Source organism: Crotalus tigris, unplaced genomic scaffold, assembly GCF_016545835.1.
Source record: "Crotalus tigris isolate CLP2741 ecotype Arizona unplaced genomic scaffold, ASM1654583v1 scf7180000024427.8105951120:4207309, whole genome shotgun sequence".
Lineage (NCBI taxonomy): Eukaryota > Metazoa > Chordata > Lepidosauria > Squamata > Viperidae > Crotalus > Crotalus tigris.
Window position 1 is genome coordinate 2789029 of NW_024100595.1, and position 104225 is coordinate 2893253.

Here is a 104225-nt window from a genome sequence, read left to right on the forward strand (position 1 = left end):
TGTGTGTAGAGTCTCTAGCAATTAAGACATCATGAAAATAGGGGCAAACCCCTGGTATATCCCATAGTGTGTTTTCCATTATGCTTTGGAAAATTCCAGGAGCCACATTTACTCCAAATTGTAGCCTCTTTACCTTGAATGCCCCCCTGTGGGTTACAATGGTTTGAGCCACAGCAGCAGCATCGTCAACAGGCAACTGTTGATATCCCTGAGCTAAGTCAAGCTTTGCAAAAACACGCCCCCCCCCTTGAGGGAGACCAGAATATGACTGACCACAGGTACAGGATAGGCTTGTTGCTGCAATGCCTTATTCAGAGTGCATTTGTAATCTGCACAGATGCGAATGTCCCCATTAGCCTTAAGAGGCGTGACAATGGGGGTCTCCCAAGGACTGGAGTCAACAGGTTCTAAGATTCCTTGCTGAATCAATTTGTCCAATTCAGTGTCAATTTTCCCTTTTAGAGCAAAAGGGACCCTTCTTGCTTTTATTCTAATAGGAGTGACAGTGGGGTCTAGTTTTAAAGACACAGGGGGTCCTTTGTATGTGCCCAGCTGTGGGCTGAAGACATCTGCAAATTCTTTGCAGACTTCCTGTAGGTCTACTGTTTGCAATCTATTGAGCCCTGTGACATGTATTCCCAAGGCCTCAAACCAATCAAGTCCTATGAGACTCGTTCGCTCACCCCCTACTACCAATACATCTAATGGACCTTCAAAATCCTTATACTGTACATTAAGGGTGGCCTCCCCCTTAACACACACTCTGGAGTTTTGAAAGTCTGTTAACACAATGTCAGAAGGCCTTAGTTTGGCCTGAAATCCACTGCCAGAACAAATCTTTCTGAATGTATGTATGGAAATGATTGAAAGTGCAGACCCAGTGTCCAGTTCCATGACCAATGGAACCCCTTGTAACTTCACTTTAAGTGACAGTTTTTTCTTAATGGGCTTTGTGTGCCTGTCCTATAGATGCTTCTTCGCGAAACACAGAAACCCACCCTGTTTTGGCTGGGGACCCTGGTACCTTTCAGGCGCAATTCTTCTCGGGGTTGTACCTTCTGACGGCCCAGACACACAGCTGCAATGTGGCCTTGCTTTCCGCATGCTCTACAGATAGCAGAGCGAAATCTGCAGTCGGTCCTCTTGTGACGACCTCCACATCCGAAGCACTTGGGGACAGCTGAAGAAGTTTCCTTGCCTTCCTTCTGCTTCCCTTCTTTTGTTGGGTAGAGACGGTCTACTTCTTCATCATGATCCTCTTCTGAGCTCCCTTGGACTCCTTCCTGGTGCACGGACACAGCTTCTGGAGTACTTCTGATCGGCCTCATGTTCTTGATTGCGCCACCTGCTGCCTCTTCTGCAGTAACCTCTCTCAAGGCATCTTGGAATGATAAGTCTTCTTTAGCGAAAAGTCTCTGCTGCAATTCTCTATGTCTCAGTCCACATACAAATCTGTCTCTCAGCCTTTCTTCTAAATCTTTAAACTCGCAGGGTTTAGCGGCTTTTCTCAATGCAGCAATGTACTCTTTAGCTGATTCGCCAGGCCGTTGGTCCCTCTGTTCAAAAGTGTGGCGCCAAGCAATGACAGACAACTTGGGCTGGAAGTGTTCCTTTAACAATTTCTTTAAGTCTGTGTAGGTAACAGATTTGAGAGGTGCAGGTGCTGCTAGGTTTTCAGCGATCTCAAATGCATCTTGACCGCAAACGCACAGCAGGGTGGCGGCTTTTAAGCTATCTTCTCTCACTTGATTGACCTTAAGATAGTTTTCTACTCTGGCCACGTAAGACTCCCATCTTTCCGGATGCGTGACATCGAATTCGGAAAGTCTACCTACTTTTGCCATCTTTCAGTCGTACAAGAAGGGTCTATCAGCCAGCTTACCCCCAATGCTTGCTGAATTGGCAGGCAGTTGCTGAGTTTAATGCCGTTTCCTGCTGCTCAGGACTCCGGGGTACACTTACAACTTGTCTGCAATCGTTGTAAGGCATCCCACCTTCGTCGCCAGTGTTGAGTCCTCAGCAAATGGCAAATAACGCATGAAGCAGTTGGTAGTTCTCAGGAGCCTCTTTATTGGTATACAGCATGCTGGTTACAACGCCGACAACGCCCAAGTTCCTCTACTCCTTTTAAAGGCGATCCCTGGGCCAAATGGCAACATTTGGCGCGCTTGCACTTCGCGCATGCGCGCGAGTGCTGGCGACAGCCAGTCTGGTCCCGGGCAGCTTGCAACTGCCCGGGACCGTTGCAACGTCCCGAGCCTGCCTTCATAGGCTCAGGACACAACAAATATTATATACAATAAAACTATTTCTACTTATCTGAGCTATTTAAGCTTCAACCCATCCTCCACCCCCACCTCTCCCCCCACCCCCTCCCACCCACAACTTCCCAGAACCAAATACAGGGTTATACAAACATATTAAACATAATCTATTTAAGTTTACTAATTATACAATGACCAAAATCATACTAACCCTTAACTCTCTTCAAACTTTAACATCATAAGTTTATAAACAAATCCATTACTCATAAAATAAATGAAACTTTGTAGTTCCATATTTCTTCTGAACATATTCTATCCATCTTCTCCATACAATAACATATCTCTCTTGTGAATGGTCCTTTAAATAAGCAGAAATTTTAGCCATTTCTGCTAAATTAGAAGCCTTAAATACCCGTTCTTCTAAAGAAGGCAGAGAGTCCTTCTTCCAATATTGACCCACCTATAATCTTGCTGCTGTTATTAAATTCAACATTAAGATAGTTTCTTTAGCATCAAAATCCACAAAAATAACCAAAAGAAATATCTGGGGAGTAAACTTAATCTTCCTTTTAAAAACCTTTTGAATGTTCCACCAAATCACAATCCAAAAGGCTTTAATATTTTTACAAGTCCACCAAACATGAAAATAGGTTGCATCCAAGCAACCACATCTCCAACATTTAGGTTGCAGGTTCGGGTACATACAAGACAACTTTTTAGGATCCAGATGCAATCTATAAAACATTTTATAAAAATTTTCCCTCAAATTTTGAGCCTGCGTAAATTTAACATTTCTAATCCAAATTACCTCCCATAAATCCAATGAAATCGGTTCCTGAATCTTCTGGGCCCATTTAATCATACAATCTTTTACTAACTCTGTTTCCGAATCCAATTTTATTAACTCATTGTAAATTCTTTTAATATGAGCATATTTCTGATCTTTAATCTGAATTACCAGATTTTCATCTACTAAAGTAATTCCCACTTTCTTATCTAAGGTCCACCTCTCCACTATTTACAAATATTGAAACCGTGATTGTAAAATATTTTCTTGCCTTAGCACATCTGAAGACTTTAGTTGCCAATCAGTACCCGACCAAATAAGTAACTCTTTATACGAAATATTATCAAAATTCACCACCTTAGAAACCCCCTGAATTGCTTGTCCAGGAATCCCCCAAATAGGTATTTTATAATTTAACTTATAATAATATTTCTTCCAAACTCAAAGTAAAGCATTTCTTAAAATGTGTGACTTAAAAACCCAATCTACTTTCTTATCAAAAATTAAAAATGCATGCCAACCATATAATAAATCCCAACCTTCGAGAGCAAGAATATTTTTATTTGTTAAATTAAGCCAGTCACTTACTAAAGTTAAAGTGGCCGCATCATAATATAATTTCAAATTAGGTGCTGTAAGTCCACCTTTTTCTCGAGCGTCTTGTAAGATCTTAAACTTAACCCTTGATTTCTTCCCACCCCAGATAAATTTATTGATACCCTTCTGCCACTCATCCAAATTAGCTTCCTTTTTTAAAATAGGTATCATCTGAAACAAAAAAAGAAACTTTGGTAGAACATTCATCTTTACTACTGAAATTCTCCCCAGTAACGATAGCATTTTACAACCTTTCTTGTCACAGCTGTTTAGTGAATCAGTGCAAGTGTTAAGTTATTACACGGTTGTTAAGTGAATCTGGCTTCCCCATTGACTTTGCTTGTCAGAAGATCACGAAAGGGTGATCAAATGATCCCGGGACACTGCATCGGTCATAAATACAGGCCAGTTGCCAAACTTCTGAATTTTGATCACACACCCACGGGGACACTACAACAATCATAAGTGTGAAACCTGGTCAGAAGTCACTTTTTTCAGTGATGTAACTTTGAACAGTCACTAAATGAATGATTATAAGTCAAGGACTACCTGTCCATGAACACATATCTTAAGGTTCAAATCTTACATCTTTTTCCTGCCTCTGTCTCCCAATGGGCTGAGAGTGGATCAGTTGTCAGAAAAAAGGCAGCTGATAATGTTCATATGTTATTATGAAATGCATCTCTCTCTCTCTCTCTCCATATATATATATATGTTTTCTGAGGTTTTCACGGGTGTTTGTATGTAGGTCTTTGGTTGTTCGGGTTTTCTCCCGCGTAAAATTGGAAGTGTCTTGGTGACGTTTCAACGAAGTCCCATTCGTCATCTTCAGGCTGGTGTTTTCAGCTTCATGCTTCGAGCAGCTCAAAGCACGAAGCTGAAAATACCAGCCTGAAGATGACGAATGGGACTTCGTCGAAACGTCACCAAGACACTTCCAATTTTACGCGGGAGAAAATCCGAACAACCAAAGACCTACATATATATATATATATATATATATATATATATATATATGTATGTATGTATGTGTGTGTGTGTGTGTGTGTGTGTGTGTGTGTATGTATATTATAAAATTTGGATTGCTAACAAAGAATTAAGGGAGAATGGGATAACTATTTCGAGTTTCTTAACTCTCTTCAGCCAGACTTACCCTTCTGAGATTCGAGCCTGGGCTGTGTGCATGTTAGGCAGCTGTATTAACCTCTAGGCCACAGGCTCTTTCTCACTTTGTCAGCTGTATCAGGGAGGGAAGAGACAGGGGGAGGAGATTTACCTTGAGTGTTTCTTGATGCACCCTGTCGGCCCAAATATGGGAGAAAGAAATCTTCTTTCTTTTTCTTATATATTCAGATTGCTTTATGCTGACAAAGAGTTAAAGAATTAAGTGGGAGACTAGTATAGCTATTTCAGGCTCCCACTTAATTCTTTAACTCTTTGTCAGCAAAAAGAAATCCGAATTTGTAATGTATCGAAGTAGCGACTTGAGCCTGCTTAACGCCCCTAGTTGGGGGGCTGCAAGGCAAAAGTGATTATAAAAAGTAGAACTGCAGTATAGCAGTCAAAAATGCCAAAATACAATCAATCAGACCGGTCTGTCTGAAAAACTCTCCCCCCCCCTCTCTCTCTCTTTCACACGCTGGAGACAAAAGTACAAGTTTTGTCTGATAACTACCCCATAGATACTAAATCTTCCTGGCATGTGTCCTTAGATCGCTCCATTACAGCTTCAAGATGTGTTGATATAAAAGTTCCATCATTCCAACCAAGATGGAGGTGCTGTGGGGAGAGAACGGGGCTGGTAATTCCAAAATACCAGGACTTACCAGGCCATTAAATACTTGTCATAGCTTGACTTTAAGTCTCAGATTAAAAGGTTCATCTTTCTGCTGGTTAATCTCTTTCCAGAGAGGCAAAAACCCCTGCTAATGGGAAAGAGAATTTCTCCCAGCTTTACAGAGAGCTTCCTAGCCGAAAGATAAAGAAATCTTTGCTTTGTTTTCGGTTGAGTTGCCAGAAGGTCACCCGCCAAACACTAACACAGTGGTTCTCAACCTTTTTAATGCCATGACCTCCAATCGGTTGTAAGTGGAGGACTACCCAACCGGTCGTAAGTGGAGGACTACCCAACCAGTCGTAAGTCAAGGACTTTCCCTGCCCAGGAGCGCCACGCATGCATGGCATAGCTGGCAAGCGGCAGAGATGGCGCAGGCCGACCACTGACTGGGCCACCAGCTGGCCCAGCCCAAGGGAGGTAAGGCACTTGCCGGGCCCCACGCACGCCAGTAACCCTCCCTGCACCCGCCAGCCTCCCACCTCCCACCCCTGGCCCTCTTTTACTTACATTTTTAGTAGTTGCTCAGCAGGGAGGAGTGGAAATTTCCAGACAGCTCGCCTTCACTGCAGACAACTTGTAGCACCGTTTGCAGAATGGGACTTTTCGCAGGCTCAGCAGGGCAGAGACAGCCTGGACATTTCCTATTGGCTTTTGAAAGCCAATAGAATTAGACTCTATTCAAGAGATTCTATTCTATTGGCTTTCAAAAGCCAATAGAATAAAAGAGAGTAGCACAGCTAAGGAAAAGGGGGAAAAAATGGCGGACTGCGTTGTTTGGCGACCCCCGTGAAATGGTCATTTAACCCCAAATGGGGTCCTGACCCACAGGTTGAGAACCACTGCACTAACACAACTGATTTTAGAGGGCTGCAAAGAACCAAGGAAAAGGGCCCTAAATTTTTGAAAATGTCCTTGATATGGCCTACTTGCTTCATAACATATTGTTGCAGGCCTGATGGTTAGACTCTTCAGAAACAGAATACTTCATGGCTCGGGCAGTAACATCTCGGCTTCTGCAGTTAGAACATAAAATATGCAAATGATGATCTTGCTCCATTTTTTTTAAAGGAGAATGAAATTAAGAGGTGATTATTTGATGCAACAGGTTGGTTCTTACTTTGGGGCAACTCTCTGCCCAGTGGACCTCAATCAAGACACAAGCACAGATTTAGTTCTGGTTGGCGCTCCCATGTACTACGATGCCACTGCAGGTGGAAGGGTTCACATCTGTCTTGTTAAGGTAAGAGACTCCTGCATCTATGAAGCAGAGAATAAATGACGGTGGAAGACGGACAGCTCTAGAGTTTCTATGATTTCCAACATTTGCTCAGAAATTCCCAGGTATTTATTTATTTATGAGACTTATATACCGCTTTAAGTGCAAGCACTCTCTAAGCGGTGTACACCAGTAAGCAATGTATATATATATATATATTTACATTGCCCCCAGCAATCTGGGTCCTCATTTTACCTACCTCGAAAGGATGGAAGGCTGAGTCAACCTTGAGCCGCTTAGATTTGAACCGCTGACCTGCTGAACACAGTCAGCTAAAGTGACCTGCAGTACTGCACTCGGTATATATTGTAAATCAGGTTGAGGAGAAACTTTTGTGTTTATTATAGGTAGTCCTTGCTTTATGACTGGTTGCTTAGTGACTCTTTGGAGTTACTAAGGTTGTTTGTGACCTGGTTCTGAAATTCTGGTCTGCATTAGCAGCCAGTTTGCATTCACAGCATCCTGTGTTCATATGAACGCATTTTACAATGTTTTTGCCAAAAACTTCTGATTTTTGGCAAAACTAGCCCTTAGCGAACAATTGGTTTGCTTGACATCTGTGACAGTTGCTTTACAACAACCATGGCGTTTGCTTAATGACCACTGCAAAAAAAGTCATAAAATCAAGCTGGTGACATGGCTAATCCACTTTTCAACTGTCCTGATTTATGACCGTACTGGGCATAAATCCTCAAAAGGATGGAAGGCTTACAATCCTTTACCATTGTAAGTCGAGGACTACCTATATTTCTTGATATTTTTTGAAGGCTGATTTCCAATACAGTAAACAAATATTTGAAATGAGTGTGACACTTGACATAAAACTGTATATGAAACACTGAGGATCCATTTATGCAGTAAACCCCAAATGGGGGTTATTCTCTCTGGGGAATTCTAGAAATGATGGTTTATGCCAGAGGTCCCCAACCTTTTGGGCACCAGGGACCGGTTCTGTGGAGAGAGGTTTTTCCATGGACTGGAGGGTGTGTGGTTTTGTGTGCTGCCTACATCTCGCAGATGGGGCTTTGCTTGTTTGTGCGGACCGGTTGCTAGTATGCCGCGGCCTGGAACTGGTCCACGGACCGTGGGTTGGGGACCCCTGGTTTATGCAATGAAAGGAAAAGCTAGGGCAGTGATGGCGAACCTTTTAGAGACCAAGTGCCCAAACTGCAACCCCAAACCCACTTATGTATTGTCGGGTGCCGGGTGGGTGTGGCCCATTGTGTAGGTGTGGTCAATTGGGTGGATGTGCCCCATTGGGTGGACATGGCTGCGGTGGTAATGGAAGACTGGTTGGGACTAAAAAGTTCAATCAATCCATTCCAACTTTGCGAGATCTTTTTTTTTCCTGCGAGAAGTTGAAATTGATTGATTGATTGAACTTATTTTTTTTTTTTTTTTGCACATGGCAGTGGAGGCCTTAAAGCGAAAAGGTTTTATAAAACCCAGCTGAAGTCTAGAACTGGGGCGATGGAGTGCGTGCCCAGAGAGAGGGCTCTGTGTGCCACTTGTGGCACGGGTGCCATAGGTTCGCCACCACGGGGCTAGGTGTTCAGAACCTTCACTAAACTACAAGTCCCAGAATTCCTTGGGGATTCCTTGGGGAATTATGGCAGTCCATGATGGAACAAAATTGTATCATAATACAGAGATGTTCAGAGATGTTTAATAAAATATACCGAAGTATAATCTAGAACTTTTGAGAAATTTGTAAAGCCCATATTATGGGGGTTGCCTTCTGAGAAATCCATTTGCATTCCAGTGTGTTTTTCTTACATTTTGCAGAAGGAAGCGTTTTCGTGCACAGACAGCAACACAGCTTTAAAAGGAGAGCCAGGACATTTGTTTGGTCGCTTTGGGGCCAGCATGGCAGAAGTGGGTGACATCACAGGGGACAAATGGACAGATGTAGCCATTGGGGCTCCCTTGGAAGACGAGAATGCAGGAGCCGTGTATATCTTTTCAGGAAAAAGGGCATCCATCAAGCGCAGTTATGTTCAGGTGAGCCGATCCTTAGGACTTGCTTGATCAAATGGCTCTCTTTCTCCTCTGGAAGCAAGACTTGGCGATGCCGTGAAGACATCTAAGAGCGCCTTTGCACAACTCTTCTCAACAATCGCCATCTTTTGTTCACTTCCTCTTTGCAGAACCTCAAAACCACGCCCTTACACACCCTTGCAGTGTTTTCTGAGTTGTCATTAAAAAACAAAAGCATGAACCACAGAGTGGGGCGGTGTCCAGGTGCCTCTTGATCTACTGGGAAAACTCTACCCTGTACCATTTACCCATACCACGATGTAAAAAAGATGTTGAGATTCTAGAAAGAGTACAGAGAAGAGCAACAAAGATGATCAGGGGACTGGAGGCTAAAACATATAAGGAACAGTTGCTGGAATTGGGTATGTCTAGTTTAATGAAGAGAAGGATGAGGGAGACATGATAGCATTGTTCCAGTATCTCAGGGGCTGCCACAAAGAAGAGGGAGTCAACTATTCTCCAAAGCCCCTGAAGGCAGGATAAGAAGCAATGGATGGAAACTAACCAAAGAGGGAAGCTGCCTAGAACTAAGGAGAAACTTCCTGACTGTTAGAACAATTAATCACTTTGAACAGTCACTAAATGAACTATTGCAAGTCAAGACTACCTGTATACACACACACACACACACACACACACACACACACACACACACTTTGAAGTTATGACTGCCCTGAAAAAAGTGACTTATGACTTGTCCTCATACTTATGACTGTCACAGCATTCCCACGGGCAACTGGCAACTGGCTTGTATTTACAACTGTTGCAGCATCCGTGTTGTGTAATAGCCATTTGTGACCCTCATCTTTTTCCTTGCTTACCTTCCTTGATCTTTCCACAGCGCATTGCGGGACTGAAGTTTTCTGGACAGTTTTCTTATTTTGGCCAAGCCCTCAGTGGAGGAAGAGATCTTACGGGAGACGGTCTGAAGGACATCACTGTGGGACAACAAGGAAGAGTTTTGCTGATGAGGTAAGGAAGGAAGACAGCCCCATTTTTCTCCCAGTTCTTCCGCCTTCTTAAATGTGCGCAATCAGGCCCAGGCTCTCTTCTCTAGAGAAGATTATATTAAGGCATGATTATATTTATATATATATATTACTGTTTGCATTTCTTGACTACAAAACATAGAGACTCGGGATTCCTCCAGTTCCTCCTGTACCTGTAGTGGATTTGATTCAACTCATAATCTGTTGGGTTGGTGAATGAGCTGAGCTGCCACATTGGAGAAAATGTTATCATAAACATAAGGGGTCTACAAGTTAGGCAGTTTCCCATTGGCAGGACCCCCCCCACTTATCCTGTCTTCTGGTTCCATGGGCTCGGACACTTCTGCAGAAGTTGAAGGCCCTCTGCTTTTGAAACTAGCAAATCTATTATGGTGGTTTTCTCACCAACCCAGCAAAACAACAGTGAAACTGGAGGAGGGGGGAGGACATTGGCTTAAAGCCAGTTTTTGAAACCTGGCATTGCTCTTGGAGGGTGCATGGTTTGACCCAGTGGAAGAAGTGAGGATAATAAGATTGACACCAATGAGGTCACTTGCTACATGGTAAAAAAAATTCTCCTCAGAGATTGGGGAGTGAAGCCATGGCCGTGTAATGCACCCTCAGTTTATATCAGTGTTTTAAGAAGTCTGGACTTCAACTCCCAGAATTCTCCAACTGAAAGGAAAACAGCCAGACTGGGGAATTCTGGAAATTGAAGTCTCAATATCTTAAAGTCGCCAAAGTTGAGAAACATCGGCTTAGATGTTTTCTGCTAGCTTATGTTCGATGCTGATTCCTGATTACACAGTATCTTAATGAAAATAATCTTTCCTTTTCTTCTTGCCTCCAGGTCTCGTCCTGTTCTGCAAGTGAAGGTCTCCATCGTGTTCTACCCATCTTCCATCCCAACCTTAGTCTTCCAGGGGCAGAGGCCAACATCTCGGGAAAATGTGGCCAGCGTGGCAGAAGTGTGCTTTACTGTTTCAAAAGTCACTCGGGATTTCCTAGGTGATGGGAAATGCTGCAGTCCTTTGGGGTCCTACAGCAGTCCGCATCCTTCAAACTCATGCAGGGCAGATCCTTGGTTAATTTAAATATGCAAAGAGGTGTGTGATATAGACCTCTTATTGGCCCCCTGCTTCCACCACCATGTTGCTGGTCCATCTTTTCTGGTATTTCTCCGTATTTACTGAGGGAATCTCTCACACGCCTTCTCCTGCAGTGAAGAATTTAACACAGTGTTTCTCGACCTTAGCAATTTGAAGGTGTGTGGACTTTAACTCCCAGATTTCCCCAGCCAGCATGGAATTCTGGGAGTTGAAGTCCATCCATCTTACAGTTGTTAAATTGAAAAAGACTGGCCGAACAGATGTCAGTTGCCACTATGTCTTATTTTAACTTTTCATTTAACGTCTTCATTTTGATATTTTCCTTTCCTTTCCCAGCATAACTCACCTCTCCCTTGTAGATATTGGGTAAAAGTAAAGAAATAATCTGTCACCAATTATACTTAGTTGAATATTTGCAAAATGGCTCTTGTGTCCTCAGATTATTCATTATTATTAGTACATTAGAAGAGAATCTTTGTAGCCCGGGATTGAACTGTGGAGTCCTTGGTAGTCTCTGAGCTTGATTGTTTTCTTGCAGACATGATGAAAACTCCTTAACTGCACAGCACAGGGCCAGACTTCACCTGGGAAAGAGTGAGCATCCTAGACCGATCCAAAAAACATTACAGATTTCCTGGAAACCTCGCATTCAGACAAATCAGCCATCAACAGGCACATAGAGATAAACAACATCTACATACCGTTCAAAAGAGACAACTCAAAAGTTAGAAAAGAAACAAAAAGACCCAAACACCTCCTATCCAGCAATCCACACCCAGATAAGCAGAGGTTAACACCAAGACTAGCACTAGACTAGCAATCAGGCAGTAAACAACACCCCAATCAAGGACCTACCAAGTCAGAACTACCAAGATCATCCCCATCAACACATCTTGTAACTTGTATATAAACAGAGAGCAAGCCCCACTCCCTTTCTAGCATTGATGATGTTACCTAGTTGGGTAATGAAACATTTGCAAGAAAACAACCAAGCTCAGAGAGCACCAAGAGTCCCATGGTTTTATTAAATTCAGATGAAATATTGACACCATCATTTCTCAAGAAAGCCTGTGCAAAAACATGGGGCTGGAACAGATAAAGGAAAGGGAATTACTGCCCTTCCCCTAACAGAGAGAAACCTTTACACTCTGCTGAGAGCAGACGTTTTTCTAAGAACAGCGGTCCACGAGGAAAGATTTGAAGCTCTTCTTTCTTTTCCACTCAGATGAAATCCGTAGTGAGCTTTCCTACCGCCTGACCCTGGATTCTCACAGAATAAAAGCTCGGGCCTCCTTCACTTCTAAGTCTCCCATCCTGCAAGCAAACATTTCGATTGGACTTGAGCGAAAGTGTCAGAAGCATCAGATTGAACTATCTGTGAGTTGGCGTTACGTCCTCTTTCTTTTTACATCGATCACTTGAGATCTGATTGGTCTTGATCGCTCGGCAACCTTAAATACTCAAAGAGCCACTTGGACCCATTTTCCAGAGAAAAGAAAACACTGGGAGCCGCAAAACTTGTGCGTGCATGCAAGTGGAGGGAGCTTGATTAAAGAGTTTAATTAAAAAGAAATAGAGGCTGCTGTGCATGAGTTCTCTCTCTCTCTTTCTCTTTTTCCTCTTTCCTCTCCCTCTCTCTCTTTCTCTCCCTCTCTCTTTCTCTCTCTTTCTTCTCCCTCTCCCCCTCTCTCTCCCCCTCTCCCCCTCTCTCTTTCTCTCCCTCTCTTTCTCCCTCTCTCTTTCTCTCTCTCTCTTTCTCTCCCCCTCCCTCTCTCCGATCTTCTGCTCACCTGGCAAGCTGGCTTCAAGCTGTTCTCCAACAAGCTGACACACATTCTTATTGGGTTGCTCTCTCCTGCCCTTCCTATTTCCTGCTTCCTGCAGAGACGCAGCCAAGGCAGGAGTCCTGCCCAATAAGCTTGTCAGCTCATTGGAGAACAGGGTGAGGCCACTCTTTTTTACACACACAGAGAGAGAGAGAGAGAGAGAGAGAGAGAGAGAGAAGGGAAGTGCAAGTGCCTCTGTCTCTCTCTCTGCAAATGGCAGAGGAGGCTGGGAGCCGCAGGAGCAGCCTCAAAGAGCCGCATGTGGCTCCAGATCCATGGGTTGCCGACACATGGGCCAGGGAGTCAGAGAACTCATCCTCTTGAAGTCTCAAGTTATCTAGCTACCATGGCTACCAAGAGTGAGTTCTTCCCTTCCTTTGCAAATCATAAAACTTGCCTCCATCTGTGACATCTCAAGGCTGAATTTTAATTAACCTCGCTGAAGATTCCTGAAAGACAAATAAATAAATAAATAAATAAATAAATCTGTTGATGCCATATTTCCATAAGGGGCGTGTTTTGTGCCATTCAGTGCATGGAAATCTTGATAAGAAATATAACGTTTTTTTTTCAGTTTCAAGTTTTTTATTGATTTTACAATATTACATTTACATATTTGAAAAGTAGTGTGGCGGCTGAGCACAGTAATTCCGTTACATTTGAATATCATCAGTACAAATCTCAAATTATTACAACAAACTAATTCCCTCTCTTTTCCCCATGATATCTACTGTCATGTTCAAACCAATACAGTTCTTATTCTATTAATCAAACAAAAAATACCTTTCTAGTATTCATCAATAATCTTCAGTCTATACATATCTTAATTAATTTGACATTCCACCTTTTAGACAATAACCTAGTAAGTTTTTCTTAAGTTTAATTTCCCATTGATCTTTAAGTTTAACATTTAATCTTTATCATTTCCAGGTTTTAAATGATCCCAATTTCTAAGTCTCCTATCTCACATTTGGAGCTAATAATTTTTTTCTTTTCTTCTTTCTACTTCCTTCCTTTCTTCCTTTCCAGAAAGAGAAAAAAAATTAAAAATAAACCAATATTTATACCACACACCCATATACAAATTTAATTATTAGTATTTATACTTTTAAGTTTTACTTAAGCTTTGTCTCAACTCATAACAATATCTTAAATTCAAATCTTAATTATTTGTAGATTACAAATAATATTTAATTTTTCCAATTTTTTTAATTAAACACAATTCCTTTATCCCAATTTGCTCATACATTCTAATATTTTAAATACACACCTTATATATAAATTCTACCATCTATCTTATTCATCTAATGACAATATAATATTCTTATTTCAACATATTTCTAGATTTTATATAACCAAAATTTTCTTTATCTCAAATCGTTACCATGTCTTGTGTTCAGAATACATATTCTATCTATTTCGATATATTCTATTTTAGATCTCATATATAGATCAGAACCCCAATCTTTTTCAAACTTATTCTAGCTTTTTTCCTCTTCCAGACCATTTTTCGTATTTTTGCCTTTAAATCATCAAAAAAATCTCCTTGTATTGTTGTGGCTATTGTTTGATGTTGATAAGAACGTCCAGTTGATGTTTTCTTAAGAGGACTAGTTGATTTAGCTGGTAGTCTCTTTATTTTTCCAGTTTGATGCAGTTGTCCCGAAGTATTTATCTTCTCTTTCATCTGTTTTTCTTGTATATCTTCAAATTCCTTCTGGTTTATAAGAAATGTCCTTTCCTTGTTCTCTATTATCAATTTCTTTTTTGTATTTTCTATTATCTGTATTTGTTGAGTATCTAAGTCTTCTGTCATAAAATTTGGTTGATTCACTTTCTTTATAGAATTCTGTATAGATAATTCTTTGATTGAAGTCATAGTTTGAGTTTGTATATCCAGAGCTTGCATACATAGAATTTGGATCATCACTTTTAACATACAAAGAATTTGTTCCTGTACTTCCTCTGTAGAAGAAATCCTTTCCTGTTCTCCTTCCATTATAATATATTAAACTCAAGAAAAAGAAACTGACAGTCAGAAAGTCCACCAAATGGGGAGCTGAGCTGAATTTTGCAGATGGTGTTTCAAGGTTATTTTGTATCTTATCTATTTTCAAAGCTGTCAACAAGTCTCTTAGAGAATAGTAGGTTACATCTTAGAGTTAGTTGGATCTTTTTAGGTTTTTCCCCCCTCTATTTTAAGGGGGGGGAACCCCAAATCTTCAATTGTAATTAGAATAAAAATCAAGGAAGAAATATATATAGAGAGAGCAGAAAGTTGCAAATCTTATAATCCACCAATTTTAGGAAATAGGATTCCAATTAAGATCTCAGTAAACTCCCAAGTGGTTGATAGTTGCTGTTTCTGGAGGGAGGGCTAGAATCCCCCTTCCCTCACCACAGGGGGGAAAGTACTTTAGCAGCTTATGCAGGTAATTAAGTAGTTAGGATGTAAGAGAGGCAAACCTCACCCAGTCCTGTCCATGCTGCTTTGAAGTTGCCAGATGGTAGTGTGACTTCGGCTGTTTGCAGCCTAGGGACGAGCCATATTTCTATGGCATTCCTTTCGTTCGCCAGTTTGGAGGAATCGCCTGGTCTGACGGGAAAGTTGTTGCTCTCCCGGGATCCAGCGAAAGCCCCCCCTTGCTGGTCGCCTCTTTGGGGTGACTTTTGGCCCTTTTCAGGGCCCCCCAGCAATGCAAAACTGAACGGGGGAGAGAGAGCAAGTCTCCCAACCGTCCATGGCAGCTGTGTGACGAACCGGAAGTCCAGAAATATAACATTGTTAAGAAGATGTCTTCCGGATATACATATTTAAAGATGTTGCCACTTTCATATGTCTGCACAGTTTCATTATTTTTTGGGAGTTAGGGTGGGCAGTAAGAAGCTTTGGATACAGCGAAACAATATTTGTGGTGCTGATGGCATTTTTGGCAACGTTGTTTAGCTCAAGAACAGATATTCCCTGTTAAAAAAAATATAGGTAATCCCGGACCGTAATTGAGCCCAAAATTTCTGTTGCTAAGTGAGACAGTTGCTAAGAGAGTTTTGCCCCATTTGGCCGTTTCTTGCCACAGTTGTTAAGAGAATTGCTGCAGTTGTTAAGTTAGTAACACAGTTGTTACATGAATCTGGCTTCCCCATTGGCTTGGCTTGTCAGAAGGTTGCAAAAGGCTTTCACATGATCCCGGGACACTTCAACCATCATAAATTTAAACCAGCTGCTAAATGCCTGAATTTTAATCACATGCTCATGGGGATGCTGCAAGGCTTGTAGTTGCGAAAAACGGTCATAAGTCACTTTATTCAGTGCTGTTGTAACTTTGAACGGTCACTAAACAAATAGTTGTAAGTCAAGGGCTATCTGTAATTCATTCTGTTGACAATGAAAAAAAGTGGTTCGTTCGTTTTACAAAAGGAGCTGATTATTGTATGCATATTTTTTTTTAAAAAAATTCTGTATTGCCTCTCTCAGGTTGGCACTGAGGATACCCTGACACCCATCACTTTAAGGCTGAATTATAACCTCACAGGAAAATCCATCGCCAAAGTCCCAGATCTCCTGCCCATCCTGAGCAAACAGTCAAAGCAAAACTACACAGCCGAGGTGACTATCCTTGAGGTTTATCATGATACCCCAAAAGCCAGCAACAGTCGGAGTCGGTGTGTTGCAGTGGCGAAGGTGTTGGACCAGGAGTGAGGCGGAAACCCAGATTGTAATCCTCCTCAGCCATAGAAGCTAACTAAGCGTCTGGGGCCCAGTCCCTTTCTCTCACCCTGAAAGCTGGAACAGGGTTGTGGCTACAGTGTTGGCCTAGGCCAGGGGTAGGCAACCTTGGCTCTTTTATGACTCGTGGACTTCAACTCCCAGAATTCTTGAGCCAGCATGGCTCCGCTTGGAAACCTCTCCCTTTCCCCTCAGCGTGGCTGGCTCAGGAATTCTGGGAGTTGAAGTCCACGAGTCATAAAAGTGCCAAGGTTGCCTACCCCTGGCCTAGGAGCTTGGATATCCAGGTTTTCTTCTGCCCTCAGTCATAGAAGCTTCTTAGAGCATTTTGGGCCAATCCCTCTCAGTCTAAGAGCCATGTTGTATAGTGGTGAGAAGGTGGTAGAGTAGGAGTGGGGAGACCCACGTTCTTGTCCCTCCCCCACCTCCGGCCACGGAAGGTCCCTAGGATCTTTGGGCCAGTCTCTCTCTCTCTCTTTTAGTCCAAAAAACAGGGTGTATGTTGCTGAAGATCACCCTAAAGGTGCTTTTTCAAAAGGCAACTGGACTTTATTTTTGCTTGAAGACGTTTCGCTTCTCATCCAAGAAGCTTTAGAATAGAATAGAATAGAATAGAATAGAATAGAATAGAATAGAATAGAATAGAATAGAATAGAATAGAATAGAATAGTTGTAGGTCATCTAGTCCAACCCCACCCACCCAAGCAGGAGACCCTACACCATTTCTGACAGATGGTTGTCCAGTCTCTTCTGTGATAAAACTCCCACAACATCTGAAGGCAAACTGTTCCATTGGTTGTTTGTTCTCACTGTCAGAGAATTACTCCTTATTTCTAGGTTGAATCTCTCCTTGATCAATTTCCATCCATTATTCCTTATCTGGCCTTCAGATGCTTTGGAAAATAGGCTGACCACATCCTCTCTGTGACAGCCTGTCAAATATTGGAACACTGCTATCACGTCTCCCCTGGTCCTTCTCTTCACTAGACTAGAATGGTGGAGAATGGAAGTATTTGGAATGGAAAGAATGGAAACCTCTTGGATGAGAAGTGAAACGTCTTAAGGCAAAAACAAAGAAAGTCTAGTTGCCTTTGAAAAACATCTTTGGGACAACCATGACCCGGATGACTGAGAATCTCCATAGACATTTAGCGGTGAAGGTGTGGACTAGATACAGACATGTCAAAGTCGCGACGTCACTTGATGTCGCGCAACGTATCGGAGCTTTTTTGCCATTGCCGGCAATGGGGTGGGCATGGTTTCCTGATGACGCGTCCGGCCCACGGGCCAGCAGTTTGATAACCCTGGGAAGCAAAGAGACCCAAGATCTGGTCCACCCTCAGCCGTGGAAGCTCACTAGGTGTCTTTAGGCCAACCTACCTCATAGGGTTGGTGTTGTGAGGACAGATAAGGGGAGGGAGCATTAGGTATGCCACCTTACACTCCTGTATGAGGAGAAGGCAGATCATTACCGTATATGCCGGCGTATTAGGTGACCCGGCGTATAAGACGACCCCCGTCTTTATAGCCGGGCCGCATTCCTAGAACGTCGTCTTATACGCCGGAAACTACCAGTATTTCCAGCTTATAAGACAACTCGGCGTATAAGACGACCCCCGTCTTTGGCGCCGATTTCAGCGCTTGCAGAAGTCGTCTTATACACCGGCATTTACGGTAATCAAGTAAACGCGTTAGCCACCTTTGTAATCAAGTAGGGCCCCTCCTCTATACTCAATGGAATAGGTGGAGGGAGAGGAACAAAGAGAGTTAGGCTTGTTAGTTAGTTACAGAAGATCACACATCCGTAACAAGTGGGACTACAGCAGGGCAGTGGGAGCAGCAGGATGTCCATTTCTGTCACTTTCAGAAATTTCTGTCTGGCAGGAAAGAAGGGGAAGCTGGTCAAATGCAGATGAGCTCTGGGTTCCCCTTATTAAATGCCATTAACTCTGATAGTGATTTTGACCTGCCTTTCAGGTACTGTACAATTACTGTACTGTAAATGGTTATCATAGGTAAGGAAACCAATGCCGTAGAAGAAGAAAATGTTGGTGCAAGGTTTAAGGAAAAGAGTCAAATCATCAAAACTGAGGTGTACTTTGTCTTTAAGTTTCTTTCTTTCTTTCTTTCTTTCTTTCTTTCTTTCTTTTTTTCTTTCTTTCAGCTCCCCTTTGAGAAGAACTGTGGGGATGATGGGCTATGTGAAGACATTTTGCAAACCTCGTTTACTTTCTCAGGGTAAGAGAAATAGTTTCTCTCACCCCTTCTGCCTTACGTTTCTATTATCTATTCTTTGCCATACTTCAACTGACCAAATTTTGAATGTTCTACCAAATTACCCTTTCTAACAACTTTGGGAAGGATTCTGTGACAAAAACATTTTTCAGTCCTTTATGCAAAATTGTTATAAATTCATCCAGCCACTGGACAGATACCCTGCCTTACCACTCCATAGAGATTTTAAAATTTAAACTTGAATCCATTGTTCTTTCATTCTGATTGGTTATATCAATAGTACTGCTTTGTACAATGTTATCACCAATCTGTACATATACTGTGCTTATTAGATCAAACAGTACTGCTTGGAGCCCTATTAAGTTAAAAACATAACAAAGTGCCTTGAAACTAATTGTTTGAATGGAATAAGCTCTTATTGATTTGGAATTCCTTGACTGATAAACACTCTTGATAAGATTTCAGTTAATCTTCAATTAAAGAGAAAGGGTTGGATCAAGTTCTATGTTACATGCACTAAGGCCTATTGAAAGCAATGTGAGAAGTTGCTCATGACAAATTTAAGGGCCACTGATTTTAGGTGGACCTTAACAAATTCAGCAGTGACAAATGGCAAGGGGTGTCTTTTTTTCTTTGATATTGTTATATGCAAATACAAATAGTCCTTGACTTATGGCCACAATTGAGCCCCAAATTTTTGTTGCTAAGCGAGTCATTTGTTAAGTGAATTTTGTCCCATTTTATGACTTTTCTTGCTACACTTGTATCACTGCAGTTGTTAAGTTAGTAGCATGGCTGTTAAGTGGCTTCCCCATTGACTTTGGCAGAAGGTTGCAAAAGGGGATCGTGTGACCCTGGGACACTACAACCGTCACAAATATGAGTCAGTCAAGCATCTGAATTTTGATCACCTGACTATGGCAGTACTGCAAAGGCCATAAGTGTAAAAAATGGCCATAAGTCACTTTTTTCAGTGCTGTTGTAAGTGAAAAAGTGGTAACTGTTGTAAGTCGAGGACTACCTCTATAATTGTAAATACTGAGAGCATTGATTTTCTTTTACTGATTCATCAGTCATGGCCTGTGTATGATCTTCTTGATCTGAGATCTCTAACCAGGACCCAGAGTTTCTTTTCTTCACTCCCACTCAGCCTGCAAACTTTAGATGTGGGTTTGACTCCCGAGTTCACCATAACAGCCTCCCTTCAGAACCACGGGGAGGACTCCTATCGCAGCACTTTACGCTTCTTCTACCCTGCAGGGCTCTCTTATCGCAAAGTCACCTTGCTACAACAGGTAAGAGAATAAAGGATGCCAGCAGAGGTGCAGAATAGGGGCGGAGCCTACTTGGGTTGCTACCGTGTTTTCCCAAAAGTAAGGCCTACCCCGAGAATAAGCCCTAACTTGATTTTTGGGGGTGGGCCTAATATAAGCCCTACCTCAAAAATAAGCCCTAGTTTTGCGGTGAGGCACACACCTAAAAATCAAGCTAGGGTGGGGGGTGTGGAGTTGCCCCACGCAACCCACACCTAGTTATCTAGCAGCCAGGCCTCTCCTCATTGGCCCACTTCTGCGGTGTCCCCAGGACTGCATTTTGCAGTCAGGCCTTTCCGGAAGACCACTGCAGCCGATAATCGAGCAATGGATTCAATCCATACCTCGGTTCCACAAGGCCTCTGCAGGCGAAAACTGAGCTATGGATAGAATCCATTGCTTGGTTATTGGTTGCAGAGGCCTTCTGGAAAGGCCTGAGTGCAAAATGCAGGCTAGAGCTCCATTCACAGCTGCAGAATGAAGCTGCTCCTTTGGCTGGAGAAGACGTGGGCCAGCTGGGCGGGGCTGTCGGTGCCGGAGAAATTTTCCGGGAAACACGGTATATATAATGGTATGTGGAAAAGACCTAGGGAGACTAGGCTAGACGTGCTATCTACAGTAGGGAACAGTCAGATAAGAGACAGCATAGCCCAGAGCTGCATATTGTGTGGACCAAGAGGCTCAGAAGGCACTCTCCCTAAATTCTTGAGCTGTTAAAGTGACAATCGGTAAGGTGACCAACCGTCCTCCTTTAGGGAGGACAGTCCTCCTTTTGTAAGTTCTGTCCTCCCTCAAAAAGTGTCCTCCTTCATGTCCTCCTTTTCGATATTTGAAGTCTAATCTGCAGGGCTTTTTTTTTCCTCATAGAATGCTCAGAATGGCATTCCAGCACCTTTTTTTGATGGTTTTTTTTCAACTTTTGCATGAGCTGTGCTACTCCCCCTCTTGGCTTTCGAAAGCCAATAGGAATTGCTGCTGAGCGCGCCAAAACACCCGGCTGGCAAACTTTGCACATGCAAGTTGTCTGTATTTATTGTTGCAATGAATAAAATGTTTCTTTTATTTACGATATTTTTTTCTTCAATTTATTTGTGTCCTCCTTTTCATTGTAAAAAAGTTGGTCATCTTACAATGGGTGAATTGTACTTCCAGACCTGATAGATTCTGTTAATGTAGCTTTACGTTGTCTTTCTTTATTCGTGTCAGAAGCACCTATAAACTACAGACATATAACTTTCAACATTGAGTAAGTAAAACAAACATAAGATAGGTCATAAAAATATAGCACATTTAAAAGTATATAAAATAAATAGTATTAAAACTAAATGACATTTACCCAGTAATGGGCCATGTCAATAGCATTTTCTCTCACCAACGTATGGTCTTCCTCCATACACATTGAAGGATGTTTTATGCACAGTAACAAATGTGTTAGATTGTTCTTCACATTCACACAGAGTGTCTTCTATATAGGAAAGCCCCATTTTCCTAGATCAGACATGTCAAACTCGCAATGTCACGTGATGTCATGCGACGTATCAGAGCTTTTTCCCCATTGCCAGCAATGGGGTGGGCGCGGTTTCCTTGTGACACGTCCAGCTCGCGGGCCGGCAGTTTGACACCCCTGTCCTAGATTATCCTTTGATTTTCCTACCCCAGTGCATTATATAGAATAGAATAGAATAGAATAGAATAGAATAGAATAGAATAGAATAGAATAGAATAGAAACTTTATTGTCACTTTAAATGTACACTAATCAGCATACATTAAAATGAAATTGCGTTGCATTCAGCTCTCAAACAAATTCCATTATGCATTATGCATTAGAATTAGTTCATCTGATTGTGTTTCCTATTTGGGCTATCTAGTAAGACTGACATTATGTTCCTCTTCTCAAAACTTTGTATGCACTCCTGTCTTAGGTCAGCAGAAAGGTGACACGGGTCCAATGCCATTCAGCCCCTGCCTTGGAAGAAGAGGCCAGCCGGAACGCCACCTGTAACATCAACCACCCTATTTTCTGGAGTGGAGCAGAGGTGAGATCTGCTTGCTTTATGTATTCCACAACAGTTGAGGATGACTGTAGCTGTACACCACTTACTCTCCCCATCTTTGCATGTTTCAGGCTATTTTTGTTGCCACCTTTGATGTCTTCCCAGATGCTGATCTAGGGAATACACTGCAGATCATGGTCAAAGCTGAGAGGTAACATCCATGCTCCTGGGTTTTGTGGGCTAATAGAAGCCAACAGTATTCAGCTGCTTTTAAGAGTGGAGGCTGGTGGCCAACAATAAGGTTCTGTGTGTCTGTGTGTGTGTAACTGAGATAACTATCAATAAAGGAGAATATTTGTAGCTTGGAGTTGAAATGAGAGGTCCTTGGTGCTCTCAGAGCTTGGTTGTTTTCTTGCAGACGTTTCATTACGCAAACTAGGTAACATTATCAGTGCTAGCAGGGATGATGTAAACTAGTTTGTGTAATGAAGCATCTGCAAGAAAACAACCAAGCTCAGAGAGCATCAAGAAACCCCTGATGTTACTATTTCAAGGTTTGAGTTATTTGGGTGCCAGCCGTGTGGTGTGAGAGACTCTACTGCACAGCTTTCAAGCTGTCTTATTGGGGTACCCTGAAATTTCTGTGAAGACTTAATAGGGATTTCTCAATAGGAAAATTAAAAGCACTGTCCTTGAGGACAGCGTAGCCATTGCAGTTGAGTATACTTCAGTATGCACAAAAGTAATGAAACCTAAAAAGCTTGCTCAGTGTTATACCGTATGTGAAAGGACATGTTTTTGTGTCCTCAGTAGAGATCTGGTACTTGCAGAAGGCAAATTCAGGTCGACCGTGATCCTCAAAGACCAAATGTTTGAAAATGCATGAATGTAAATCATATTTTTTTTTTAGTAAAACTCTACTGGCCGCCTTTATCCTTTTGAGGGCAGCAGAAAAGAATATTTAGCCGAAATAAAGTGATTTACAAAGAGGTCAAAAACATTGTACACTTCTCTATAGTAGGGCGTTGTTGTCATCCTGGGATTTAATTTCTAACCTGCCTGTAACTAATTCTGTGGGTCCTCCAGCACAGTTTTTCTCCCAGGCTTATGAAACATTAGAAATTTTAAAATGTCAAGAATGCTGTTCCTTGGGAAAAATGAAGGAAGATTCATATTAAGACAGAACTTGACTGAGAAGCAAAAAAAAACCTAGCTAAAGATTCGTGCTATATATTCTGTCAAAGCATTTTTGCATAATGGGGATTGAGATGTAAAACGCATCACATGATAGAGTAATATACGTACGTTGTTTTAGAATTTCCTGATTAAATGAAAACATATTTTCTTCCACTTGTCCAGTGAAAATGGGAACACCAGCACCAAGGACATCAGTTATGAAGCCACTTTGCCTGTCAGATATGCTGTATACCTACTTATCAACATGTAAGTGACTATGGATATTTTAAAAAGGAGATAGAATGTGGACTCTGCAAACCTCATCCTTCTCTCAAGGATGCCATCTCTGGAATCTTCCATTTCTACCAAAAATTCTTTTCTCTTCTCAGGGGCGAAGAGTCCACCAAGTATGTGAACTTCACCGTTGGCCAAGAAGATGCACAAAAGAGTGTTGAACACCGATATGAGGTGAAGGGCAAAAGGAAGAAGAAACTGTAGTCTGCGGGTTGGTGGGAAGAGGAGAAAGATGGGGCTAGGGAATTCTGGGAATTGAAGTCCACACATCTTAGTCACCACCCATCTTTAAAGGGTATTCCTTTAAATAGGGTTGAATAATAATAATAATAATAATAATAATAATAATAGTAGTAGTAGTAGTAGTAGTAGTAATAGTAATAGTGAGGAGGTTGATGTTGGAGGGGACCTTGGAGTTCATCTAGTCCAACCCCCTGCTCAGGCAGGAAACCTTATACCATTTCAGACAAATGGCTGTCCAGTCTCTTCTTAAAAATGTCCAGTGTTGGAGCATTCACAGTTTCTGGAGGCAGGTTATTCCACTGGTTAATTGTTCTAACTGTCAGGAAGTTTCTCCTTAGTTCTAGGTTGCTTCTCTCTTTGATTAGTTGCTTCTTGTCCTGCCTTCAGGTGCTTTGGAGAATAGCTTGACTCCCTCTTCTTTGTGGTAGCCCCTCAAATATGGGAAGGGTGTTCCACTGGTTAATTGTTTTAACTGTCAGGAAGTTTCTCCTTAGTTCTAGGTTGCTTCTCTCCTTGATTAGTTTCCATCCGTTGCTCCTTGTCCTGCCTTCAGGCGCTTTGGAAAATAGCTTGATTCCCTCTTCTTTGTGGCAGCCCCTGAGATATTGGACCACTGCTATCATGTCCCCCCTCACCCTTCTGTTCGTTAAACTAGATATACCCAGATATCTGAATGTTGATCATGTGACTTGGGGATGCTGTGACAGTAAGCCATCTTTTTCCAGTGCCATTGTAACTTTAAATGATCATTAAATGAATCGCTGTAAGTTGAAAACTACATTTAAAGCACATGTATTTTAAAATATCGTTGATCTTTTTCTACTCCTTCTGTATGGGCTACATTTGCACTTGGGGAACCATAGAATGACAATGAGGTATATTACAAGGCTAAAGTAATGCCACTACACTGGTATTCCATGGAGCTTGCGTAGACCTACCAACAGAGTAATCTACACCCGGACAACAGCATCAGTCATTATGCCTTCACGTCTAACATGAAGTAATTAGTTGAACTTAATGGTGAACAACTAATTTTCATCGAAATAGTGAGCATTGATCATACCTAGGTCACATCACTAGTCTTTTTCAGATGGATAGCAAGATGAAATAAATTAAATAAAACTATAAACCATCCTTGAAAATATTATCCTTGCACATAATGGTGAAGGAGTTCTTTGCTAATTATCAACCTAATTATCAATTAGGTTGGTAATCTAATTGAAAGAGACTTTTGAAGCCAAGAGGTCATGGTCCGAAGTGTTCTAGTGGTTCCTGCCCTGAGCAAGGGGTTAGACTCAATGACCTCTAAAGCCCCTTCCAAGTCAAGAATTCTGTGACATGCTTCCCTTCCTTTCTCTGCTTGCATCCTCAAGGACACGGTGTACTTTGTGACCTCTGATGTTACCACTTCTTTTTGCTTTCTTATACAACATCACTGGAAGAGTGGAAGGACCTCTTTCTGGTGGAAAAATAGCAGAAATGCTTGATCAGAATTTGTTTTCTTTTTTCAGGTGAAGAATCTTCATGAACGAAGCATCCCTTTCACGGTGACATTTCAGATCCCAGTAAAACTGAAAGGGATTCTGGTTTGGAATGTGTCTCAAGTTATTCCTTCTGAGGTATGCTTATCTATGTTGGATGATCTTGTTGTGGCCCTCTGGTCAATCCATTGAAGAACACACCCACAAACACACCGGCTGAGAAAATGAGTGCTGGAGATATTCACCTAGAGTGGATCAGTTGCTGGCCTTTGGTGAAGCATTTCACCTTGTAATGTGATCTGACCCACCTCACCAGACTGTCCAGGCCAAGGGTAGGCAACCTTGGTGCTTTTATGACTCGTGGACTTCAACTCCCAGAATTCCTGAACCAGCCATGCTGAGGGGAAGAGAGAGGTTTCCAAGCTGAGCCATGCTGGCTCAGGAATTCTGGGAGTTGAAGTCCACGAGTCATAAAAGAGCCAAGGTTGCCTACCCCTGGTCCAGGCTGACTCATTCACATGCTTTGATTTGATAACAAACCTCTGTTATGTGGGTGTGCAGTGCGTTTGTAAAAGCCCCTGTTCTAGATCAGTCGCACCAATGAGAATTGGGTTCCTGCCTTGTTTTAAAGGAGTGCTTTGGTTGAACCCCCCACTAAAGATCTGAGGATCTATAAAACCTGATGGAAGATTCTTCTTCCAGCTTCTGGAACTCATTTGGAACTAGGAATTGGAGAAGCAAAGTTCTTATTGAGAAGAAGCAAGATATGTCGCCATTTGTCTTCTGCTCCATCCATCACCTTCTGCTACTAATAACCGGACCTCTCTTTTTCTGCAGCCTGAAGTTGCCATGTGTGTCTTGGAGAGAGAAACTTCAGATTCCAAGGATCTTCCGGCAAATGAGGCACAACTCCAGCTGGTAAGCCTGCTGGTCTTTTTCTTTAGGGCCAACTGCATTCTGTAGTTCTTTCTGAGAGATGTCATACCGTATATATTGATTTATGAGAATCCTCAGGAAGGACAAAGGATTCTTGAAAAAAATAGTCATGCTCCATGGATATTCTGTAGTTGATCTACATTATACAAATTAAGGGAACTTATAGATGGCCTCTGGATATGGATACTCACTTCTGACTTCTGATTTTTGTTTCCCAAGGGTAAATGTTTCTACTTGTCTCTGTTAAATTCTGTTGCTTAGTCCTTTCCTCTAATCTATCAAGATAGGTTTGGATTTTATTTTGGACTACTAGGCTTCTAGATGTCCCAATCAATTCTGTGATATCTGCAGATTTCATAACTATTCCATCAGCCATATAATTTAATAACAATGGAAGAGCTGAAGAATACAGAACGCAAGAGTGAACTTTGTGCCCCTCCCTTGACATCTCTCGTGAGTTTGAGGAGGAATTGTTGATGGATACATGCGTTGAGCCACTCATGTATCTACTTAATTATCATGTCACCCATACTTATCTAGCTTGCCAATCAACATTTTATAAGGGCCTTCAAAATATATTGTGTCTAGGCCAGGGGTAGGCAACCTTGGCTCTTTTATGACTCGTGGACTTCAACTCCCAGAATTCCTGAGCCAGCCATGCTGAGGGGAAAGGGAGAGGTTTCCAAGCGGAGCCATGCTGGTTCAGGAATTTTGGGAGTTGAAGTCCATGAGTCATACAAGAGCCAAGGTTGCCTACCCCTGGTCTAGGCACATAGTATATCTAATACCAGTGGTTCTCAACCTGTGGGTCGGGACCGCATTTGGGGTCGAACGACCATTTCACGGGGGTCGCCAAACAACGCAGTCCGCCATTTTTTCCCCCTTTTCCTTAGCTGTGCTACTCCCTTTTATTCTATTGGCGTTTGAAAGCCAATAGAATAGACTCTCTTGAATAGAGTCTAATTCTATTGGCTTTCAAAAGCCAATAGGAATTGTCCAGGCTGTCTCTGCCCTGTTGAGCCCGCCAAAAGTCCCATTCTGCAAACGGTGCTGCACCAGTTGAGTAGTCCTCGACTTACGACCGGTTGGGGGTCGCGGCATTAAAAAGGTTGAGAACCACTGATCTATACTCTATTAAGGAAGTTACCCTATCATTTGGAAAGTTTTTGAAAAATAAATATCTTTTACAGCCCTGAAAGCTAGAAAGCTGGCATAAACAAGGAAACAATAGAGGTTATCAAGATGTTCAATTCCATAGTTAATACTGAAAGTGCAGAATTATGGTTTGTCAAGGGCAGAGGTAGGCAACCTTGGCTCTTTTATGAATCATGGACTTCATAGCTGGCTCAGGAATTCTGGGAGTTGAAGTCCACGAGTCATAAAAGAGCCAAGGTTGCCTACCCCTGGTCAAGGGTCATTTTGCCCTTGTATGATTTCCCCCTTTGGTTTTATCTTGCATATCTTTTTATTCCACTCTCCCTCACCCCTACCCCAGGACTGCTCCGTTGCTTCTTGCAAAATCATCCGTTGCGATGTTTTGTCACTGAAGGTACACAAAAGGCCACTGGAGTTCGGGATCAAAGGAGACCTCAGTTTCACCTGGACATCTCAGGTAGAGAGGCTGGATTTCTTGAACTGTGCGATATTCACAAGTAGTCCTTCTCCACCCCAAAGCTCAAAGGGTCTTTATTAAATACTGGGATCGGTGAGGCATTGATCAGACTGAAGAGTGAAAGCAACAGTTCTTTATTTAATCAACACAGAAGCAGTTCTAACAACCGTTTAGCTTCTATTTATACCGGACTCCCCCTAGGCGGCAGCCAATGAATTTAAAGCACTATTTCCCACTTAAAGTGCAGGCTTGTAACAATACACAAACGGTTAGAGACTTTGAATGATCACATTAAGTGAACAGCTTATAACTGCCCTTATAAATTAGGTCAGTACAACACAGTCTTATTTATGTATTTGTTTATTCTATATCTGTAACCTCCCAACTCAACCAAGTGACTTTGGGCAGTTTACAATTTTATCATTCTTAAATTCTAAAACAATTCAAGCTATTTAAAAAACATTAAAGCAATAAAAGTGTCCATAAAATAAACAAGCACAAATTGGCAGCCTGGATGATTCATCAACTAATTGTTAAGCCAAGTAACGGGGCCCTTAACGCATTCTGAGCCCCAGGCCCAGGTACATAGCCAGGTTTTTATTAAGCTTTATTAAGGGTTGTGCCATTCAAATAACTTGTGCTGAGGTGGATGATTTCTTATTTCAGCTTCCTCCTCCTCCTCCTCCTCCTCCTCCTCCTCCTCCTCCTCCTCCTCCTCCTCCTCCTCCTCCTCCTCAACAAATAGCAAATTACTGGATGTAATTTGAATTTTGTTTAATAGATTGAAATGATTTAAGGTCTGATTTTCTTCTGTTAGTTTAAAGAGATTGATTAACTGAAGGACTAGATATCCATAGGATATTAATATGTTATTTTAAGTAAGGGACATTAGTGGAGGAAGAATTGAATAAGATTTAGGATAAAATTAAGAAACTAGATTATATTTGGAAGGGATACCTGAACTGATAATGTTTGTACTTAAAGTTAATTTGATTATGATAGTGTAAATTTTTAATTTTTAAAGCTTTAAAAACAGGTATAGGTAATACATTTAAGCTAGAATTTTAATAAATTAGGTTACTTAAGGGAAAAAGAGAGGGAACATTAGATGTATTGACCGAATTATGTATATATGTTTTGTTTTGGGATGTTTGACTACCCTAACACCATGGTGTATCTTGAGCATTTTGTTTGAAAAATTAAAAAACCAATAACATTTCTTCCAAAAAAACCCACAAACAAATAGCATGTCATCGTTCAAAAATAACGCATCTCGCTTCCAGATCCAACAGAAGAAAATTATTTTGGTGAGCTCCGCACAGGTTTCTTATGACCAGAAAAAATACACACAGCAAGAGGGCTTTTCACAAACTCAGGTAACGAAGCCGAGGATGATGTGGGGTGTGGTCAGGAAGCTGAGCCTCAGGACTTTCTTTCCCAATCCTTGGAGGCAAGTGATGTCTAAAGGCTAGAACTGGTCCTTGACACCTGGATTCCTGGACGGTCAGACTTGCGCCCAATCTCTAAAGCAGTGTTTCTCAACCTTGACAATTTTAAGGCATGTGGACTTCAACTCCCAGAATTCCACAGCCAGCGTTGCTGGCTGTGGAATTCTGGGAGTTGAAGTCCACATGCCTTAAAATTGTCAAGGTTGAGAAACACTGCTCTAAAGCATTATTTTTCCCGCCATTCCCAGGTGCAGACAATGGTGGAGCTGGTCAAGATCTACAACAGCCTCCCAGTTATCATTGGCAGCTCTTTTGGAGGCCTAATTCTTCTAGCTCTGACAGCTGCAGCTTTGTATAAGGTGAAGTGGAACCTGGGGAGGGAAAGGGTAGAGAATGGAGCTCTTGCTACCCCCCCCCCAATTATGTTCTGATTGCATGTTCAAAAGATTTCTGCCTGCATGTTCAAAAGATTTCTCATCAAGGGAGTTTAGTTGTTCGTCAATCCTTCTTGGAGGTAGGAATTAAGGCCTTGGCCAAATGTCAGTGTGTGGTTTTCATAGCCCCCTGAGTCTTGGCAGCTCTCTTAAGCACTAAGGTGGGGTTTCCCAACTGTAGCAACTTTAACATATGTGGACTTCAACTCCCAGAATTCCAACATGACTGGCTGGAGAATTCTGGGAGTTGAAGTCCGTGTATCTTAAAGTTGGCAAGCTTGGGGAAACCCTGCACTAAGGGCTGGTATTCTTATTTTGTTGGAGGAGAAAGCTCATGTTTGCTTTCTGTCCCTCTTACTTTCATTTCTCTCTCTCTCTTTCTCTCTCTCTAGGTTGGGTTCTTCAAGCGTCAATACAAGCAGATGCTGGAGGAGGCTGGAGCTGATCACGCCATTGACCCACCCTCACAAAATGTAGAGTCATCTCCTCCTAGCAATGACACTGTTTCCTAATAATCTTGCTGACCTCTGTTTCTTAGTTTTGTTTCTCAGCTTCTCGAAAGTCCATCAATAGATCCATTGATTAGGTTCTCAAAATTCCATCAGCAGGTCCACCAGTAGGAGCATCAAGTCCCGGATTTGTACACATTCTTTAAGTTAGCAAATCTGAGGTAACTTGATTCAAAACATGTTGCCCTATGATGCATTGTTTCTACTAGTTGAAGGTGACAAACAGACAAATAAAAAGAAGAGTTTTAGTAGCACCGCTAGTAGGCACAAGTAATAGCAGCACTCAGAGCCAAGGGATATAGTTGGTAATGCCTTAAAGTAGCCACTGGAGTACACAAAATGTCTCCCTCCCATTAAAAACAGCAGAAAGCGGAGCCACGAAGAACCTCTTGTTGAAAACAACCAACAGAAAACCTTTAATAAACTTACTGGTGGCAAAGCAAACACATCTCTTCCACAATTTTAGTCAAGTGCTCTTTTCAAATATCCATGGAATACAGGCAGTCCTCGACTTATGACCGCAATTGAACCCAACATTTCAGTTGCTAAGGGAGACATTTTGTTGAGTTTTGACCCATTTTATGACCTTCCTTGCCATAGTTGTTAAACAAATCACTGCAGTTGTTAAGTTAGTAACATGGTCCTTAACTGAATCTGGCTCCCCCATTGACTTTGCTTGTCAGAAGGTCGCAAAAGGGGATCGCGTGACTCCGGGACACTGCAACCGACATAAATACAAGTCAGTTGCCAAGCATCTGAATTTTGATCATGTGGACCCTGGAGATGCTGCCATGGTCATAAATGTGAAAAAGGTCCGTTTTCAGTTCTGTTGTAACTTTGAATGGTCGCTAAATGAACTGTTGTAAGTCGAGGACTACCTATTCTGTCTGTTAAAACTGTACAAAAAAAGGGAGAAATCTAGGTTGCCTCCATGGGGATGAAACAGAGTCTGCATCGTGAAGGCCCTCAAAATGTTTATTGGCGTGGTTTTGGGTCTGTGGCTAGCAGGATATGCAAATGAACCTGCCTAATTCAGTCCAGTGGATTTTTTTCATGTTACCTCAGAGAAAGTTTAATTAACCAATCAAATTTTCTCCTAATTTAGACTTCCATACTTAACTTGTTCCTGCTTTCAATTGTCATTCTATTTTCTAAGCTTTCTTTTTTTTAACATAACTGTGTTTAGATTTTTTTAAAAAAACTCACAAGGTAAAAAACTGATAGACGCTGATAATTAGGAAAAAGAAATAAGGAAAGAAAGAGAAAACGAGGCCAAAAGTGCAGAAATAATAAAAAAAGAGATATCAACAAATGATTTCCAATTGTCTTTTACAACAACTTTCTTTTATCCTCTTGTTTCTGATTCTAGCAATTAGAAAAAAGGCAGGAAACGAGTATATTAAGAACAGGGATTAAGGTTAATCCGAATCGTGTGTTCTCATAATAAAAATAGCTAAGCAAGGCAGTTATTAAGTGAGTCATGTCCAATTTTACAACCTTTTTGCACAGTTGCACAGTTGTTAAGTGAATCATCTGGCTATTAAGTGAATCTGGCTTTCCACACTGACTTTGCTTGTCGGAAGCTGGCTGGAAAGGTTGCAAATGATGATCACATGACTCCGGAACTATGCAACTGTCATAAGTACATGCCAGTTGCCAAGCACTTAAATTTTGATCATGTGACCGTAGGGATGCTGTGATAGTTTTAAGTCGGAAAGCTTTAAATTGGCACCAGATTAGAAAGCAGGAGGTGGTGAGTTCAAGTCCTGCCTTAGCCATGAAAGCCAGCTGTGTAACTTTAGACCACTCACTTTTTCGCTGCCCAACCCACCTCACAGGGCTGTTGTTGTGGGGAAAATAGGAGAAGGAAGGTGCTTCAGATTTGCTTAGCGCCATGAGTTATTTGTAAAAATAATAAAATTGAGATACAAATTGAATAAATAATGTTCAAGGACCAGTTATAAATCACTTTTTTCAGTGCCATCATAATTTCAAATGGTCGCTAATTGAATGGTTGTAAGTTGAGAACTACCTGCAGGCAAGTTAAAAAGTTTCAAGAAGGAGGAAATGGGGACTCTGTCTCTTTTCCCAGTCTCTGTTTCACCCTATCAACCAGAGCCAAAGAATTAGGATTCTCTAAGAAACAACTTCTCATCACAGTTGTTTTCCAGGGCTCTCCAAACTTGGCAATTTTAAGACTTGTGGATTTCGGCAAAGAAATATTGGAGTAGGATTCATATATTAATGGTGAAAATTCTTAAAGTGAACATAAAGATTTAAACCAAAAACTTTCCTTCTGGGCTTAATGGAAAGAGAACTGGGGAAAAAATTGGAATTCTGATTTTATATATGGCAATGGCAGCAAGATTGCTCTATGCACAAAAGTGGAAGGAGGCCTCGATTCCCACCATGGATGAAGGGTTGCAAAAGCTAATGGAATCAGCAGAGGTGGCCAAATTGACTGTACTGATAAAATAAAAGAACATAAGTACTTTTGTTTCTACTTGGAAACCGTTTCTGGACTTTATGCTTGAGGTGGAAAAAAATGATGTTATGATTTTGGGTTTTACCGATTACACTGATTTGCCAATACAGAAATGGCGAGAGCAGTGGTGGCGAACCTATGGCACGCGTGCCAGAGGCGGCACTCGGAGCCCTCTTTGTGGGCACACATGCTGTTGCCCCAGACTTGCCTCTTCCTGTGACCCCCTCCTCACCAGCAGCCCCCCTGGAAGAGAGTTGCCCCCAAGCGTGGCCCACGCGGAGCAGTGCAGCCAAGGACATGGCAGCTAGGCAGCATAGACAAGACTCTGCCCTCACATCCCATCATGCACAGTTGATGCTGCGGGGCATGGGCAGAGGGCATGGCTGCAATGGTGCTGCTTGGCTGCCTGGGCGATCTGCGGCGGGCCCTGGAGGTGGTGAGTGGCCCTGCAGGCAGACGGGGTGGGGGGGCAGGGGGTGGAGTGGGGGCGGGGCCAGTTTTGGGCACTCGGTCTCTAAAAGGTTCGGCATCACTGGGCTAGAGCATACTACTATAGAAATGTAAAAAGTTGAAATTTGATTTTAATGTCTGATTTTACTGCAACGGAGAAGAGTCAGAAGGCAATGCCTTTTGTTTCTTCCCCTCCCTTTCTTCACATCTTTTTTGTTTTCCCTTTTTCTACTGTTGTCCCCTACTATTTGCTTTTTGTGTTTTCACATTTTATGTTATAAATGATAAACCTAATAATAATAAAAAAAAAGACTTGTGAATTTCAGCGTCCGGAATTCTGGAAGTTGAAGTCCACAATCTTAAAGTTGCCAATTTTGGAGACCTCTGCTTTGTGTTGTGGGGTGAAACCACATTGTTCCCCCAGGGGTCAGCAAAATACAACAATTGCCTCTTAAGTAAGCAAGCTGCACAGATCAGGCAATCCAGAGTTTTACCTTTTTGCAATCAGCTTGCACTGCTGGAGGCAACATGGCAGACAACTATCTAAAAATAATAATAATAATAATAATAATAATAATAATAATAATAATAATAATAATAATAATAATAACAACAACAGACAAGCACCTGCAACATAACACCCCAGACTTAACAATTGTCGATAAGAAAGACAAAAAAGTCTGGATAGTGGACGTGGCAGTGCCTGGAGATAGCAGAATAGACGAGAAAGAACTGGAGAAGATAACAAAATACAAAGACCTACAAATAAAAATAGAAAGACTGTGGCAAAAGCAAGCAAGGGTAGTACCAATAGTAATAGGCTCCTTAGGTGCAATCCCAAAACACTGGAGCACCACTTGAACACCATTGGCATTGACAAATTCGCTATTAGTCAATTGCAAAAGGCGGCCTTATTAGGAACTGCTTCCATCCTGCGACGATACCTTTAATACCATCAAACATCCACATCTGCCTATCCCAGGTCCTGGGTAAGGACTCGATAGGTAGACAAAATGCCAAATCCAGTCTGAACATCTGGCTGACTGTGCGATGATCAATAATAATAATAATAATAATAATAATGATGATGATGTTGGAAGGGACCTTGGAGGTCATCTAGTCCAAACCCCTGCTCAGGCAGGAAACCCTACACCATTTCAGACAAATGCCTGTCCAGTCTCTTCTTAAAAACTTCCAATGTTGGAGCATTCACCGCTTCTGGAGGCAGGTTGTTCCACTGGTTAATTGTTTTAACTGTCAGGAAGTTTCCTTTAGTTCTAGGTTGCTTCTTTCCTTGATTAGTTTCCATCCGTTGCTTCTTGTCCTGCCTTTGGAGAATAGCTTGACTCCCTCTTCTTTGGGGCAGCCCCTGAGATATTGGAACACTGCTATCATGTCCCTCCTCGTCCTTCTCTTCATTAAACTAGACACACCCAATTCCAGCAGCCATTCCTTATATGCTTTAGCCCCCAGCCCCCTAATTGCCCAGACAACCTTTTGAAATGGTAACACATGGAAGATTTCATTAAACACATATCTATTTATGGGGGAGGGAACACTGTATTAAGGGAATATTCTCCTTGTAATAAGAAAAATAGGAAAAGGCCAAAAGAAGCAACTTTTCTTTAAAAAAAAAAAAAGAAGAAGAAAGCCAGTTACTTGAATTCTGGGTGGTGCTAATTCTTCTGGAGATTTGAGCCACCAAGAAAACAGTCTCACCTCTATTTACCCTAAATGACTCACAGAACATAGAATCACAGGATGGGAAAGGACCTTGGAGGTCTTCTAGTCTAACCCGCTGCCCATGGCAGGAGTTCTTATATCATTCATAGCACATTCATTCAGACCCAAAATGATCAACCCAAATGCTGCCTACAAAATCAACCAACTGGAGCAGTGTTTCTCAACTTTGCCAGCTTTAAGATGTGTTGACTTCAGCTCCCGGAACTCCCCAGCCAGTTGGATTGACAGCTTTTCAATTTTCTACCTACACAGGTAGTTCTCGACTTGTGACCACAATTGAGCTCAAAATTTCTATTGCTAAGTGAGACATTTGTTAAGTGAATCTTGCCCCATTTTGCGACCTTTCTTGCCACAGCTGTTAAGCGAATCACTGCAGATGTTAAGTTAGTAACACAGTTGTTAAGTGAATCTGGCTTCCCCATTGACTTGGCTTGTCAAGAAGATCACAAAAGGCAATCACATGACCCTGGGACACTATCACTGTCATGAATGTGAGTCAGTTGCAAAGCATCTGAATTTTGATCACATGCTCATGGGGGTGATGCTGTGGGAAGTCAGCCCCCCAGAGAAGGAAATATTAAAAGGGCAGGAAAATATATTTCCTCAAAGGATCTTAAAGAGGCAGAAAAGCATGTCCAGTTTTTCTTAATAGCCCCCAGGTCTCCCTCCCCCAAGCAGAATACAGCTCTATAGAAATGCAAATGTAAACCATCCAGGAAAGTTGGAAGCCCCCAGCTAGAAGCTTAGGAAGACAAACACACCTAAAATCTACATACCCCACCCAAACTCTAAGACAGGACATAATAGGATTAACACAGAGATTCGAAAGGGCACACTCAGCCTCAGGTCAAAGTTCATGCCACAGGAACAACTCCAAACAAAAGGCTCCAGAGGGTTATAAAAACCCACTCCCTACATGTGCTCCCTCTGTTTTCTGCCAGGGCCATCTTTCTGTCTGGCTCTCCTCTTCAATAAACTGCAAATTTCTTCCTAAAGCAGTCGCCATGTTTATTCCCAGCTTGGACTGAACCACGATGAAGACTTTTCTTTCAATGCTGCAAAGGTTGTAACTGTGAAAAATGGTCATAAATCACTTTATTCGGTGCCGGTGCAACTTTGAATGTTGCCTGAATGAACCATTGTAAGTCGAGGACTACCTCTACGAAACTCCAATGAGCACATATCAGTCTTCGCTTGCAACAGGCCGCAAGCGTCACTCACGGTCTACTAGAATATTTTAGGTGCTTACTCTAATAATACCTCCCCTGTTGCTCTCTTTGGAAATCAGGCATTCTGCATTTGCTTTCTGCTTCGTTTATAAATAGATCCTGAAATCCACTGTAGGGAAGAGAGGATTGTTAGTTCCCGGGTCTCAGGCCAATCTAAGTGAGAAGTTGGCTCTTTGTCATGGGTTGGGTGTCAGCCTTGCGATAGAAGCTCCAAGCTGGGTCGTGTTTCTGCCTCAACTCCATTGGCCAAAGAGGATCAGATGAACACAACCGTCAGGTCCAAGGAGGAGGGAGAAGTGTGAGTGAAAGGGCAGTTGGATAGGAAGGCCTTGACCCAGCAAAGACAGTGACCAGCCACAGGGAAGAACTCAAGGTCTCCATTAAAGACACCTTCTGCCAGACAAAAGTCTTTGGCACCCTGGGTTTCAGGAATGAATCCCAGGTGGAGAATTACTCAACTGGTGGCCCAGACAAGGAATTTTGCTACAGAAGCAGCTGGCCACGAAGAAGGATCTAGTGGTAAGTGAACTCAATAATTGCTACTAGTAGACTACTACTCTTACTACTACCAAAATTGACAATAACTCCAGCAATACCTGGGGACAGCAGAATCAAGGAATAAGAATGGGGAGGGGGGGGATGATATGCAGAGATTCCTTGATACTTGGCTGGAGGTTGAATTACCCACAACAGCAGTCAAAATGAGATTCCTTTGTTTGTTACTTGTACTGTGTTATCCCTTGATGTACAAAAACTAATAACAGTAATGGAAAAATGGTGTACCTCTTGGGGAACACATCCCCGTTTCATTCCTGCTTTTCATTTAAGGAGAAACACTTTTAATACCGATGCTGAAAAACTCTTTATTTTCCCGTAGAATCTGTCCATTATGTCCATAACAGATTGTCCTCTGCTTCCCAAACTTGGTTCCTCTCTCTTCTGCCAGCATTTTATTTAAGCAGAGCTCTCTGTTTTTGATTTCATTTAAATTTACTTTAAGATTTAAAGAAGAAAATAAATGACTAAATAAAAGAAAAAAAAGAAGGATTAAACAAGATCGCTATTAACAAACATGCTGTAATCCTGCAAGATAAAATGGTTATGTTGATAGGTGTCAATGATAGTGTTTCCAGTGAAATACATTTTAATTATTTAATCATTAAGTGTTTTTAAGATTAGCTGGAATGCAACATCGATTGCTTGGCCTAGCGTTTGTCTCCTAAGAAAGCATTTTGGCTTTTGATGTGTTGTCCCACAAAGAAAGGACAACACAAGTGACCTTGAGAATATCTTTTGCCTGTTTCCTCAGAACCAACAATGTTAGTGACTCAAAGTTACACTAAGAGGCTGTTAGCCAGAGAAAGCCCTGGTCCCAGTGGTGGGATTCAGCCAGTTCGCACCACTTCCGGTAGTTAATTTTTTTTGTTGCCTAGGCCCAGAATGGTCTTCCGGAAGCGGCATCCACACAGAGAACCGGTTGTTCACATATTTGAATCCCACCACTGCCTGGTCCTATTTTTTAAGGTGCAACTTAGCATCCTCTGCCTTGCGTCCTTGATTATTCCGTCTTTCCCTTCTGCATATCAGCTCGGTTATGGAAGATTTTGAGCTTTGTGGTGGCACTTCCTTCAGTGGGCATCTGCTGGCTGAACGTGCAGCTGAGAAAGAGAGAACACTCCCATGAACGTCCTGAGTTCATCCCATATCCCCACCTGAGGATTCGGACAAAGGTAAAAATGTAGCAGGAGAGGGAATCGGAGCAGTTAGGCCAGGGGTGAGGAACCTTGGCTCTTTTATGACTTGTGGACTTCAGCTGCCAAAATTCTGATATTCTGGAAGTCCGCAAGTCATAAAATAGCCAAGGTTTCCCACCCCTGAGTTAGGCCCTTCATCTGGATTTGTGAAGGATTTCTTGCTTCTGAAGCTAATAATATAATCAAGAGTAGATCTTTTCCCTAATGATCTAGCCCCCCCCCCCCCAAATTAGGTTGGCGACAACCTTTTGGATCTAAAGCTTCCTCTTCTGAAGCTCTACTCACAAGAGGCCCCATTTTTTATAGTATTAAGTGAATACTCTTTTATTTTTCTGGGTGAGCTGAATTTTTATATACAGGTAGTTCTTGACTTCCAATCACAATTAAGCCCAGAACTTCCACTGCTAAACAAAGCAGTTGCTAAGTGAGTTTTGCCCCGTTTTACAATAATTTTTTTTGCCACAGTTGTTAAGCGAATCACTGCAGTTCTTAAACGAATCATGCGGTCCTTAAGCGAATCTGGTTTCCCCCACTGATTTTGCTTGTTGGAAGCTGACTGGGAAGATGGGAAATGGTGGTCACATGACCCCAGGACAGTAGAACAGTCATAAGTACATGCCAGTTGCCAAGCGCCTGAATTTTGATCTCGTGACCGTGGGGATGCTGCAACGGTCGTAAGTGTGAAAGCTGATCATAAGTCACTTTTTTCAGTGCTATGTAACTTTGAATGGGCACTAAATGAATGGCTATAATTCGAGGACTACCTGTACTTAATTGCTGGCTACGTTATGATGGGTTTTCGGTTAAGGTTCTGATATTTAAGCAATTGTTGATAAGAGGAAATAACTACCTACTAACATCCAGAGGCAAGTACAAGTTGGTGGATTTGTGGTACAATGTTCATGAAGGATTATTTTTTTTAAAAAAAAGTCAAGATGGTGGCCATGGCCTGCCATTGAAGCCCCACCCCTTCTAGAATATTCTAGAATATCACATGCACGGCATACATTAAAAGAGGTGGGACTCCCATCATGTCATCATCGCTATTATCTTAACTTTCCTGACCTCCCCATCGTAGCCATCCTGATGTGTCACCCCAGAGAGCTTCTTTCTGCATTCCCTTTTTCTAAGGTGACCAACCGTCCTCCTTTAGGGAGGACAGTCCTTCTTTTGTAAGTTCTGTCCTCCCTCGAAAAGTGTCCTCCTTCGTGTCCTCCTTTTCGATATTTGAAGACTAATCTGCAGGGCTTTTTTTCCCCCTCATAGAACACTCAGAACGGCATTCCGGCACCTTTTTTTGATGTTTTTTTTTTCAACTTTTGCTGTGCTACTCCCACTATTAGCTTTCGAAAGCCAATAGGAATTGCTACTGAGCGCGCCAAAACACCCGGCTGGCAAACTTTGCATGTGCAAGTTGTCTGTATTATTGTTGCAATGAATAAAATGTTTCTTTTATTTATGATACTTTTTTCTTCAATTTATTTGTGTCCTCCTTTTCATTGTAAAAAAGTTGGTCGCCTTACTTTTTCTCTTATTTATTTTAGGCTTATCCATGGGGCGATGGAAATCATAGTTTCTTTCACAATCCCCACACCAACGCACTACCCACCGGCTATGAAGATGTGGACAGCCACCACTGAGACCCCCTTAACACATTTTCTTCTTCTTCTAACCAGCTTCCTCTCCTGGCAAGGACAAAGAGTTATGCGTGTTTAATGCATCTTTGAGACAGATGTCTATCTATGGAGTCAATAAAATGCATTTCAATGAGCATAGCGCATTCCTGTTATTATGTTATTAGGGAAAGTGCTACCAAACGGCCAGATTCTGAGTACAAAAGGGCACTTATCCAGATTCTGCTGAAGAAGCTGCAAGATCCCTTTCAAACAGAAACTTGATTGCTATTGAAAATACTAGGGCTTTGGGCCACTTCCATTTCCATTCTGTTTCTATGTGCCGATTCTTTGCAAACCACTGCAAAGTCCATTTTTATTTATTTCTTTTGATCACAAAGGCAGAGAAGATAAGGTGTCCATCTCCTGTCCTTCAGATGACTAACGGGAGAGATGCAAGGTGAAGTTTTACACGTTGTCCTGTCCCAGACTGAAAAAAGCAGTGGTGTCACACATGCCTTATGAACTCATGCAGTTCCTCCTTCCTTTAACGTAAAGTTTGATTTTGCTCCTCACCAAGAATCAAGGGATCAGAACCTAATCCACAATTGTTTGTTTGTTTGTTTGTTTATTTCTTTATGAAATTTATATACCGCCCATCCAACTGTTGAGCGACAATATGCATATTTTCCCACAAAACACGTGCTTACAAACAAATGTGACCTGTAATACAGTATTTCATTCATATGTTCGTGGGTTCTCCATCCACTGAGAACTTGCCGCTGGCTGATGTTTCTTAAAGGACCGTACAAGTTAAATATCAAAATAGGTGTGTTTACTAGCGTGCTTCATCCTTCCATTAAACCTCTTTTTACGTACTGGAAGTTGAGTCCTGGCAACTGGGTTTCTTTTCTGGCTGGTTTGAAACGTTTCACTGCTCATCCAAGTAGCTTCTTCGGTCTGAGCAAGTTGGTTAGGTGGACCCTGTAGATGTCCTCCAGAGAGGTTTCATTGTTTAATCTGGATAGGCTCCTTGGGTCAGTAGACAGAGAGTTGTTGGGAAGTAGCTCCTCAATCCTTTAACTTAGAACAGCATGGCTGGCTCAGGAATTCTGGGAATTGAAGTCCACAAGTCATAAAAGAGCCAAGGTTGCCTACCCCTGACTTAGAACATATAACCAACTTGCTTAGATTGAAGAACAACAGCAAACATTTTGAACCAGCAAGACAACCAATCCAACTGCCCTTGCTCAACTTCCAAACGACCTGGAATTACTGAGAATTTTCATTGACATACTCACTCTTGTACTGGGATCCTTGACTTATGACCACAACTGAGCCCCAAATTTCTGTTGCTAAGCGAGATAGTTGTTAAGAGAATTTTTCTCCATTTTACGACCCTTTCTGACCACAGTCGTTAAATGAATTCTGCAGTTGTTAATAACACAGTTGTTAAGTCAATCTGCCTTCCCCATGGACTTTGCTTGTCGGGAAAAAACGATCACGTGACCCCGGGGCACTGCAATCGTCATAAATATGAGTCGGTTGCCAAGCGCCTGAATTTTGATCACGTGACTATGGGGGAATGCTGCAACGGTCATTAAGTGTGATAAATGGTCTTAAGTCAGTTTTTTCAATGCCGTTGTAACTTCAAACATTAAAGGTACCGTTGTAAGTCCAGGGCTACTTGAATAGGGACAGACAGGAGAATTAGTTATCCTTTGGTACTTCCAAAGACACTTTTTCAAAAGACAACTGGACTTCCTTTGTTTTTCCTTGAAGATGTTTTGCTTCTCATCCAAGAAGCTTCTTCGTGATTTCTGATTCATTCAGGAAGCTTCTCGAATGAGAAGCAAAACGGCAAAAAAACCAAAGAAAGTCCAGCTGCCTTTTGAAAAAGCACCTTTGGGGCAACCGTGACTTGGATGACTGAGAATCTCCATAGACATTTATCCTTTGGTAGCCTCAGCAGGTGGGCTGGTCTCTGGTGGACTTCCGTCCCCCTCATTGTTTCCTGCGTCTGTCTCATCTAGCATCTGTTTGTACTGCCTTTTGAAGAATCCAAGCTGGAAGGAAAAAGAAAGAACATTCAGTTGAGCATTGAGTAATGATGGCTACACATTAGATAGATGCCCAATCTGAAAAGGTACATGATCTAGAGCAGTGGTGGCGAACCTATGGCACGCGAGGGATCCACAAGCCAATTGGTTTATGCTCAAAGATGCTTTTCCAAAAGGCAACTGGACTCCCCTGGTTTTTTTGCCTTGAAAACATTTCACTTCTCATCATCCAAGAAGTTTCTTCAGTTCTGACTGAAAGGATTTATTTCTTTTATATAAACCCTTCCATTCTGCACCATTCAATCAGAACTAAAGAAGCTTCTTGGATGAGAAGTGAAACTTTTTCAAAGGAAAAAAACCCAAGGGATTCCAGTTGCCTTTTGGAAAAGCATCTTTAGGTCAACTAGGACTTAAGTGATTGAGAATATCTATAGACAATTGGTTTATTGTAAGGCTGAAGGATGGACAATGGACATCCTTCACTTAATTAGTAGATTTTTCTCCTCTGTTTCAGACACCTCTGCCCCTTGGTTTTAGCAGAAGCACTTTTGTTTGGGAAAAGCGATAACATGATATGTTGTCCCATAATATAAAGGTACGAAGGGGGAGAAAAGCTGAGATGCTGCCTATGGAACAGTCAGATAAGAGAGGATATAACCAGCAGTTGTATAATGCAGAAGTCCCCAACCTTTCTAGGTTGGTGGCCTGGAGGGAAAGGGAAGGGCAGGCCCAGGGTGGCACTAGCATCTGCCCAACGCTTGCTTGTGGTGGCACTAGCGCAGTGGTTCTCAACCTTTTTAATGCCGCGACCCCCCAACCGGTCGTAAGTCGAGGACTACTCAACCGGTCGTAAGTCGAGGACTACTCAACTGGTGCAGCACCGTTTGCAGAATGGGACTTTTGGTGGGCTCAGCAGGGTAGAGACAGCCTGGACAATTCCTATTGGCTTTTGAAAGCCAATAGAATTAGACTCTATTCAAGAGAGTCTATTCTATTGGCTTTCAAAAGCCAATAGAATAAAAGGAAGTAGCACAGCTAAGGAAAAGGGGGGGAAAAATGGCGGGCTGCGTTGTTTGGCAACCCCCATGAAATGGTCGTTCGACCCCAAATGGGGTCCCGACCCACAGGTTGAGAACCACTGCACTAGTGTGAGTGTGAGGCGTGCACACACACACGTGTGTGCACTGGCCAGCCATTCATGCGGTCCGGTGGCCAATAGGCCATGGCCCGGTAGTGAGCCACGACCCACAGGTTGAGGACCCCTGGTATAATGGGTAAAGGAAGAAATATGTGTCCCTAACTTCTCAGGCTATAAAAAAAAAAAAACAGTGGGAGATTTGTGCCCATACTGGCAAGATTCTGCTAATGTAGCCTTACAATAAAATAGAATCATTTCATCTGGTCACATTTCCCGTCTCGTCTACCTGGGAAGGCTGATACATAACTAGGATGGAAGCTGAGTACTAAAATGTTCACTGCAAGCCATTTTCTCTTTCGAGGCTTACCTTATACAGAGCTGCAACGATCAGAACAAGGAGTAGAAGACCACCCACAGCGCTGCCAATAATGATGGGCAAAGGGTTGTAGGCCTCCAAGAACTCCACTGTGGTCTTCACCTAGAGGAGGGGAAGGACTGGATCATACAAGAGAAGCCAGAATCTTTTGATCAGAGCTTCCTCTCTCCATACAATACTTATCCAGTGGAGCCAGAAGTTCTCATTACAATCTTTATGTCAACCTCCTGCTCCATTATCAAAATAATAGTCCAGGATTATTTTCATTTCTGAAAACCTTACTGTTTATTGAATAAAATGGTCTGGTACAGGCGAAGTAAAACTAACTCTAAAATCCCAAGGCATCATACCATAGCATAAAACAATGACTTTCCTAGTCACCCACCCCCCAGATGTCCCAGTAGTTCATGTAAACAAGTTCTTTTTGTTACGGGAACCGTCTGTTATCTTCTTCACACCTGCTAGAATGCCCTTGAAAGGTTTCCAGACAGCTGGCTCTCAGCAAACCTCTGTAGAGCTGGAGAGATTTCGTTTTTCTAACTAACCCATTTGAAAGCAACACCTCCCCACCTTACTCTAATGCAGTGGTTCTCAACCTTTTTAATGCCGCAACCCCCAATCGGTTGTAAGTCGAGGACTACTCAACCGGTCGTAAGTCGAGGACTACTCAACTGGCGCAGCACCGTTTGCAGAATGGGACTTTTGGCGGGCTCAGCAGGGCAGAGACAGCCTGGACAATTCCTATTGACTTTTGAAAGCCAATAGAATTAGACTCTATTCAAGAGTCTAGCCAATAGAATAAAAGGGAGTAGCACAGCTAAGGAAAAGGGGAAAAAATGGTGGACTGCGTTGTTTGGCAACCCCTGTGAAATGGTCGTTCGACCCCAAATGGGGTCCCGACCCACAGGTTGAGAACCACTGCTCTAATGGCAAGAAGACAAAAGAGAGGCATGTAGCTGCCAAACTTTCACTCTTGACAATTTAGTGATACCTTGGAGGAGAGGAGTCATTACCTGGTCCTGCACGAATCCCTCTTTCTGCTTGTATTTGCTCTCATCATAGGAAACTTGGGCAGAGCTCACTAGAGTCACCTTCTTCTGCTGGGTCTGAAAGAAGACATAAACAGCCTCAGAGGTGGGGAAGCTGGTTGCTTGAAAGGCTGTCCCAGAGAGGGAAGGGCAAGAATTACTGGTAGACCTTGACGTATGACCTCAACTGAGCCCAAAATTTCTGTTGCTAAGCAAGACACTTGTTAAGTATGTTTTGCCCCGTTTTATGACCTTTCAGTTATTAAGTGAATCCCTGCAGTTGTTAAGTCAGCAAAATAGTTTGTCATGGTTCCAACAGATGAAACTCTTCAAAAGAACTTCAAGGCATTGTTTACCATAAAGAATCTTTATTTTGAGTAGCATAACATCGGACGTGCATAATTAAAGCCAAAAACTGAATTCCCCTCCCCTGAGCACATAGTATCAAAGCACAATTCCCTCCTCCAATTAACAGTCATAAATCACATTCCCCAATTAGCTTGAAGCACAGGTCTCCTCTCCAGTTCTCCAGCCCGCCAATTCCTTATCAGCTCTGGTTACAATAACCTTGTTTCTCACACTAGGTCTAGTGTTGTTATGTCTAGCTGAACTCTCGTTCACACACCCCCTCCCAGCATCATCTAACTCTAAAAGCAAAAGGTAAAAGATGGCTACATTTCCCTTTGTTGTCAATGCAAAAACATCCGATGTTAGCAGTGTGGACACGGTTGTTAATCTGGCTTCCCCATTGACGTTGCTGCTCAGAACATTGCAAAAGGTGATCACGTAACCCGGGGGCACGGCAACTGTCATAAATATGAGTCAGTGGCCAATGGTCTGAATTTTGATCACGTGACCATGGGAATGCTGCAACGGTCATAGGTGTGAAAAATGGTCATAACTCGCTTTTTTCAGTGCTGCTGTAACTTTGAATAATCTCTAAATGAACTGCTGTAAGTTGAGGACTAACTGAACTGATGTTAATGGAAATGTTATTTGTAGACACAGACATGCCAGTGGCCATTGGCCTATCTTCACTGGCCAAATCCCATCCAGCTACCAAAATATACATGAAAAAAAAATCCTATGAATTATCTGTCAACGCTGCTAACACTGGATGTTCTTGCTCTGACAAAATATGCAGAGCTGTGTGGTATTTTTAGAGTTAACTCAGATGATGCTGGGAGGGGAGGAGAAAGAATGTATGTGGGTAATTATATTAGATAGAAATCTCTCGCTGTAATGTAAACGGAAGAGAACCTTTACCCTTCAACCTGATAGGAGAATGTGATTTATGACAGCAGATTGAGGGAGGGAACATGCTGGCAAAATATATGCTCAGGAGAGGAGAATTTAGATCTTAGCATCCCTCTTCATGCCGTGCCGACATTTTGTTACACGAATAAAAGACTTTTTAGGATAAACAATGCCTGGAAGTTCTTTGAAGTGTTTCATTAGTTGTAACCTTGACATTATCATTTCTTGATGGTGATAATAATTCTGTGGGACAGTTCTCACCATTATACATTACAGAGCTATTCCATATACAGGGGATTTTGGTTTGAAATCAGCATCGTGCTCCTATGTCCCTATGATGTTTTGGCCTTTCTGTTGGTCTCCACAATCCAAGTCCCAGGGGTCCCCAACCTGTGGGTCGCGGCCCACTACAGGGCTGTGGCTTATTGGCAACCGGGCCACAAGCACCGGTGCTCACAGCCACACTCGCGTAAGCAGTGTCCCAAAGGCTTCTTTCTTTCATGAATGGAGCTGCACATACAGGTGCACTGGCCCACCACTTGCACAGCCCAGTTCCCTCTCCTCCCCCCAGGCAGGCCGCCAAGCCGCAAAGGTTGGGGACCACTGATCTAAGCTGAAGAACGTTTGGCTCAACAGTTCCTCCACAGGAAAGATAATTTTTCAGGATTTCTTCTGGAGCTGAGAAGTAGACAATTTCCCACTCGCTTTGTCCTACTTCCCAGCTTCCCAGGAAGAAAAGGTATTGTGGTGTCTTCACCTATCATTTCTTTGATGGTAGGCTTTACCACTTCCATGTACTGGCCAGTTGTTTTTGTCTTTTGTTGCCTCACCACAACTAGTCAACATAAGGAAGGAAAAATGAAGATGAGACCTAAAAGCCACAGAGGCAGCACTGGTCATCTCAATGGAAAGATGAAGTCAACAGGCTGAAGGAAAACGTGGGAATGAGAACCAAGAAACACCTGTGTTTCTCTATCATGGGTCAGATTGTGGCAGCTCTTGTCAATTCTGGGTGCAGAATTAGGAAATACATATGGTGGTGAAGTCAATGCATATGACCTTAATGCAGTGTTTCTCAACCTTGACAATTTTAAAGCATGTGGACTTCAACTCCCAGAATTCCACAGCCAGCAATGCTGGCTGTGGAATTCTGGGAGTTGAAGTCCACATGCCTTAAAATTGTCAAGGTTGAGAAACACTGCCTTAATGCAAACATACCCTAAAATGTAGCTGGTTTTCTATAGGTGTGATGGTGTATTATTATTATACCACAAAAGGCACTTTCCTGTCCTGCTTTCTAGCCCAATAAAGCCCCAGAAGATGCCTCCATACCTGGGAAAGCCACCTGAAGCCAATGTCCCCCTTGATCTTGAACTCAATAGGTTGATGGAGCTCCAATGATGAAACATTGCAAGTGATTGTTTTACAGGTGGCTACAGAGCAATCCTGGAAGACACAAAAGAACATTGTCAAGTCTGGTTGTAGGAATGTGTACGGATTTCCTGTGACCACGGGGGCCAACCGTGAGGTCACCATTTATCCAGATCCCCTGAGTCCATCTGCTTTTTTTCAAAGGAGACTTTCTGGCAATAGCACCAGGTATACTCACCAAAACAGGCTGTTTGCTTAGTTGCGTCACAAATTCTTTGGATCCTGGAGTGTTTGTTCCAGGAACACAAACGACCTGGGAGAGCTGATGGACAAAAGAAAGGGACAATCACAAAATCAGGAGGCATTATAAGAGGCCCCATTTCTGAGCTTGAAGTCATGGAAGAGCTTTAATCTTGCATTGTTTGTCTTTTCAACCCTGAACAACTTAGAGCAGGGGTAACTTTCCCAAGGGGCCACATGAGAAACTAGAACTGTTATGGAGGGCTGAACCAATCGGCTGAATTTAATTCTGCTCAGTATTAATTTTATCTCATTGTAAAAAGGGGTGAGTTACATGGTTTTGATTCGCTGCATCAAATTTATATTTACTTTCTAATTTCCAATTGACCTCATGGAGGCCGGACAGGGACAGCCAAAGGGTGTAAATGACCTGAAAATGCCCAGGTCTGCCTTAGAATTAAATGGGGATGTTGCATTGAGGTTTAGGGCACATCCAATAGGTATTTTACATAAGTCTCCTTAGTACACTGAGAGTTAATGAAGGGAGGGAACAAAAAGAATTGCTTAAAAGCATCTGTCCTACTTTCATGGTGGTGGTAAGTTCTCACCAATCTCTATTCAGTTATGTGAGCACGGAGTAAAGATTTCTGAAAAACATTTATCTTCTTGGATCCGAGAAATCAACCAGCTTATTTATCAATTTATTTTTGGCAAAGGCCATCTAGATATTCCTGGGGAACTGGCAAGGATTGATTAGGTCATGTTGTTTCTTCTCAGCTTGTACTCAAAGACACTTCCTCTAAACAAGAAAGTTCTGTTTATTGCTCATGGCCACTGGCCTGGTTATCCCCCTTGAATTATGTCTCCATTTTAATCCCTGACTAAATGTTGACATGGATAAGAAATCTGAATTTATATGTTCCAGAAAAAGATGGCCGTATGTGCCAATTGGTTTCTCTTGATACTAAATGAGGTATTTCAATGAGATCTGTATACCTTACAAAATAATAATTAAACTTGACTCTGAAACTTGGGCCCACCCCATTTGCAAAATATATTCAGCCATTAACCAGATCTTTCTTTAAAATTAAGTAGCTATAATTATATACAAATATGAATTATCGACTCTTTTTTTCTTAAACATGCTTGTCTTTGCACTTAAAAAGTGGGAGAAATTAAGGAATGGGTGAAGAGGAGAAAAATCCAAGGTGACACTTCCCCCCAACTTTATCAAATTTCTAAAATGAATTTGAAATATGGATTTGAAATATTAAAGAGTAATCTACTACTAAGGGATGAATATTTGCTCACCCAATAAGAAATCTCCTGCTAACTCAATTTATACCTATTAAACATTATTTGTTTTTCAAATAACTTGAACGCTTTGCGCCAAATAAACATCAAAATAATATTTTGGAAATGCCTAAAGTAACCTCCCATCGTACTTTTCTTCTGTTTAATCATAACCCCACCCAACCTTTTATTATGCCATTGGGTAATTAGTGGACAGATTTCTTGCTGTACAATTTTGCTACATCAACATTTATCTTAGTCCCATTAATCCAAGACAAGCATTTATATTCTCATCAACACAGCTCCAGAGGAAATATACCTCTTTAGGGACATCCAAGTTTGCGTTCCAAATCTGTGCTCCATTCAGCGACACAGGAATATGGAAAGTTACTGAAACAGGAACTTTTCGGTGAAATGTGTTCTTCAGCTACATTGGAAGAAAATGCCACATAAGTGAGCGTAGACACCCAACTTTCTTAGCACAAGTCAATATTTTGTTTTTCTAGGGATGGGTCCCCCTTGTATCTAGATGTGGGAGGGACAATTGTGCACTTAAAATTGCTTCTTTACTTATGCTCCCATGATACCACCTTGTTCCCAGCCAATAAGTGAGACCAGCTTAAGTCCTTCTTAGCTGTATCCATGTAAGAATAGTGATCTTCTGACATTGGCCAAGGGCATCTTGAAGAGAGATAAAATCTGCGACTAAACTTTGAGGGAAGTTGGAGGATTAGAATAACTGAGAATGATGGCAATAGAAGCCAGAGAGGAATGAACAATAAACATCCTTTTTACCACCTTATAATCTCTTATTTCGGGGTTGAGTTGGGGTGCCTGGGTGGTGCTGAGCATTTATTGACCAAATGCTCTTCCTGATGCCACCCAGAATTTGCAGCGGATATTTTTTCTTTGTGCCGTAGGAGAGAAATATCTGCTGCTACTTAGGATTGAACTCTCAACCTTCTGAGTGGGAGGCAAGCATCTTCACCACTAGGCCACCACACCACTCATCAACGGGGATGCTAAATTTCATGACGATATATTTTTTCTACCAACTCAAGGATGGATGGAGAATATTTAATGATGGAGAAAACTCTCTAGAAAACTGATGACTGGCAATTTCTGAGTAGCGGACAGTACCTAAGGTACATTTTTACAGAATAACAGAGTTGGAAGGGACCTTGGAGGTCTTCTAGTCCAACCCCTTGCTCAAGCAGGAGACCCTATACCATTCTGGACAATGTATCTAGAACTAAGAAGAAATATCCTGACTGTGGGTGCTTCATCACTGGAGTTTTTTTTTAAAGAAGAGACTGCCTTCTTTAAAAAAAACTCCAGTGATGAAGCATCCACAATTTCTGGAGGTAAACATTCCATTATTGCTTAGTTTTGCTTACTGTCAGGAGATTTCTCCTTAGTTTTAGATCAGTGGTTCTCAACCTTTTTAATGCCGCGATCCCCAACCGGTCGTAAGACGAGGATTACTCAACCGGTTGTAAGTCGAGGACTACTCAACTGGTGCAGCACCATTTGCAGAATGGGACTTTTGGCGGGCTCAGCAGGGCAGAGACAGCCTGGACAATTCCTATTGGCTTTTGAAAGCCAATAGAATTAGACTCTATTCAAGAGAGTCTATTCTATTGGCTTTCAAAAGCCAATAGAATAAAAGGGAGTAGCACAGCTAAGGAAAAGGGGGAAAAATGGCGGACTGCGTTGTTTGGCGACCCCCGTGACATGGTCGTTCGACCCCAAATGGGGTCCCGACCCACAGGTTGAGAACCACTGTTCTAGATACATTTTCCTTGCTTGCAAATATTTCTCAAAGGAAGAATGCATCCATCACTAGGCAAGTGTGCTCCATTCTTAAATCTCCCTCCACCTTAATAAGTAAAGCCCTGTCTGTTCTAAGTTCTTGATCAAAAAGTGATCCACATCCTGTTACCTCGTATTGATGTTCCACAGTCCGAGTTTCATTTTCCTGCCCGGCAGAAAAATTAACATACTTGGTTGACTCATCCAAGCTGGAAAAAAAAAATGATGAAAGATTGTGGGGGAAAAATACGTTATGCGATTGACCCAAATTTTGAGTTAATTAAGATTACAGTTGTGTTCCAATCATTCCTTAGCAATGCACACTGAGGAAAATGGGTTCATATAGGTGGGTGTGTAAACAATCTTTCCAACACTTCAGAGCAACCTCTTGAGAGTTGGTTAAGCAATGGGAGGTCTCAAATACTTGCAGTCTCTTACCTATTGATGAAAACATAGATTGCATACTTGACAGGCAGCTCCATTTGATGAACCATGTCCTCTGTGACAGCAACGTTATTTTCACTGGAGGGACACAAGGAAAAAATGGGCAGAGCAGCAAACGTGATACACATGCACCTCTCTTAATTACAACTACTAAAGGCTGTGCTGTTACCCCTCCCCCATCATATTACATTCAGTATCATCTGATATAAAAGTTAGAACCTCTTATCAATGAAGCTGTATTTATTTAAACAACATGTGCACAACAGGATGCTTCCAGAGGGTGTTCTGTTTAAAGCCAGATGCATTGAGGTCAATGGGATTGGTCATGGCCAAGGAAATTGCTGTCGTTGGTTGAGTTTAGATGGTTTTAAAAGGAGGATCAATAGGCTGATGGAGAATTAGGGTCTCAAGGGCTATTAATATTGACAGCTGTTGACCTTCTGAATCATAGGCAGCAAGTTCTAAATCTTGGTTGCTGGGAAGTGACAGTGGAAGGGGAATTCACTTTTCTGTCTAGGTCAGACATGTCAAACACAAGGCCCGGGGACCGGATGCGGCCCGCGAAGTGGTTTCATGTGACCCACGAAGCCATCCTGGAAACAGTGAGGGAACAGCCCCCACTGCCTTGGCCCTGGACCAGGCCGGCCGGGAGCCAATGTACAATTTTGTGATGGCCATCTATGCTGAAACGCATTCAGTCTTAGCTCCACAAGGCCGTCTAGAAACAGCGAGGAACCAGCCCCTGCCGCATCGCCTCCGCCCCTTGGGTGCATGCGGGGAGGTGTCGCCCTTTGTGAGGAATGAAGAAATGGACCATGCCTTGGCACTTGCCCCGGTCCCACCCCCTTCTCTCAGAGACCCTCAGATCTGTCCCACTCCTGCCCAGGCCCCCACAGGCACCCTTGATGTGAAAGATGTAGATCTGGCCATGCCCACCCAATAGGCCACACCCACTCCATCCACACCCACCCCAGTAGGCCGCACCCACCCTGGCCACACACACCCGTCCCCGCCAAGGGCAACCGCAATGCTGATGCGGCCCTCAATGAAATTGAGTTTGACATCCCTGGTCTAGGTTATGAACTTTCTAAATATATTCACTTGACTATAGGGTGACATAAAATATTGAGCTGGATTAATTTATCTATCCTCCTCTTCTGAACTTGGTATGTTCTGAGGCTATGTTATTATACTTTGGGGAGCACAACACTTGTGGGATGACTCTAGGAAGCTCTGTACGTGGCTAGTGGAGAAATGACTGTAGACAATATGACTGCTAATCTGATTTACACAGGAGAATGTTTGCATTTTAGTCATGGGAAGTTTTACCTGGCAGCTGTGGCACTGATCCGTACCACACTTCCCAGATCTACATCTTGGGAAACAAAAAAGCTGACAATGAAGATCACCTGAAGGAGACACAAAAAAAGGAGTGGGCCCAGAATACTTAAAACAGAGCTGCATCATACATTCAATCCAGTTTTATATTTCGTTAATAAACAGAAACTTTGGCTGTGAGAAACCTAGAATCTTCTCGGCCATTTTTTCCAGCTCGGTCAAAGAGCAACAATCCCTAGAAATTGGGTGGTGGGAGCAGTGACCTTATTAAGCCTTTATGCAAGAGTAATTTTAGAGCCAAATTTTGCACACAATTGTTTATTGTGAAATCATTCTTTGGACTGACAACTAGATCAGGAGCAAGACATTCTATCTCAATGCAGCTTTGTGATTTTTGAGAACAAGCTATGGACATTCTCATAAAATAGCCATTATGGGCTCTTTTTATAGAGAGTTGTAATGCCTTGAGTTGCTAAATGTCTACGGAGATTCTCAGTCATACAGGTCATGGCTGTCCCAAAGCTGTTTTTTCAAAAGTAAACTGGACTTTGTTTCTTCCTGGAAGATGTTTCACTTCTCATCCAAGAAGCTTTTTCAGTTCTGAAGAAGAAGCTTTTTCAGTTTTGAAGAAGAACTGAAGAAGCTTCTTAGATGAGAAGCGAAACGTCTTCAAGGAAGAAACAAAGTCCAGTTACCTTTTGAAAAAACAGCTTTGGGACCCTAAGTTGCTATTAACTCTTGATTTTATAGCTAAGGCCAACCACCTCAATTGGGCAAAAGATTCCATGTATTAGAATACTGCCAACACCATAAGACAGCTTTTGGATGGAGACTGTCAATCATTCTTGGTCTTTGGGTGGAGGCTGTCAACTACTCTGGTGTCACAGATGGTCACCTTCTCCACTAGACATATATGCAGGAAGAGAATACCTCAGCCATGCTTCGGAAGATGGGATGATTGATGTCACAGGTGGTGTTCCTCACAAGAGCTTCCTCTGCAGCAGGAACAGAGGTGCATTTAATGACCACATATTTTCTGTTGGACTGAGGAGAATAGGACATGATAATTAATATCACGGTTGATAGACAGTATCGTCCTTGGCCATTCCCCAGCCCTTCCACTCTGGTGTCACTGATTTCTTTATACTTACCCGCACTAGTAAAAACCTGCGGTAGGACAGTGACGACGGGTAGATGAAAGTCAACTTGGTGCTGTAGGAATCCTCTCCGTCATTCCGGATGAAAACAGTAGCATTGAGTTCAGGGGTTAGGCCAACTACCAATTCATTCAAGCTGAAGGAAAAACGAAGATAATCCTTGTTGATCTTAAAAACATGAAAGCTTAAAGTAAAATCCCGTCTGGAAGCCTCTCCTTTAACTTGGAGAAACCTACCTCAGATATATAGAGGCTTTCTAAAGAAGAAGAAGGTTTGTGAACATGTTTACATGTTCAGGTTTTTTTAAATAATGGCTTTAGATCTTCCATGGGCAGTGTGCGTTGAAGGCTACTCATATTTTGTCCAATAAAGCTTGGAGAGATTTTATGAAGAGATGGTTCCAATGAGGTACACAACAGTTGTCTAAACGCATCTAAAAAGGACCTGTCATGACTGCGGTGTCAGAGGATAAGAGCATTGAGCTTGGACTTGAGACTGGATCAGGGATTGGTGGCTGGATAAAAACAAGTTGGAGTAGTGGTTAAAGTACTGGGCTAAAAACCAGAAGACAGTGAGTTGTAGGTCTTCCTTAGGCATGTAAGCCAGTCTCTCTCAACACAACCCACCTAACAGGATTGTTGTTGTAAGGAAAATAGGATTAGTGGGTATGTTCACCATCTTGAGTTATTTATAAAAAAGCAGGATAAAATGAGAGTAACTGTGGCTGAAAAGAAGAAAGTGTGTATAACTGACATGGTAATACTAGGAGACCATAGAACAGCAGACCAAAAACTGGAGGAGATCACAAAGTATCAAGATTTGAACACTGAAACTGGCCGGGGTGTTTCCAATGGTTATTGGCACATTGAGTTCCATACCAAAAATCTTAGAAGGCATTTTAAAAAATCTGCTCCTTGATAAAATTTTCATTTCTCAATTATAAAAGGCCACATTGCTTGGATCTGCCTATACACTACGCAAATGCTACGTTCTGGGAAGAATTTCATGCATATGAAGGCCAAAGAATTGGCAGCTGTAATTTCACATTTTTGTGTAAATAATAATAATAATAATAACAACAACAACAGTAGTAGTAGTAGTAGTAGTAGTAGTAGTAGTAGTAGTAGTAGTAGTAGTAAATTCTGGGAGCTTAAAGTTGCTGAGGCTGAGAAAGACTGAGATAGGACAACATCAATTTCCAAATATAGTATTCTGGTAAGGCAATGAGAGTTCTGCCTTATATAAGCAGTCCTTGTTTAATGTCCGGTTGCCTAGCAACCATTCAAAATTATGATGGAACTGGTTCCAGAGTTCCAATGGCTGCCCACACCCCTCGGTCACATGATCGCATTTTGGATACTTGGTAATTGGCTCAACTTTATGGCCAGTTCTGTGATGACATGACCACAATTTTGACATTTTTTCCCAGTTCCCAGATTTTGGGGCAGGCTTCCAACAAAAAATGCTTATTTTAATTTTCTTTATCAAATTTATTTGCCGCCCGTTTTGTGGTTCAGGTGAGAATGCCCATAGGAATACATGGATTCGCTTAACAACTGCAGTGTTCACTTAATGACTGCCACATTTTGCTTAACTACCGCCACGTTTGCTTAACGACCATGGCAAAAAAATTCTCAAAATGAGGCTTAATCATGCAGATGTCTCAACTTATAACCGTTATGACTTACGACAGAAATTCCAGGCTCTACTACGATTGCAAGACTAAAACTACCAGTAATTGTATAAATATTGAATACCTAAATGTAGCTGTTTAACAATAAACATTTAATTCATTGACTTAGATCACTTTTTAGCAAGCATGAATGAATTCTGTTGAACTCTACGGTTGCTATAAAGATGAAAGGCATACTCTACCCTGAGAAATTGAAGGATGTTTTTAACTGGTCTTTACAGATTCCATCTTTGCCGCAGTTCTTCTCAAAGGGCAGCTATGAGGACATAAGAGAAGGAGGGAGAGAAAATATCAGTCTCCATGAACAGGTGTGATGAGGGATAAAATACTAGAAAGCAACCTTGGCAACTTTAAGATCTGTGGGCTTCAACTCCCAGAATTCCATAGCCCAGCCATGCTGGCTGTGGAATTCTGGGAGTTGAAGTCCACAGGTCTTAAAGTTGCCCAAGTTGGGAAGCCCTGAAATAGAGGTTGAATTTATACAACATGCCTTTCAATTCCAAGCCTTTCTTTGTAAACGTTGATACCGCATTTATTTATCCTCATGTTCATATCACCGCCTGTGGAAGCTCGGTTTACGCAGAGCATTGATTCTCAAGTTAATTCTGAAAATCTTGGACTCAACCCTTCAGGGGCAGAACCCTTGGACTCAACCCTTCAGGGTCACACCTGTCAGCCAATTGGATTCCATGATGGACTTGCATCAAGGTTATTTGAGGGACCTCCTCTTCCATATTATATCAGCTGGTTCCATCAGATCCAGCAGATGGCATGTTATGGTCGTTCCTCCAGTAGAAGAGATGTGCTATGGGTCCTATTAGTACTATGAATCTGCTAATTGCTACTATCTGGCATGACTCTGAAGATGGGCCTATTCTGCTATGGCACCGGCCTTAAGGGATATCATCCAAGTCCCTTAGATGAGGCTGGGCCTAACTTTCGGTAAGTCCTTCAAAACATGGCAATGTCATCAAACTTGTGAGCCCCAAGGGAAGGGTGAATTGTCGGCATGACCCTATTGTTTCCATCTGTTGCTCTCTCCTTGCCTTTTAATGATACTATTAATATTTTCAATTGTTTCTTGTTTTTATATATTTTTTTTTATTTTTTATTCTTTGCTGCCCAGAGTCACATTTTCTGAGAGGGGCAGCTATACAAATATGATGAAAAAAATAAATAAATGTTAAATTAAACTCATTAAACTCAGTCAATTGACTAGCTGAGTTTTTATGACCGGAGAGCCCTTTCACATGACAAACAAACTAACTTGGTGTTTCTGAGGTAGAACTTCCAGCTGGACCATTGTTGATGGAAAGGATTTGCAGAAGCAAGTAGAAGGACTTGCCAGAATCCTGTTCCCCGTTGTCAGCTCTATAAGCTGGACCAGACTAAGAACCAGACGCTGAACAGACCCAAAGCTACAGTTATTAGAATAGCTGTGGCAACCAAGTCTTGCACCTTTGAATGAACTTCCCTTCCTCCCCATTTTATCTTCATGAGAACTAGCGGAGGGGGGGAGCTGTCTCAGCGTTTTTGTAAAAACCTTTTTGTAGTCTGAGCTCAAGCCTCGTTTATTTGATCACTTATTTTATCGATTTATCAAATTTACGCTGCCATCCATCTCAGCAGAAGATGGTGAGATACCGCTCCCTTAATAGACAATCTTCCCTCCGTCCTCCAAGGCCATTCTCTATACTCACTACATTTTTATACTGTTCTGGGAGGCACAATGAGTACCAAGCAATTTTTCCACATAGGGAATAATGTAGTGAGTCATAAGACAGCCAACACTGACAATATCTAGCTTATGCGTTGAGTACCAAACAAATAATGAGTACTGGGACAACATTTTTGCATCAAAATGCATTGAGTACCAAATTCAATGAGTTTCAAAGCAGCTGACTACCGAGGTTCCACTGTATTAAGCTTCAGTTCCACACCTTTTCGGTATGAATTTGTTCAGCCAAAGGACACTACAAGAATACACTCAGAGTATGGACTTACCGATGCCAAAAGCTGATTGGATTCACCTTCCTGCAGGATGGCCCGCAGATTGTTGGCACGTGGGATGGGCTCTCCTACCAGGGTATAATTCAGCTGGAGAATTATGGATGTGAGGCTGTCTTCTATGCAAGTCTTTCCTCATGAGGAAACAGGGGGAAACAACAACAACAACAAAAACCTGCTTGATTTTTAAACCAGAATAGTTTCTGTTAGGAATAATAAGAGCAAACTATGAGAAAGATTGTAAATACTTAATTTTACATATACTAACTGCAGCAAGAATTGTATTTGCCCAATATTAGAAAAATGAAAACCTACCAACGGAAGAAGAACTAATTAAGGAAATTTTAGATTGTGCAGAAATGGACAGATTGACTTTAAAGTTAAAAGAGAAACAAGACTCAGCGTACTTTAGAACAAGGCTCTCCAACCTTGGCAACCTTAAGACTTGTGGACTTCAACTCCCAGAATTCCTCAGCCAACTTGGAATTCTGGGAGTTGAAGTCCACGAGTCTTAAAATTGCCAAGGTTGGGGACCTCTGCTTTAGAACATGGGATAATTTTTATCAATGGCTAGAGAAACAAGTTAGAGAGAAAGGAACATGATATGTACTATGTAACATTGAATATATATTAGTAACAAGAAGACTATTGATAATACAGAAATTAATTATTATTCATTGTTTTTTAAACACGTGAACCCAGAAAACATGCTGTTTGCTAAATATTAAAAATGTTAAGATATGCAGATGATACCACTCTAATGGCAGAAAGTGAAGAGGAACTGAAGAGCCTCTTGATGCGGATGAAGAAGGAGAGTGCAAAAGTTGGCTTGAAACTCAACATTAAGAAAACCAAAATCATGGCATCCGGCCCTCTCAATTCCTGGCAAATAGATGGGGAAGAAATGGAGGTAGTGACAGATTTTATTTCCTGGGCTCCAGTATCACCTCAGATGGGGACTGCAGCCAAGAAATTAAAAGACGCTTGCTCCTGGGAGGAAAGCTATGGCAAATCTAGACAGCATACTAAAAAGCAGAGACATCACCCTGCCAACCAAAGTGCGTATAGTCCAGGCCATGGTTTTCCCAGTTGCAATGTATGGCTGTGAAAGTTGGACCATAAGAAAGGCTGAGCGCCAAAGAATTGAGGCCTTTGAACCATGGTGCTGGAGAAGACTCATGCGAGTCCCTTGGACTGCAAGGCGTTCAAACCGGTCAGTCCTAGAAGAGATCAACCCCAACTGCTCTTTAGAAGGCCAGATCCTGAAGTTGAAACTCAAATACTTTGGCCACCTAATGAGAAGGAAGGACTCACTGGAAAAGGGCCTAATGCTGGGAAAGATTGCGGGCAATAGAAGAAGGGGACGACAGAGAATGAGATGGCTGGATGGAGTCACTGAAGCAGTAGGTGTGAACTTAAATGGACTCCAGAAGATGGTAGAGGACAGGAAGACCTGGAGGAACATTGTCCATGGGGTCACGATGGGTCAGACACGACTTCGCAATTAACAACAACAATATAAACCTGCTTGATTTCATGGCAGCATCTTATGTTTCACATTAAAGATCAGATATTTTTTTTAAAAAACTGTTTCTGATGTGAATCCTGCCCATCCTACCCCCTCCAAAACCTCTTCTCTCACCGGTAATTTTATACGGAACTGCCTGGATTCTGGCCTCACACCTATCTTCATCTCTTCTGTGATGGTAGACAAGCCCGAGCCCTGGTGAAAAATGGCTCGTACTTTCTGTCGACCAGGATCCAAGGTCAAAATATACCGAATGGTGCTCGAAATGTCATTGCCTGAGGGAGAGTACAATCAAATTCAGAACACTTAGATTCCAAGATCATCCCTGATATATAGTACAACTTCTCTTACAAGAGGCCTAGAGCAGGAGTCCCCAACCATGCTGGCTGAGGAATTCTGGGAGTTGAAGTCCACAAGTCATAAAGTGATCAAGGTTGGGGACCTCTGGCCTAGAGCACAAAATTTTGGTGAGTTACAGCTAGGAAGACCCTACCATTGTCTTGGATTTCTCTGAGGACATTGTCTTTAGGGATGCTAGGTTTAATGACAGATTCTACTGCAATCATACCTTGGTGAATTTTCCACAATAATTTAATTTATGGAAGAACACTGCAAAAAACAGTGAACAATAATCCAGTATAGTGAAACCTTCTGAATTTATGAGGTCCTGGTCAGATCTCTGGGGGCTTCCTATTGACTGACACAATTCAAAAGTGCACCTTAGAAGATCCCAACATTGCCCTTCAGATACACAGAGAAGCTGTGGGGAAGAAATAATCTGAGAAACTGGACATGAGCCCAAAGATCTGTAAACATACCGAAGGTAAACCTGGAGTCTCCCTGGATTTTAAAGTGGACTGTTGCCGTGCTGATTTCCCTGTTCAGCACTTCCTGGCCTTCGCACTCAAAGGCAGAGATGGGGATGGCAGTTGGGTTAAAGCTTATTCCAGTCAGCACACTGACCACAGGTCGGGATCTATGGCAGACATAAATAGGCACATACTGGAGTGAGCTATGGGAATCATTCGAGATCCATTCTGAGAAGATCTACTCACTTGTCAGAAAATGTCATTTAGACCAGGGGTCCCCAACCCCCGGTCCGTGGACCAGTACCGGGCTGTGGCATGCCAGCAATTGGTTCGCACAAACAAGCAAAGCCCCATCCGTGGGATGCAGGCAGCACACAAAACCACGCACTCTCTGGTCCGTGGAAAAACTTTTCTCCACAGAATCGGTCCCTGGTGCCCAAAAGGTTGGGGACCTCTGATTTAGACTCACAACGTACATGTAGTCCTCAAGTTATGACTAATTGTTTAGCAACCTTTTGAAGTCCTGACATACCTCTCTGGGGATAGTTACGCCCTCGCTTTGAATTTCCAATGGTCAGCAAACCCCTCCTCCAGCACATGACCACACTTCACCAACTGAGCCACATTTTAGAGCCTTTTGCAGAGTTCCAGAATCACATGACCAAATTTTATGATGGTTTTGTCCCAAACTGACATTTACTTCTGGTTTTAGGCAAAAGCCTGCCCATAGCCAACAATTGGTTCATTTAATGCCCTTGGCGTTTGCTTAACAACCACCAGAAAAAAGGTCATAAAAACAGGCTGGTCACCATCATGAGTTATGATCATGATGGGCAAGCTCCACTACCTTGAAGACTACCTGTTTCAGACACAGGCACAAACAATACAGACTCAAGGAGACACATCTGTTTTTATGATATTGCCTTTTCCTTGCATTCCAGAGGCAGGAAAATGCTTTTTTCCACTTTCCCTGCTGAGAAAAGTGTGCATGAAAATCAAAAGGATCTAGTACAGTGGTTCTCAACCTTTTTAATGCCGCGACCCCCAACCGGTCGTAAGTCGAGGACTACTTAACCGGTCGTAAGTCGAGGACTACTCAACTGGTGCAGCACCGTTTGCAGAATGGGACTTTTGGCGGGCTCAGCAGGGCAGAGACAGCCTGGACAATTCCTATTGGCTTTTGAAAGCCAATAGAATTAGACTTAGCACAGCTAAGGAAAAGGGGGAAAAAATGGCGGACTGCGTTGTTTGGCGACCCCCGTGAAATGGTCGTTCGACCCCAAATGGGGTCCTGACCCACAGGTTGAGAACCACTGATCTAGTAGATCAAATCTTGAAAAGTAACTTTCTGAGAGAGTACTAGATAGCACTTCATCCCATGACCCATAATGCAGCCTGAATGTCCACCTGTGCTTTTTGACCTGGGTGCCAACTTACAAAGCAAAACTCCCCATAAATTGGTTTTGCACATGTCTGTGTGTCTTTCCATACAGATGTAGGAATTGCATTACTTTTCCACTTTAGCTAGCAAAATGTTTGGGATCAATCCTAAGCCTTCTTGTCTCTCCTGGTTGTGCCTAGTCCGATTGCTCTCCTTTCCCTTGCCTCAATAAATTAAGGGACACCTTTAAAAGAGTTCCTTTCATTTACGGATCAGATTTTTCTCACTCCTCGTTAGAAATGGACAATTGTCTAACTCTACTTCAATACTTTGAAAGGGAGCATTCATACTGATAGACTTTACATAAAACCCTGGGGAGTTATAAGATGGGTGGCTATATAAATGTGTTAAAGAACAGAACGAGCACAGAGAAGAGTGACAAAGATGATTAGGGGTCTGGGAGCTAAATTATACAATGAACAATTGAGGGAACTAGGCTTGTCTAGTCTAACAAAGAGAAGGACTAGGGTGGACATGATAGGAATCTTCCAATATCCGAGAGGCTCTCACAGAGAAGAGGGAATCAACTTATTCTCCAAAGCACCTGAAGCAGCGGTGGGATTCAGCCAGTTCGCACCACTTCAGCAGAACCGGTAGCTAATTTTGTGTGGCCCAGGCCCAGAATGGACGTCCAGAAGCGGCATCCACATAGAGAACCGGTTGTTCACATAGTTGAATCCCACCACTGACCTGAAGGCAGGACAAGAAGCAATGGATAGAAACTAATCAAGGAGAGAACCAACCTAGAACTAAGGAGAAATTTCCTGACAGTGAGAACAACTAACCAATGAAATGGCTCATCTTCAAAAAAGATTTTGGGTGCTCCATCACTGGAGGTTTTAAAGAAGAGACTGAACATCCATATGTCAAGAGTGGTCTGGGGTCTCCTGGTTGAGCAGTGGGTTGGACCAGAAGACCTCCAAGGTCTCTTCCAACTCTGTTATTCTGTATTTAATAGAATAGAGTAGAGAGTAGAGTAGAGTAGAGTAGAGTAGAGTAGAGTAGAGTAGAGTAGAGTGGAGTGGAGTGGAGTGGAGTGGAGTGGAGTGGAATGGAATGGAATGGAATAGAATAGAATAGAATAGAATAGAATAGAATAGAATAGAATAGAATAGAATAGAATAGAATAGAATAGAATAGAATAGAAACAAGTCTTACCTTAGGAGCAGCACTTGTCCATCAGCCCCAACAGCCAGATCTGGGAGTCCGTCTCCTGTAAGCTCCAACCCCCCATCCAGAGCTTGACCAAAATACTGCAGCCTGTTGGGCAGAACAGAAGCCTGGATGTGCTGCAAAGAAGAAACAGAGAGTAAGACGATAAGGAGGCAGAGGGGTGACGGGGATGTGGGCAGCTGAAGGCTCACCTGGATAAAATCAGGGTTGAGGGATCTACTCTTCCCCTGAAAGATGTACACAGCTCCTTGATTCTCGTCCTCCAATGGTGCCCCAACAGCCACATCTGTCCACTGATCCCCGGTAATTTCCCCGGCTTCTGCTATGCTGGTTCCAAAGCGGCCCAAGGGATGATGGGGCTTCCCTTGCAATTCCTTGCCGCAGAAAAATGTTTCTCCCTGAGAGGGAAATGGGGTGAAGGAAAGGCATGTGAATTGGGCTGAAAGCCTTTTCTCCAGAAGTCATCGTGCCTGGAGGAAATCAAACCCCTGAATAACAGCCCTGCATGTATTTCTGTTCATCTCCACGCCACACCACCACCCCCACCAAAGATATGGTAAAAAAAAAATGTCAAGATGGTGGCTGCAATGAAAGCTTCACAATGCACGTAAACAAAAATGGGTTATTGTTTGGCACTGCTGCGCCTGCCATCTTGACTTTTTTGACCTTATCTTGTAGCCACTCCTGCGCTGCCACCCAGCTGAACCGTTCTATCATTCAGTTCACAGCCACAATGCTCTGTCTTTTTGATTCTCCAACAACTTGAGCTAAACGCTGGTACTTTGTCTCAGAGTGCATTATCACTAGACTCGGGCCTAGCTGCTTGGGAAAAAAGCTGAATGAATGAATGAATGGATGAATGAATGAATGAATGAATGAATGAATGAATGATGCTTTTAAAAATTGATGCGAATCCAGTCTATATTATTCTTGAAGGTTCCAAGGCTCTAAATGCAACTCATTCCAAACTCATCAATGAAGGCGAATATACGTGTCCCAGGATAAAGTTGCAAGATCCGATCTGATCACTGGGATCAGAGGTTTAATATTCCGAGCTTTCAAACTCGTACTGGAGCTCATCCTCAGGGAACTTCTCTCTCCCAGGATGTGTAGTCTATGCGTAGTATTTATGTTGTGCCTGGTTGCATGTGGGTTTTTTTATTTGTTAATTGGAGTGTTGATGGCTGGCTATTAAGCCATTGGCTGTTGTTTCCTGGTGCTGCCAAGTCCTCGGCTCCTAAGTACCCAGTGAGCTGGTGGTAAATCAGCATCTCTGTTGACTGACAAATGGCCTGTTTCCCAGGCTTCAATAATTTCCCTGGCTACCTTTGTACCTGCTTGACCAACAATCTTAGTAGCTGCAAAATTGAACGTATGTCCTTGTTCATTGCAATGTGAGGCTACAGACCACTTGCTTGAGTTCTTGCAATTAGGTGGTTAGCTTCCCCCCCCCCATCTTTCCTACATAGTCACAGGGGCTCGGAAGACTAAAACTCTGGTCCCAGTGACTGACCAAGATTGGATCCTGCAACATTCCTAACTACTGGAAAAAAACCTAGTCCAGCCCAACCCAGCCTAGCCTCAGCCTCAGCCTCAGCCACAGACACAGATGCAGACACAGTCACAGTCACAGTCACAGACACAGCGACAGACATAGACACAGACACAGAGACAGACACAGCAACAGACACAGACACAGTGACAGACACAGACATAGACACAGACATAGACAAGAGACAGACACAGCAACAGACACAGACAAAGACACAGCGACAGACACAGACACAGCTCCCAGTCCCCAGTCCAGTTTTTTACTTACCTGCCTTTGGCAAACATAGACCCTTCCTCCTGCGGTGCCATCATAGTACATAGGTGCGCCAATGAGGACCAAGTCAGTATTCCCATCTCTGTCCAGGTCCACAGCACACAGGGTAGCCCCAAAATACGAGCCGATCTGGGGGGACTTTAAAGTTTCCATTTTAAAAAAATATTTGCCTAGGACAGTGGTGGCGAACCTATGGCATGGGTGCCAGAGGCGGCACTTGGAGCCCTCTCTGTGGCCACACGTGCCATTGCCCCAGCTTCGCCTCCCCCAGTGACCCCCTCCTATCCAGCAGCCCCCCTGAAGGAGAGTCGCCTCTGAGCATGGCCCATGTGGAGCAGCACAGCCAAGGACATGGCAGCCAGGCAGCGTAGACAAGATTCTGTCCTCATACCCCATGCTGCAGGGAGTGGGCAGAGGGCGTGACCGCCATAGTGCTGCTGGATTGCCTCGGCGATCTGCGGTGGGCTCTGGAGGCGGTGAGTGGTCCTGCGGGCAGGCAAGGTGGGGGATGGGGGTGGAGCAGGGGCGGGGCAGGAGGGAGCAGGGGCGGGGCCAGTTTTGGGGCACTCAGTCTCTAAAAGGTTTGCCATCACTGGCCTAGGATCCTCAAGTCTGACCAGTTTCTCTGCCTGATGCCCCCCTCCCTTTTTTTCCTTTATTGGCTGTGTGTCCCAGCAAAGCCTCCATTGCCAAAGACAGAAAAGAAAACAGTTTTGCACTGATGATGTTACCTAATTTGGTAATGAAACATCTGCAAGAAAACCACCAAGCTCGGAGAACACCAAGGACCCCGAAAGCAGCTTGAAATTTAGCATAGGACCCATTAGCCAGATGCTGCAATCAAAGCTGGCAGAGTTTCTGATCCACTGAAGTATTTAAATGCTTTGTGGATAGATAGTTGTTAGGTTTCCACTCAAGAATATTCAGATTTAAGTTGGAAGGTTGAGGTGAAGGAGGAGAAGGGGTGAGTGAAGAAAAAGAGGGAAAGAAGTAAGTTGGTTTGAGGTGGAATGCGGTTTGGGGGGAAATGGGCGGGCAAGACCGAATGTGGTGAGTATCAATTTGTTTTATTTTTTATCTGAAGTATTTGTAAGATTGTTATGTATTGTAAAGTTGAAAATAAAATTTTTTACAAAAAAAAAAAGAATATTCAGATTTAATTTCTCCAATGTTTTAGAAAATTCCTTTTTGGGAGCTCCTGTATGGCATTTAAAGTAGTTTTAAACAGCAGCTCTCTTTCATGAAAGGGTATGTGTTGAGAGGATCAAACTTCTCCTTAAATCTGGAGAGACTAAAAAACGTTCAGGTTTAGTAGGTAGCCATAATGCTTCAGGATTTTATGCTTGAAATGTTTAAATATTTTTCTGGAATTAAGGAATGTAGTTTCAGTGGGAGAAAAATACAGAATACTGAATAACAGAGTTGGAAGGGATCTCGGAGGTGTCCTAGTCCAGAGCTTTTCAATCTTTTCACCCATTGTACCACTTTTAGGATATGGCAAGGTGTCGCCTAGCAAGGTGTCAAAAACTTGATGACAAAAAAAGGAAAAAAGTGATAAAGTACAAGTAGTCCTTGACTTACAACAGTTCGCTTAGTGACTGTTCAAAGTTACAATGGCACTGAAAAAAGTGCCCCCCAAGGCACAGCCGAGCAAGACACCTGCCTGCCCACCCGGCCGCGCTCTTCCTCCTGTCCGAGGTTTTCATTGTTGTGAGCATTTCTGTTGAGGATTGGCAGCGGGGGTGGGGTGGGGATGGTGTTTGGTTTTTATTCCTCCCATCAGATGGGTGGTTGCAGCAAGTTTTGATCACTTCACATGACCCTGGGACACTGTGACCATCATAAATATGAATCAGTTGCCAAGCATCTGAATGTAAATCACAAGACCCTGGAGATGCTGCAATATTCCAGCTGATTGGTGCTTCTTCAGGGCTCAGCAGAAGCACCAGGATCAGCACCAAGCTTCAGCTGGAGCCTGGTGCTGATCCTGGTGCTTCCGCTGAGCCCTGACAGCCCTGCATCTCTTGCTCAGGCTTGTGCGGTGCTGCCACTGGTACAGCTCATTCCCCTCCCTCGCTACCACTTTTCTAGGATGGTCGCGTACCACCTGCCAGGTGCCAATGTACCACAGGTGGTATCCATACCACTGGTTGAAAAACCCTGCCCTACACCATTCCAGATAAACAGCTGTCCACTCTCTTCTTAAAAACCTCCAGTGATGGAGCACCCACAATTTCTGGAGGCAAGGTGTTCCACTGATTAATTGTTCTAACTGTAAGGAAATTTCTCCTAAGTTTTGGGTTGTACACCTGATAGGTTTCCATCTGTTGCTTCTTTTCTTGCCCTTCAGCGCTTTGGAGAAAAGATTGTCCCCCTTTTCTTTGCGACAGCCTCTCAAACATTGGAAGGCTGCTATCAAGAGAGAAGTCTTGGAGCTTCCGGTACGAGGCGACGGCGATGGCGGCTATCTTTTAGCCGTCCAGCTGGGGAAGTGTCAGAGCCGCGGAGCACAGCGCGCATCAGCTGGCCCGCGGCTCGGAATTCCCTTCCCGGGCAAAGGGAAGGGACAGAGAACGCAGGAATAGAGGTAGAACCCCTAAACCCCCTCTGGATTTATTTCTAGAGGGGGTGAAAGGAGTGTTCCCTCGGAGCTCCTGCTGATCTCCGCCTCCCAGCTGTTTTTGCTTCCTAGGAAGCAAAAGAAACCGCCGCTTCTATCTCCGTGTTTATAGTCTTTTGGTGAGTAATTTTTAAACGGACGGAGCAGTTTAAAGGATTTTTGTTATATATTTTAGGTGTTTATTTTTTTTTATTATTTGATTTTTACTATTTTTCCTCCTTTTCTTTGTTATATTAGTGAAAGGATTTAAGATGGCGTTTTGAAAGTGTCGGAGTTTTTTTTTCCTTTCCCTTTTGTTTTACTTTCCCTTTTTAAGGACTGGCTTTTGCTTTTGATACAAATCTACTAATGTGCAACTGCTAGATATAAATAAATATCTAGCTGAGGCAAGTTTTCCTAAACTGACTGAGGATCAGAAACATGAAATTAATGGCTTAATTACTAAGGAGGAAATTGCCTCAGCAATTCAACAATTGAAACTAGGGAAAGCACCGGGTACGGATGGGTTAACAGCTGTTTATTATAAAGCTTTAATGGAGGAGATGATCCAACCATTAAATGATCTTTTTAATGGTATCTTACAGGGTTTAGAGATTCCTCCTTCATGGCGTAGTGCTTTTATATCATTGATTCCAAAGGAGGATCAAGATCTTACTTTACCAAAAAATTATAGGCCTATATCTCTTTTAAATGTGGATTATAAGATATTTGTAAAAATCTTGGTAAATAGGCTTATGAGGGTGGCGCATCATCTTGTGCATAAAGATCAATCAGGGTTTATAACAGGAAGGTATATGAAAAATAATGTTAGACAAATTATTAATCTATTAGAATATTTAGACAAGAACAACCAAGTTCCTGCAGGGCTCATATTTTTAGATGCTGAAAAAGCATTTGATCAATTGAATTGGCATTTTATGCTAAGAGTAATGGAAGAAATGAATTTTGGCGAAAAGATATTACAAGCTCTTACGGTAATATATCAAAAACAAATGGCACAACTTATTGTTAATGGAGGTTTGTCGGAGGTTTTTACAATAGAGAAAGGTACTAGACAGGGGTGTCCTTTATCGCCATTGTTGTTTGTTTTAACACTGGAAATATTATTGATCAAAATTCGAGAGTCTCAGGAAATTAAAGGAATAGAAGTTAACAAAAAAGAATATAAGTTGAGAGCTTTTGCGGATGACTTGGTTGTTACTTTGTCGCAACCTGATTATTCTGCAGTAAACTTATTACAGTTGATTCATCATTATGGTTTGGTTTCGGGTTTCAAGATTAATGTAAATAAGACTAAAATCTTACCTAAAAATATGTCTAGTCAGGAGAAGCAGATTTTGGCTAACTTGACGGGTTTTGAGATTGTTAATAAGGTAAAATATTTGGGGGTGATGTTGTCTGTTTCTAATGTAAAATTATTTAAAAATAATTATGAAAGGTTGTGGGTCAGGGTACAGAAGGACTTGAAGAATTGGGAGAAGTTGCAATTATCCCTCATGGGAAGAATTGCAGTGATAAAAATGAATATTCTACCCAAGTTTCTTTTTTTGTTTCAAATGTTACCGATTTTGAAAAATGAGGTTAATTTAAGTGAGTGGCAGAAGGGTCTTAATAAATTTATTTGGACAGGGAAAAAGCCAAGGGTTAAGTTTAAAATTATGCAAGACTTCCGTGAGAGGGGTGGACTTAAGGTACCAAATTTGAAATTATATTACGATGCGGTGGTCTTAACATTAATCAGTGATTGGGTAAATTTGACAAATCCTGAGATACTTCATTTGGAGGGATGGGATTTACTTTATGGGTGGCATGCCTATTTAATATTTAATAAAAAATGGACTGGGTCTTTAAATCTCATATTTTAAGAATTTCTTTACTTAGGATTTGGAGAAAATATTATAAAAGTGATTTTAAAGTTCCATTATGGGCTATACCTTGGCATGCGATAGAAGGAATAAAAAGAGGAGTAAAAATGGACATGGTGTCTTATAGTCAGTTACTTAGATGGGATGGGCAAAACTGGCAGTTAAGATTACGAGAAGATTTAGCGCAAGAAAATATTATTTATTCTTGGTTTCAATATAGGCAACTAGTAGATAAATGGAAGGTGGATTGTAAATTGGGTTTTCTTAGAGAAGATGGAAATCTTATTAAGCAAGTCAAGGATCAAAGACAAACCCATATCAAGAGAATTTATGGAGTATTAGTCGAAATGGACTCAGAAACGGAATTAATTAAAGATTGTATGATTAGATGGGCGCAGAATTTTGGTGTCCCAGTCTCATTGGACATTTGGGAAACCATTTGGGTGAGAAATGTCAAATTTACACAAGCACAGAACCTTAGGGAGAATTTTTATAAAATGTTTTATAGATGGCACCTTGATCCACAAAAAATGTCTCTTATGTACCCTGACGTGCAACCCAAATGTTGGAGATGTGGTTATAAGGATGCTTCCTATTATCATATTTGGTGGTCATGCAGAGAGATAAAAGCATTTTGGATCAAAATATGGTGGAATATCCAGAGAATTTTTAGAAGGAGGGTAAAATTTACTCCGCAATTATTTCTGTTAGGCATTGTTACAGATTGTGATACAAAGGAGGTTGTATTGATGTTAAATTTGATTACAGCTGCTAGGCTGTTAGTAGGACAATATTGGAAGAAGGAATCTTTGCCTACATTGCAGGAATGGTTTCTTAAAGTAGCTTATCTGGCGGAAATGGCAAAGATTTCGGCTTTTTTAAAGCAACAAACGCAAGAGAAGTTCCTTGCTGTTTGGGACAAATGGATAAAATTTATACAATTTAGATTGGGTATACAAAAATATCACATAGCTTTTTTATAAGTTTTATTTTTATATATATATATAGAGATATTTTTATATATATATATATATATAAATATAAATTTTTTAATTTAATTTTTTATTTTTATTTCTTAATTTTTAATTAAGCCTATATTCTGCTCTGGGAAGCTCGGGGGGGGAAGGGAGGGTTTTTGTGAGGGGTGGGGGATGGGGTTTTTTTTTTTTTATATATATATATATATATGTAATGTTTAGTTTCTTTTTTGTATATGTTGTCTTTTGTTTTGTATTGTTCTTGTTTTTTTTGTAAAATTTATAAAACTTTCAATAAAAAAAAAAAAAGAGAGAAGTCTTCTTCTCTGGTTGATGGACCGTACGCCCAATCAAAATACAAGCTTACAAGCTGAATCATTTCTGCAGATGATCAGCCCATTTACCTGCTTTAAAGAGAGCTCTGACATCTGTTTCCACTGCCCTCTCTTTTGGCTGAACCAGACCACTTTGCCCATGTGTTGATAACGCGGGGCTCCCACTACGAAGCTTGTTCGCCCATTGACTTGAATTTCCTGAATTGAATAACCTGGTGAGGACACAAGGATGATCAAGGAAGAGGATGAAACAAAGGCACACAGCTTATTTACAGTTTTATAAAAGGTATTCTCAACTAGCCATGATAATGCAGATGCTTCTGGGGTATGCTTAGCCCAAGATTAAAATTAGCCACAAGCAACTGTCCCTGTCTGTAAGAACAGTTCCTAGATCTTCCTTTCTTATATCCTCAAACTACATTTTTAAATAATCTCTTTATGATTTAAATTTCTTTATTATTTAAGTTTCAACACCGTGCATTGTAATACAAATTAACATGAAAAGGAATTACAAAAGAATAAAGGGACAAAAGCAATGCATCAAACACATATAACAAAAAGCGACCCTTGACTTTATTTTAGTACAGAATATTAACAATACAACCACCTCAGGGCTTTTCAACCTTTTCACCCATTGTACCACTTTTAGGATATGGCAACATCTGAGTACCACCAGTCACCTAGCAAGGTGTCAAAAACTTGATGACCCTCCCCAAAAAAGGAAAAAATGATAAAGTACAGATAGTCCTCGACTTACAACAATTCACTTAGTGACTGTTTGAAGTTACAATGGCACTGAAAAAGTGCCCCCCAAGCCACAGCCGAGCAAGACACCTGCCTGCCCACCTGGTGGCGCTCTTCCTCCTGTCCGAGGTTTTCATTGTTGTGAGCATTTCTGTTGAGGATTGGCAGTGGGGGTGGGATGAGGGGGGGGGGTGTTTGGTTTTTATTCCCTCTGTCTGCTGGGTGGTTGCAGCAGGTTTTGGTCACTTCACATGACCCTGGGACACTGTGACCGTCATAAATATGAATCAGTTGCCAAGCATTTGAATGTAAATCACAAGAGATGCTGGAGATGCTGCAACATTCCAGCTGATCGGCGCTTCTTCTAGGCTCAGCAGAAGCACCAGGATCAGCGCCGACCTCCAGCTGGAGCCTGGCGCTGATCCTGGCGCTTCCACTGAGCCCTGACAGCCCTACAGCTCCAGCCATCTCTCACTCAGGCTTGTGCGGTGCTGCCACACTGGTTCAGCTCATTCCCCTCCCCCGCTACCACTTTTCTAGGATGGTCACGTACCAGCTGCCAGGTGCCAATGTACCACAGGTGGTACCCGTACCACTGATTGAAAAGCCCTGCTCTAGAGCAATAGTTTGCATTTTACTCTTACCAAGATAAGAGGATTTCAAATCATTTGTGGAGGAGGTGGAGATGTTGATAAAAGTCATATCACCCTGCCTGTTGAAAAGGAAGAGACCTCCAGACCAGTCATAGGCTCCGACTGTCCCCAATATGGAGAAATCCTAAACCAGCAAAAGAACCAGCAAAGCAGAGAAGATGTTAATCAACCGAAAGAAAATAAATCCTTCCGATGGAAATTGTCGTCTTCCTCCTTTCGTAGGGCACTAAGATATTCTGATTTTTCTTTTCTATAACCCACCTGTAATAACCTGTAATTAAAGAATGCAGAGAAGAACAACAAAGATGATCAGGGGCCTGGAGGCTAAAACATATAAGGAACGGTTGCTGGAATTGGGAATGTCTACTTTAATGAAGAGAAAGACGAGGGGGTACATGATAGCAGTGTTCCAATAGCTCAGGGGCTGCCACAAAGAAGAGGGAGTCAAGCTATTTTCCAAAGCATATGAAGGTAGAACAAGAAGCAATGGATGGAAAATAACCAAAGACAGAAGCAATCTAGAACTAAGGAGAAACTTCCTGACTGTTAGAACAATTAATCAGTGGAATGATTTGCTGCGAGTAGTTGTGAATGCTTCAACATGGGAATTTTTAAAGAAGAGATTGGACAACATTTGTCTGAAATGGTATAGGGTTTCCTGCCTGAGCAGGGGGTTGGACTAGAAAACCTCCAAGGTCCCTTCTAACTATTGTAATTCTAATTCTAATTCTAATTCTAATTCTATTCTATTCTATTCTATTCTATTCTATTCTATTCTATTCTATTCTGTTCTATTCTAACCATGTTTGGGACAAATCAAATATTCAAAACATCCCTTACTCTGAATTAGCCAAAGCAATGTACCTGTGTAGAAATCAGAAATCCAAAGAAGTCTAATTCTGCACACTTTGCTTTCAGACATTGCAGTCTACAAAGACTAAGGCTTCTACCGATGATTTGTCCAAGGAAGCCCACTGATCTTCATTTCCACGGGCATTTAATTCTGAATCATTTTCCTCTCTATTTTATGTTTCTACTGAAGTCTGACCTGCTACTTATCAACATCTAATTTGCATTGGGGGACCTGAGATGAGGCTGACTCACCTGGGTATGTAAAGCACTGAATCCTTCCTGAGACAACTCTAACTCGAAGGACTGAGAGCTGCTGCCAGTGCTCTGGGACTGAGTACCTGCAGAAGGAAGTGGGAAAGGAAGACAAATGAGAATCCCTGAGATGCTTCTACTGGATCAGAGGGTGGACCAGGCTTCGACAGGGGTCCTAGTGGAACAGAAGAGGGCATCAAGTTGACTGAAAGAAATATCGAACAAGTCATGGTATCTCTTGGTGCAACCTGAAGGCTTTGGGGAGGTAACGCTGCTGGAGCAATGGCAGGCCAAGAAGATGGATTATCTGTCAACTTAGGTCTGTTCCATCGATTTCAATGGAGGTTTACTCAAAATATAGATAAATCTGGAAACAGGTCATATTTCCAACCAGCAACATCAAGGATGGATGGATGGATGGATGGATGGATAGATAGATAGATAGATAGATAGATAGATAGATAGATAGATAGATAGATTAGATAGATTAGATAGGTAGGTATGTAGGTAGATTAGGTAGATAGGTAGGTAGGTAGGTAGGTAGATAGATAGACAGACAGGCAGGCAGGCAGGCAGGCAGACAGACAGACAGACAGACAGACAGACAGACAGACAGACAGACAGACAGACAGATAGATAGATAGATTTCGCTATCCCACCGCAGGAGTTCCCCTCCCCTCCATGTGCAAAAGGGAAGACCAACACTGGGTCGGAGAAACAAAGCTGGGATCTTTGGGATCCCAGTTTTGTTTCTCCATCCCACCACAGGAATCTTCCCCCTAGGCACCAGGGAGAGAAGAAATCCTTTGGCAAGCAGCAGTATCTTGCAAATTTTCCTGCTGGCTTCCCCATTGACTTTCTGGGGAAGCCGGCAGAGAAGATTGTAAATGATGATGATATGATTGTGGGGTGCTTGGCAATCAGTTGTAAATGCAAACAGACTGGCAAGCACCCAAAAGGTGATCCCATGACCCCAGGAGTGGTGCAGCAGTCATAACTTTGAGGACTGGTCATAACTTTGAGTCCTTTGTAACTTTGAACGATTGTTAAGAGATCAGTTATAAATTAAGGACTGCCTCTACTGCTGAAAGTTGCTCACAAAAGTCAATCCTCATGGCAGCTGAAGTATCTGGATCAAGAATCTAACAGTCATCATGACTCTCTTTGGCATTTTGACTAGGGTGGAAATCCATTTTGAGCTCCAAATCCTAGCGTTATTTCTAGGCAAACCATCAGATGTGATACCTTCTATGGCAAAAATTTTATTCTGAAGATTGTTCTGGATGTCCTTGAGAGCATCAAAGTTGTCCACGGAGAAAACATAGTCCACAGAGGGTTCTGAGGCAATAGTAATGAGTTCTTCACGAGCAGGTCCTTCTGAGAAAGCCTTCCCAACCTTGACAGCATGCCAGAAACGGTGAGGGGAGACAAAAACAGAGACTTTACTGAGAAATCACCATAGTTACTCTACCCCCAGTAAGGATTCTACATATTAGTTGTCTTTCCCTGCATTTGTAAAGGAATCATGGCAACACATTTTGGAGAGTTGCCTTTTGTTGCTAGAGTGAGAGGGAACAATACAATTCCCTCTTTACCGTCTGTTCATATGGACTGGCAACTCTATATATCGGAACAATCAGAAGAAAATAGCATGTTCTGATTCCCTTATACAGGTAATCCTTGACTTATGACCACAACAGAGCCTGGAATTTCCGCTGCAAGTCATGATGGTAATAAGTGGAAGCACCCACATGACTAGATCTGATTTTATGACTTTTTTTTTTTGCAGTGGTCGTTCAGCAAATGCCATGGTCATTAATTTAATCAATATATTCATATCAGCATTTCTTTCTGGAGATCAGCTTAAAAGACTGGAAATTGGTAAAAAAAATGTCATAAATTGTAGTCACTGACAACAGAACGCTGTCCGTAAAGGTGAGTTAGTTATCAAACACCCAAAATGCAATCATGGGATTATAAGATATGTGTTGTGCAGCTGTTCAAATTGCAGAAGTGCGTCCTAAGCTGCTTTTGGGGAGTCCATCTTAATTCCAAATTCCTAAGTGACCAGTCATTAAACAAGGACTATCTATAATGTTCTGCTAATGTTCTCACCCCAATCGCAAAGCGGATAATGTTAGCACTTTGTGCTTCTGGAATCACATCCTCATATCCTAGTTTATCTCCTGATTTTTCTCCATCAGTTATCACAATGAGAATTTTAGATGCATCACTGCGGGCTCCTTTATTGGGGAGAAACATTTCACGCCTAAAGAAAAACGAGATCAATAGTAATATGTTAAACCTCTGCCTTTCTTCTTTCCTAGCCAATTTCTGAAAACACAATCTAAAGATGAATGCCCCGTAAAGAAAAAAGTAAAAATCTTATAGATAAATTAACAAATATTCAGTACAAGTCATTTAAGAATCAAAATTAGGGATTAGCATAGGTTTGCTCCATTTATCTATTTAAAGGACCAAAATAAAGGCCCACCTCCATGGCACTTATAGGAACATTCTTTTAGAACTAGGAAACCAAAAAGAACTTTCCTTTGCAGATATTGGAGCAGTAGGAGAAGAACAGGCAGAGCTGGGTGGGCGGACTCAAGCTTGTCATCAACTTAGAGTGGTTACATTCACATGAGTGATCCATGTTCAGCCCCTCTTGAATTCCATTAACTCTTATCTAGTGCCAAATTAGTGCTGACCGTTAGCTGAATAGATTCTTGTATACAGGCTTGAGTAATAAATATTCTGAACTTCAATTTAACGTACGGTCCCGATCCTGCATCTACATGGAAGGAAGTATGCAGTGGGATATCCCAAAGCTCTGTCTTAGGCCCAGTACTTTTCAACATAGTAATAGTAATAGTAGTAAAGTTGGAAGGGACCTTGGAGGTCATTTAGTCCAACCCCCTGCTCAGGCAGGAAACCCTACACCATTCCGGACAAATGGCTGTCCACTCTCTTCTTAAAAACTTCCAGTGTTGGAGCATTTACTGCTTCTGGAGGCAGGCTGCTCCACTGATTAATCTTCATCAACGATTTGGATGAGGGGATAGATGGGGAACTCATCAAATTTGCAGACGACACCAAGCTGGCAGGAATAGCCAACACTCCAGAAGACAGGCTTAAGATACAAAAGGATCTTGACAGACTCGAACACTGGGTACTATCTAACAAAATGAAATTCAATGGTGAAAAAAGTACGATTCTACATTTAGGCAAGAAAAAACAAATGTACAGGTATAGTATAGGTGGTACTTTGCTCAATAGTAGTAACTGTGAGAGGGATCTCGGAGTCCTAGTGAACAATCACTTAAATATGAGCCAGCAGTGTGATGCAGCTGCAAAAAAAGCCAACATAGTGCTAGACTGCATTAACAGAGGGATAGAATCAAGATCAAGTGAAGAGTTATTACCACTTTATAATGCCTTGGTAAGGCCACATTTGGAATACTGCATCCAGTTTTGGTCACCATAATGTAAAAAAGATGTTTACACTCTAGTGTAGAAAGAGTGCAGAGGAAAGCAACAAAGATGATAAGGGGCCTGGAGACTAAAACATATAAAGGATGGTTGATGGAATTGGGTATGTCTTCATCAATGATTTGGATGAGGAGATAGATGGGGAACTCATCAAATTTGCAGATGACACCAAGCTGGCAGGAATAGCCAACACTCCAGAAGACAGGCTTAAGATACAGAAGGATCTTGACAGACTCGAACACTGGGCGCTATCTAACAAAATGAAATTCAGTGGTGAAAAAAGTACGATTCTACATTTAGGCAAGAAAAAACAAATGTACAGGTATAACATAGGTGGTACTTTGCTCAACAGTAGTAACTGTGAGAGGGATCTCGGAGTGCTAGTGAAAAATCACTTAAATATGAACCAGCAGTGTGATGCTGCTGCAAAAAAAGCCAACACAGTGCTACACTGCATTGATCTAGAATCAAGATCAAGCAAAGGGTTATTACCACTTTATAATGCCTTGGTAAGGCCATATTTGGAATACTGCATCCAGTTTTGGTCACCATAATGTAAAAAAGATGTTGAGACTCTAGTCTAGAAAGAGTGCAGAGAAAAGCAACAAAGATGATAAGGGGCCTGGAGACTAAAACATATAAAGGACGGTTGCTGGAATTGGGTATGTCTAGTTTAATGAAGAGAAGGACAAGGGGGGACATGATAGCAGTGTTCCAATATCTCAGGGGTTGCCACAAGGAAGAGGGAGTCAAGCTATTCTCCAAAGCCCCTGAAGGCAGGACAAGAAGCAACGGGTGGAAACTAACCCAGGAGAGAAGCAACCTAGAACTAAGGAGAAATTTCCTGACAGTTAGAACAATTAATCAGTGGAACAACCTGCCTCCAGAAATTGTGAAAGCTCCAACACTGGAAGTTTTTAAAAAGAGATTGGACAACCATTTGTCTGAAATGATATAGGGCAGGGGTGTCAAACTCAATTTCACTGAGGGCTGCATCAGCATTGCAGTTGCCCTGAGGGGGGGCTGGGTGAGTGTGGCCAGAGTGGGTGCAGCCTACTGGGTGGGCATGGATGGAGTGGGTGTGGCCTACTGGGTGGGCGTGGCCATCTCTACAACGTTCGCATCAAGGGTGCCTGTGGGGGCCTGGGCAGGAGTGGGACAGATCTGAGGCTCTCTGGCAGAAGGGGGTGGGACCGGGGCATGATCCACCGGGGCAAGTGCCAAGATGGCCACCACAAAATTGTACATTGGCTCCCGGCCGACCTGGGCCAGGGCCAAGGCAGCGGGGGCCGTTCCCTCACTGTTTCCAGGATGGCTTTGTGGGCCACATGAAACTACTTCGCGGGCCGCATCCGGCCCCCGGACCTTGTATTTGACATGTCTGATATAGGGCATCCTGCCTAAGCAGGGGGTTGGACTAAATGAGCTCCAAGGTCCCTTCCAACTTTGTTACTCTGTTATTCCTCTGCGCCCAACAATTGTAAAACGATGTAAAAAAGATGTTGAGATTCTAGAAAGAGTACAGAGAAGAGCAACAAAGATGATTAGGGGACTGGAGGCTAAAGCATATAAGGAACGGTTACTGGAATTGGGAATGTCTAGTTTAATGAAGAGAAGGATGAGGGGTGACATGATAGCAGTCTTCCAATATCTCAGGGGCTGCCATAAAGAAGAGGGAATTAAGCTATTTTCCAAAGCACCTGAAGGCAGGACAAGAAGCAACGGGTGGAAACTAATCAAGGAGAGAAGCAACCTAGAACTAAGGAGAAACTTCCTGACAGTGAGAACAATTAACAGTGGAACAACCTGCCTCCAGAAGCAGTAAATGCTCCAACACTGGAAGTTTTTAAGAAGAGACTGGACAGCCATTTGTCCGAAATGGTGTAGGGTTTCCTGCCCGAGCAGGGGGTTGGACTAGATGACCTCCAAGGTCCCTTCCAACTTTACTACTATTACTAACAAATTGTTGATAGTCAGATCCCTCCAAAAAGAGGCTGTCCTAAAACAGTTAAGGTCCTGAGCCCTGCAGGGCATCAAAGATGGCAACCATCATTTTGAAGAGCACCTGGAAGACAGCTGGTAGCCAGCCCAGCTCTCAAAGTGGTGGCATTTTCTGGACAAAATGAGATCCAATCAAACAACCTAGGCTGCTATTCTTGAGACCAGCTGTAGCTTCTGGTGGATTTCAAGGGATGCGCCACGTACACCACATGCTAGCAGCGCAACTGGGAAGAGGCTGATGCCTGAGTGACCCTGAAGATCAGAAAGACTCCTAACCCAGAGATAATCATAATTAGTATAGCAGTTGAGGCACTCCTGGACACGGGTGTCACCTGTTTCTTGAAATTTTAAAAGAGCCGGACCCACTTTCTATGCAAATCATCAGAGCCGATTAATTGCAAGGGTCTCCAAACTGGGCAACTTTAAGACTTGTGGACTTCAACTTGCAGAATTCCTCAGCCAGCCCTGGCTGGCTGAGGAATTCTTAGAATTGAAGTCCACAAGTCTTAAAGTTGCCCAATTTGAAGACCCCTGCAATTAATTCATAATGAGTGAACTTTTTTGCAAATCAAATCCTTTTCTGGCCAAAAGCAAACAAAGAATTACCATTCAACCTTGCATACTGACTGCCTCATTTAGCGATCGTTCAAAATTATGATGGTACTGAAGAAGTAACCTTACAGCTAGTCCTCATGTTTATAGCAGTCAGATGATTGCGATTTGTGTATGCTTGTGTATGCTTCACCACCAGCTTTCAACAAGCAGAGTCAATGGAGAAGCCATTGGTAAAATCTCAAGTGACAGTCATATGATGTGTCATTTAATAACTGCAGTGATTTATTCAATGACCATAGCAGAAGTGAGATTGTAAGTCCATTGCTTTACTTAATGACATGTTTTACTTAATGACCACATTGCTTAGCAATGGACTTTCCGGTCCCAATTGTGGTCACTAAGCAAAGGTTACCTGCATATCTATTTTTGAATGTATATTTTTGTTAATGTACATAAGGACCTGTCAGGATCTACTTCTGATCCTGAATTAAATTGCATTTGACAATAGTGAAAAAACACCAACCTATCAAAAATAGTGCCATAAAAAACAGTATAGAAACACAAGTTAAAATAGGCAAGAAAATGGTAAGTGAGTACTTGTCCAGCCTAGACAAGTTCAAATCACCAGGACCAGATGGATTACACCCCAATGTTCTCAAGGAACTGGTAGACGTGATCTCAGAACCACTGAACTATATTTTTCAAAGATCTTGGAGCACTGGGGAACTACCAGAGGATTGGAAAAGAACTGATGTAGTTCCCATCTTCAAAAAAGGGAAAAAAAATGGATCCAGGAAATTACAGACCTATCAGCCTGACCTCTACCTGGGAAGATTCTGGAAAAGATAATCAAACAACGAAGCAGTGAACACCTAGAGGCAAACAAAATCACTACTAAAAGCCAGCATGGGTTTGTCAAAAACAGATCATGCCAGACAAACCTTATTGCATTCTTTGACCAAGTGACAAAATTAGTGGATCAGAGGAATGCTGTGAATATAATTTACTTGGACTTCAGTAAGGCATTTGATAAAGTAGATCACAACCTACTACTCGATAAGATAGAAAAATGTGGGTTAGATAGCATCACCACCAGATGGATTCATAGCTGGCTGACCGGCCATACTCAGCGTGTGGTCCTCAATGGAACTGCATCTACATGGAGGGAAGTGTGTAGTGGGGTGCCCCAGGGCTCTGTTCTAGGCCCAGTGCTATTCAACATCTTCATCAACGATTTGGATGAGGGGATAGATGGGGAACTCATCAAATTTGTGGATGACACCAAGCTGACAAGAATAGCCAACACTCCAGAAGACAGGCTTAAGATACAGAAGGATCTTGACAGACTCAAACACTGGGCACTATCTAACAAAATGAAATTCAATGGTGAAAAAAGTAAGATTCTACATTTAGGCAAGAAAAACCAAGTGTACAGGTATAGGGGGTACCTTGCTCAACAGTAGTAACTGTGAGAGGGACCTCGGAGTCCTAGTAGACAATCACCTAAATATGAGCCAGCAGTATGCTACAGCTGCCAAAAAGGCCAACACAGTGCTAGGCTGCATTAACAGAGGGATAGAATCAAGATCACGTGAAGTGTTAATACCACTTTACAATGCCTTGGTAAGGCCACGCTTGGAATACTGCATCCAGTTTTGGTCACCGCGATGTAAAAAAGATGTTAAGACTTTAGAAAGAGTACAGAGAATAGCAACAAAGATGATTAGGGGACTGGAGGCTAAAGCATATAAGGAACAGTTGCTGGAATTGGGTATGTCTAGTTTAATGAAGAGAAGGATGAGGGGGGACATTGATAGCAGTGTTCCAATATCTCAGGGGCTGCCACAAAGAAGAAGGTATCAAGCTATTTTCCAAGGCGCACGAAGGCAGGACAAGAAGCAACAGGTGGAAACTAATCAAGGAGAGAAGCAACCTAGAACTAAGGAGAAACTTCCTGACAGTTAGAACAATTAACCAATGGAACAACCTGCCTCCAGAAGTGGTGAATTCTCCAACACTGGAAGTTTTTAAGAAGAGACTGGACAGCTATTTGTCTGAAATGGTGTAGGGTTTCCTGCCTGAGCAGGAGGTTCGACTCGATGACCTCCAAGGTCCCTTCCAACATCATCATCATCATCATCATTATTATTATTATTAATATTGTTGTTGTTGTTAAAAATCTAGTTCAATCTATCCAAGCTGGTCAGCTTATCTCTACATATTCCTAGGAAATGCAAATTAAATTATTTCATTCCTTTACTGGTCCAGTATTGTTAAACATAGGAATGTCTCAATATAAAAGATAGTTTAATACTGCTTCCCAATTAAAAAGCAGATTGTGAAAGCTACCTTTAAATTCATTCCTGTATCATAAATGATGGTGCAATTGCATTTTTAAAGTTGTGGTAAAATAATTTGAATTGTGGTCCAAAACCCAGGAAACTGGAAGAATTTGATTTTAAAAAATCTACAAGGTTTGATTTGCAAAATCAGGATAGCAGTTGTCATCATACAACTGTTTTCTTTTTTAACCACACCCTGCATGGATCCTCTTTTAAATGCAAGTAAAAATGAGCATTCTGGATTAAGCAGCTGAAGTAAACACCAGCATGTTGTATTAAATTAAAAAGAACCAACCAATGAATACTTACACCACTTTCTGGATATATGTAGCCGTGTGAGTAGCTCCATGCAGCTGCCTGATTGGTCTAATCAAGTCACTCGGATTTGGGGTTGCTTTAAAACTGAGAAAGTCAAAGTGTTCTTGATAACTACCTGAGTACTGGGACAAGCCAAACTAGAGAAAGGGAGAGAAAGAAAGAAGAAGAAAGGAAAGAATTATCCCCCTTAAAAAAAAAATCTTTTATTTGATAATTTATATAGCTGTCCACCTGGCTATAGTACTGTGTATTTAATGACACATTAAAACATCTGGATGTCAGGTCAGATTGGTTGGGTAAACAGAGTTGTGGAAGTTAATAAACTGTGAACCTATTTTGCAAAAGGGAGAATTATTATTGAAATTATCAGTATTTAACTAGAGGGGACAATCTATGTGTTATGTGTTTTTATGAACATTTTTTGTCTTCTTTAGCTTTGCTTTGTTTTTTTTCCTCCTTTTTTGAGTTTGTTATTTTAATTTTGTGAATAAAATAGAAACAATATACTGAAAAAAAATAGAAAATATCAGCAAAACCCCAGGCAATGTAAAAAAAAAAAAAAGTCTGTAACGACCACCAAGGAAAAATATAATCTAATAAATTAGGAACACCCCACCCCTCATGATCCAACTAACTTTACCACCACTATTCAGGAATACATCTAGATCAGGGGTATGATGACTCAGGAATTCTGGGAGTTGAAGTCCATGAGTCATAAAAGAGCCAAGGTTGCCTACCCTTGATCTAGATCTTCAAAGCTTCTGGGAAAGATGGCAGGGTTGAGGCCCATCTAATCTCTGGGATTATGTTGTTTCAAAATGGAGGCACAGCAACCAAAAAGGCCCCAGGATGACATTCTTTAATTGATGGAATCCACAGCAAGCTTAACCTGCTGGACCTAATGGGGCAGCTAGAAACAATGAAGGCGAGGTAGCAGTGCCCCCTGAACAAAATTCAGCCCCACCCACATTTATGACCACACCCCCTGCCATCACTGTCCCCACCCCCAGCAGACTAAGCCTTTATTATCCTCAAAGGATCTGCCTGAAAGCCAGAATCCAGTTTGGGACAAATCTAAGTGACCTGATCACATTTGTCTATTCACTCGTTGTCTGTTCGTTCATTTGTTCATTCATTCATTCATTCATTTTCTATAGCTACCCATCTCAGTCAATGATTCTGGGCAACTTACAATTAAAAAAATATAGAGAGATAGTCCTCAACTTACAACCACAACTGAGCCCAAATTTCTGTGGCTAACTGAGACATTTATTAAGTGAATTTTGTCCATTTGATGTTGTTAAGTGAATCACTGCAGTTGTTAAGTTAGTAACATGGTTGTTAAGTGAATGTGGCTTCCCCGTTGACTTTGCTTCTCAGGAGGTTGCAAAGATGATTACCTGATCCCGGGACACTGCAACCGTCATAAATATGAATCAGTTGCCAAGCGTCTGAATTCGGATCATATGACCATGGGGGTGCTGCAATAGTCGTAAGTGTGAAAAATGGTCACAAGTCACTATTTTCAATGCCATTGTAACTTCAAATGGTCACTAAATGAACTGCTGTAAGTCGAGGACTACCTGTATTACAATCAAAATTCTAAATAAATTTAAAACAATAAAAAACAATAAAAACGTACAAACTAAACATACATACACATTATAAGAGAATAACAAACACAATATGGCAATTGCCACAAACTGAATATCAAAGGGCTCCTAACTAGAAAAAGCATATTTTTAGCAGGATTAAAAAAATGAATAATGATTCTATACTATTGCAGATTTTAGCAAGGGACTCAACATTCTCATTCTGAATATTACTGTTTCATCCAGAGTCTGATCTCTTAACATTACCTGAGTGTTTGTATTTTGGAAACGATTCATGACCTGAAAAATAAAGGTCTTCATTTTTAAGAATTGATAATTTTTTATGCTTCCTGAACCGTCAATCAGAAAAACAATATCAGCAGGGCGTCTGGTACATTCTACAGAAACAATGCCAACAGAGAAGAAAACAAAAAAAGAGAGAATAGCACATAGTCAAGCAGATGACAAAATAAATAAAATAACATATACAATTTTCATTCTGTAAAAAAAATGAATCACTTTCTAAACTTGATTCATTATTATGTGTGTGTGTGTGTGTGTGGGCGCGTGCATGTGAGGTAAGATGACTGACATTTAATTGTCCCATGTTCTTCTTTGAAATGAACTGATCTTCATCCTTGTGTGTGTAAAACTCTGCAAGAGTCCCGCACACGCTTATTTCAGAAGAGTCAGTGCATCTGGAGAGTACAGATAGTTCCCAGCTTATGACCATAATTGAGCCTGGAATTTTGATTGTAAGTCATTGCGAACATCAGTTGAGGCATCACATGACCAGATTCAAAATTACTACCATTTTTATGACAGTTCTTATGCAAACACAATGGTTGTTAAGTGAATTCATTTTCTTCAATGGGCATTTTTTGTGAGAAACCGGAAGTAAATACTGGATACCAGCAAAAATTCTGTTATTCTATTCTGTTCTGTTCTAAAAAAAAGTCACAGATTCTAGTCACATGACTGTGAGACAGCAGAAATGACTGTAAAAGTGTGCCAGTTGCCAAATATCCCAAATGAGATCAAGTGATCATGTCATGTGTGTCTGTAGTTGTTGTAACTTCAAAAATGGGTTATACTTAGCTCTGGAGAGGCCCATTGTAACTTCAAATGATTGTTAAGCAACTGGTCATAAGACTATGGAAAACCCATGAGTTATAACAGGGGTGTCAAACTCCCGGCCTATAGGCCGGACGCATCACGTGGAAGCCGTGCCCACCCCATAGCCAGCAATGGCAAAACCGGCCCAATACGTTGTGCGATGTCATGTGACGTCATGAGTTTGACATGCCTGAGTTATAAGATAGGTTTGAAATTGTATTTCCCCATAGTTGATCTCTAACATTTGTAGTTTTATTTTTCCTGCATCTAGATCTCACCTGGCAGTTGATCAGGAAAGCGCTGAATCTGTCTCAAATTTTGGTCCAAGAGGAAGCAGTAACCTTTCAAATATATGTATTCCCCACATGCTTGGTGCACTCTGGGCCCACAGACCTGTGAGGGCAAGGAGAGCCATTTACAGTGACCAGGCCCGGAAAACCAGGCACACTTAAATTGTTTTGTCTTGTTTTAACTTTGAATTTTAATTGTTTTATCCTTGGTTTAATTGCCTCCTAATATAATATCTATATGTAGCTTTTATGTTCTTATATTTTACTTGAACACCACTCCAGAGTCGCTCCATGAGGGAGATGAGCGGTTTTTAAATTTGACAAAGATAGATATGAAGGATGGATGGATAGATAGATAGATAGATGAGAGAGAGAGAGAGAGAGAGAGAGAGAGAGAGAGCACCACAGGCCTCCTGATCCAAAAATTCAAGGACACCAGTGCTGAGTCAATGTAATGGGAAGAAGGAATGACCTTGAAAAACCAAAAGAAAAAATGCAATAAGTCCACAGGCTGGCAAGAGAAATCTGAATCTGGGCTACAACTATAACCTGGGAAAGACCCTCCATAGTTTTCATGAAGATAAAGGGGGGGAGGGGAGGGGAGGGGAGGGAGTACCTTCAGATCTGCAAGACTGATGTCAGTTCTCCAAGATAGACCAAACTTAATACCAAAGGCACACTAACCAATGCTATTTTTATTATTACAGTGCCAGAATTTTGCAAGTCTAAGGTGTCACCTCCCTTTATCATCATCCAGAGTCTTTGGATACAAGATGAGCAGCAAATAAACAAACAAACAAACATTCTCCTCCCAAGGACCCAGAATCCTGCAGTTATCTTTTTTGAGACCTCCTAAGGTCAGCAGTGCTGACACCTGCTACACAATTGCCCATCTCATTGCTACCAACCCAATAGCAAAGCCCCCACCTTACCAACACTTGAGACTCACGGGCCGAAACAGATAAACCAAGAGACATGTTGACTGCATCAGCAGGTCCTGAGGAGACAAAAAAAGATACTAAAGCAAATGAAACATATACACAGAAGAGCATTTGCTATGAATTTTCCACTTTAACTGTATTTTATTCATTCATTCATTCAGTTTGATGCTGCCCAACTCCAAATGACTTGGGCAGCTCACAATAATTATGCTGATCTCTATTTTTTTTAAAAAGCCCATCCTTGATTTTAAGGAAATGCGTGATGTTTACTTCAAAATAAGCCTGAATTGCAGAAAGTTACATCTTGGGAGGACATAGGCGCGGTATTCAGCTGGTAATCATCAAAGGGTTTCACCTACAAGCGGTTTTATTCACTGCCAGCTTGTCTCATAAGGGAATTGGGCATATAAGGGAACTCTAGACCAGGGTTTTCAAACTGTGTTCTGTGGAAGTCAAAAGGTTTCAGGAGATGATGAAGATTGAAATATATAAGCCACCCCACTCCCAGGGATGGATGGATGGATGGATGGATGGATGGATGGATGGATGGATGGATGGAAGGAAGGAAGGAAGGAAAGAAAGAGAATGAGGGAGGGAGGGAGGGAGGGAGGAAAGAAAGAAAGAAAGAAAGAAAGAAAGAAAGAAAGAAAGAAAAAAAGAAAGAAAAAAGAGGGAGAGAGGGAAGGAAGGAGAATGAGGGAGGGAGGAAAGGAGAATGAGAGAGGGAGGGAGAGAGGGAGGGAGGGAAGAAAGAAAGAAAGAAAGAAAGAAAGAAAGAAAGAAAGAAGAGGGAGGGAAGGAAGGATGGATGGAAAGAAGGATGAATGGAAGGAGAATGAGAGCGGGAGGGAGGGGGAGAAAGAAAGAAAGAAAGAAAGAAAGAAAGAAAGAAAGAAAGAAAGAAAGAAAGAAAGAAAGAAAGAGGGAGAGAGGGAGGGGAGGAAGGAAGGAAGGAAGGGTTTCATCTGTCTTGTGGATGTATCTCTTCAAAGAGAGGAATTGCAATATAGTTTACATCAACTGACCCTGGAGCTTAAACACAATAAATAAATTATTTTCTGAAAATTCAATGTATATACAACATATAACTTTAAAATATGAGTAAAAAATAGTTTAGTACTTACGTTCCTCACTAGTAGTAAAATATAGTACTTATGAGGAACACAAGTAATAAATAAGTCAGCATTAAATGCTGAGGTTCCTGCTTTGAACTTCAAGGGATGGAGGGATTCAGTGCTTACTTTGGAGAACCACCTCCTGGCATCCGCCTGACTTGCTTGATGTTGCCTGGCAATTGTACAGTTTCCCTGTTTCGTTCACACCTCCTTGCTGAAGTGGAGCACCTACTAACACCCTGTAAAGAGGAGGGGGAAACACAGACAAAGTAGAATAAGCAAATCAGAAGCCTACATGCACAAGGACCCAATCAGGACTCGGCTGCTCAGACTAACACACACACAAAGAAAGTATTCTTAATGTTGTTAGCATTTGCTTTAGCCCCATCCCCTCCAGGCATTCCAAATGGCTGATGGTAGCTTCCTTCCATGGGCAGTGACTCTCCCCCCCCCCCACAGATCCAAAGAGGTCTGAGTGGTACGGGAAGTAAGCTCCCCAAGAAGGAAATGTTAAAAGGGCAGAAAAATATATTTCCTCAAAGCTTGTTCAGTTTTTCTTAATAGCCCCAGATCTTCCTTCCCCAAGCAGAAAACAGCTCTATAGAGATGCATATGTAAATCCAGGGAGTTAGGAGATTAAGAAGACAAAGACCTAAAATCTACATAACCCACCCAAACTCTAAGAGTCATCAGCCCCAGGGAAGCAGGATATGACCTTTGGACATAAGATTGACCCATCACCATCAGAATACCAGGAAGGCACACAGACTCAGGTCAAAGTTCATGCCACAGGAACAACTCCAAACAAAAGGCTCCAGAGGGTATAAAAACCCATTTCCTACATGTGCTCAGTCCTTTTTTTTCCACTTGTCTTGCTGCCAGAACCATCTTCCTGTCTGGCTCTCCTCTCCAATAAACTACAACCTTCTTCCCAAAGCAGTTACCATATTTATTCCCAGCTTGGATGAACCATGATGAAGACTTTTCTTTCAACAGTGGTACAAAGCTAGCGAGCTGTGCATGGTTCTAGAACAGTGTTTCCAATTTGCCAATTTGAAGATGGGTGGACTTCAATTCCCAGAATTCCCCAGCCAGCATGGCTAGCTGGGGAATTCTGAAAGTTGAAGTCCACCCATCTTTAACTTGCCACCTTTGAAGAATATTGTTCTAGACCAGGCATGTCAAACTGCCGGCCCTCGGGCCAGATGCGTCACACCAAAACCGCACCCACCCCACTGCCAGCAATGGGGGGAAAGTCCCGATACATCACGTGACGTCACGTGACATCGCAAGTTTGACATGCCTGTTCTAGACAGACTGTGGTCAACCTACCCGGCACTTGGGCCGCTTCCAAATTGCACCACGCTGTACCCAAAACTCTTCACTGCTTCCCGGAAGACAACCGGTTGTTCAGTGTCCACACTGAATCCATGGCACGGGATCAGCACTGCGGGATTAAACAAAATAAAGATTTAGCTTTTTTTCTACAGCAAGAAGGGAGGAACCATGTAAAGGGCAGAACAAGCTTTAACATCCATTTCTTTGCAACCCGCCATGTTGTGCACGGGACTATCTGTAACAATGAGGAATTGCAGCTTCTGTACATTTGATAGTTGCACAAAAGAGCATAGAAGTCCCTCCTGAGCACTAGCAACCGAAAACAGCAGCTTTATTAGACGATCAGTTGTGTCTATTCCTAGCTGACTTCTAAGTTCTTTCTGGATCTCCTTCTAAAGCTTTGTCAAGAAGGGAAAAAGAACAACAAAGTATTCTCTGGAAAAAAAGAAGCTATCACCAGAACCACCAAAAAGATGTCTTGATTGGGTTTTTTTAAAAAATGTTTTTGTTTGGGGTAGTTTGAAATGTGGGCAGCTATGTATGCAGGAAGAAAAATCATTTCTGGGAGTGTTAAAAAAAGGAAGAAAATGACTCTCAGTATGTGGCAACATTTTTAAATTCCTTTGAACGGTATCATCATTGTGACTAGGAAAATAGAGCTGGCTTCTTCTTCCTCATTTATGGTGGGGTGTTATTTCTTTTTTTAAATACAGCTTCAGTGTTTTAAATGACAAGAAGTATGGTTATTGGATAGATCAGAAATAATACAGACTACAGTGCTCATTTAGCAACTGCCTCATATAACGACTATTCACAGTTATGATGGTGATGAAAAAGTAACTTTGAGACCAATCCTGGAACGTCTGTAAAATCTGTAAAGCAAAAGAAAGCTGAAATAAGATTGTAAGTGTTGTTGTGATTTCATTTAGCTCTCTTTCAGTTAACTATCAAGATGCTTGTTCCAACTGTGGTCTCTAAACTGTAGTAAATATCCCTGTTTCCCTGAAAATAAGACTCAGTCTTATACTATTTTTGCCTCCAAAAGAGGCAGTAGGTCTTATTTGGGGAGGGGTGCTCCCAAGCGCCCCATAGGCGCTCAAACATTCACCCCCGCGCATGCAGACTTGCCTGCTTTGCGCCAAGGGGCCAGCGGACTTCGACTGCTGCCAGACACCATCGGCCCCCACGCGCTTGCTGCCACTTGTGTTGGCCACACCCACCCCCGGCTTATTTTGGGGGTAGGGCTGATATTAGGTCCACCCCAAAAAAGCCAGGCTAGGGCTTATTTTCAGGGTGGGTTTTATTTTCAGGGAAACACGGTAGATGTTTTTCACTCCTCAGTCCAGGGTTGAGAGAGAAAGTCTAGCCCAAAGTCAGCTAGCTCGGGGGTCCCCAACCCCAGGCTGTAGGCCACTACCAGGCCGCAGCCTGTTGTGAGCCAGGCCACTGATGTGGTGGGCAAGTGCGTGAAGCTCCATATGCGCATGTGCTGGATTTAGGTTGCGTTCATGAAATCATTTCCCACACACACTGCCATTACTGGTCCGCGAAGCAAAAAAGGTTGGGGACCTAGCTACCCTACCTGGCTTCCATGCCTAAAGGAGGACTAGACCAGTGGTTCTCAACTTGTGGGTCGGGACCCCATTTGGGGTCGAATGACCATTTCATGGGGGTCGCCAAACAACGCAGTCCACCATTTTTTTCCCCTTTTCCTTAGCTGTGCTACTCCCTTTTATTCTATTGGCTTTTGAAAGCCAATAGAATAGACTCTCTTGAATAGAGTCTAATTCTATTGGCTTTCAAAAGCTAATAGGAATTGTCCAGGCTGTCTCTGCCCTGCTGAGCCCGCCAAAAGTCCCATTCTGCAAACAGTGCTGCACCAGTTGAGTAGTCCTCGACTTACGACTGGTTGAGTAGCCCTCGACCTACGACCGGTTGGGGGTCGCAGCATTAAAAAGGTTGAGAACCACTGGACTAGACCCTGGATCTCTATCCTTATATACATACATACAAATCAATCTCTATTTCTGTATTTTCATATTCCCTCATCACCCATCATTGTTGCGCTGTAGTTTTTGACCATCAGGGATGCAATGTCCAGTTTGGTTGCTGTATGTATAGACTTTTAGCCACTCTGTTATGACAGAACTTTGCCCGGGGTGCACCATGGCGGAAGTAGTCTATACTTTATACCTTGCATGACCTCTATAGATGCCATATGCTAAATAAAATAAACACAATCACCCATCATCTGCTATGCTCAGGTTAACCATTCAAATGCCCTCAGGAGCTCTGGAGAGACCAATGAGATCACAGTTACACTCTTTCCTATGTAAAGTGTTAGTATTGCTTTATGCTGCACTAGTAAGACCACACTTGGAATACTGCATCCAGTTCTGGTCACCACAATACAAAAAAAGATGCTGAGACCCTAGAGATAATGCAGAGAAAAGACACAAAGATGATTAAGGGACTGGAGGCTAAACCAGAAAGTGAACTGTTACAGGAACTAGGTATCTAATCTAACAAAGAAGAGGACTAGAGGTGACAGGATAGCAGTCTTCCACAGTGTTTGAGGGGTTGTCATAGAGAAGAGGGGGGTTAACCTATTCTCCTAAGCACTTGAGGGCAGGACAAGTACTAAGAGATGGAAGATTAATCGAAGAGAGGAGCAACCTAGAATAAAGGAGAAAATTTCCTCACAGTGAAAACAATTAATCAATGGAAGGCTTGCCTCTGGAAGCTGTGAGTGTCCATCACTGCAGGTTTTCAAGAAGAGACTGGATAGCCATTTGACTGGAGTGATAGAGTGTCTCCTGCTTGAGCAGGGTGTTGGACTAGAAGACCTCCAAGGTCCCTTCCAACTCTGTTATTCTGAAGGCTGATCAGAGACTCAAAGATGGGCTGGCAAAATCTCTCATTACCCCTTTGATGTAGGACTAATGTGAACTACCAGACATGCAACGAAGGCAACCATCACCCTCATCCAAAGTGCAATTGGCTTGTCATTTTTGTTGTTACAGGAATGAAAAAAAAGAGTAAGGCCTGGGGACTGGTTTTATCGAGGGTATTTAATTAAAGTTATATCATTGAACCTGAAGCACAAGTTAATGATAAAATGCTTTCCACCACTGCTTCTTATTGATGAAATGACCCCTTGGGAATTGTCAGATGTGTCAATGAACAGATGCTGCCGGCACGTCACAACTTACACTGTCAGATTGTTTACAAGAGGTTTGAAATTGAGCTCAGCATGAATGTTGTGTCTTAATAGCACACAGAACATAGAATTACAGTGTTGAAAGGGGCCTTAGAGGTCATTTAGTCCAACTCTCTGCACAAACAGGAGAATCTATACCATTCCAGATAAGTGGCTGTCCAGTCTCTTCTTAAAAGCCTCCAGTGACGGAGTACCCACAAATTCTGAAGGCAAGCCGTTCCACTGGTTAATTGTTCTCACTCTCAAGGAAATTTCTCCTTAGTTGTAGGTTGCCTCTCTCCTTGATTAGTTTCCATCCATTGTTTCTTATCTTGCCTTCTGGTGCTTTGGAAAATAGTTTACACCCCCCCCCCATCTTTGTGGCAGCCCCTCAAATAGTGGAACCCTGCTATCTTATCTCCTCCAGTAATTGTAGTAGATTGTAATATACGTTCCTTGTTCAATAAAGCAGAATGGCCACAGCCTATTTTTGACCATCACCAGGATTTCAACTGGTGGTATGTGTACCACTGGTGGTACTTTGGCACCTGGCAGGTGGTATGCGACCTAGACAAGTGTAGCAGGGGAATGAGCTGAAGTGGCAGCAGTGCCGCACAGATCTGGGGAGAGTCAGCTGGAGCTGCAATGTTCCTGGGGCTCTGCTGAGGGTCCAAGATGGGCACACACAACTCTAGTTGATTGGCACTTCCAGAAGCTTCTGCTATCACCAGGAGCAGCAGACAGGCCTTGTGGTGAGAGAGTCAGCTAGGGCTCTGCTGAGGGCCCAGGATTGGCTCACGTGGCTCTAGCTGATTGGCGCTTCCAGCAGCCTTGAGGGTGGCCGGCAGCCGCAAGCAATCTTTGGGCGGAGAGTCAATTGGAGCTACGGTGTTGCTGAGGTTCTGCTGAGGGCCCTGGATCGGCGCACGCAGCTCCAGCTGATCAGTGCTGTGTGCAGTGGCCAGCTGGGGGGTGGGTGACTGCATGGGGGAGTGAGACGGGGTAGCGACTGATGCTGGAGCTCTCCCTGAGCCCCAGAATTGGGTATGTCTAGTTTAACGAAGAGAAGGACAAGGGGGGACATGATAGCAGTATTCCAATACCTCAGGGGCTGCCATAAAGAAGAGGGAATTAAGCTATTTTCCAAAGCACCTGAAGGCAGGACAAGAAGCAACGGGTGGAAACTAATCAAGGAGAGAAGCAACCTAGAACTAAGGAGAAACTTCCTGACAGTGAGAACAATTAATCAGTGGAACAGCTGGCCTCCAGAAGCAGTAAATGCTCCAACACTGGAAGTTTTTAAGAAGAGACTGGACAGCCATTTGTCCGAAATGGTGTAGGGTTTCCTGCCCGAGCAGGGGGTTGGACTAGATGACTTCCAAGGTCCCTTCCAACTTTACTACTATTATTATATATATTATTATTGTGGGTGCTTCATCACTGGAGGTTTTAAGAAGAAACTAGACTGTCACTTGTCTGAAATGGTATAGGATCTGCTTGAGCAGAGGGATGGACTAGAAGACCTCCAAGGTCCCTTCCAGCTCTACTCTGATTCTTGATTCTAGAATTTTTGTCTCACTTGTCAAGTGAATCATTGCAGTTATTAAGTGAATCATGTAATCAGTAAGTGAATCCAGCTTCCCCCATTGAGTTTGCTTATCAAGAAGCCGGCTGGGAAAGTCACAAACAGTTATCCCATGATCCTGGATGCTGCAACCATCCACAGTACATGCTGGTTGCTAAGTGCCTGAATTCTGATGACCTGATCATTGGGATGCTGTGATGGTCGTAAAGGCAATGACCCATCATGTCACTTTTTTCAGTGCTGTTGTAATTTTGAATGGTCGCTAAATAAATGAATTGGGAACACTACTTGCATTTTAGGGATCTTTCCCACAACATTGTCTCCTGCATCCCCACACCCTTGTTTCTCTATACTTTCTAAACTTCAATTTATTTTTCTTGCAAAACATCCAAAGTTTGCCTGCAGCAGTATAATGCAAGAGAAGCAGATTAGAGAGAAAATATAGAGAGAGGGACAAATAATGAAGCAGTCTAGAAAGCTGAAATTTTGGTCTAGTGCAGGAATCTCCACACATGGCTGGCTGAAGAATTCTGGGACTTGAAGTCCACAAGTCTTAATTTTGCCAAGTTTGGAGAGACCCCTGGTCTAGTGGTTAAGGCATCTGGTTAGAAACCACGAGAGGTGAGTTCAAGTGCCGCCTTAGCCATAAAAGCCAGCTAGATGACTTTGAACCAGTCATTTTCTTTCTCAGCCCAACCCACCTCCCAAGATTGTCATTGTGGAGAAAATAGGAGAAGGAAGGATTGGTAGATATATTCACTGCCTTGAGCTACTTGGATAAAAAAATATCTAATAAATTAATTAACGAATGAACAACTGCACCTAACAAATGGAAGAGAATAAGAATCATAAACTCCACAATAACCCTGAGATAGATAGATAGATAGATAGATAGATAGATAGATAGATAGATAGATAGATAGATAGATAGATAGATAGACAGACAGACAGACAGACAGACAGGCAGGCAGGCAGGCGCACACACACACACACACACACACACACATATATATATACATACATACATACTTACATACATGTAGGTCTTTGGTTATTCAGGTTTTCTCCCGTGTAAAATTGGAAGTGTCTTGGCGAGGTTTCGACGAAGTCCCATTCGTCATCCTCAGGCCGGTGTCTGCAGCTTCGTGCCTCAAAGAGCAATGTGTGGTCTTAGGCTCTTTGAGGCATGAAGCTGCAGACACCGGCCTGAGGATGACGAATGGGACTTCGTCGAAACGTCACCAAGATACTTCCAATTTTACACGGGAGAAAACCCGAATAACCAAAGACCTACCCGCGAAAACCTCAGAAAACAAATATATATACATATATATATATAAAAGAAGGCACTTGCCAGCGATGGCTGAGAAATAGAAAAACAGCTGCGCAGACTCCATCCTCAGCTGTTGACAGCCGGCTGCATCCAAGTCTTGTAAGTGTCAGTGAATGGGGGGAACCTTTTGCTTTTCAGAAGTGGGTGTTTCAGCCATGGCTTAATGTCGCTGATTCGCACAGGGCAGCCGAGATAAACGGGAAGCTGCCTCAAGAATCAGAGGGGGAAGTATATGGGAAGGTGCAGAGGCCAAAATAGAAGATTAAAGCATCAGTAGTAATTTTTTGAGGAAATGACTCATCAAGCTTATCTTCATGTCTGCCTTTTTCCTTTTGCACATGCTACATGTACTCTTGGAAAGAGTAAACTTAGTATCAGACAGATGCCAGACTTTCAGATTCTGTGCATCTTCGGTCTCCAGAGCCCTTCTCTCATTATCTGGGATGAAGGAAGTACAAATTGAATGTTACGCATAGGCTTACCATGCCCAGAGGCAGTCCTCAACTTGCAATAGTTTGTTTAGTGACAGTTGTGTAGTCACCTATAACCATTTTTCTCACTTACAGCCTTTGCAGCATTACCCGCATGTAGAGATAGGGACCAGGTAGAGGTTGTGAGCAGCAAACTGCCCCTCCAAAGCCTGTGTGCCTCTTCCCTCTACATCAGTGGTTCTCAACCTTTTTAGTGCTGCAACCCCCAACCGGTCGTAAGTCGAGGACTACTCAACCGGTCGTAAATCGAGGACTACTCAATTGGTGCAGCACCGTTTGCAGAATGGGACTTTTGGTGGACTCAGCAGGGCAGAGACAGCCTGGACAATTCCTATTGGCTTTTGAAAGCCAATAGAATTAGACTCTATTCAAGAGCGTCTATTCTATTGGCTTTCAAAAGCCAATAGAATAAAAGGGAGTAGCACAGCTAAGGAAAAGGGGAAAAAAATGGCGGACTGCATTGTTTGGCGACTCCCGTGAAATGGTCGTTCGACCCCAAATGGGGTCCCGACCCACAGGTTGAGAACTACTGCTCTACATTATCTCATCCCTTCACATCACCATGCCAATGTGGGAAAGTACCCCAGACTGGTACAATGACCTCACCTGCCTGATATCAGCTAGCTTACACCAACAGGATGTTACAGCCAACTGCACCCTGTTTTGGGCCTCTGGCTTTCTATCCTTAAGGATTGGTAAGGAGTTTAACCAATGAAATGCTATTGCTATGCTATTGCCATGTTAAACTTTTGCTGCTTGTAAAACTGTATAAAAGGCAATAAACGCTGCGAAGGCGGTCAGCCATATTTGCACCCTGCAGTGACTGAGCACTGATTACTATACCCACGGTCACGTGATCAAAATTCAGATGCTTGGCCACTGGTTCACATTTATGACAGTTGCTGCATCCCGGGGTCATGTAATTACCTTTTGCGACTTTCTGAAAAGCAAAGTCCATGGGGAAGCCAGAGTCACTTAACAACCATGTGACTAACTTAATTGCCGTTACTAACTTAACAACTGTGGCAAAAAAAGGTCATAAACTGGGGCAAAACTTCCTTAAGTTCTTGCTCAGCAACAGAAATTTTGGACTATGTTGTGGTCATAAGTCAAGGACTTTGGCACTTTGTTCCAAACAAAAAGACCAAATGAGAAAACTGTGGCCAATTCATTCATTCATTCATTCATTTTTATTTTATTTATTTATTTAATGGATTAATTATTGTATTTATTCATTCAGTTATTTATTTTTTTCAATTTTTGTAGCTGCCCCTCTCTGTCAATCACTCTGGGTGGCTTACAATTAAAAAAAAATTAAATTGAAATACTCAAAACTTTTTAAAGCAATAAAATAACATTAAAAAAACAATAGAAGCATCCAAATTATTGTTAGTGGCCTGATCTGTGTTGTATATGATCAACCATTGATTAGTTATATAAGGTACGGTTGCTGGAATTGGGTATGTCTAGTTTAACAAAGAGAAGGATGAGGGGGGACATGATAGCAGTGTTCCAATATCTCAGGGGCTGTCACAAAGAAGAGGGAGTCAAGCTATTCTCCAAAGCGCCTGAAGGCAGGACAAGAACCAACGGATGAAAACTAATCAAGGAGAGAAGCAACCTAAAACTAAGGAGAAACTTCCTGACAATTAGAACAATTAACCAGTGGAACAACCTGCCTCCAGAAGCGGTGAATGCGCCAACACTGGAAGTTTTTAAGAAGAAACTGGACAGCCATTTGTCCAAAATGGTATAGGGTTTCCTGCCTGAGCAGGGGGTTGGACCTCCAAGGTCCCTTCCAACTTTATTATTATTATTATTATTATTATTATTATTATTATTATTATTATTATTATTATTATCGATCATCGCACAGTCAGCCAGATGTTCAGACTGGATTTGGCATTTTGTCTACCTATCGAGTCCTTACCCAGGAACTGGGATAGGCAGATGTGGATGTTTGATGGTATTACAGATATCGTCGCAGGATGGAAGCAGTTCCTAATAAGGCCGCCTTTTGCAATTGACTAATAGTGAATTTGTCAATGCCAATGGTGTTCAAGTGGTGCTCCAGTTGTTTTGGGATTGCACCCAAGGAGCCTATGACTATTGGTCCTACCCTTGCTTGCTTTTGCCACAGTCTTTCTATTTCTATTTGTAGGTCTTTGTATTTTGTTATCTTCTCCAGTTCTTTCTCTTCTATTCTGCTATCTCCAGGCACTGCCACGTCCACTATCCAGACTTTTTTGTCTTTCTTATCGACAATTGTTAAGTCTGGGGTGTTATGTTGCAGGTCTTGTCTGTTTGAATTCTGAAGTCCCAGAGCAGTTTAATTTTATCATTTTCTATGACTTTCTCTATTTTATGATCCCACCAGTTTTTGCTTACAGGCAAATGATATTTTTTGCAGATCTTCCAATGCACCATTGTTGCTACTTTGTATTATTATTATTATTATTATTATTATTATTATTATTATTATTATTATTATTATTATTATTATTAGTTGCCCTTCCCCAGGCAGTTCCAAGTGCCGGTGTTAGCCTTGCAATGTGGTACACACCAGAAGCACATCCAGAAATATTAGCTCCAACTTTACTGTAAGGTTACATTAACAGAATCTTACCAGACTGAAAATACATCTCCCGCAAACTGGGCAACTAGAAGCTTCTGCACCAGGTGTGTCTAATCTCACTTGGCCAAATGAGATTTTCTATTCTGTTGAAATATTGAAGGTCCTAATTCTATTCTTAGGCTACAATATATTGTCCGTTTATCATTTACTCAAAAGGAGTGGAGAAATGGCTGCGTCTAATGAAGAAACAAACTGTGTCCTGTGTTTTGCAAGGACAGAAGACTCAACCATGCAAAAGAAGAGTGTGGCAAGGCTATAATTCAAGAGGATAAGCAATTTCAACTTCCCTCACTTCCTCTCTGTTTTGCGCCAAGCCTGCTCTGCACCATTGTCAGCCTTCATTTGCCTTCACTTTTTTTTTTTTTTTTTTGGTCTTTCTTTCCACTTTTCCACCAAGTCATAGAGACGCCTCTTTGCATCAGCTCCTCTTATGTTGGCGCCTGGAATAGAGGAAGCATGCTTAAATTTCAGGAGCTGCATATCACCATACTATCGCTTTGGAAAGTTTATTAAGATCAGGGCTTTTTTTTCTCATAGAATGCCCAGAACAGAGTTCCAGCACCTTTTTGGGATGGAATCTTGTAGGGTAGGCAAGGTGGGTTGTATGATGTGTGAGTTCCAGCACCTTTTTTTTTTTTTTTAGAATAAAAGCACTGATTAAGATCTGGAGTGATCATAGAACACTGATGTTCAAGCATAACCTACAGAATGTTATTTATTTCACAGTGTTCATTATTTCATAAGATTTATATGCACATCTACAACGTAGATTCCAGGTATTCAAAACAATGCAAAAAAAGAGAGCCTACATTAAACACACTGCAGCAAAGCCATATCAAACAAATCGTCACACCATTGCTGGATGCCCAACCAGAAATAGCACTAGCACAGGGCTTTTCAACATTTTCATCCATTGTATCACTTTTAGGATATGGCAATATTTGAGTACCACTAATCGCCTAGCAAGGTGTCAAAAACTTGATGACCAAAAAAAAAAAAAAAGGAAAAAAGTGATAAAGTATAGGTAGTCGTCAACTCACAACAGTTCACTTAGTGACTGTTTGAAGTTACAATGGCACTGGAAAAAGTGCCCCCCAAGCCACAGCCGAGCAAGACACCTGCCTGCCCACCTGGCAGCGCTCTTCCTCCTGTTCGAGGTTTTCATTGTTGTGAGCATTTCTGTTGAGGATTGGAAGCGGTGGGGGGAGTGTTTGGCTTTTATTCCCCCCCCCCATCTGCTGGGTGGTTGCAGCAGGTTTTGGTCACTTCACATGACCCTGGGACACTGTGACCGTCATAAATATGAATCAGTTGCCAAGCATCTGAAGGTAAATCACAAGACCCTGGAGATGCTGCAACATTCCAGCTGATCAATGCTTCTTCTGGGCTCAGCAGAAGCACCAGGATCAGTGCCGAGCTCCAGCTGGATCCTGGCGCTGATCCTGGCGCTTCCTTTGAGCCCTGACAGCCCCGAAAAAGTGCTGATCCTGGCAATTTCGCTGACCCCTGACAGCCGTGCAGCTCCATCCATCTCTCGATCAGGCTTGTGTGGTGCTGCCACCAGTTCAGCTCATTCTCCTCCCCCGCTACCACTTTTCTAGGATGGTTGCGTACCACCTTCCAGGTACCAATGTACCACAGGTGGTACCTGTATCACTGGTTGAAAAGCCCTGCACTATATATCGCTTCATAGTGCTAAACGGGTTGCAGAGTCAGCATATTGCCCCCAATAATCTGGGTCCTCATTTTATTGACCTCTGAAGGATGGAAGGCTGAGTCAACCTTGAGCCAGTCAGAATCAAGCTCCTGGCAGCGAGCAGTGAGTTAGCCTGCAAAACTACATTCTAATCTAACCACTGTGCCACCACGGTTCTTCACTTGCTAGAGGTAATACTCACTAGACATCAAAATCCTACTGAAAGAAAAAAAGCATCAAAACCAAGCATACATTTTTAGGCAGCGTATTCCACCATCGTCCTACCATGGGGAAGGGCTCACACCCTATTTGTCGGAGTAGGGGGAGAGGAACAGACAGGACTCTTGATATATCTTCTCTAGATGTTCAGTCTAGGGGGGCAGAATCATGCAATTCTCTGATCTGGCTGGACTGTTCTCTGGGAAATAGAAATCTGATCCAGTTTAAACAAGAGGGAAAAAAATACATAGTAAACTTGGGTTCTTGTTCTATTAAAGCTAAAGGGTTTACTCTTTCCAGTTTCCCAGATTATGAGATGCTCAGAATGTTCAGAATGGCCTTCTTTTTGGAAGGACAGATCACTGGATGACTGAACGTAGGTTCAGCTTGAGGCCATTGGTCCACTGCCTGGAGGACTATTTATGTATACCTATCCAGGTTGAGCAGAGTGAGGAGACACAGACTAAACATCCCAACACAGTTCAGTGTTGAATTCACTGTTCACAAAAAAGGGTACAGGAGCCCTTGATGTATGACCACAATTCAGCCCAAAGTTTCTGTTGCTAAGCAAGGCTATTGTTCAGTATATCATGGCCCATTTTATGACCTTTCTTACCATGGCTTTAAATGAACCATTGCAATTAAGTGAATCACATGGCTGTTAAGCAAATCCATCTTCCCCCCTCTGACTTTGCTTGTCAAAATTTCGTTGGGGGGGGTCTCAAATGGTGATCATATGACTCAGGGATGCTACAACCATCGTAAAGAATAGAATAGAGTAGAGTAGAGTAGAATAGAATAGAATAGAATAGAATAGAATAGAATAGAATAGAATAGAATAGAATAGAATAGAACAGAGTAGAATAGAATAGAACAGAATAGAATAGAATAGAATAGAGTAGAGTAGAGTAGAATAGAATAGAATGCAACAAAAATAGAATAGAATAGAATAGAATAGAATAGAATAGAATAGAATAGAATAGAATGGAACGGAACGGAACAAAAATAGAATAGAATAGAATAGAATAGAATAGAATAGAATAGAATAGAATAGAATAGAATAGAATGGAATGGAATGGAATGGAATGGAATGGAATGGAAGGGAAGGGAAGGGAACAAAACGGAACAGAAAATAGAATAAAACAGAACAGAATAGAATGGAACGGAATGGAATGGAACAAAAATAGACTAGATTAGACTAGACTAGACTGGAATGGAATGGAATGGAACGGAACAAAACGGAACGGAACGGAACAGAAAATAGAATAAAACAGAACAGAACAGAACAGAACAGAACAGAACAGAACAGAACAGAATAGAATAGAATAGAATAGAATAGAATAGAATAGAATAGAATAGAATAGAATAGAATAACAGAGTTGGAAGGGACCTTGCAGGTCATCTAGTCCAACCCCCTGCTCAGACAGGAAACCCTATACCATTTCGGACAAATGACTGTCCAGTCTCTTCTTAAAAACTTCCAGTGTTGGAGCATTCACCGCTTCTGGAGGCAAGTTACTCAACTGATTAATTGTTCTAACTGTCAGGAAATTTCTCCTTAGTTCTAGGTTGCTTCTCTCCTTGATTAGTTTCCATCCATTGCAGGGGTGTCAAACTGCCAGCCCACAGACAGGACGCGTCACCAGGAAACCGCGCCCATCCCATTGCCGAAAAAGCTCCGATATGTTGCGTGACGTCACATGACGTCGCAAGTTTGACATGTCTGATCTATTGTTTCTTGTCCTGCTTCAGGTGCTCTGGAAAATGGCTGCAGGATTTAGGTTTGGCTAGCCTAAAGAAAAGGAAAAATAAGGGTGACATGACAGCAGTTTTCCAGTATTTGAGGGGTGCCACAAAGAAGAGGGGGTCAAATTATTCTCCAAAGCACCAGAGGGCAGGACAAGAAACTATGATTGGAAACTAATCAAAGAGAGAAGCAACCTGGAATTAAAGAGAAACTTCGTAACAGTGAGGCAAATTAACTAGGGGAACAGCTTTGCCTTCAGAAATCATGGACACTCCATCACTAGAGATTTTTAAGAAGACACTAGACAGTCACTTGTATGAAATATTATAGGTTCTCCTGCTTAAGCAGGGGGCTGGACTAGAAGACCTCTAAAGTCCCTTCCAGCTTCTATTCTATTCTATTCTATTCTATTCTATTCTATTCTATTCTATTCTATTCTATTCTATTCTATTCTATTCTTCCTGTAATCACATCAGCATGAGAAGAAAAGAAGATTTGATTACCTATTGATGCAAAGGAGGATCTGAACATATTAGCTTGGGTTGGAAGCTGCTTATGGGGCAAGCCAGATCCATGTGAAGCCCCTTGGACAAGCCCAAATTTTTAAAAAAATGGAGTAAGACTGTTGATCACACACATCACATCTTTCTTGCCTACCATCATTATTTATTTTGGAGACACAGTAATGACTCATGCAGATTTTCTGGAAGCAAATCACTGTTCGTGTTAAACTTGAGCAATGTATTTTGTATTTCTGATGGATTCTTGACCCTTAGATGAATCATAGACGACATACATACGGTCACTAACTAATGCAAACTTTTTCTAGCTAAGTCGGTCCAAAAGACATCAACTCTCTGGAATATGTTAGCTGAGATTTGTTTATCGCCTACATTAGTCATCTTTGAAAATGCAGTTTCAACATGGCTTTCCCCATTTTCAACACTTCTGATTTTAGAAGACACTATATTGCTGGTTTCTATCAGGTTTATCATTATTGTGACTGGATCCTAGAGATGTACAGTTGTGGTGATATAGAAATGCAGAGAATAAACAAATTGGGGAGGTGGGCTTTGTTAAATTCATTCAAAATGAGAGTAGAAGGGCTGGTTAGTGGCATTTGGATTCTTGAAGCAGCCAAAAAAAAAAAAAAAGCATCATGATGTATGTATGTATTAGTGTGTGTGTGTGTGTGTGTGTGTGTGATTTCTACATTCACAATGTCGGCTTAACCTTAGAGCAGTGTTTGTCATGTGTGGACTTCAACTCCCAGCATTCCTCAGCCAGCAGTGTTTCTCACCTTTAACAGCTTGAAGATGGATGGACTTTGTTCTGTTCTGTGCTTTAGTAAGGCATTGAGATGAGGCAGCAGTCATAACAGTTGTTACTTTATTAAGCTTCAACAAAACCTCAACAGAACCACCAACAAGATGGCGTGGATCTCTTTTATACCCTTTGCAGGGACAGTATCACCCAATAAATGCAACATATGTTTCCCGCTTTGCGCATGCGCAATAGGCTGGCGACAGCCTGTCTGGCCTGGGTAGCCACGTGGTCTGCCCGGGTCTCTATGCACCTTCCTGCACCTGCTCTATTAATCACAGGCCCAGAACATAACACCCCTCCCCTCTTGTTAAAAAAAAACATACCAAACTATTGTTAACTACTCCAAGTTACTCTCTTTTGAGCATGTTCTGATTTCTAGAAAACTACTAGGCTTGCTCGCTTACAGACAGGAATCTTACATAATTCTGTAAGAACTTTGAAGGGCCACTGGCCCGCTCTGACCGTCTCAGAGCTACTGCAAGTGCCTGGTCTGCAAGCTCGCTTGCCAGGCTCAGCAGACCAAGACTTGGAGGCTCAGTAGATACAGGGAAACCCGCATCTTGTTGACTGGCCTCGTCTGGTAGAACCAACCCTTTGTCCATCTGACTTCGGCTGACTCTTTCCAGTGAGCCCAGACCAGAGTTCCTTGATGGGGTGGAATTACCCCGGTCCGCAAAAAAACCCTGTTGGGAGCACTGTCCCATAGGCCCAAAGTCTGCAGTAGGTGTGGCATGCAATGTCCCATGGACCTAATGCCAGAGTCAGGAGCCGCCTCGTTGGCAAAACCCCTATTTGCAGAGTGCTAACCCCCGCTTTCGCAGAGAGACTGAGATCCACGATTGTGATTGTGGTCCTCCTCCCCCCTGAGAGCAGAGTAAGGAGCAGAAGGGTGACTAGGTAGCCTCCATTGCAGCTGTTCAATGTGCCGACGCAGCACGTGACCACCTTCCAAGGCCACTTCGTATGACAGTGGCCCCGTGACCTTGCAGACCACTGCTGTCACCCAGAGATATCCAGGTCCATAGTTCCTTGTCCAAACCAGATCGCCCACCTGTAGTCTCCTAGGTGCCCACGGCTGTGACACCTGTGAAGCCACCCGGTCTGGGTGCAACCTGTCCAGTTTGGTAATGAGACAGCGACCCCAGTGGAGTTCAGCTGGGCCCTTGCCTGTAGCTGTGCAAGGTGTGGTGCGGTGGCAAAGGAGAACATCAGCTAACCTGAGGTGCCAGCTCCCGTGAATGAGCCTCTTCAAGGCGTCTTTGGTTGTGCGCACCATGCGCTCAGCTTGGCCGTTGGAAGTCGGATGAAAGGGTGCCGAAATAGCATGATGAATCATGTTGGCTTGCAGGAAAGCCTGGAACTCCGAAGAGGTTAATTGAGGTCCATTGTTGGAGACAAGGACATCTGGCAGCCCATGAGAGGCGAAGATCCCTCTCAGCACCTGGATGGTCCTGGCAGTAGTCATAGTGGACACTGGAATGCCCTCTAACCATTTAGAGTGATTGTCCACAAAAATGAGGAAGAATTGCCCCTGAAAGGGGCCAGCGTAGTCGATATGAACCCTCGACCACTGAGCATGTGTGTCCTCCCACCTGTGTACTGGAGCCTGTGGCATTTCAGGCCTCGACTGTTGGCAAACGTGGCACCCCTGGACCTGGGTCTCAATCTCCTTATCCAGCCCAGGCCACCAGAGATAGCTGCATGCAAGAGCCTTCATCCGGACTATGCCCGGATGTCCATCATGCAAAGATTGCAAGACTCTAGTCCTCAATGAGGTACGGATCACTACCCTGCTACCCCACAGGACACAACTTTTAAAGGTGGATAGCTCATGCTTTCTTTTCCAGAAACTCTGGAAATTAGTGCCAGGACACATGTCAGGCCCGTGGTGGCGAACCTATGGCATACGTGCCACAGGTGGCATGGAGAGCCCTCTCTGTGGGCACACACGCCATCGCCCGAGTCCTAGGCCTTCAGCTGGGTTTTATAAAACCTTTTCGCTTTAGGCCTCTGCTGCAATGTACAAAAAAAAGGCTTAATCAATTTCAACCTCTCGCGGGGAAAAAAAGATTTTGCAAAGTTGGAATTGATTGATTGAACTTTTTAGTCCCACCCAGTCTGCCATTACCACCATAGCCACACCCACCCAATTGGCCACACTCACCCAATGGGCCATGCCCACCCGGCACCTGACAATACATAAGTGGGTTTTGGGTTGCAGTTTGGGCACTCGGTCTCTAAAAGGTTCGCCATCACTGTCTCAGGCCATCCTGACAGCACCCAATTCAACATGTGTGTAAGCGTGTGATCAGTGGCTGTTTCTGCAGCCACATCCCCTGCATTGAGGGGAGACTCAGGCAAATCCTGGATAGCCAGGATGTGGTTAGCTGGAGCAGGATCTGATTTTACAAGATGTAGAGGCACCCTACTAAGGCCATGTGCATGGCCCATTTCTTTGCCAGGGAGTAATCGTATGCAGAAAGGAAAATTGACTACCGCAGCATTCTAGGAGAAATTATGTGTGGGGTTTGCTTGTTCGTTGTGAACAACCCCAGCAATGGCTTATGGTCTATAAAGACCGTGAAGTGGCGACCATACAAAAAGTCATGGAACTTTTTTATGCCAGCCACCATGGCCAAGGCTTCTCTGTCTGTGCGTAATTATGCTCCGCAGAAGACAGAGTCCTTGAATAGTATGCTACAGGAACTTGTGTTCCATCAGCCTTGAGGTCACTTAAGATAGCCCCGATCCCATAAGGGGATGCATCGCAGACTATACACACCGGCAGCTGCTCATTGAAATGAGTGAGAACAGCATTTGACGACAACAATGCCTTGACTCAGTAAAACTCCTTTCGTGGACTTGTGTCCACTTCCGTGGAGCCTGTTTGTCCAAGAGCCGGTGTAATGGCTCTGCCACTGCAGCTTTGTGGGGGAGGAAGGAATGGTAAAAATTTAGAAGCCCAGGGAAGGCTTGAAGCTCACTCTTCAACTTGGGACTTGGGCCCTGCTGAATTGCTTTGAGCTTAGATTCAGCGAAACCCCAAGAATTCAGTGGAAGTTACTCCAGTTTTGCATTTTTTCTGCTTAAGCTTCAGCCCCGCTTCGCAGAAATGCAGCAAAACAGACCAAAGCCTTTCAGCCAGGTTTTCAAGTCATTCCCCAGCGATGAGGACATCATCGAAGTACAGACAAACTCCCTCAATGTTAC

The 104225-nt window shown here is 42.4% G+C and overlaps 3 protein-coding genes across 3 annotated transcripts in view; 2 read left to right on the top strand and 1 right to left on the bottom strand.

Annotated features, from left to right (window-relative positions):
• The window catches only part of LOC120302202 (integrin alpha-D-like), a 57381-nt gene extending 26649 nt beyond the window's left edge, over positions 1 to 30732 (top strand). Inside the window, exons 13-31 of the mRNA XM_039330279.1 lie at positions 6591 to 6725; positions 8547 to 8762; positions 9640 to 9770; positions 10638 to 10795; positions 12122 to 12273; positions 16198 to 16329; positions 18614 to 18687; positions 19835 to 19979; positions 21921 to 22034; positions 22124 to 22203; positions 23352 to 23435; positions 23558 to 23636; positions 25217 to 25324; positions 26024 to 26104; positions 27618 to 27804; positions 28062 to 28075; positions 28952 to 29110; positions 29431 to 29541; positions 30009 to 30732. Coding sequence (XP_039186213.1) covers positions 6591 to 6725; positions 8547 to 8762; positions 9640 to 9770; positions 10638 to 10795; positions 12122 to 12273; positions 16198 to 16329; positions 18614 to 18687; positions 19835 to 19979; positions 21921 to 22034; positions 22124 to 22203; positions 23352 to 23435; positions 23558 to 23636; positions 25217 to 25324; positions 26024 to 26104; positions 27618 to 27804; positions 28062 to 28075; positions 28952 to 29110; positions 29431 to 29541; positions 30009 to 30128 — 2280 coding nt within the window. The 3' untranslated portion in view covers positions 30129 to 30732. The remainder of the gene's footprint in view (positions 1 to 6590; positions 6726 to 8546; positions 8763 to 9639; positions 9771 to 10637; positions 10796 to 12121; positions 12274 to 16197; positions 16330 to 18613; positions 18688 to 19834; positions 19980 to 21920; positions 22035 to 22123; positions 22204 to 23351; positions 23436 to 23557; positions 23637 to 25216; positions 25325 to 26023; positions 26105 to 27617; positions 27805 to 28061; positions 28076 to 28951; positions 29111 to 29430; positions 29542 to 30008) is intronic.
• A 5578-nt stretch (positions 30733 to 36310) lies between these two features.
• Positions 36311 to 39557, top strand: LOC120302315 (cytochrome c oxidase subunit 6A, mitochondrial). The gene is made up of 3 exons (XM_039330491.1): positions 36311 to 36551; positions 37620 to 37762; positions 39331 to 39557. The coding sequence occupies exons 1-3, from the start codon at positions 36464 to 36466 to the stop codon at positions 39424 to 39426; spliced, it is 327 nt and encodes a 108-aa protein (XP_039186425.1). The 5' UTR covers positions 36311 to 36463; the 3' UTR covers positions 39427 to 39557.
• Positions 39558 to 40936: 1379 nt separating this feature from the next.
• On the bottom strand, positions 40937 to 93104 carry LOC120302296 (integrin alpha-M-like). Its single transcript, XM_039330463.1, has 30 exons — positions 92923 to 93104; positions 86779 to 86893; positions 85573 to 85685; positions 84323 to 84387; positions 83379 to 83493; positions 82252 to 82382; positions 80384 to 80529; positions 73803 to 73956; positions 72933 to 73083; positions 71688 to 71773; positions 70575 to 70707; positions 69256 to 69398; positions 63384 to 63527; positions 61756 to 61962; positions 61550 to 61680; positions 58960 to 59117; positions 58256 to 58416; positions 56611 to 56742; positions 54789 to 54862; positions 52908 to 53049; positions 52687 to 52800; positions 51748 to 51827; positions 50413 to 50496; positions 50105 to 50183; positions 48482 to 48589; positions 46868 to 46951; positions 46591 to 46704; positions 43987 to 44079; positions 42965 to 43075; positions 40937 to 41465 (listed from the first exon to the last, which is right to left on the bottom strand). Exons 1-30 carry the CDS (start codon positions 92963 to 92965, stop codon positions 41349 to 41351), a joined length of 3528 nt encoding a protein of 1175 aa, XP_039186397.1. The 5' UTR covers positions 92966 to 93104; the 3' UTR covers positions 40937 to 41348.
• Between the last annotated feature and the right edge of the window lie 11121 nt (positions 93105 to 104225).

Coding starts and splice junctions, on each gene's coding strand:
- LOC120302315 (XM_039330491.1), top strand. CDS start 36,464: ATGAATCCCAGGTGGAGAATTACTCAACTGGTGGCCCAGACAAGGAAT. Junction 36,552..37,619: donor CCACGAAGAAGGATCTAGTG/GTAAGTGAACTC, acceptor TCTGCATATCAG/CTCGGTTATGGAAGATTTTG. Junction 37,763..39,330: donor ACCTGAGGATTCGGACAAAG/GTAAAAATGTAG, acceptor TATTTATTTTAG/GCTTATCCATGGGGCGATGG.
- LOC120302296 (XM_039330463.1), bottom strand. CDS start 92,965: ATGGAGTCTGCGCAGCTGTTTTTCTATTTCTCAGCCATCGCTG. Junction 80,530..82,251: donor TCCAAAATACAAACACTCAG/GTAATGTTAAGA, acceptor CCCTTTCTCTAG/TTTGGCTTGTCCCAGTACTC. Junction 53,050..54,788: donor ACATCCTTCAATTTCTCAGG/GTAGAGTATGCC, acceptor TTTTTCCTTCAG/CTTGAATGAATTGGTAGTTG.